This window comes from Eublepharis macularius, chromosome 11 (genome assembly GCF_028583425.1).
Source record: "Eublepharis macularius isolate TG4126 chromosome 11, MPM_Emac_v1.0, whole genome shotgun sequence".
In the NCBI taxonomy this organism is placed as follows: domain Eukaryota; kingdom Metazoa; phylum Chordata; class Lepidosauria; order Squamata; family Eublepharidae; genus Eublepharis; species Eublepharis macularius.
Window position 1 is genome coordinate 94,443,824 of NC_072800.1, and position 106,009 is coordinate 94,549,832.

Below are 106,009 nucleotides of genomic sequence, written 5' to 3' on the forward strand. Positions count from 1 at the left end.
GGGGAGAAGGCTGTCCTGAGCTGGGGTGCGGGTCCGGAGCTATGCAGGGCTTTACACCTTAACACCGGCAAATGGGGAGCCAGCGCAGACGGAACGCGAGCCCGGAGGGGTGACGGCCCCTCCCTGCCCCCCGCCCCAGCCCGCAGGGGCCGCGCCTCACAGCCCCTCCACAGCAGCCCCTCTCCGGAGCCCGGGGACGATCGCCAGGCCCTCCCGGGAGGGTGGCAACGCCGCTCGGTTACGCAAGACCTGCCACCTCCGGCCGGCAGAGGGCGCCTCCGGTGGGCTGCGCGGGAGGGCCGCTCCGTCGCGCACCGCCCGGCCGGGACTCGCCTGCCGCTCCGCCGCCGCCCGGAACTGGCCCGGCGCGCCTCGCCCTCCGCCGCCCTCGCCCAGGCCCCGCCGCCCGCCCGCTCGCTCCCGCCGCGACTCGGGCCATGGCCGAGTGGAGCCCCGCCCAGGTGGGCGCCCGGGGGGGGGAGGGGGGGCGGGCGGGGGTCCGTGGGCGCCTCCGGCCCTGAGGGGGCTCCGCCGCCCGGCCTGCCGCTGGGGCTGCCGTGAGGAGAGCGGGAGGGATGCCGGGCGGGAGGGCCCGACGCCGCCGCTCCCCCCCCCCGGCCGCCCCTCCGGGACCCGCCCGGAGAGCGCAGCCCCTGCGCCGGACAGGCCTCGGGGGCCGCCCCGGAGAGCCGCGCTCGGCCGCCTCCTTCCCCTCACGAGCCGGGGGGCGCCCCCTTCCTTCTCTGGTCCCCACAACAGCCCTGCCAGGGAGGGCGGGGGGCTGAACGCGGCCGCCGCAGGGCCCAGCTTGGGTTGCCAGGTCCCGGCTGGGAAATTCCTGGATGTTTGGGGGAGGAGCCTGGAGAGGGCGTGGCTTGGGGAGGAGCCTCAGTAGATGTCTAATGCCGTCGAGCTCACCCTTCATGCCAGCCATTTTCTCCAGGGAAAGTGATCTCTGTTGCCTGGAGATCAGTTATAATTCTGGGAGCTCTCCAGCTACCACCTGGAGGCTGGCAACCCTAGCAGCCATGCTGTGCGGGAGAGGCCACAGATGGGTGGCTTGATTCATTTCCTTCTCTTACACCCCCCTTCCTCCCCAGCGAAGGCTTACATCATTCTCTCATTCACTTCATCCCCACAACAACCCTGTGAGGTAGGCGAGGCTAAGAGAGTATGAGTGACCCAAAGTCACCCAGTGAGCTTCCATGGCAGAACGGGGAATGGAACCTGGGTCTCCAGATCCTAGTCCCCCACTCTGGCCCCTACACTGCACCTTGCTGGCTCTTACAGTGGGTTGGGGGCCAGTTTAACTGCACAGCCCCTGCCTGGGAATCATAGACTCGTAGGGTTGGAAGGGATCTCCAGGGTCATCTAGTCTAACCCCCTGCACGATGCAGGACATTCACAACGACCTCCCCCCCTTGCGGCTTCCAGATGTGGTGCCCAGCCAGAGAAACCTCAAGGCCTGTGCAGATGTGTGCTGGGAGTTTTGTGTCTGTTTTTAAAACCCGGTTCTCAGGCATACGCTGAATAGGCTCCCTGTGTTGAAAGGAGTCCTTGAGATCAGATTCCCCAGGGACAACATCCCTCTTTTAGGGAGCTGGGATGTTTCCAGCCTTGCTTGAAGTTTGGGACTGGGAATCTCCACCATCCTCACTTTCTTTCTCGGGGCTTAATTCCGGTTTTGTGTTTTGCCACAGTCAGCCTCTCTCTCCTGCCTGCCTGCTGCTTGGGGTTTGCTTTGCGTCTCCCACCCACAGGTCTCCGGTTTTCCCTTTTTATTCTCCTCGTTTCCCTATTAGGGTTTTTGTTGTCTTCCAAAGTGTTTTCTAATTTTCCAGCAACATGTTTCGAATTGGGCTGAGCAGTGGAACCATTATTTTCTCCGTCTTGGAAATATGTTTTACTGACTTGTTCCGAGGCTGTCCACTTGCTAGGCTTTGGCCAAAATCACAGTCTTGTTTTTCCATTATGAAAACTCGCCATTATGAGCAATTGTTGGGTAATCTGTGCTGTAGATCAGTGTGTGTGTATTAAAATGCTGCACTGTGGATTTAAAAAATATTTTAAGATTCTGATCTCTGTAGCTGTGTAGAGACTTTTGAAAATGCGATGGCACAAAATTTTAGAAATATGAATCGCAAGCTGCTTCTAGTTGCTTATCTTGAAATTCCTAAATAAGTAGGAACTTTATGGCACCTGAAAGACTAATTTTATTCCAGCATCAGCTTTCTTGCCCTGCCGCCCACTTCTGTAAGGCCTGGCTTCTGCCACCAGCTTGATTCCTGAGGATACCGAGCTGTGGGGCAAGGATCCAGTCCTTGCATCTGAAAAGGTGGACTGCAGGCCAAGTTGTAATAAAATCTCATTGGCCACAAGACTCCTGCTTTGTTTTGCTGCAGCAGACGAACACAGGCCACCCTTCTGAATGAATTCCTGCTCCTAAGGCCGCAGGCAAGGGTTTTCCAGGTGCTGACAAGGTTGCCAGTGTGCCAATTTTCAAGTAGTAATTCTGCGGGGTGAGTCTTCTGGGCCCCTTGGCAGTGCTTCAGCATTCGTGGAAATCTCATTGACTCTGAGGAGTGAGGAGTGGCCAGAACTTGACCAAGGGTATGTGACCTATGGGAGATTTCAGCCACCCAGCAGTTTGTCTGACAGGGTATGCAGCGTTGGCTAGTAGGCCAGCGTGCCTGGGAAATTAGTAAACAGCTTGAGGGCCGTTAAGAGCAGTGCCTTGGGAGAGGGGAGAGAAGGAGCCGGCATTCAGCTTGGAGCTCTCCAAACCAGATGGAAACTCAGGGGAGATCCCTGGGGTGAAAATTTGGCCCACTTAGTGGGTGGGGCTGCACTGGTTGTATCTCAGGTTCCTTGGAGATGGATTGGAGTTCTGGATGTTGTAGATGAAGGCCAATATCACTACATAAAGCACCATCAGTGGTTGTTGCCTTGGGCTATGGGACTGCCCTTCCCTTGGAGGCCTGCCAAAGTCCAATTGTGAGCATCTTTTGAAATAGTTGGGAATCCAGAGAATATTGATTTAAGACAGAAGAGGGAGAGGGATTATTAATTTTGTCTTAATCCGGTTCAGTTTCATTCTTTGCTGACGGTATTTCTTTATACTTCTCAAAATGTTTCCTTGGGCTGGAGCAGAGCTCTGTATCCAGATGTGGTTCCCAGTGGTGTCCCCGCTGCCTGTCAGTGCTCTTGCCTCAGGTCTGCCACAGATGTGAGTGCCAGATGCTGGAGGAGAAAGGGGTCAGTAATGAGCTTTCTTCCTACCTTCTGATTTTAGGGACACACTTTGGTTGTGGAAGGAGGTGGTGAAGATGCAGTGACCTTGTCTACAAGCCTAGAGTCGGGAAGGCTCTGTTACCTCATCTGGTCTGGAGGCTGGACAGCAGATCAGCTGTGATCTGCTAGTTGTCCCCTGGAAAGATGCATGAAACAAGGGACCTTATTGGTCATGCTGATATTGGTCCTGTTGTCGGTGTGGACCCCTTCTTGTTTCTGGTAATCCTCCTCACGTAGGGTGGCTGCTAGGATTTTTGCAAAGACTGAGCTCGATGAACCTTGGCCTGGTCCAGCACGGCTGCTCGGCTGCTCTTAAGCCAGATGATACGTTCAGAACCACCTATCTGCAAATTATTTATGCCTTGATTGGTAAAATATTGTGGATACGCACTTGTGCTTCTTGCTGTCTGGTGGAACATGGAGGCTCTCGAACAAAAGATTTAGCTCCCGCAAGACTGAGTTAAATAAGGATGGACTAATTTCAGCTCATGTAAGAGAGAATATCTTGTACTCTAAACTGCTGTCATTAGATGCTTGCCCTTTCCAGTGCTTCCACAAAACCTCCAAGGAAGGAGCTACTGGCACCCCCACCCTTCACGAGAGCCAGTCTGGTGTAGCGGTTAAGAGCGCAGGACTCTAATCTGGAGAACCGGCTTTGATTCCCTGCTCCTCCCTTTGAAGTCAGCTGGGTGACCTTGGGTCAGTCACAGCTTCTAGGAGCTCTCTCAGCCCCACCCACCTCACAAGGTAGGGAGGGCTCAGCTCCCTCCTCCTCCCACTAGAGAAGTGGGTTTAAGGAGAAGTCTCACAAAATGTTTGAGCCTTGGGAATCTCCATCTCCAACGGTCTTGGGCGACAAAACTCTCTGGCATGCATGCTACAACTCTGAGGTGACACTTCCGCAGCACAGTTATGCTACAGGAAATAGGAGCACTTTGGGCTAGTTTCCGCCTGGTCCTCAATGTGGGGATGTAGGTAGATTCCTGCATGCATGCCAAGCCCCCTTGCTCAGCTCGCAAGGTTGTGTCTTCCCAAGGTGAGACCCTGAGGCTCTGGCAGCATGGCTGACGGGGACAAGTGGTTCATGCCCATCCCCACGTCTTGGGCCTGCTCGGCTACCAGGCAAGTTCCAAGGGTGCTGGCAGCATTGCTGGGACTCAGCTTGGTCCGAGTGTGCGAGAAGTCCAAGCCCTGCCTCTCCCCTACGGTTTGCTGGCACACCAGCCGTCTTCACAGGTGGACATTGTGTTTTTTGGCAGTCAGCCCAGAATGGTTGTAAGCCATCAAGTCAGGCGTCCTCCTCTGAGCTGGAAATGCTTATGTGTTTACTAGTATTGCTCTTCTGTTTTTCTTCTCTCTGCCTGGCTTTGCAAGGCTGCTGAGTAAAGTGCCCTGCAGCCATCCTCTGTGGCTGTCCTTTCCTAGTATGCTGAGTCAACTCTGCCTTGAGCTTACATCCGTGTTGCAATTGCAACACAGTGCACACTTGTATTTCTGAGTGTATTGCAATGCGGTGGCCGTCAGGAGGGTGCTTGAAATCGTTCTGGCGTTGCCACTGTCATGTGCAACCTGTAACGTGCATAGCAGATCATTCTCATGACAGACAAAGTCGAGAAAGCATCCGTAGAGTTCAGCCTTGGCATAGATTTCCTGTGTGACAGCTCCTTTCTGTGTTGCAACTGCCGCAAGGAGTCTTTTTGGGTCTTGTCTCGAGGCGCCGTGGACATCCTTCTGCTTAGGCAACACTTGCTCGTCTCCAGCACTCTCCCCCTCTCAGTCTCTTCTTGCTGCCCCCCCTCGTCCTGCCTGCTTTGCCCAGCCTCGGGCATCCCTGCCGCCTTGGTCTCTTCCTCCCCCTGCAAGTATGCTTTTTGCCTTGTGCTCTCTGGGCCCAGAGGAGTTCCCGTCCTTTCTCTGCTTCACTTGAGCCTCTTCAGCTTCCCCTCTGCTAATGGACCACCATCTGGTTGCTCTTTCTTCTTCTCCACTGATTGCCTCATGTCAGTTTGAGCTGTTCTGTATCTGGGTGCCAGGCCTCTAATGGTGATGGGAGAGATCCCCTTGTAGTTCCTGGGAAATTTTTGTGGTGGGGACGGATCAGACCTCCCCACCTTCTCCTGCCTCTTAAAGGGCATGCGGTTAAGTACGAGAGCACAACATAGCCCTGCGTGGGGAAGGGGCAAGCGCGCCCCGGCAGAGTGGCAGGGGTTCCTTTCCAAGAGGCATTTGTCTCCACCGTGGTTCATCCGCTGCTTTGTTGCCCAGTAATCCCAGGCAGGGCTCTGTGTGTATGTTGCAAGGGTGCAGATTTAGCTTCCCGGGTGCCAGCCCTTGCAGCTTTGAAGGTCTGCAAACGCAGAGCTGCTGAGAATTCAGAAGCTGCCAGGGTGTGTGTGTGTGTGTTTACAGCAGGCAGGCAGTGGGCAATCTGCAGGTCTCCTTGCCTCCATCCCCCCATCCTGATAGTTAGAGTGATACCGTATACACAAAGATTTGTATATTTACTTAAATTTATACACATCCTAGTATTTCTTAGCAAGAGTCTCTGCAGCCTCCGTCAAGCATTCTCAGGCCCTGCAGGCAGAGTTGGAGGCCGTTGCAGGCCACTCTGACTGGTTTCTCTCCTTGCCAACAGGCTCTTCAGTGGGACACACAGGCCCAGCCCATGGCCGCCAGCCTGCCCCTCGGTGCTCCCGAGCAAACCCCCCTGGGGGATACGCTCCCTGAGACGGCGGAGATTTCCCTGACCGTCATGGCTGAGATCCAGGCTGTGGAGAACAAGGTGGATTCTTACGCTGCGCAGCTCATGAGTCTGGAGGGCAGGATGGGGATGGCTGAGACGAAGTTGGATGGTTGCGAGAAGACAGCGGTGGAGTTTGGGAACCAACTGGAGAGCAAGTGGGCCGCCCTGGGCACCCTGATCCAGGAGTACGGACAGCTCCAGCGGAGGCTGGAGAACATGGAGAATCTCCTCAAGAACCGGAACTTCTGGATCCTGAGGCTGCCCCCGGGCTCCAAAGGTGAAATCCCCAAGGTATGAGCCTGCGAGCTGGAGGCTGAGCGGGGGGTGGGTGGGTGTTGTGCGCTTAACTATCCACAGGCTCTTGATTGGTTTTGCTTGTAGTGGAGGAAGGCTCCCAGTGCCTGCAGTATTTTTCTGGAGGAACAGGGGCTGTCCTCGCAGCATCACTTCCTGGGTTAACTCCAGTTGAGCTGAGATGACTGTGGTTCATTTGCTTTCACAGTGAAGGCTGAAGCAAGTCAAGGGGGGTAAAATGGCCCCCCAGGTCAGGAGGAGCCTCACTTATGCTGAATCTTGGGATAAGGGACTTGGTTTAAACAGTCTTTGTCGGGGGGAGGGATTCCTCCTGGAGCTTTATCTCTCCTTGCTGAGCCCACCAGAGGTTGAACCACCTCAGGTATATTTTAGTTTTATTTTTTGTGTGTATTTTAATAGTTGTATTTTAAAATGGTTTTTCCCCCTCTAAGAGAGACAGGGCAGTGTGGAAATTTTAAAAATGACTCCTCCTCTGAATCAACCCCTGGTGTATCAGATCCATATAAAGAGGTCCTCTCTGCACAATAAGGGCCAGGTGAGTTTCATTTCCCCCAGTTCGGTGGCCAATGAAATGTGGCAAGGCAGCGTTTTAGCCCAGGGACAGGGATCCACGCTGAATTTTAGATGCCTCCTTCCGTGGATGAGATGGCTTGACATCTAGAGAAACCAAATGGTGTGGTTAAGTTTTATGTAGTGACTAAGTTATGCCAATATACAGTAATTTCCTTTTGTGTTGCTCCGACATGACCTGAAGATTCTTGTATTGTGTATGTGTTTATTTGCGTTGCATCCCACCTTTCTTCTGTGGCACTCAGGGTGGCGCACGCAGCGTGCCTAGCTGGCCTCCCATTCAGGAACAGGCCAAGCCCAGACCTGCTGCGCTTCAGCAAGGTTGCTGTGCCTTCATGTGCCTTCATGTGTCCTGCGGCTATGTGGTGGTAAAGCCTCGTAACAAACAGTGCGTGTACTGCAGCGATGGGAAAGCAAGGGCTGGGGGAGGTGACGCAAGAGAAACAGACTGCGGCAGAGGGAGGTTCTCCCAGAGCCCACCGACTGAGTAGGGTGATGGGCTGGCTGGGTCAGAATTAATCTGCCAAGATGTTGGCTGCAGGCGCAGGATGGGGAAGGGGGGTCGGGTTGGCTTGGACGTCCGTGGGGGAGAAAGGGTTCGAACCTGTTGGCGACTAAGAATGCTGGGGGCAGTGCAGGGCAAGTAGCCCCACCCTCTGAGTCTCTGGAAATCCTGCCTGAACGAGGTTCTGGCCGGCCGGCCGGCTTGCCTAGCCGCTGCAGTCTTCCTCTCCTGGGTGGGAAATGAAGGGTTCCACGCACCATGGCTGAATATGGACAGCAGCAGCGGGTCTCCCCGCCTTGCATTTCAAACTGGCAGCTGGGAACTGGCGTGAAAGAGCTTGCCAAGGAGTGGCCTTGCCAGGGGGGTGGCGGCGACTGCAGAAGTCATGAGGCCTCCTGCCGTTTGATGTGTGATTGCAGGTCCCGGTGCGCTTCGATGAAGCCTCCTGTAGTTTTTCCGAGCAAGAATGGAGGAGCCTGGATGACGGGCAGAAGGACCTCTACAAGCACATAATGAAATGCAACTACAAGGCTGTGATCTCAGTGGGTAAGGGGGGGCAGGGGGGGCGGGGCGGGGCGGGGCAAATGGCAGGTGGGCCACCAGCTCACTTGGCAGCTTTGGCTTTGCTGCTCTTCCTCCTGCGCGATCTGGCCCACGAGCGGAGGGCAGGGGTACAGTGGCAGGTGCTTATGGAGCAAGTAATTCCAGAAGGCACATACCGGTGAGCCGCCCTGCAGCGGAAAGGGCAGCACTTCCCTGGGTACTGACCAGGCTGCCCCAGGAGACAATTCCTGTGGGGTAGCCAGTCCCTAAGGCCCCAAACGACTGTGAAGCTAACCCAGAAAGTGGCCTCCAAGGAAGAGGCCCTCACCCCCCGTTCTACCCCACCTCATAGCCCCATAGAATTGGGTCACCACCTTTCCATCGCCTACCCCATCTTAGGGTCCTGACCCTGCTGTTATCCTTTTCCCACATGCAGATGCTGTCATTTCCAAGCCTGACCTGCTGTCCCGGATTGAGGAAGGGGAAGCTGCAGATCAGGGGGGGAGTGAAGACCGAGAGCCCCTTAAAGAATCCATCCTGGGTGAGTAAGAGAGCCCGCGGCTGAGGGGCTATGGAGGAGGGGACACCTGTGTATGCCACCCTGAACTCCTTGGGGGAGGGGTGGCGTGAAAGCCTAGCAGGCCGCTGGGCACACGGAGGAGCACGGCCGAATCCCAGAACTTGTGTTGAGACCAAGAGATGACCACAAAGCTTTGACGGCACTTGCCTGCCGACACTCTGAGTGGACTTTGTTCCTCCTTGTGCCTGCGTCCCTCCAGCTGTGTTTGGCAGCTGCAGAAAGAATCGGGTGGGGAATAATGCCCAAAGGGGCAATAGTTCTGTTATCGGGGATGTGATGGCACCTAGAAGACGGGGCAGTCTGGTGGCAGCTCGGTTTCTCAGACGTGCCTGCCGTGTAGAAAAGCAGGGCCCCCAGTGGCAATTGTTTTGAGACGAGGCAGGCTTGGGTGCCTCTTGGACAGTCTGCTGGCCCCAGTAGCTGCTCCGTAGAGCCAGAGCTGAGGATGGAACTGCTGGTCTGCCTTGTGCGGTCAGGCGGGCCCAGGGCTGTCTGGGCAAGCTGTCTCGGAACTTGGTGGTCTCCTCATGTTAGCGGGACCCAAGAGAGCTGGAGTGGGCCCCTGCCTTGAGAACTACAAGCGGGCAAACCTGGGAGGAGCTTATATTGTGACTGATCAGGGCTGCAAAGGAATCCTGGCATGCCCAGGGTGTTGACTGGGGGCTGATCCACGGCAGCTCTGCCACAAAGGGAGAAGAGATGACGACTCCCCAACCCTCCTCATCTAGATGGTTCAGGGTAGCACACGTGGCAGGCTTCTCTTTATTTCATCCTCTCAGCAACCCGATGAAGTGGGTTTGACGGGACAGCCGCAATTAGGGTTGCCAGCTGCCAGCCGAATGCTGGCAACCTGTAGGAGGTTTAAGGAGTGAGACCGCCAAACAGTGTCACTTCCAGGGGAAGGGCCGGAAATGACATCTTTGCCTCCGCGCGATGCTTTCGGATTCGCTTGAAATGCAGGCGCCTCCTGTCCATGTGATGGCGACACGTCTGGGTTTGTGCCAGAAGTGACATCGCGGCCCCGTCTGTTTTCCCTCCGTCCCTGCCCCTGTCAGTCGGCTGAGTGGCAGCTAGCAACCAGGCCTCAGGGCCCCAGCACAAATTTATCCCGCAATATTCTCAACAAAGTGAGGATTTGAACTTGGGTATCTCCAGTCTGTGTCCAGAATGCTGGCCACTGTGCCATGCTGGGTCTCAAAATATCTGAAAAGAGAGAAGCTGATATCCGCTCCTGGCATAAATCGTGCACAGTTTATTTACTTGGTACAATTATTTCTGCTGTTGTGTTCAAGGCTTTTTAGAACTAAAATTAACACCAACACACGACACAAAAAGGAAGAGGGGAAAGGAAAAGCAGCAGATTTGTGGAATTAAATCTTCGACAGTTGATATGGTTGTCCCATCAAGAGCGGAGAGAATGGCTTCCGCATGAGTCGGGTCTGGGAGGGTAGGGAGCCGAGTGGCAGCTGATCCCAGGCAGGCTGACGGGGTGGGGCTGATGCAAGCTCCTCCCTCTCTGATGCAGCTGGTGGAATGACTGCTGGCACAAGCCTTTTGAGAGTGGGGGAGCCAAGTGGCCATTGGTTCCAGGCAGGCTGAAAGCGGTTCACGCTCTGTGACTCCCTCGGGCTGTGACGGAACGCTTTTATGGCTAGGCGCCCAGCTTTAAAGTAACGCATGGTGGAATTCTTGTGATGTTGGATCCCGAGGCCAAGCGAATGCCGTGCTTGTGCTACTCTTGCTTGGAATGGTTGGATACCCACATCCTTTTGAGTTCATGAAACATGAAGAGTCGGTCCTGAATGCCAGTAATGGGGAGTGAGCGACTTCTCTCGCCATTGAAGTATCTCAGCTGGCCTATGAGAATTCTGTCTGCAATGTGGTGATCCTGACAGGTTGTTCTTCTCCCCATTACACAGGCTCTCCGATTTCGGCTCTCAATGATAGTTCCTGGATGGAACAGGAAGATATGGCCCTGGTCAAGAGCATGGGAGGCTTGGAGGAGAGAGAAATCCCTGGAGACTCCCCTGTAGGTGAGTAAGGCAGGGAGCGCTTGGAGCACCAGGTGCGATTTGGACCTGGAGTCAGAAGGACAGCCTCTTCAGTGCAGGGCAGGGGCGCTCATGAGAAGGAGAACTTCTGTGCTTGGCTCACCTGCTCGAGTTCTGCGCTCTTTTGCAGGACACCTGCTCTTTGCTGCTGGCATATTGTGACGTAGAGGGTGTGAATGAGTCTGAAGGGCAATGAGCGAATGACAGCAGGGTGGGATGGAAGAGGAGGCTTTGGGGTCCCTTTCTGCAGCATGGTGCCAACGTGCTGGTATTCTTTATTTTCTCAGACACTCCACAGCTCCTGGAGGAAGACCCTGAAAGCTTAGACCTCCCTGGTATGTTTCCAAGAAAATGGACGGATGTTTTCCAGGGCCCGGGTGAGGAACTGCTATGCGAGAGCCAGCCCATCTTGATTACCCCACCAAGGAAGCCCCCTGGGAGCAACCTGAGACGGTCTGCTCGCTGCGTGACGGATTCCCAGAAAGGAGACTCCACGATGCTGGCTATGGAAGCACACACAGGACCGTATATCTGCTGCGAATGCGGGGAGGGCTTCTTGGACAAGCAGCTTTTCACAACCCACCAGAAAACCCATGGTGGAGGAGGGACTTACCCTGCTATGGATCCTGGAGGAGGCCTGAAGCCAAAGCCTGGCCCAGTCGCTCCCCCGAGGGCCCCGACACCAGCGCGTCCCAAACCCCCAAAGCGCCCCGAGCCACAGAGAAGCTCTAATCTCAAGCCTGGGGCTGCAAAACGCCCGGGAAACCACATGGTCGAGAGGCCCTACACCTGCACTCAGTGCAAGGAGAGCTTCAAGCTGGAAGTGAGCCTGCTGCTCCACCAGAAGCTTCACACGGGGAAAGGCGATGGGCCTCTGACCTGCACCTACTGCGGCAAAGATTTCCGCGATCTCTCCAAAGCGGTCCGGCACCAGCGCATCCACACGGGCGAGAGGCCCTACCAGTGCACGGAGTGTGGGAAGAGCTTCATCCGGCGCGATCATCTCCTCAAACACTGGCGAGTCCACACGGGCGAGACACCCTACCAGTGCAGCACGTGTGGGAAGAACTTCCGCTACAAGGAGTCTCTGAACTGCCACCAGAAAATCCACACCCGTAATCCTGTCGTGCACCATCTTTCTGTGGGATCTCCGCCTGGCATTGTAGGCTTGAAGCAAGAGCAGCCATAGCAGGGCTTGCCCGAGGCCAGCCATGCCCAGCAGGCGGAAGAGCCAGGCCCTGCTTGGGCCCCTATGCACCAGTGCATGCTGGGACATGGGGGAAGGCTCTTCTTGTTGACCATTAGAGTGCAAATAGCCCTTGTGCCAAGGGGCTCCTAGCATGAGGCCAAGACACAAGTCAAGCCCTGCTTCAGCCCAGGGGGCATGCCCATTGGCCGAGCACTTTAGCCACTCCTCTCTTCTGGAGGCTGTTTCAGACAGGGGTGGTTCTTCTTTAGGCTTCAGAGGTGAAGCAGCACTTAGCAAATACGATCTGGTTCTCCCTCCTGTGTCCAGCTGCCACCCAAAATCTCACACTGTTCTTGTTCTGACACAGAGTGCCCTTTGGGAGGCCAGGCACTGGCACACCGCAAAGTCAGTCCGAAGGCCAGGAGCTGGAGTGGCAGGCTGCAGCCTCCCTCCTTTTATCCTGGCCTCAGCTGGGCTCCAGCCCTGTAAGCATCTCCGTGGAGCTCAAGTCCAAACCCCCCTTTCCCAGTTAGTGGTTCTTAGTAAAGGTGTTTGTGTGTTTTCTTTTTAAACTGCATTTGATGGCACTCCCAGGTGACTGTGTGCGAGTGAGAGCAGCTTCTCCCCGGCTCTGTAAAGGATTGGTTGTTACAGTACAATGCCAGGAGCTGCTGTAATGTTTTACCACCTGACATTACAGCCGGATGTTCCGCCTGTACCGTAGTCCCCAGTTCTCACCCACTCCAAAGCATACCGGAACCGGTCCTCTTGTCTTGTGGTGGTGGTTATATTTTTTTAAGAACGCATCTTTGTAAATATTGGTTGAATTATATATGAATTTTCAGTGTTGTTGAACTAAATGTCAGCTGAGGCGAGTGTAACAAACCAGCTTTTCCTCTGTGTGACGTCCGGTGTCGAGTCTGTGGCTGCGTTTTTTGTAATACCCTCTTCTGCAAAGTATGCCTTCAATACACGTCTCTCTTCTGGAGCCGGTGTCATCTGTGGGGGGGGGGGGGAGTGGGCCTGAGACCTTGCTGGCCTAAGACCTTGCTTTGGGCGCCGCTGAATGCATCCAGCAGGGATGCCAGAGGAGATGAGTTCTGTCCAGACGCCCTTGGCATATGATGCAGCTGCCTGCTAGTCGGGGCTCAGCCACTTCGGGGATTAAAACTGGAGGCCTCACGTATAGTTTATGGTAGAGGAACACATGGGTGTTTTCTTATTTTGTGTCATTTATTGTGTGTTTAAAGCTACGTATTTATTCTAGTTTTGCTGATCTGGGGAAAGATACGGTGCCTGGTGTGTGACCTGCAGCCATTGGAAACCTTACGCAGCTGCCTCTGTGGTTTCTGCAGTGCCAAAAGTGATTTTCAGCCCATCTGCCCAGACCGCAAGGGCTAGAGAGGGAGCTGCCTGCGAAAGGACGACTGCGCCTTCTGGGGAGCCCCGTCTCTGCAGCTGGGGCCTCTGGTCACCTGCCAGGACTCCACTGCCCAAAGTGATCCACCAGTCCTGGCGCTGCCAGCACCAGTTTCCCAGGAGAGCAGCCCACGCTTGTGCTGACAGGCCCATCTCTGCCCGCCCTGCAGGCGGTGCTATCATATGCCTTCTATTGATGGTTGAATATTCACCAGATGTAATAAGTATAATTGACGGACAAGGTCTCCGTGACAAGTGTTGTGATCTTCATGGGGAGGATTTGAATTCAGACCAAACCCCACCTCTCTAGTCGCAAGCCAGAGGGGGGCATATTGAGACTTCCCCCTGGAATGTTTCTGAAGCTGCCTGTGCGCCCGAGGTGCTGCGTGCGTGTGTAGAGTGCCTGGTCGTTCAGTGTGGCGTGGGACGGGCGGTTGCGCTGCTTCCTGCACGGGGGTTCCCAGGAGACTGTCCCCAAACCTAGCAGGTGTTGAAACCATAAAGTCTTCAGTGCTCCCTCGTAGGCTCGGCTGGGGCCCCAGTGGGAGGGGCAGGCAACCTTACCGCACCGCACCATCCTTGAGGTGGTTCCTTGAGCCCCGAGAGAAATTCCACAGCCTGCAGCTGGGAAGATCCCCTGGTGGTGGGACACTGGAGAAGCAGTGTCAGGCAGGGCCCTAAGCCCCGATAGTCTGACAGCACTGCTGATTCTGTGAACCTAGGCAGATCCTGAGAGGGAGGGCAGGAAGGGTTACCTCCGTGTTTAGTTCTTGCAGCCCTTACATGCCCAGGGTAAGGCCAACTGCCACCTTGGGGTCAGGTAGCAATTTTCCCCATCCCAGTTTGGCTGGGGATCCTGATGGTGTTCTGCCACCTTCTGGGCATGGAAGAGGGGGGTACTGGGGGTGTGGGGGGAAAGGGGAGGTAGTTGGGAATTGCCTGCATTGTGCAGGGGGTTGGACTAGATGACCCTGCAGGTCCCTGCTAACATGATTCGAAGTTGGGCTGTTAAGGGCCGCTGCCTTTCTCTCTCGGGGTCTGGTTGTCCTCCGACTCTCCCTACTCGAGGGCCTCTCCAGGCAAAGGGGGGCCTGTGTCCGCGCGCGCGCGTGTGGTGGGGGGTCCTTACAGATCTCCCTTAAACGCCCTGAGCAGCCCCGGATCTCGCCCCCCCCCCCCAGCCCCGGGAAGGGCGACCGGAGAGGAGGGATTGGGAGCCCCTGCTTCGGACCGGCCGCCGGCATCGCCTCCAGAGCCAGGAGGGCGCGCTGGCTGGTCCGCTTCTTGGGGCTGCAGCCAGCCTGCCCACGGCCGCGGTGTCCGGGCTGCAGGAGAGCGGAGCCCGACGGCTCGACCCTTCCCCGGCCCAGCCTCTCCTTCCAGCGCGTCTTACGCCACCCGCACAAGCCATCGGAGGAGGCGCGCCCTCGCCGGGCCCGCTGCCCGCCCCGAGCATGTGCAGAGCGCCCGGCGGAGCGGAGGCCGGCCTCTCTCGCAGTCTCCGCCCGGCCAGCCCGCCGCTTGCTGCGGGTGCGCGGCTCCGCCTCTTCCCTTCGGCCCCCGCCCGCCTGCCGGCCGAGCCCGCTTCTCCGCGCCGCCCGCCAGCCCAGCGCCGCGATGGCCACGCGATGGGACGCCGCCGCCGCCCCCCAGGTAGGCGCCGGGCAGGGCAGGGCCGGGCGGGCGCAGCCGCCGGGCCCGTCGGGGCGAGGGAGCCGCCCTCTGCTCGCGCCCGGAGGCCCCCTCGCCCGGCACGCCGCGCCCCGCCTGGCCGCTCCCGGTGCCGCCTGGCCTGGGCTCCGGCCGCAGGGGGGGACGGCCGGGCGCGGCTGCCTCCGGCGGGGAACGGGGCTTCGCGGCGCGCCCTTCCGAGGCCGCCGAGGCTCGCCCGCTCCTCCCGCCCGTTGCCTGGCCCTCGCCGGGGCGGGGTCGGCCGCGGCCCCCGGGAACTGGGCTTGGGGGCGCACGCGGGTGTGGGGGGCGCTTGGCGCGGCGGGTCGAGCTGCCCTTCTCGAAGGGCCCTGCGGAGGAGTGGCGGGGAGGGGGCGGCTGGTCGGCCAGCCCCCGGCGCCAACGGGGGTCTTGCGGCCCCCAGAGACGCGCCGCTTGGAGTCTGGCCGGAGTTCGGGGGCCGCTGGGCCGGGCGCTCAGAGCGGAGCCCCGCCCGGCAGGTGGCCTGTGGCCGAGGCGGCGCCCCCCGAAGCGGCTCCGCTGCTCAGAACTGGTTCCGTTGACTTGATGTGTTGTCCGCGGGGCAGGTTACGCAGTGCAAGCGAAGTACGCTGTAGTCAGCAGGCGGGACAGGCATCCAGCCGTTGAAATAATGAACAGCAGCTAATTCCTCAGTGAGAACAGATGCACCAGGGCACAGTGACAGAAAACGTGAAGAGAAGCATACAGTCGAGCGTAGAGGTGAAATCTTTCTGAAACGATATATAACTAGTTTACAGGGCATGTTAAGCAACTAGTGGCAGTATCTGCATCAGCTTACAGTATCCAGTAGCACAGCATGTAGTCCCTGTCCCTGCTAATGCATCTCTCTCTCTCTTGAGTTATTTCTTATGACACAGCCCTATAATTTGGGTAGAAAGCCCTCCTGGATACTTCAGTTTCTCATAGTTATCTGAAAACTAGGAGAGCGGGAACTTCCTTGACTTCCTCCTCAGGTAGGCTGTTCCATAAGGTGGGGGCTACCACAGAGAAAGACCGTGTGTGGGCAGCTGTTGATTTTGCCCAATGCAGGGTGGTATCTGCAGAAGGTCCTGTTTGGATGAGCAAAGCTGCAGCGGCAGGACAAAGGGGGAGATACCATTGCACAGATATGAGGGGCCAAGGCCATGAAGGGCTTTGAATGTGGTAGTCATGACCTTAAATGGAGCCTGGTAACTGATGCAAAATAGTAAAAAGTCCAGTCGCACCTTTAAGACTAACCAACTTTATTGAGGTATAAGCTTTTGAGAACCACAGCTCTCTTTGTCAGATGCAAGTCTTAAAGGTGCGACTGGACTTTTTACTATTTTGCAACTACAGACTAACACGGCTAACCTCTGTTGGAACTGATGGGCCGCCAGTGGAGTGACTGCAGAGTGGGAGTGATGTGCGTGCTCCGTCCAGCTCCTGGGAGTAAATGAGCTGCAGCGTTCTGCACGAGCCGGAGTCTCCAGGGTGACTTTGAGTGGAGACCTGTGTAGAGTGCATTACCATAGTCTAGTCTTGGTGTCACTGTGCAAGGAATCCAGGTGGCCAGATTGGCTGTGTCAAGGTAGGGGGTGCATCTTCCAGACCAGCCTGAGTTGTAAGAGGGCCTATTTTGCAGCTGCGTTTGTTTTCTTCTCTAGCAGCAGTGCTGGGTCTAGTATAGCCCCTAGGCTCAGTCAAGGTCAACTGGGCCCCATGAAAGGTCAGAAGCACAGCGTCCTTCAAGATCTCTGCTTTTCCAACCAGCATCACTTCTGTCTTGTCTGGGTTCAATTTCAGTTTGTTTGCTTTTAGTCACTTGACGACTGCTGTCAAGCAGCTACTTAGTATCTATCTCTGCTGCATCACCAGAGGATTTGGGTATCGAGGCGCAGAGCTGGATATCATCTGCATGTTTGTGGTTTGTCTCTGAGCTGCTATAAATTCCTCCTTTTGCTGCAACAGGTGAATGCCGGCGCCTCTCTGGAGAGCTTCTCTCGGGGGCGCTGCGTTGGCTTTGGTTGCAGGAAGCCAGCTAGTCTACCTGGGTGCAGTGGCACCTTCTAGGAGAGCCCCGGGAGAAGAGGATGTGGGCGTTTGTGTCTCCTGGGCTCTGGCTCCCACAAGGCCAGCTTCTCACCTGGCTGCGATAGCTTGTTAATGACTTTCCTCTCGCAGGGTACTTCCTAACCCAGCCAGCGGTTGCCACTCATTATCTGATTCCGCACACGTTGGATAATGCACTTTCAATGCACTTTATCAATCGTTTGAGGTGGATTATTTGTTCCGCACACGAAAAAATCCGTTCCAAATGATCTATAAAGAGGATTGGAAGTGCATTATCCAACGTGTGCGGAATGAGCCATTATCTGGCGAGCCCCCCAACACCATTGTGCAGGAGGGTTACTCCTGGCCACGTTTCACAGCTGGTGGATTCTGGGGTGAGAGAGTGACTTTCCCGAGACTACACAGGAATAGTCATGGCTGAGAAGAGATTTGACCTTCGGGGTGGCCCCACTGCTTTGTTCAAGATACTCAGTGGTTGGCACACCCTGTCTTCTCTGCTAGCGGAACTCATAACTGTGCCAGATCGCAGCTCAGCTGAACGTCCCCCAATAAGAGGTCTCTCCTCCTTTAAGAACACGCGCCAAAAGAGTCCAGGCTTCACACTTGTGAATCAAAGACAGCGGCAGGGTTCAGTTTTTGCTTCCACGGGATTTATGGTGTTTGGGGCAGAATTCTCCTTTTCTGCTCAGTGCAGAGTGGACGCGTGGCCATTGCTGCCGGTACCGGGACTACTGCTGCAAAGTCACTACTGGTAGCTGGTTTGGTGCCTGGCCCTTCACTTTTCTCAAGGCTTACCATGGACAAAGTGGAGCGGAGGGGTTGGGGTTGGGGTTGGGAATGGGGCGCTCTGGGAATAAGAACGGGTGGGAAGGAACAAGGAGCAACTGGAGAGCACAGGACCGCACACAGAGGCGAGCGTTAACTGCAGTGATGGAGAACTGGCTCCAGTGGCACACTATGAAGGGCATCTCTGCCTGGCAGCTTCCCGTTTTGGTGATGAGCCACATTATCTGGACTGCCGAAAGGCAAGACCCGGTCAGGTCCTGCATTGCGTTGTGCCTGTTGACCCAGTGAGTGGCAGGGCCAAAGCAGCCTTCCCCGGAGGGACATCCGCTGCCTTGGCCTCTCCTCCGCCCTACCCCTCCACTTGAGCTGACCTGAATTCTTCCTGCCAGCTTTCAGGCAGGTTCCTCTGCTAGCCTCGCTTGATGCCCTCCTCTGCACCTCCTGCTCTGCAGCCCCCCCCCCCCCCAGGCCAGGGTGCTTCCCCCCCCCCAAGCCATTGGCCTTCAGACCTGTGTGTGTGTGCGCGCGTGGGCACGCGCGCGTGCACGTGTGCGTGTGTGCGCGTGTGCGCGCGTGCGTGCAGGGGGTTGTTTTGTCCCCCACCGTGTTTTGCAAACAGTTCGCAATGGTTCAATGTCAGTTGGCAGCCACCGTTGGCAGCTCTGGGTTGAGAAATTCCTGAAGATTTGAGAGGGGACTTGGGGAAGGTGGAATTTGGGTAGGGGGAACGACCTCAGCAGGGATGTGATGCCCTACAGTCCACCCTCTGAAGCTGCCCTTCTGTGGAACTGATCCCTGTGGTCTGGAGGTCGGTTGTCATTTTGGGAGAACCCCGATGGCCCTGCTGTGCGGCTTTGGTCCTACATGGAACTTTTTGGAGGGGGGGGCAGGGGTTGATGCACTCCAGAGCATTTGCAGTCTCTGTCTTCAGAGGGCCAACATATAGAGGGGGGAGGAGCACGGAAGGAAGAGCACGGAAGGAATAGGGAGACGCAGCTGCCCATGGAAAAAGAGGGCGAAGGAAAGGAAGCTTGGGACGTGGTTGCTCCTTGAGGGCTTGAGTTTAATGGCAGTGTGCTTACATACTGCCCCTCTGGACAGAGTTGTTCCCCCCCCCCCGAAAGCAGTGGACAAAGTCGGTGTTGTTGTTGTTATCCCCACAATACAGCTGGGGCTGAGAGACTGGCCATCTGCACAGTTCTTGGCAGGGGTGGGAGTGGAACGAGCAGAGCGCTGATTCGCACCCCAGCGACTTCACCACCCTGCTGCAGCAGCTCTCTCGCTCAGTCAGGGGAGAGGGCCAGAGGGACTTGTTAGGGCCCCCTGGAGCCCTTTCCGACATGGTTGGAAGAAGCAGTTCCAGAGTTCCTTGGTTGCCTGGCTTGGTGGTGCTTCCCTGTGCCATTCTAAGCTGTGTTTGGTATTGCAGGGCTGGAAGGGACGCAGGAAAAGCTTAAAAGCGCAGTATCGAAGTCCTCGTTTCCCTGTCCGAAACCCCGGCCCCAGGAAAAACATGTCAGGGGGAGCCTGCATGGGCACCTTTCAACAGGGTGGGCCCTGCAGGCTTTCTTGGGGTGGGGTGGGGGGCTGTTTCTGCTTCAAGTCCCGCTAAGTCCCGGCCCATCAGAGCAGCAGTTTTATTTATTTATAAAGGTGTTAGCAGCCTCTTTTCCAACAACAGAGTGCTCAAGGCAGCAACAGAGTCCCTCTGGAGACGTTATAGCAAGCTGTACATCGCTACTAATAAATCAGGCAAAAGCTTTTGTCCATGTTTGCCAGTGGAAACCACGTAGCCAGGGGGCAGATCCAGTCTTCCAGGGAGGCAATGACCCAGTGTGGGCACCCTAACAGAGAAGGTCGTGGCGTGTAAGACCCTGATGTGCTGCTGTTCTTCAGTCCGTATATCTGCCCTTTCTGTCCTGGCCAACAGGGTTTGGAATGGGGCATGACCTCGCTGCAGATGACTCCCTTGCAACCCTGCTTCCCTGCCAAGCACAGCCGCGAGGGGGAGCCCCACCCCCAAGCCACCGAGATCTCCCTGTGGACAGTGGTGGCTGCAATGCAAGCCGTGGAACGCAAGGTGGATACCCACGCTGGACGGTTGCTGACCCTGGAGCGGCGGACGGGACTGGCTGAGAAGAAGCTTTCGGATACAGAGAAGGCCGTCCTGGACTTCAGGAGCCAGCTGGAGGCCTTAGGGACCCTTCTCCAGGAGTACGGGCAGCTCCAGCAGAGGCTGGAGAACATGGAGAACCTGCTCAAGAACCGGAACTTCTGGATCCTGAGGCTGCCCCCGGGCTCTGGAGGCGAAATCCCCAAGGTCAGTGACTGCGAGAATAGAGGCTGAGTACGGCCAGGCATGGCCTGTTGAAGGGCTTTCTGCCGCTGCTTGGCTTGTTGCCCAAGGCTGCTGGTTGGTTTCCTGGTCGCAAGGGCTTTTGGCTGCCTGCGTGAAGAAGCCTGCCTGCGGCTCACCAACACAGCCGCTCATTCTGGGATGAAGCCCCTGCTGTGCCCCGACTGCTTTCTCAGCTCAGGCAAGTTGAGAGAGCTCCAGGTACCACCCCCTCCCACTCTCCACTGAGTAATTAGGGGTGGGAACCCTTGCTTTGCTCATGATCTGTGCTGAAATGTCAGGAGCCATGTCTCATGCGTTCATTCATTCATTCGTTATCTAGCGTGGCTCCCCCGTGGAACTTGCAGGAGTAAAAAGCCCAAACAACTCGTGTTGAATTCAGTGCAAATGTTCCTTGGGGAGGAACTACTCAGCTGGACTGGGCCCAGGCGACTTCCCACTCACTTATGACAGTGGGACGGCCAGAATCCTGCTTTCATCAGGGGGGCATTCCGTAGATGAGTTTGACAGTCTTTCCTTGCAGGCAGCTGCCCTGTAAGGTAGACTCTTCTACCCACCCTGGGGATGGAGGCCGGGACTGAGGGGGCAGAGGTATGAAGTAGCCCACTGGGTTTGTGTCCTGGGGGCATGCATGGTGTCTGAAGGCTGTCTCAGGCAATCAGTATCATTTATTTAATAACAACAACGACAGCAGCATTCGATTTATATACCGCCCTTCAGGACAACTTAACGCCCACTCAGAGCGGTTTACAAAGTATGTTATTCTTACCCCCACAGCAATCACCCTGTGAGGTGGGTGGGGCTGAGAAAGCTCCTAGAAGCTGTGACTGACCCAAGGTCACCCAGCTGGCTTCAAGCGGAGGAGCGAGGAATCGAACCTGGCTCTCCAGGTTAGAGTCCTGCTGCTCTTAACCACTACACCAAACTGGCTCTCCAGATTGATTTAAAACATCTATTAACTGCCTTTCCTCCAGCGGCGCTCCAGGTGGCTTGGTGGTGGAGGAGAGTGGAGAGGATTTTTTTCCGCATGGGGACGTATTCAAACATGTGACCACATTCCTACCTGCAGTTCCTAGAATCCAGGAAAAGCCGTTCCACTTTTTATGTTAGGAAGGTATAAATTGGCCTGACACCCACACACTTTTCAGAGTTAAAAAGGCCAGGCTCAAGTGGGACATGGAGGCGGGAGGGCTTGGAATGGAACGTGACCTCTCCACTTCCTCCCCTGCCAGAAGAGCCCCTGAGCAAGCCCAGGCTTCAGTGCCTGCAGCCAAGGAGGGAACGGGTCTTGCTCAGCTGTCCCAAGATGTCCCCAGCCTTCCTCTCCCCTCTTGAGATGCTTGCCTGCTGTTTCCGGCACGACACCACACGATTCCTTCCCAACTGGTGTTTGCGTTCCTAGGTGCCGGTGACGTTTGATGAAGTCTCAGTCTATTTCCCTGAGCAGGAGTGGGGAAACCTGGACGAGTCGCAGAAGGAGCTCTACAAGAACGTGATGAAGGGCAATTACGAGTCCTTGGCCTCACTGGGTAACAATCACACCTGGGGACGGTTGTGTGTGTGTTCTGTGCCACAGGGTCTGGGGTGTGGTGTGAAGGCACATCTTGCCTTGCTGAAGCCAGGTGGGTCTGGGCCTGGAGGGGGGGACATCAAGACACCCCCCCAGGTGCAGCCTTGAGCTCCACGCAGCGGAGGCAGGATAGAGAGCAGGGGTGGCCACACTGTGGCTCGGGAGCCACAAGGGGGGTCTTCTAAACATATTGTGCGGCTCCCGGAGATCTCTGAGTATCGCTGTGGCCATACATTTTATTTTAGTCTAGTTTATTTCCCTCCCTCCCTCTCCTCCCTTCTTTCCATGTCTTTCCCTCCCTTTTCCTTTTTTCCTTCATTCCTTCTTTCTTTCCACATCTTTCATATTTTCAGTAAAAATGTTGGAGTTGCCAGGTCTGACTCAGAAAATATCTGGGGACTTTGGGGGTGAAGCCTAACAAGGAGGTGATGTCACTTTTGTGATGTCACTTCCAAGTCAAAGGTCAGGTGATGGCTCTTCCCAGGCTCCACCCCTTCCAATGATGTCACTTCCAGCATACTGCATCAAAACCCCACCCCTTCCTGTGATGTCATTTTCAGGACACTTCCCCCAAACCCACTTCTTCATCTGAAGTCACTTCAGTGCATCATGTCTTGCAGCTCTCACACGTCGGACGTTTATTCTATGTGGCTCTTACATTAGGCAAGTTTGGCCACCCCTGCTCTAGAGGGAAGGAAGGGAGGATGGAAGGAATGTTACCCAAACAAACCACCGTTCTGTACGTAGCAAGTCCAAGTTCTGCCTCTGACACAAATTGTTCTAGCATGCATGCTTAATTCTGGCTCTGAGGGCTGCTTCACAAAGTCTTTGCAAACCTTTTTGGCTATTGGCTTTTAATGGCTTTTTTTGTGTGCGCGCCATTTCAGACACAACTGGTTAACAGAGGGTTTTTTTAACCTTTTCATACAAAGCCATTTGTGTCTGGTTTGTAATTCAGGTTTGAGGGTTTTTAAAAAAAAAATCCGTTCTCCCGTTCTTCAGGTGTTCTACGTGTTCCTCGTTCGCGGCAGAGTGCTGCTTGAAATGTCTGTGGTACTTCTGAAACGGGCACCTTTTTTTTCCATTCCCATTTCCAGCGCGTTCTCTCTGGTTTCTTCCCAGTTTCCCTTCCCCAAACCCTAGGAAGCAGCCATCCTCTCCCCTGGACCACTAGAGCTTTTCCATTTAAAAAATCAGCACTATAATATTATTATATTGATACACTGTTCCGATGATAAGCGTTGCGGGTTCTTTGGATTCCAAGCGTTCATTTGAAAAAGCCTCTCGTTTCTTCCGTTGCGGACATGTAAAGAAAAAGGCATATCTCTACAAGGGAAGGGGCTTACTTTTTTTTTTTTTAAGAAAGCTGGGAATAAAAAGAGAACCCACTAAACTTACCATCACAATGGTATACTGATGTAGCAATATTCTAGTGCTGTTTTTTAAAAAAATTGCAAAAACTCTGGTGGCCCAGGGGGGCGGGGGGGGCACTTCTGGTGCAGGAAAAAGCCGTGTGATTGGAAAGGAGCGTAGTGCATCACATACGGTGCGTAAACTGAAGTCAACCATGTATTGTCGAAGGCTTTCACGGCCGGAGAACGATGGTTGTTGGGGGTTTTCCGGGCTGTATTGCCGTGGTCTTGGCATTGTAGTTCCTGACGTTTCGCCAGCAGCTGTGGCTGGCATCTTCAGAGGTGTAGCACCAAAAGACAGAGATCTCTCAGTGTCACAGTGTGGAAAAGATGTAGGTCATTTGTATCTACTCAGGAGGGGTGGGGTTGAGCTGAGTCATTCTGTAAGAGTTTCCCAGGGTGTGGAATGCTAATGGCGGGAGGCTTCACTGTATCCTGAGGAGGTTCTTTTGCATATGGATTGGTGCTTGATGTGCTAATCTTCTCTGCAGGGCTATTGTCGGGTGTGGAGTGTTTTGTTGGCCTGGTGTTTTTCAGAACTGGAGCCCATGCTCTGTTCATTCTTAAGGTTTCTTCTTTCCTGTTGAAGTTTTGCTTATGCTTGTGAATTTCAATGGCTTCCCTGTGCAGTCTGACAAAGTAGTTGGAAGTGTTGTCCAGTATTTTGGTGTCCTGGAATAAGATACTGTGCCCTGTTTGAGTTAGGCTATGTTCAGCCACTGCTGATTTTTCAGGCTGTCCAAGTCTGCAGTGTCTTTCATGTTCTTTTATTCTTGTCTGGATGCTACGCTTTGTGGTCCCGATGTAAACTTGTCCACAGCTGCAGGGTATACGGTATACTCCTGCAGAGGTGAGGGGGTCTCTGCTGTCTTTTGCTGATCGTAGCATCTGTTGTATTTTTCGGGTGGGTCTGAATACTGCTTGAAGGTTATGCTTTTTCATAAGCTTTCCCATCTGATCAGTAATTCCTTTGATATATGGCAAAAACACTTTTCCTGTAGGTGACTGTTTTTCCTTGGTTGTTTGATTCATCCTGGGTTTGATTGCTCTTCGGATTTCATTTCTGGAGTAGCCATTTGCCTGAAGTGCGTGGTTTAGATGATTAATTTCCTCATTGAGAAAGCGCGGCTCACATATCCGTCTTGCACGATCCACTAATGTTTTCATTATGCCTCTTTTCTGTCGGGGGTGGTGATCAGTCCCACTCCGACCCATTGTGAGTGCCATTGGTTCACCGACATATGAATTAGCTAGACATTTGGCAGATCTCCTGCAGGACCACATCGGGAAAACCTCGTCTTACATCAAAGATTCAGCAGATTTCATCAACAAAATCAGTTCTCTGAAACTCAATCCACAAGACATACTTGTCAGTTTTGATGTTGTATCCCTGTTTACCAAGGTTCCAGTAAAAGACACTATTGCACTGATTAATCAGATTTTCCCAGAGGATGTAACAGCCTTATTCCATCATTGTCTGACAACCAGTCACTTCCAATGGGACAACGAATTCTATGAACAGATGGATGGGGTGGCCATGGGGAGCCCACTCAGCCCAGTTATAGCAAACTTCTACATGGAACATTTTGAAAAAACAGCTCTAGAATCAGCACCCCACAAACCCAGTGTATGGTTCCGGTTTGTGGATGATACATTCATCATTTGGAGCCATGGGGAGGAAGAATTGATGGAGTTTTTGAATCATCTCAACAACATCCACCTGAACATACAATTCACAATGGAGAAAGAAAGTGAGGGAAAACTCTCATTCCTGGATACCTTGGTCATCCGCAAAGCAAACTTTCAGTTAGGTCACAAGGTCTACAGGAAACCAACTCACACTGATCGGTACTTACACAAAAACTCCAATCACCACCCCCGACAGAAAAGAGGCATAATGAAAACATTAGTGGATCGTGCAAGACGGATATGTGAGCCGCGCTTTCTCAATGAGGAAATTAATCATCTAAACCACGCACTTCAGGCAAATGGCTACTCCAGAAATGAAATCCGAAGAGCAATCAAACCCAGGATGAATCAAACAACCAAGGAAAAACAGTCACCTACAGGAAAAGTGTTTTTGCCATATATCAAAGGAATTACTGATCAGATGGGAAAGCTTATGAAAAAGCATAACCTTCAAGCAGTATTCAGACCCACCCGAAAAATACAACAGATGCTACGATCAGCAAAAGACAGCAGAGACCCCCTCACCTCTGCAGGAGTATACCGTATACCCTGCAGCTGTGGACAAGTTTACATCGGGACCACAAAGCGTAGCATCCAGACAAGAATAAAAGAACATGAAAGACACTGCAGACTTGGACAGCCTGAAAAATCAGCAGTGGCTGAACATAGCCTAACTCAAACAGGGCACAGTATCTTATTCCAGGACACCAAAATACTGGACAACACTTCCAACTACTTTGTCAGACTGCACAGGGAAGCCATTGAAATTCACAAGCATAAGCAAAACTTCAACAGGAAAGAAGAAACCTTAAGAATGAACAGAGCATGGGCTCCAGTTCTGAAAAACACCAGGCCAACAAAACACTCCACACCCGACAATAGCCCTGCAGAGAAGATTAGCACATCAAGCACCAATCCATATGCAAAAGAACCTCCTCAGGATACAGTGAAGCCTCCCGCCATTAGCATTCCACACCCTGGGAAACTCTTACAGAATGACTCAGCTCAACCCCACCCCTCCTGAGTAGATACAAATGACCTACATCTTTTCCACACTGTGACACTGAGAGATCTCTGTCTTTTGGTGCTACACCTCTGAAGATGCCAGCCACAGCTGCTGGCGAAACGTCAGGAACTACAATGCCAAGACCACGGCAATACAGCCCGGAAAACCCCCAACAACCATGAAGTCAACCATGCTTGGGATTTCTGTCCTCACTTTGCTTCACATGGAGTCGGGGCAGCAGTGGATAAAAACCGGGTTAAAATGAAAATCTGACCGGGCCCTAAGAGTCAACGGCTTTGGGCACGTTTGGCAAGGAACGCCATAGTGGGGGCGGGGGTGACGATCTTGGAAGCTGTGGTTAGTTTCCAGAGGAGATGGGAAGGGGCAGCGAGCGGTGCCAGGGAGAACCAGGAGGCTGGGGAGAGGCCTGCGTGCGTGCCTCCCCCTCACTGGGCAGGGGTGGCAAGAGTGCCTGGCCTGGGGGGTCGGATCCTCGCTTGCTCCCCGTTTGCCCTTGAGTCAGTCACGCTCTCTGACATTCCTCACACAGTTCTTGTTAAGAGGAACCACAGGGAACCTGTGGGGAAGGGACATCACATGCCCCCTGCCTCTGTTTCGCCCATCTCTCCCCCCTTCTCTGTCACTTACGCCCCCTCTTTTTCTCCCCCACCCCTTTTCTGTCACCCCCATCCTTTCCCACTCCTCACCGAGTTGCTCCCCTGGTTCAGGCTGCTGCTCCTCCTCCTCCTGCCCCCCTCCAGCACTGCCATCTTGGTGCGGGGGGGGGGGGGCAGCATGGCTCCTGCACCCCCTCCTCTGCCAGCTTTCAGCACTGCTGCCTCTGTGCTGGGGGCGGCAGCAACTCTCCCCCCCACACACACACACACTTCCAGCGCTGCTAGGAGTGTGGCTGCCTCGGCAGCAGGGATCGCTAGGCAATCCTGCCCATCCCACGTGTCTTTGCCTCAGTGTGAGGGGGAGGGCCGGTGGGCCCCTTGGGCCTCCTCCCCTGACTCTCTCCAGTCTCACCGAATTAGCAGCTAAGAGGAGCAGAGAACAGTGGTTTCTGCTCCTTTTCCCCCTCCTTCCTCCTCCTCTCATGCCCCGCCTTTGAAGAATAGTTGCGTGTGCTTGTGCATACAACTGTTCTATGTTTGTTTGAGTGTGTGTAAATTCCCCCTTTTTTCGCTTTCCGTATTTTTCTGCAAACCTGGTGTCTGTCTCCCCCTGCCGCCGTGCCCCCCCCCCCCCCCGGTTGTAGAAAAATCTCCTTTTTCTCTCTCTGGTTCCAATCCATGGATTTAAGTGTCCACAGATGGGGCCATGTTGAGAATTAAATATATCAATGGAGGGGGCCATGTATGTGGTCTGAATTATGGCAGGGAGAGTGGGATAAAAGAGTAATAACGTGCCACCTTCCTTTAACTTGTAAATAATTATCAGGTGATGCCACCAGGCTTTTCTCTGCAGCCATGGGGGCTGGAAACTTGCTTTTTTATTTTTATATTTTAAAGAAAACTTCACATTTCAGGGTTTCTCCACAAAAAGCATGGTGGATTATTTATTGTGTAGCAACCTTGAGGAAGTCTCTGGAGAGGTGGCATATACATGTTCTAAATAACTAAATAATATGTCTTGGTCTTTTGTTTTTCTCCTGCCCCCAGATTATACCATTGCGAAACCTGATCTGTTGTCCCGAATCGAACGTGGTGAGGAGGACCCGGGATGCCCTGGGGAAGGGGAAGAAGCTCTGAGCAGCGTCCGCCTGGGCAAGTTACAGGGACTGCCATTTCCCAGGCACTTTTGAGTGCTCTTTGGGCGCGGGGGGCGAAGGGATTCCCATTCTGAGGGAGTCAGAGAAAGGAGCTTGGGCCCTCGTTCGCTTCTCGACTTCTGCTATGTTGGAAATGTCTTGAGAGCCAGCAGTTAGAAATATGTGCCTCACGGCCTTATGTGAATTTACGTAATGTGGCTTCTTTGCGCGTGAGTTTTTTACACTTAGGGCAGGCTCTGGGACTCAGCTGCAAAGTTACTTTGTGCTACTTTCTCTCAGTGTAAAATGCAGAAACCTCATATTAGTTAAATAATAATAATAAAAATAAATAAATAACAACAACATTCAATTTATATATCACCCTTCAGGACAACTCAGAACAATTTACAAAGCATGTCGTTGTTGTTGATGATGATGATGATGATGAAGAAGAACAAGTTTATATTTTGTTTTTCACATTAAGTGTTAATACATTTATAGCATTTGTGACCAGCTGGCAGTATTGCATGGCCATTTGGTACCTTCTGCAGAGGCAAAGTCAGATTTGTGATGGGGTCTCCTCTCCCAGCTCCCCGTGTCCCTCAGCGACATCCCCCCCCCCCCCCAATGAGAGAGCCTGGATCCAGTTCTGGGGTCTGTTCCCCCAATCTGAGAATCGTTGACCTAGCAACAAAGAGAATGATGCTGGTTTAGGCAAAGGAGCTGCTCTTGTAATCTTCTTGTCCCTTCTGGTCCCATAATTCTAGACTGTCATTTTATCCATGCACACTTTATGCCCCTGGACGGGATAAAAACTAATCCTGGTGCCTCCTTTTCTCCCCCTTCTTTCCCTTCAACACAGAAATTCCTGCCCCCATGAATGACATCATCTCTTTCAGCCAACGGGAAACGGCTGCTTCTGTGGAGGGGGAGTGGGACAGCAAGGAAAGGGAAGCGCCCATAGGCGGCGGTGCAGGTGAGTGAACGCAAGACGGGGTCGGCCTTGAGGAGGGAAGGGCGGCCTCACTGGGTTCTTCCCCACCATCTCTGCACAGTTTCGTTGTGGGCCATTAATTCTGCCTGGTGGCTTAATGGGGGCAGGAGGGCGCAGCGGAGGGCCACCCTTGCCGGTTTCTGTAGCCTAAAGCACGTCCAGCCATTGGTCCAGCTGGAGAGGCAGGAAAGGGTCCAAGTCAAGTGGCTCGTCAGTGCTGACTGTTCCAGAGCAGTTCACGTGAGCTTTAAGAGAAGCTAGAAACTGTTCTGAAACCTCTTGATTAACTTTTAAGGGAACAAAATGAACTGTTGGTTTGCCAGATCGATACTTCAGAACCCGTACCTGGGGATGTTAAGAACCTAAGAAGAGCCCTCGTTCATCTAGACCAGTATCCTTTCTCCCACAGTGGCCAGCCAGTCACTCAGGAGGTCCAACAAGGGGGTACAGCATCCCCTTGTGCCGCCTCTTGGCACTGAGATGCAGAGGCTTACGGCCTCTGAACATGGAGGTTCGCTTTACTCACCATGGCTAGTAGCCCCTGGATAGACCTGTCCTCCCTCACTCTGTCTAATCCCCTTTTAATGTGGCCGTCACTCCATCCTCTGGCAGTGAATTCCACATTTTAATCATTCGTCGTGTAAAGAGGTATTTCCTTTTGTCTGTTCTGAATCTATTGCCCATCAGCGTCAGTGGATGCCTTCTCTGTCCGCTCTTTCTACCCTGTGCATAATTTTATAAACCTCTGTCATGTCTCTCTTTAGCCATCTAGTGTCAGGAGTAAAATTTCCCAGACTCTCCAGTCCTTGTATTGTCGAAGGCTTTCACGGCCGGAGAACGATGGTTGTTGGGGGTTTTCCGGGCTGTATTGCCGTAGTCTTGGCATGCCAAGACCACGGCAATACAGCCCGGAAAACCCCCAACAACCATCGTTCTCCAGTCCTTCCTCATAGGACAGGTGCTCCGGTCCCCTCAGCTTCTGTACTTCTCCCAGCTCTGCAGGGTCCTTTTTGAGGTATGGTGACCAGAACTGCATAGTGCTCCAATGAGGCCACAACAGAGATCTATCTATAATACTGGCTGTTTTGTTTCCAGTCCCTTTCCTAATAATCTTCAACACAGAGTTTGCCTTTTTCACTGCTGCAGCACACTGGGGGGGGGGTGCTTTCACTGAGCTGTCCACCGTGACCCCCCAGGTCTCTCTCCCTCTCAGTCTCAGCAAGTTCAGACTCCATTAGCATAGACTTGAAGTTGGAGTTTTCTGTTCCGCATCTTCCTTTAGCAATGCTCACTTCATTGGGGCAGACCTTGCACTTTTGAGAATAAGCCTTTTTGCTTTTTAGGGCATTCTTGACTTGGGTCGTTAGCCATGCAGGCTTTCTTTTAAACTTGGCAGTACCTTTCCTAATCTGGGGAATGCATTCCATCTGTGCTTTCAAACCGCTTCCAAGCACCCTCTGGGGATTTGACTCTCTTGTGTTTCCCTTTTAGCTTCCTTTTGACTATTCCCTTCATTTTTGGCCATTTTCACACTGCCAAATATAGCGCAAATTATGCGCAATGAATCACCAGCCACCCGCCTTGCTGTGACTTGTTGCGCCTCGTTGTGCTTCCCTGTGCTCCCAGCAGCTCACACTTCTGCAGAAATCACGCAGCAGTGGGTGGTAACTGCTCACGTCACAGTTGACGTCAGGGCCGTACCGCCCGCTGGCTCCGTTTTATTTTATTTTTTTGGTCACCAACTTTTGCACTATATCGCTGTTTCAGTAGGTAAATAGATAGAAACATCGCAATTGTGCAGATCTCTTCCTTAAAAAAAAAATTGGTCTGGACTGCCCGCCGGCACAGACTGGAAAAGGAAAGGGGGGGGGAGGGGGATGGGCTCAGTGGGAGGCGTTTCCCAGCTGGTGAAGCATTCCCAATCGTCTCCAGTCGTTCCCATGAACCGCTTAAAAAGCGTCATGAAGCGGAATAAACAGAACTCCACGATTGTGGGATTATACAGGTATGCAAGGGTTTTAGTGGAAGAAAAGCGATAATATGCGCCAGTTTTGTGCTATGCTGAGGCAGTGTGAACATGGCCTTTTGAAGTTCCCTTTCGAAGTTCCCTCTTTTGAAACAAAATGTGACTGTTTTGGACTTTAGGGTTAACTTTCCATTGACATGAATGTTGAACTTGATAGCATGGTGGTCACTGTTCCCAACTGGTGCAGTGAGCCTCTGCATCTCGCACCAGGTCTCGAGCCCCACTCAGAACCATGTCCAAGATCACTGCCCCTCTGGTTGACTCTGTGACCAGCTGATCCAGCGCACAGCCATTTATGACGTCTCAGAATCTCGTTTCTACAGCAGAGCTCGAGCACATGTTTACCTAGTCAGTGTTAGGGTAGTTGAAGTTACCCATTACCCCAACATTTAGTCACCTCCCTTATTTCCTTCTCAACGTTGACGGCAACCTCAAGGATTTGATCAGATGGGCAATAGCACCCCCCCCACACACACACACACTTTTAAGTGACCTTTGTCAGGGCTTGTCGCTGCCGCCGCTGGGCGGGGCGCTGGCTGGGCCGGCCCTGACGTCAGAGGGGCACCAGGGATGCTGCAGGACCCTGCTCTGTGGAAGGAGGGGCGGTATACATCAGCCAGACTCCCTCTCAGTCCACTCGCTGGCCTGCTCACCCCCTGCATCCTCCATCATCTCCTCCTTCCAGAACTCTCTTCCAAGCCTCCACTCTCGCACTGCTCTGCGCTCACTCCACGCCATCACTCCTTACTCACACCCACCACCTCAGAGCTCTTCCTAGCCACCCTTTATAGGGTTTCCTTTCTCCGCCCTGCCCTCCTTCCAGGCTTGTTCCCTCTCCTGACTTGGTTCAGCTGTGCCTCCCCTCAGGTGTTTCCATCCTATCACTAACCCCTTCTTGGCTTCCTTGCCTTGCTGGCAGGGTGGGGTTGAATGCGAGCCATCCCCAGCTGAGGTCTCCTTGGCCTTGCTCACGAGGAGCTGCCCCAGTAGGCCTTTGAACTGCTGAGCTTGCCTGGCCTTGCTCACGAGGAACTGCCCCAGCCGGCTTCTGCGCTGCTGTGCTTCCTTGGCCTTGCTCGCGAGGAATTGCCCTGGCCAGCTTCTGGGCTGCCTCCTCATTGCTGCTGGGCGGGGCTGCCCATCTCCTCCCCCAGAATGCCTGTGGCAGCTCCACCTGGAGGGGCTTGGCTCCTGGCACCTCCTGAGCCAGGCTGCTGTCCTCTCGCCGGGGTGTGGCTCTGGGCTGTAGTGGCTGCTTCTCCTCCCTGCCAGGTAAGGGCTCTGTCTGGGCTGTTGCTGGGTCCCTGTTCCCCTTGCCTTGGCCCTTTTCCTCTGGCCTGCTTAGCCCCCTCTCCTCCCCCTGGGGGGTGGGACTAGCTGGCCTCTCCCTGCTCCCTCCAGCCCTCTGAGGCTTTGGCCTTTCGCCCCTTCCCCCTGGAGTAGGCAGGTTCTGGACCTGGTTGCTGGCTGGGGTGGTAGGGCCACTGCCTCCCGGTTGCCTCCCACGGCTCCCTCCTGGCAAGTCTGGGGGCTGGGACCCAGACCCCGGACAACCTTCAGTGCCCACTATTGGTGCCCCTATTGCTTCTGTTGGGGCATTCATTCCCCAAACGTTTTCCAACTAGTTAGATTTTATGCCCTCTGGGATAGAGAAGGCAACGCCCCCTCCAGCATGCCCCTCCCTGTCCTGCCTGTGGAGCTGATACCTGGGGACGAGAGCGTCTCGTTGATTTTTGCCATTCCACCAAGTTTCTGTATCTAAAATATCATTCCAGCCCCCCCCCCCCAATTCGGCTAGGAGGATTCTAGCACGGCATGTATCTCTTGGCTCCTTCAGCCCCCCTTTTTCCCCACAGGCGGCCCTCCTTTGCCCCCCTGTTCTCATTCCCAAATTCTGCTTTCCTAACATTTATTCATCCCTTTGGAGTGAGTCGCCCCAAACTGGAGGCTTCTCCCCCGTTTCTCTGATGACAGCTGCTCGGTCACCTTTTAAAATTTATTTATTCTGTGTATTTATTTATTTATTCTTCTCCCATATGTTCCTGCCCTGGAATTAAGAGAATAATAACAACACCAGCAACAACATTTTATATATATACCGCTCTTCAGGACAACTTAATGCCTGCTCAAAACAGTTTACAAAGTGTGTTGTTATTATCCTTACAACAATTACCCTGTGAGGTGGGTGGGGCTGAGAGAGCTCCGAGAATCTGTGACTGACCCCAAGTCACCCGGCTGGCTTCAAGTGGAGGAGTGGGGAATCAAACCTGGCTCTCCAGATTAGAGTCCTGCCGCTCTTAACTACTACACCACACTGGCTCCCAGGAAGAGGCCCTCATAAGTGACCCATAAGCTAAAGAAGCTCACCTGGAGGGTACACAAGAGAAGGCCTTTTCGGTGTCGGTCCCACAGTTATGAAACAGCATCCCCGGGGGGGTGCAGCTGGCCCCCTCATTGCTAATCTTCAAGAGGCAGCTGAAGATGTTTTTATTTAATTAACCTTGTCTTTATTTAATTAACCTTGTTTCTGTGTTGATTGGCAGTTCTAAACAGTATTTTTAAATTTTAGTTTTATTCATTTCATGATAGTTTTTTTATTTATATTTTAAGTCTGGAGTTCCTGCAAGGGAGAAAGGTGGCTAATAAATATTTAAAATAAATAAAATAGAAGTATTTAAAACATACATATGCAGCCTTTTCACCCAAACAGGATTCCCAAGGCGGTGAACATGTATTAAAACATTTAAAACAGCACTTAAAATGTGGATATACACATTAAAGTCATATAGGTATATCAACCCCACCCCCTCACACACACACACAAGCAAGGAGGAGACCAGTATGAATTTATGGAGGGTACACCAAATGAAACGGAGAAATCCTCAGCTGCTGGCGGAAGACAATGACGGAGGGAGACGGGTGGATCTCCCTGGGGAGGAAGTGCCAGAGTTTTGGTGCCACGACTGAGAAGGCCCTGCCTTGGTTTGCCACCAGTGAATCCCCTGAGGGCGGGGGCACCTGAAGCAGGCCGTCCAAAGAGGGGCGGGTAGGTTCATAGGGGAGAGGGCGGCCCTCTTAAGTGCCAGCAGCGTGGTTCCCTTTTGGCTCCAGTCAAGCCTGCTTCGTTTGTGCAGCTTTGGCATGTCCCAGAAAGCTCCCCGTTTCTCATGAATCTAAACCCTTCCTCCCGGCACCGCTTTCTCATCCTTGTGATAAGACCCCTATTCTGGGGCATGGAGCCGGGAGAAGTTCTGAGAATGGTCCCTTTGAGGCCCCGGCCGTTCCCTTTCTCCCTAAAAAACCTATTTTTTTCCCTCTGGGACCGTGTGACTATATTTCCCAGTGTCATCGGTGCCAGCCTGCACCAAAAACCCCGACTCCTCTGTAGCACATCGAACTATCCAGACAGCATGTGATGCCTGCAGACTTTGCACCAGGCAGGCTGGTCACCAGGCAGTCAACGTGCCAGTCCCAGACCTCCCCTAATGTTTGAATCACCCACTGCCAGGGCCGGCGCCACCACTGAGGCGGTGAGGCAGGCGCCAAGGGTGCTGCAGGGCCGGAGGCGCGTGCCACGGCGCTGGCGTGCCTGGCCCGCAGCTGCTGCTGCAGCTGGCCAGCCCCACACTGCCACCGCCGCTGCTACACGCCCCCGGCCGGGCGCAGCAGCCGTGGGCGAGGCACGGCAGGCAGCTGAGGTGGCGTGCGGAGCGCGGGCAGCCTCCTTGCGCCGCCTCACCCACCTGCCGGCCAGTGGGCCCGGCTTTGCTGTGTGATAATGTCATCACATAGTCCGGGCGCACATGCGTGTGTGCTGCACGCGCGCACACAGGAGGTTGGCCGCAGGCGCCAGAAACCCTGGCACTGGCGGTGCCCGCTGCCCAAAGCCCACCTCCCCCAACCCCAGAGGGGTTCCCTTGGTATGAGAGGATCTCGCTCCCTCATCCGAGAAAGGGGTGCCTTCGAAGGGGTCCCGTCCCCCCTCCTCAGCCTAACGCCCTCCAACCCCAGACCTCAATCTCCAAGTCAGCAGAAGAGCTGTCAGCAAGTGGGGGGAGGAGCTGCTGAAGCTCTCGTCCACCAGCCTCTCTCCCCCTCAGCCTCTCCAGGTCAGCACCCCTGGCTCAAGGGGGCAACTCCTTCCCTAAGAGCTAGGAGTGCCCCCCCCCAGTTTCCACCCAGTGGGCATGTAATCATACACGCGGCACCCCTGGCAGAATTCCGGAGACCCCCCACTCCCCTGCCGGCTTTCTACCTTCATAACTGGTTGGGTCGTTTAAAGGTGTTATCGGTTTTATTTGTTAATTAATGTTAATTAACCCCCACATTCAGCTCCAGAGTCCTCCAAGTAGCTTACAAGATGAGGAGGGTGTGCCCTCCCCGTGTGTTCGGTGTAGGAGGCCTGGATCCGTTTTGCCTCTGACTGGATCCGCTGCTCTTCTCTCCCCTGCCAGATGCTGGACTCCTCCCTGGTCACTTGGGACTGTTGCCAGAGGCATCAGAAGAAGCCCTGTTGCATTTCCCTGAGCAGGGCCTGGCGTGTGTCGATGGGCAGGCTGTGGGCACAGGAGGGGGCCCGGAGGAGCCTTCCGAGTGTGAGAGGAACTTTGGAGACTTCACCACGATCATCGTCCAGGAGGGGGCCCTGCCTGGGGAGGCTCCCTTTGTGTGTCCGGACTGTGGGAAAAGCTTCCTTTATGAGGAACAGTTTGCCCTCCACCAGCGAACTCACCCCCAGGCCTCTCCCGGACCCATAGGGAGCCCCATGTTGAACTTCCCGCTGGGGGCCGAGATCTGCACCTGCCCAGAGTGTGGCCGATGCTTCCCTCACCAGGCCAGCCTGAGCAAACACCGCCTCTGGCACTCCGGCGAGCGGCCGCACACTTGTGCCGAGTGTAAGAAGAGCTTCCGGCTGAAGATCAACCTGCGCCTCCACCAGCGGACGCACATGGTGGGCGGCAAGGCCGGCTCCTACATCTGCGGCGAGTGTGGGCGGGGCTTCAACCACCACTCCAATTTCCTGCGGCACCAGATGATCCACACTGGGGAGAGGCCGTATGCTTGTGGCGAGTGCGGGAAAACATTCATTCGCAAAGAACACCTTGCCACGCATGGCCGGCTGCACACTGGGGAGCGGCCCTACAAATGCCCCCTTTGCCAGAAAAGCTTCACCCGCAAGCAGCACCTGGTGGGACATCAGCGCCTCCATGAGGGAGAGGCCCCCTGGGTGGACAGCGGCCTGCCTCAGAAACACCTGCCCAGCCCACGGGGCAGAGCAAAGCCACGGACAGAAGCTCTGGGGGTCTCCTTTCTGCAGGAGACCTTCCCCCCCTAAGTGGTCTCCTTGGTGTTACCAGGATGCTCTGGCTGGCGCACAAAACCATCAGTGTGTGTTGTGATGGCAGGCGTCTTGGCCTGACCCACTGAGTGGCAGCTGGAGGCAGAAAGTGAGGCTCTGTGGTTCTCCTGCCATAGTGGAGGGAGGGACGAGACGAGACCGCTCGAGGGACTTCTGGGGTTATTAATTGGAACACAGGTGGGTGGCTGCCCATGTGACATTTGCTAACAGTGGAAGGGGGTGATAGGGAAGGAAGCCGGCTCTGTGTTTCTCTCGTGGACCCTTGTTGGTAAAGTTGTCGTCTTTCTCTTTCCTGGCTGTTGTCCCTGGGTGTCTGCTCGCTGGTCTTAATCTTGGAGGTGACTTGATGGTGCCTCTTGGGAAGTCTGCTGCCTCGGCCCGCTTCTCGGGGGGGGGGGGTCCCACTCCCTGGGCTCACGTGGGGGCCTTGGAAGGGGGGGGATGTTCTTCAGTCTGAGAGCCCTATCTGAATCCGCACGCGTGTTGGAGGGCTCGGAGCAGGGCGCAGGCTCTTTGTTCTCAGCACGGCTGGCACTGAGCGGGTGACCCAAAGGGGGGGGAGGCCCCGTTGAGGCCCTCTCGGCCTGTCTCGATGCTCTCGAGCTGGTGCCAGGACTTTGGGAGGGGGTGCCTACGAAGCTCCTGGCAAATTGAGGGCTGTGTGAAAAGCTGCTGCGGCTCCTGGGCCCCGACTTGCTCCCCTCGGTTTGCAGAGGCGAGGTGGGAGGAAGTTGCCGCTGCTCCCCCAGATGCAGGCTTCACCTTCGCTAAATGTGCCCCTCTCAAGAGGTGCGCTGCATTTGCACGTGGCTAAATCGGTGTTCGGAAACTGCAAACGGGCAGGTGTGTGGAAAGAGAAAAGACCGTTCTGCTTATGGTGAAGAGGTAGCCACAGATTTGTTCCTTTAAAATTGAACTCATATTGAATACCTGGATGAAAGAGCAGGGAATGGGTGGGATGGGCTCTGCTGGCGACAGGGTGGGGAGTGGGGTGGTAGGTGAGGCTCGTACCAAGAGCTCTGTATGGTGCTTGGTAGCGTCGAGGTAAGGGGGCTTTGTGAGAGAATCTTTTTTGCATGGAAAAGGGCAAAGCAGAGCAGACTCTGGGCTCTGAAGGAACGGCCTGGCGGGGGCGGGGGGCGGGGTTGTGCAAAGTATACCCTATGGAACCTCATGAAAACTGGCTGCCCCCTCCCAGTCGCATGAGGGCGACCCTGCCAGTTCTAATGGATCTAACATTCATATGGCTTTGGATTCATCTCTGGTTTGTTCAGCACATTTTCACACACATACACACACACACCAGCCCCTTCCACTGGGACATACAAGGCAAATCTCATGTTTCTCCTCCCTGATAGTCTCGCTCACAACCCTGTTGCTGCTGTATCATAGTGGTTAAGTGACTGGGCTGTGATTCAGCACTTTGCTGGTTCGAATCCCACCACTGCCATGAGCTCTGCAGGCGGCCTTGAGTCAGCCACTCTTCAGCCCCACTCCCCAGCTGTATTTGGGGGATAACAACAACACTGACTTTGTTAACCTCTCTAAGTGTGGAGCTGATCTGTCCAGGAGGCTGGTATGTAAGCCCATTGTTGGTGCTGGGTAAGTTAGGCTGAGAGAGAGCATGTGGTCTGAGGTCACATGGTTCAGCAGGAACGAGAACCCGAATCTCCCCACACACTGAGCAGCCTCTGGCCCACATGGAATCAGGTCACATGGCAAGAGACAACGCTGGATTTCGGCTCAAGAGGATGCGTTTGTTTGGGGAGATGCCCCTCTGCCTCTGTCCGAAATCTCAGCAGGTGGGGAAGGTGGGTGTCGTTTCCAGCGGCCTGGGGTGGGGACTTCAGTGGCCCAACCTCTGCTCAGCAAAGGCAGAACCAACTATTTAGCATACACAAATGGAGGTAGAGCAGACAGATTAACGTCAGTGTTCTCACTGCAGTCAGCACCCACTGGTACAGGCCTTAGCGCAGCAGAGGCTGTGGGCTTTTCCGCTGCAGCTCTAAATGCGGCCACTTATCTGGTGTGGGAGCAGCTCTGGGCTGGGCCTCCAAAGAAGGCTGAGCTCATTCCAGGATAAACAGCTCCTTTGTGAGACCGTTTCTGCATGCGACTTTTGGGCAGTTTCAACACTACCCTTGTTCAAGGGCAAGAGGCAGAGACTCTGAAAGGGCACGTGTTGACTGCCTTCCCCAGTGTCGGAAATGCAAGATATCTTCCTTCTGCTCTGGGGTCCATTGGAGCTAAGCAGTGCCCAATTATTGCACCCCTGCAGCCAGGCCAGCTAGGATCTCGGGTGGAGCAGGAGCCCCAAACCCCAACCAGAGCTGCCCCTTCCCATTCAGTCCACTCAGCAGGGACTTGCAAGCAGCCAGCAAATGAGGTATCCTGCCCGAGTGGCCTCCTAGTTCCAGGTGACGACCTGGGAGAGGACAGGCACTGAGCCATTAGGCAGAGTTTCAGAAGTGGCAGCAAGAGTCTCTGGAAGGTTTAGGGCCTTGGAGACATCTGAATGCAAAGCTGCATTTGAGGAGTGGTTTCCGTGACCTCTTAATAACAATTGCAATATTATCTGCAATATTATCATTGCATATGTTTGTGTGTGTGTATGCACAAACCTTCCCAAGCCTTTTTTAGGAAAAAAAAAAGACAGGATTTGTGTTTTTGACATGCAGCCCATGTCTGTAGCCCCTTTGGAATAGCTATAGTAACAGTACACAGACCATGCTAGCATGAAGCAGGGAGGGAGGTGGGCTTGAGAGACAATCAACTCTGGCCTGAAAACTGTCAGGTGGGAGTTGGCAGCACTTGGTGGTCAACTTTCAGGTGGTCCTCTAGTGCAAGGGCTAAGAACAGTTCGGAAAACCAAGGCCATCTCAGTCTCCCTCTAGAATTTTCCAAGATTGGGGGGGGGGGGCGCTAAGGAAGCTGATTTCTCTCCCCCCTGCTTTTAACTGACCCTCTACTGGTCTTGTCATCCTGTCCCTTTGGGAGCCTGTTCAGCCCTGCCCCCTACTGATTTTTATCTGGGGAGGATGTCTCCTGTAGACAAATGTACAAAACCCTGTTTTCTGTACACGTGGGATACTGTGCCACGTTTATTGCCAGAGTGAGATGGAAGTGCCAGAGCTATCTTGGATGCTGCTGGCAAAGCACCCGTATACACACTTGACTTTATCTAGGTTGCCTGGTAGCACCCCAGGGCCCGTCCACTGGCTCCCGTGCAGCTGGGCCTGGGGCCGAGGTGGCCTCCCCTGCTGCTTCCCCTGCTCCTGGTCTCCCCAAGCTGAGAGACTGGCTTGGCGATGGGTACGAAGGGGGGCTGCTGCTCTGGTGCATATGGAGAGACGGTGGCTCCTAAGGGTGGAGGGAGCAGGGCAGCTGGCAGGAGGGCAGGAGCACCAGAGAAAGACCTTCCACGAATTACTCTCGGGCACCGGCAGTTGCAGAGGGGCACTGATCCCTGGAAAGGACCCTTTGGGGGCCAAGACCGCACGGAGCTACATGGCTTGATCCAGGAGCAGGCCGTTTCGGATGGACAGGCGCCACCCCCAAATCTCCAGGGAGGGATTGGTTCATTTGTTAGGGTTGCCAACCTCCCGGGGGTAGCTTCGGATCAGGAAGTACGGCTGATCTCCATCCCATAGGCAGCCGTTTTCCTAGGGGAAATGGCGGCGGGTGGACTCCATGGCATCTTACCCCATTGAGGTGCTCCTCTCCCCACAAACCCCACTCCAGGAATTTCCCAGCTGGAGCTGGCAACCCTGCTCAGAGGGGTGAAGAGTGTTGTTATACCCTCAGCATAGCTGGGGAGCTCCCTGCGGTTGGCATCCCTGGCTGGGCGAGATCTTCTGGCTGAGCCGCTGCGGTCAGAGGCGGTGAGGTCGAGACTCAGCCAAAGGCAGCTCTGCCTGCGCCCTCTGTGCGTGCTCAGAGGCACTTCGTTTCTTCTTCAGTGGGTCCCGGCGTTCTTCAAAAACCAGGCAGGGGCCGGGCCGTGGTTGAGCCCCAGCCTTGCCTTCTTCCTCGGGGGTGGGGTGGGGGTCCTGCCGCCCCCTCCCCCGCCTGCCCCTTCCCGGGCTCCGTCCCGCCACTCCCGCCTCCGCCCTGCAGGGGGCGCTGCGGGGAGCGCCGCCTCCCTCCTCTCGCCTCCGGGGCCTCCAAGCGGCCAAAGGGAAGGGGATGACAGGCGCGCAGCGCAGGCGCACTTCCGGCTCCACGAGAACACCCACGAGCGTCTTTGCCGTCGGGAATCGACGTCCGGCTCCGTCCGCCTTTCTGGCCTCCGAGAAGGGCGCCCTCGAAGGCGCGGCTGGGCCCGGGCCGGCCTCGCAGTTCCCGCGTGAAATCCCTCCCGCCAGCACCGCCCAGCCGCGGCCCCCGCACCACCGGGAGTCCCTCGGGCCGGCGTGGGCCGACATGTCTCTGAAGCAGACGGCCACGGCGCGCGCGGCGGAAGCCGCCGGGCGGTGCGGGGCGCAGGGCGGGCGTGGCGGGAGGCGCACCGAGGCGGAGGCGGGCCGGGGGCCGCTGTGAGGGGCGGTGTCGAAGGGGAGCCGGAAGTGCGGTCTCTGCGGGCCTCTCTGCGGCGCGGACAGCGAGTCGGGCGGCCTCGGGTCGGAGCGCCGCGGCGCCGCCGTGCGCATGCGCGCCCCCTAGCGCAGACCGAGCGGCGCTGCCCCGCCGCCTCCCGCCTGACCGCCTGCCTGCCGCGCTCCTCGCCGCCGGGCGGGCGGACCCAGCAGCGCCGCCGCCGCCTCCGCCCGGCTGGAGCCCGCCCGTGGCGCTGCCCGGCAACAAAGGCCATGGCGGGGGAGGCGCCCGCCCAGGTGAGCCATCGGGGGGGGGCGGGCGGGGGGGGTCTGTCAGGCTGCCCGGCGCCCCTCCCCCTCTCCCCTCCCCCCCCCGGGCCCGCCTGTCAGCCGCTCCCTCGAGGCCGCCCCGCTCGGCCGGGGCTGTCAGCCGCCCCGGGGCTCCCCCCGCCCCAGCGCCGCCGGCTCCGATCCCCCCCCCCGGCCCGGCCCTGGGCAGGCGGCGCAGGGCGGGGGCGGCTGTCAGGCTGGCCGGGGAGGGGGCTGCGCTCGCCGCGGGGCTTTGTGCCGCCCGCCGCCCCCCGCCGCCCCCCGCCGGCCGGAGAGGCGAGGCGAGGCGGTGGCGCAGGTTCCCTGCCGGCCTGGCTGGGCCGCCCCAGCAGCGGGCCCGGCGGCCTCTCCCCGGCGCAGCCTGGGCCTCCGGAGAGCGGGAGGGAGGCAGAGGCCGCCCCGCTGGCCAGCCGGCCCTTCAGCACCCGCCCGGCCTGCCTGGCCTGCCCGCCTGCCTCTCCTCGGGCGCGGAAGGCCCGGCCGAGCGGCCCGCGCGGAGCAGGACCATGGCCAGTACCTGCAGGCCCCCCGGGCGGGGACGAGGAGGGGGCGCCGCTGCTGGCCGGGCTTGGCCCGGCTCGGTGCGCAGCTCCGGCTTCAGCAAGAGGAGGGGGGGTCTCTCTCGATGGGGGCTCCGCATTTTAGGGAGCAGGGCTGGGGGGGGGGCAAGAGACCCCCCAGCCTTCGTGAAGCACCGCAGCCTGACACCCACCCACCCCGTTGCTCCAGTCTAAGCAGGGGGTTGCCAGGGTTTGTGCCTTGGGGACAGCGGCTCCCCCTCACACACACTCTGGCAGGGGGACCTCTGACTGTCACACGGATTTGTCTGGCCAATGCAGAGGTGGCCCTGGGCCCCAGGTGGACGGCCAGGGGGCTGGTGCTCTTCAAACAGCAGGTTTTGGCCAACCTGGCCATCTCCTTGACCAAGGTCAGAAGGCGTATGTTGAAGATCTTCTGCTGTAGGATCTAAAAAGCCACACTCTTCCCATCGTCTATCAGAGTACCAGTGAAAACATACATGCTGTGTTTGTATTAGGAGTGGTACATTACACGTCGTGTTTCCACGTTCAGCAATGGTGCCTGCAACCCGTGTGGCATGAAATGACAGTTGACTGTCCAGGTCTTTGACTCTCAGAGGGCTAGCCCCTTTCGATGTTTACAGGGTCTTGTGACACCTTAAAGTCGAACAGATTTATTGTGGCTTATGATTTTGTGGACTAGGCCCCCCCTCCCTTCAGCTGAGGCATGAGGTGAGTCGACACTTGTCAGATACACACGGACACGGAAGAGCCATTGTCAGGCGTGGGCTCAAAAGGCATGAAGTGCAGACTCTGGCATTTCTACACCAAGCTCAGCTGTAAACAAAGCAGGCCCGTACCTTTGAAGGCCTCTGTCAAAATGGAACTGGGCTGAGGTGGACTGGCCTTCATGCTTTAAGTGTAGCAAGCAGTGCAATGAGTGATTCCTTTTTTGAAAAAACACCGCATCCTATGTATTGGGTGTAGCTGTTGTTGCTTTTCCATAAAACACTCAAAGCAAACTACAAAAAATCTTGTACAAAACCATTTATTATGGGAGCCTTGACTCATGAAGGCTTCTGCCTTGAAAAAAAAATTATTCCTCTGTAACGTGCTCCTGGACTAGAATTTAAAATTAATAAGGGCAGTATTAAAAGAAGAAGAGGAAGAGGAGGAAAGGTTTTCCAAGTCTGGTTCTGTTCCAGATGTTTTCTCCAAAGCATTAAAGTCCAAATTGTGCAGCCCAAGGCCCTGCTGGAGAGCCCCTGCCCCAGGGTTGGGCGTTTAGCGCTAAATAAAGGCAGCAGAGGACTCGTACCTTAGATTGATGAAATGCTGGGAACTGTCTCCTTATTGCCCTGCTTGGGCGCTTCGGCGAAACTGGCTGTCCACTGTTGACGAGAGGGAGCTTTGGCCTGATCCAGCCGGGCGATTCTTGTGTGTCTCGTGTCCTTGCGTGTTCATCCTAAGGAGCGCTTTTCTGCCTGTTTTAAATGTGCTGGGTTTCTCATATGAGTCGGTGCTATATTTGGAGGTACACACAACCTAATCCAACCTATTCCTGCAGTGTTTTCAGTGTGAATAAGTTATAGGTTCCAAACCACCTCCAGCTACTGTGCACGTGCAATGACCATTCACAGAAAATGTTTGCACATGCATCCAATAACAGATACTACTCCCAGGAATCAAAACTCTGCTCCACCACTGGTACAGAATATAACCTTGAATGTTCCCCATCAGCTATGGAGTTTGCTCTTGAACAGCCATCCTTAAATGTAAATTGGGTTCAGTTATCGCTGGAAGAGAGTATTTCACATTTGAGTACTGAAGACACTTGCTCCAATCCCGTACACTCTGTGGGTTTTTTTGTTATTCTCTTGTTGCAGGACTGCTGAGGCGGCTTGCCTAATGAGACTGGGTCTGAGGTGTGGTTTGAATCAGGGACATCCCAGGGACAACCCCATGGTCCATGTGCTTGCCCCCTATGCCCCTCCTACTGGCATCCAGCAGTAGTTTCAAGCATCCCATGAGTGGATGTAATTCGGTACCTAAAGAGCAAACAAGGAGTCAGTGGTTAGGTGCTCCTTTGTGCCAGTTGGGGAAGTGCGCTCACATGCTCCATGTCTGTCCTTGCCTGCAGGCGCTAGAACTGGATACAGAGTCTCCGCGGCTGTTGCCATCACGGCTGTTCTCTGACCCTGACCGAACTTTTGAAAGGGAAACGCAGACGGCTGAGATTTCTCTAACCTTAGTAGCATCATTCCAAGCGATGGAAAAGAAAGTGGATTCTCATGCCACACGGCTGCTGGACTTGGAGGGGAGGACAGGCACCGCTGAGAAGAAGATCACAGACTGCGAGAAAACAGCCGTTGAAATTGGGAACCAGCTGGAGAGCAAGTGGGCCGCCCTGGGCACCCTGATCCAGGAGTACGGGCTGCTGCAGAGGAGGCTGGAGAACATGGAGAACCTCCTCAAGAACCGGAACTTCTGGATCCTGAGGCTGCCCCCGGGCTCCAAAGGAGAAACCCCCAAGGTAAATGCTCCTGGCTGGCATCACAGAAGAGGAGCAAATGTTTCCTCTGGTGTCGTGGGCTGAGTATGCAAGCACGGTTACGTTTGTTTTCTTAGGCAGTAGCATCGGAATGGTATTTCTGGGCAGCGGGGAGGCAAGACTTGCTCATTAGTGTGCGTATTGAGGAGCTCCCAAATGGCTTGAGCGTTGCCTTGTTTCCCCTTGACTACTCTTAGCTCCTGTTCTTGTGCAAGGAGAGAGTGGTACAAATACGAGGCTTGAAAGAGGGAACTGAGATCCCTGCAGCTTGGAGCAAATGATGCAGATTTGCCACAGCTTGCCTAAGCCCGCTTAGTTTGCCTCTTTGATTCTGTTGCATAGCTGTGGGGGGCGGGGGGGGGGGGGACACTGATGATGCGGAGTTTTGTGGGAGGACGCCTCACTACGTTCAGAAGCAAGAAGAGTCCAGCTGCACCTTTAAGACTAACCAATTTTATTGTAGCATAAGCTTTCGAGAATCACAGTTCTCTTCGTCAGATGCATGGAGGGCAGAAAGAAACTGGTCAAATATAGAGGAGGAGAGGGGAGGGGAGGAGGAGAGAAGGGATGTAAACAACTCCTTTGATAAGGAGATGCAGGCAGCTCCTTTTGGTGTGGGGATCAGTTTGCTTGTGTAAAGGTTCAAAGGAGTTTGCCGTGTTAGTCTGTAGTAGCAAAATCAAAAAGGGTCCAGCAGCACCACCAAGACCAACCAATTCCACTGCAGCACAAGCCCTCGATAACCACAGCCCTCCCCGCCAGATGCATCTGACAAAGAGAACCGTGGTCCTTGAAAGCCCACGCCAGGTGCCACTGGGGGGATAAGGGTTGGGAAGAGAGAGTGAAGAGTGTGAGGCCGTGTCTTTGCTATTAATTTGTATGATTCCCTTGAAGGGGGTTATTCTTTGGTTGTGGATTCTAATTTCCTTAGAATTTGTGGACTTTTGATTTAAATTAGATTTGAACCTGCCAGTTCATGAAGCCGTCGATCCGTGAGGTTATCAGAACAGGTCTTATGGGTTTCATTCCTATGGGGAGTCACAGCCGAAGATCCAGTGGACGTCACACTGGACTTGGCTGCAGGAGATCTGGATGTACATCCCAGGCCAACCGTGAACTCTTCCTGTTTGAGCTTGGGCAAAATAATTTTTTATTTTATTTGGCTTATATCCTGCCCCTCCCGCAAGCGGGCTGCATGTTCTTACCCTTAGTTCTCTATCGGTAAAATGGGCGTCATCTTAACCTATTTGATTTAATTAACATATTTGTATCCTACATTTTTAGCCATCTGCTCAAGGTGGCTAACAGGAAGACGGAAGAAAAGAAACAGCAAACAACACAAATTTAAAACAATTACAGCAGTTAAATAAAACTCATCTCCCCATAGCAAAACAATCTCTATATTAAAACCAGTGGTTTGTACATATCAGCAGTCCTGAGCATAAAAGCAGTCCATAAGAACATCAAACGTGCTCAATTCAATGAGAAATGATGGGTTAAAATCCTGGGTAAATAGAAATGTTTTAGCCTGGCACCTAAACACAAATAGAGTAGATGCCAGGCAAGTGTTAAGGGCAAGGGCATTCCTTTGATGGGGGGGGGGGGCGGGTGGAACGCAGTACACCTCTGTATTGCAGTTTGGCATCAGGATGAAGACTGGGGGAGAGGACTTTTAATAAGGCAGATGATCACAGTTTCTTTGGGTCCACACATCTTAGATGCTGGGGAAGGACCAGTGTGGACGGGTGCCAGAGAGTGATGAAGGTAGTCACGTGTCTGTGCTTCTTGTGGCTCCAGGTGCCTGTGACGTTTGACGATGTGTCTGTCTATTTCAATGAGAAGGAGTGGGAGAAGCTTGAAGAGTGGCAGAAGGAGCTCTACAAGAACTTGATGAAGGGGAACCACGAATCACTGATCTCTCTGGGTAACGTCATGCACACCGCTTGCTAGTGGCTGCCACCTGGATTTGCCAGCTTTTCTCGTCCTTTGGGTTTAGGATGGGCTGGATTTTGAGAGCCCAGCCATCCTCGAGCAGCTTGCGTCAATCGCCTGGGCCCGCATCATTGTGCTCTGCCTCTGGCTGGTATCATTGGCACAGTCTGTTTGTGTGGTCCCAGTCGTCCCTGTATTGGGGACCAGTTTGTGTGTAGTTGAGCGCTCCTCTTGGAAACTGGCACTCTCCTGCCTTCATTTCTATGATCATGCTGACAAGTAGTTTAAGCTACGGCAGGCTGAAGGGGTCTTGGTTACCTTGATAAAACAGTGAGCGCTTGGTAACGCTTGTTGGCTTTGTTTAGGAGCAAATCTTAAAAAGAGCTGTCTTGTGATTGGTGCCTAAATGAAAGCTGGCGTGATAGTTGACGGGAATTGTTTTAACGGGCACTACTGATAATGGTCTTCCTGAGGCTCGGGCAAAGGGCCACGGCTCAGTGGCAGAGCGTCCACTTTACATGCGGAAGATCCCAGGTTCATTCCTTGGCATCTCCAGGTAAAAAGATCAGGATAAGGAAGACTTGGACAGACCAAGGGTCTGACTCGGTAAAGCTCAGCTTCACGTGTGCCTGCCCAGATCTGTCCAGTCTTGTTGGCTTGCACAAACCGTCTGCCTGTGGCAATCTCTCCCACTCCCAGATCACAGAAAGTGTTTGGGGGGTGGGTGGGAAGGCAGCCACTTCATTCCCTGTAATTCACTTGTGCGGCTCCCTGTCAGCCATGAGAACCGCCAGAGATGCCTCTGGACAGTGGAGGTCAGCGGAGTAGAAACAGTGGAATATAATCCCTACTATCGGTGTGCCCAGAGACTCTGGAGTGAAGAACAGGCACTCCTGCATTGCCGACCCCCTAGAAATGTTCCATCCTGAAAATGTAAACGCAATGAGGGAAAAACGCTTTGCATGCCCTGTTTTGTGTTGTTTTTGTGTGCGAAATCAATGATAACAAAAGGGCTATATCTGAAATATATCCAGAATATAACAACTCTTACGCTGGTCTTTTTATTCCTTACTTTGTTTTGTTTTTAAATGTAAAGAGGCAAAGTGTCTTTGCTTCCAAATGAAAGCTCAGAATTCCCAGTTCAAAGCTGGGATGACCTTGACCTCAGTCCTTCTCTTCCAGTTGAGTGCTTCTTGCAGTAATGGCCCGCTGTGGTGTGTTTTGCAGACGGCTCGTTAAAGGAGAACACCCTTCCCCTCTCTCTGGTTCTTTGTCTCACTACCTAGCACACTTTAGGGGTCCCCCCCCCTTATCGTAGGCTGGGCAGCTTGTTGCCTTAGATCCTGGGGATGGCTGATTCAGGGCCCCGCTCTTTGGGCAGTCCTCTCAAGCAACTTATTGGGGTGGCAGAGCTCCAGTGCATCGCAGGGGCTGAGCTCGCTTCCAGTCATCGTCAGTTCACAAGACGGCTGGTGGCATCCCTTCTTGGGCCTGTGCTGGTGCTGCCTGGGCCCAAGTGAAGCCCCGGTGGGGGTGGGGGTGGGGATATCTTGCTTGAACTGGCCTTGGACTTCTTGGGTCTGGCCTCCATTTCTTACTGATGTCCCCATTAAGGTTTTGTGGGAATGAATGCAACCTGCCTCAAGCGCTTGTGTACATACGCCACTGAACTGGGTTGGACTTATGGGGGGGGAGGGGATAATGGGTTATTTATTTAATTTACAAAATAGTAAAAAGACCAGCAGCATCTTTAAGACTAACCAACTTGATTGTAGCATAAGCTTTTGAGAGCCACAGCTCTCTTTGTCAGATGAGGCCCACGTCAGATGATGCATCTGACGAAGAGAGTTGTGGCTCTCAAAAGCTTATGCTACAATAAAGTTGGTTAGTCTTAAAGGTGCTACTGGTCTCTTTACTTTGCAACTACAGACTAACATGGCTGACTCCTCTGGATCTTATTTAATTTGTGTTATTTATAGTCCGCCTTTCTCACTGAAACTCAACGTGGATGACACTATGTGAGTCAGTTCAGTCAATTATCAAAGATATTTCGATAAACAAGTAATGGGTATATACATGAAATCTGTAAAGCTTTAAAAACCTGCAGAAATCCAATACAGAGCTAAAGAAACAGAAATGAAAAGGGGCACAAGCAATTATATGACCGACATATTACTGAAACTGTGGCGCTCTTATTCTCTTCCTCCAATAGACTATGCAATTTCAAAGCCAGGCGTCTTATCCCAGGCGGAGCCAGGGGCTGACTCGTGTCTTGGGGATGAGCAGGACTCGGAAGAACAAGGGAGCCTTCCTGATCCCACAGCAGGTGGGTGGTGTTGACCCGGGTGGGAATGGGGGGAGGGTCACATTGCAGACTCATCCTTGGGGGACGGTCAGCAGTGGGGGCCGAGGAATCATTTTAAGATCAGCAGGGGCCACCGAGTCCAGTCTGAGATGCTCCAGTGTTCTCTCACACATGCCATTATGGCCACCCAACAGCTTGCGCAGGAGGGTCCTGCTTCTCCAGTCCACTCAAGAGGTGGGCAGCAGGCCTGTGTGTCAGCCGCAGCTGCTGAGCTGTCTTCAGAAGCAGCCTTGCACAAAGAGCATTGCGATACTCAGTCCTCAGGATTACAAAGTCACGGAACTGCAGAAGGGGCTCAGCCAGCAGAGGTATCCTGAAAAGCGTAGCCACTGTCACCACCCGGTATCTAGCAGCAGCACTGGATTTGAGAGATCCCTTGAAAGTGCACAGCTGTAACAGAAGGGAGTTAACTGTCCCTCCCCTAAGCAGCAAACTCATCTCTCTAGCCACATCTGGATCTCCCACCATCAGTGCTGCAACGTCTGGATTCATTATCCCTTTGTTTGCCTTCATCCCTTTGACTGCTGCTTCAGGACAGTGACCAGTGTTCCCTGATTATTAAATCTACATTATTTATGTATGTATTTATAATGTATCTCACCTTGTCTCCTCAGATTGAAGGCAGATAATAGTGCAGCATCAGGTTGCAAGGACATAAAACACATCACAGCCTGGTTTAAAAATTCACAGCTTAAACCCATAGGAAAAAAACACAGGTTGCAGATTTTGAAATACATATAAAGAGCAAGGTTTGAATCCAGTAGTACCTTAAAGACCAATTAGGTATTCAGGGTATGAGCTTTTGAGAGTCAGAGCTCCCTTCTGATACATTTAGAAGTGTCTGACGAAGGGAGCCCCGCGTTGGGGTGGTTGAAACTGTTGCTTTATATACATGGCTTTCTCTTGCAATAAATAAAACCCTCTCCAACTGCAGCTGGCATAAGGGTGGTGATCAAAACAGAGGAGCCTCATTCTGATGACTGCCAGGAAGACCTGGAGCAGCACCAGATGTCGGGGAGCTCCGAGGGGGATTTCCAGGGCCTGGACCAAGATGCCCCCTGTGAGAGTCCGTACAGCGCAACGACCCCCCCGGGAAACTTTGCAGGAAACAGCCTGGAGGAAGTGAACGAGTACATGGATTTTGGGGAAATTAAAAGAGTCACGGTGCAACACAGCAGCTGCGCAGGTAAGTCTTGCTGAGCATTAATGGGAGCTTTTATCTCCCTCCCCCACCCCACCCCGCCCCACCCCACCCCGAGATCTAGCCCATCTCATTTCTCTAGCTCTGGGCAAATCCCCCATCCATTGTTGCTCATCCTCAGGAATTCTTTACAAAGCAAGCAGAAAACGGAGACTGTGTCCCCTTGGGTGGACTGGGTGTGTCGTCTGTAGGTACCCCAGTCCCATGTCTCTCTCCCACCCCACAGCATCATCAAGATATCTAGTTCTTTTTCCCTCCCTAGTTCTTAACATGGCTGTAGATCTGGATCCTTAAATCCAGAGTCTGGAGCCATCAAGAGAAGACAGATCTTTCTACAAATCTGAGATCCAGGTTGGCAGAAAAATCTAAAATCTCAAACAACAACATAATAGCTCAAGGTTGACTCAGCCTTCCATCCTTCCAAGGTCGGTAAAATGAGTACCCAGTTTCCTGGGGGTAAAGTGTAGATGACTGGGGAAGGCAATGGCAAACCGCCCCATAACAGAAAGTGTGCCAAGAAAACCTTGTGATGCGACGTCCCCTCATGGGTCTGTAATGGCTCACGGTGCTTGCTCAGGGGACTACCTTTACCTTACCCTCCGAGTGCCGATTTTGGGGGTTTCTAGACAATCACCATATTGCCAGCATTCCAGTCTTGGTTTCTGTCTAATAGGGAAAGGCCCTTTTCAGACTCTCTTGACCTCCCAGTCAACCCCTGCTCCCTCGGCCTCGGAGGGAAGATTCATCGGGGCCAGGGCCAGCAGCAATCATGGGACGGCTGCTGCCATGCAATTTGGTCAACTCGCCCAGCTGTCGTGGTGGCTGTCAGGTGACTTAATGCTGCCCAGTTCAGCTGAGCCCAGTGGCAACTATCGCACAGCTTGTGTCACTTGACTGGGCCTGGCAGTGACTACAACACGACTCACCTGAGTAACTTGCTACCTGGTGATTTTTGCAACTTGGCTAGACTTTGTCCAGGGAGAGGCTGCCAGGGACTGAAGGAAAGCTGAGCTCCTGTGTGGTGTAGTAGTTAAAGAGTGTCAGGCTAGGACCTGGGAGACCCAGGTTCGAACCCCCACTTTTGGGGAATTTCTCTTTTTCTCTCTCACACATTCACACACACACACACACAATATTAAACTACAAGTTATTGAATCTTCATATTTTTCTAGTCTCTGTTTTGTATATGTCGCACATATGATACTTTGGCTTATGGTAGATTGAGAGTACTGGCCTAAGAGGGGCTACCTCCTTCTTGAAGTAACTGGGGTGGGGTGGAGGTAAGATTGGTTAGAACACCCCTCTGTGATCAGTGTGGTGGAATGGCCCATCGGTTAACAAGAAACCCCTTTATTGACTTTTCAACAACTGTGTAAGGCAGAGTTGGCCAAGTATACCTTTCCTTGTAAAGGTTTAGGTTTCAGATGCCTGTATTAGTATGGAGCCACTGTTTTAGGCTTTAGGTAGATTGTGCGGATCCACCACGGTTTATTGTTTCAAATGTGGATGATTAATAATGATGCAGTCCTCAAGATTTGTGATCCATCTTGAGTGTCTGAATGGGAAGAAACACAGAATACAAATGGAACACCTAAAGGATAATTGCTTAATGTGCAGAACAGAATTGCCGTCACGGTGAATGCCCTGAAAAAGCCCCCCCTTCCTCCCCCGTGACCCTGCCCATCAGCTGGACCTTCTGCAAAGACACTGCTCTGGAGATGGGGTGGGTGGTGCCAGGGAGGGGGCCTTTCTTGAGGTGCTGCCCCCACTCTCGGACTCCCTCCCACCTGTTGTTTGTCTAATACTGGGCATTTTCATCTGCCTGAGCTTTTGGTTGCTCCATTGATCAGTTTTCACTTATTACTTCTGCCCTTTGGCCTGCTGAATTCTTTTTTTGTACTGATTTTATAGATTTTACTGAATGACCTTTAATGCAGTGTTTTGATGCTGCTAATTGTTATTTATTATTGCTTGTCAGGGCTTGCCGCCGCTGCCGCTGGGCGTGGCATTGGGCGGTCTGCTCCTGACGTCATAGGGGGGCCAGGGATGCTGCAGGACCCTGCTCTGTGAAAGGAGGGGCGGTATACCTCACCCAGACTCCCTCTCAGTCCACTCGCTGGCCTGCTCAACCTGGCCTGCTTGCCCCCTGTGTCCTTCTTCATCCCCTCCTTCCAGAACTCTCCTCCAAACCTCCACTCTTGCATTGCACCGCTCTCACTCCACATTATCACTCCTTACTCACATCCACCACCACAGGGCTCTTCCCAGCCAGCTTTTATAGGGCTTCCTTCTACTGCCCCACCCCTCTTCCAGCCCAGTCTTGGGCTGCACCAAGCAGTTGCAGCTGGGGTAGCTGATCTGGCCCCACTGACCAGCACCAGCTGTGCCTTGTTCCCTGGCTGCCCAGCCTCCCTGCCTTGGCTGATTGCTGAAGGCCTGTCCAGCTGCAGTCCCCTGGCTAGCAGCTCGGCCTCCCTGGCTGAGCTGATGGCTGAAGGTGGGTCCAGCTGTGGCTCCTTGGCTGGTTGCCCAGGGCTTCCTGCAGAGTGCCTCCAATAGCCTCACCTGGAGTGGCTTGGCTTCTGGCAACTCCTGGGCCGGGCTACTATTTTCTAGCTGGGGCGTGGCTTTGGGCTGTTGGGGCTGCTGCTGCTTCTCCTCCTTAGGTAAGGTCTTTGGGTGGGTGACTGCTGGGCCCCCAATCCCTCTGCCCTTGCCCCCTTCTGCCTTGCTTAGTCCCCTTTCCTTCCCCAGGGGAGTGGGACTCGCTGGCTTCTCTCTGTCTCCCCCTGACTCCTGAGGCCCTGGGCCTTTGCCTCTTGCCCCTGGCGCTGGCAGGTTCTGGCTCCATTTGCCCGTGGGAGGGGATGACCTGCTGTCCCCAGGCTGCCCCCTCTGCTTGCCAGTCAGACCGGTTGACCTACTGCCTGCTGGCTGACCGGTTGACCTGCTGGCTGCTGGCTGCCCCCTCTGTTTGCCCGTCAGCCCGGTTGACCTGCTGTTCCCCCTTGTCAAGTCTGGGGGCTGGGGCTCAGACCCCGGACACACCTCCCCGCTTGGCTTTGAGTTGTGGGGGTCCGGTTCAGCCTCGAACATGCGGGACATGAAGTCCGCGTCCACATGCCGCGCCCCCTGGCGGTATTTGACGGTGAATTGGAAGGGTAGGAGGGAGAGGTACCACCGCAGCACCCTGGGGTTGTGTGCCTTCATGCGATGGAGCCACTGCAGGGGTGCATGGTCTGTCAGCAGTACAAAGGGGTTGTTGGCCAGGTAGTACTGCAGGGCCCCAACCGCCCACTTGACCGCTAGGGCCTCCCGCTCCACCGTGGCGTAGCGCTTCTCGGCGGGCTGGAGCTTCCGGCTTAGGAATAGAATTGGGACATCCACGCCATCCCGCTCCTGGGTCAGCACGGCCCCGAGGCCGGTGTCCAAGGCGTCCGTGGCCAGTGTGAAGGGCCGGTCAAAGTCTGGGTTCCATAGGGCAGTGGCATTGGAGAGGGCTGACCGCAGGTCCTTAAAAGCTGCCTCTAGTTCTGGGGTCCACCGGACTTGGTTGGGCAGCCCCTTCCTCAAGCTGTCTGTCAGGGGCGCCGCTCGGGAGGCAAAGTGGGGGATGAACCGCCCGTAATACCCCAGCAGTCCTAGGAATCGCCGAACCTGCTTCTTGGTCTTGGGCTGTGGGGCGTCGGCTATTGAGGCCACCTTGTCCGGTGGTGGCCTGACTCGTCCTCCCCCGACCACAAAGCCCAGGTATTGGAGTTCCCGGAACCCCAGGTGGCTTTTCTTTGGGTTGGCCCGCAGTCCGGCCTGTTGAAGGGCTCTCAAGACTGACTCCAGGTGCTGGAGATGGGTGGGCCAGTCCGGGCTAAAGACAATGATGTCGTCAATGTAGGCCATAGCGTATGCCCGGCACTTGCCCAGCACCTGGTCCACTAGTCGCTGGAACGTGGCTGCTGCACCATGGAGCCCGAAAGGCATTTTCTTAAATTGAAAAAGACCTTGGGGAGTGGCGAAGGCTGTTTTCTCCCGATCTTCAGGTCGCACGGGCACCTGCCAGTACCCCTTGGTTAAATCGAGAGCTGACAGGTAGCGAGCGGACCCCAGGTGATCCACCAGCACATCTGCTCGGGGCATGGGATAGGCGTCGAACTTGGCCACCTTATTCAGCTCTCGGTAATCGACGCAGAAGCGGGTGGTCCCGTCCGGCTTGGGCACCAAGACTATTGGACTCCTCCAGGCACTCTGTGAGGGCTCAATCACCCCCAGCTGGAGCATCTCGTCCGTCTCCTTTTCCACCACCTCCCACCGCTTTCTAGGGATGGGTCGCCACGTAGCCCGAGCCGCTTGCCCTGGCTCGGTTGGGATGGCATGCTGTATCAGGCTGGTGCTACCTGGTCTGCGGGAGAAGACGCCTGGTACCCGGGCCCATAGAGCCTGTAGCTGGGCCCGCTGAGTTGGGTCGAGCTGGGGGTCCACCTTGGGCTCCTCGAATTCTGGGCCTTCTGTGGTCCACGGCAGCTCACTGGACGGGAGTTCCAGGGGGTCCTCCGCCAGCTGGCACTCCTCGCTGTCCCGCTCGTACCACCTCTTCAGCAGGTTCACGTGGAGCGTCTTCCTCTGGCGTCGACGAGGCCCACACTGGACCTCATAGGTGGTAGGTCCTAGTACCTTTGTCACCACATAGGGGCCTCGCCAGGGGTCCCCCTCCTCCCTGGGAAAAACTGTGCGGTGGACGAGGACCTTCTCCCCCAGCTGGAAGGTTCTCTGTCGCGTACCCCGGTCATACGCGGCCTTCTGGTGTGTCTGGGCGTGGGCCAGCCGTCGGCCTGCTTCTGCTTGGAACTGCTGCACCCGCTCGCGGAGTTGGCTCACGTACTCCTGGACTGGGGGGGCTGGGGGGCTGGCTTGGGGGCCCCATTGCTCCACCAGGCGGGAGAGCATTCCTCGTGGCTTTCGCCCATACAGCAGTTCAAATGGGCTAAAGCCAGTGGAGGCCTGGGGGGTCTCTCGGAGGGCAAACATCAGGGGGTCGATATACAGGTCCCACTGGTGAGGTTTGTCATGCGTCATCTTTTTCAGGGCCTCCTTAACAGTCTGATTCAGGCGCTCTGCCAATCCATCTGTTTGGGGGTGGTAGGCAGAGGTGAACACCTGCCGGATCCCCAAGTTCTGACAGAGCTGACGCATGGCCTTTGCTCGGAAGGGCCCTCCCCGGTCTGTCAAGATTTCGCTGGGCAGCCCCACCATTGCGAACAGCTTGGACAACGCCCGGACCACCCCCGGGGTCTGCATAGTTTTCAAAGGAATGACCTCCGGGAAACGTGTGGCGTAGTCCACGATCACCAGGGCAAAACGGTAGCCCCGGGGTGTGCGTGGCAGTGGGCCGATAAAGTCCATCGCTATCCGCTGGAAGGGCACCCCCATCACTGGCAGCGGGGAAAGAGGGGCCTTTGGCGGGCGTCTCGCTGCCACCCTCTGGCAGGTGGGGCATGAGCGGCAGTATGCCTTCACGTCCGCATTCACCGAGGGCCAGAAGAAACGCTCGAGGATCTTCCTCAGGGTCTTGTGGTGCCCCAGGTGCCCGGCCCAAGCGTGCTCATGGGCGGTGCGGAGGACCTCCGGCCGATAGCCTGCTGGCACAAGTAGTTGGCGGACCTCTCCCTGGCCATTCGGGGCACGAGCTATGCGAACCCAAACCCCTCCTTGCTTCTCAATGCGAGGGAGCCGTTGGGACCTCCGTTCATCCCGCACCTGCTCCTCCTCACGAGCGGCTGTCTCTCGCAAGCGCTGCAAGGACTCATCTGCCCCTTGGGCATCACAGAATGGGCGATCTGCTGGGGGTCCAGCTGGGTCTTCAGTCCGTGGTTCTGCCCCTGGTCTGGTGGAGGGACCCTCTCCCGGGTCGTCGGCCTCCTCCACTTGCAGAGTGGTGGCAACTTGTGGGTCTGTCAATTCCCGTGCTGCCTCCCGCCGAGGCCTGGCGATCCCTGGGGCGTCTCTTCCCGATTTCTTCGCTGCCTGCTGGAGGAGCCTGAAGAACCCTGGGGCATCTCTTCCCCGCAGCATTGGCACGGGTAGGTGAGCTACCTGGGCAACTTCCATTTGGTGGCAGACCCCTAGGTACTCTACCGTGATTAGGGCCGTAGGGTACGGCTGGGTGCGGCCCATCACATCCGTCACCGGGATCCAGCGGTGCACTGGGGTGGCAGCTGGGAGGAGTTGGGGCCGAATTGCTGAGACTGCACTCCCGGAGTCCAACAGGGCTTGTAGGATCAGCTGGCCTATCCTCACGGTGGCGCATAGACTCAGCACCTGCTTGCCAGGTGGTGGGTTACTTTCCCAAGCCAACGCACATACCACTGGCGAGGAGGCTGTGGGTGTGCAGGCTTGCATCCGCTGCTCCACGGCCTGCATTAGCTCTGCCTGAGCTGTTTGGAAGGCCGCCTCCAACTTCCTCCACATCCTGTCCAAGCATTCCTCCAGCCACAGTCTGAGGTCTGCTGGGGCTACGGCATTGGGATACATCCCTTCGACTGGCGCCTGCGTCGGAACGGCTTTCCCCGTACGGGCCACCAACTTGTCAGGGCTTGCCGCCGCTGCCGCTGGGCGTGGCATTGGGCGGTCTGCTCCTGACGTCATAGGGGGGCCAGGGATGCTGCAGGACCCTGCTCTGTGAAAGGAGGGGCGGTATACCTCACCCAGACTCCCTCTCAGTCCACTCGCTGGCCTGCTCAACCTGGCCTGCTTGCCCCCTGTGTCCTTCTTCATCCCCTCCTTCCAGAACTCTCCTCCAAACCTCCACTCTTGCATTGCACCGCTCTCACTCCACATTATCACTCCTTACTCACATCCACCACCACAGGGCTCTTCCCAGCCAGCTTTTATAGGGCTTCCTTCTACTGCCCCACCCCTCTTCCAGCCCAGTCTTGGGCTGCACCAAGCAGTTGCAGCTGGGGTAGCTGATCTGGCCCCACTGACCAGCACCAGCTGTGCCTTGTTCCCTGGCTGCCCAGCCTCCCTGCCTTGGCTGATTGCTGAAGGCCTGTCCAGCTGCAGTCCCCTGGCTAGCAGCTCGGCCTCCCTGGCTGAGCTGATGGCTGAAGGTGGGTCCAGCTGTGGCTCCTTGGCTGGTTGCCCAGGGCTTCCTGCAGAGTGCCTCCAATAGCCTCACCTGGAGTGGCTTGGCTTCTGGCAACTCCTGGGCCGGGCTACTATTTTCTAGCTGGGGCGTGGCTTTGGGCTGTTGGGGCTGCTGCTGCTTCTCCTCCTTAGGTAAGGTCTTTGGGTGGGTGACTGCTGGGCCCCCAATCCCTCTGCCCTTGCCCCCTTCTGCCTTGCTTAGTCCCCTTTCCTTCCCCAGGGGAGTGGGACTCGCTGGCTTCTCTCTGTCTCCCCCTGACTCCTGAGGCCCTGGGCCTTTGCCTCTTGCCCCTGGCGCTGGCAGGTTCTGGCTCCATTTGCCCGTGGGAGGGGATGACCTGCTGTCCCCAGGCTGCCCCCTCTGCTTGCCAGTCAGACCGGTTGACCTACTGCCTGCTGGCTGACCGGTTGACCTGCTGGCTGCTGGCTGCCCCCTCTGTTTGCCCGTCAGCCCGGTTGACCTGCTGTTCCCCCTTGTCAAGTCTGGGGGCTGGGGCTCAGACCCCGGACATTGCTAACTAACAGATAATTTTAAGCAATGGTTTTAATTGTGTTTTTTTAATATGGGGAGTTTTTGTGGGGTATACATATTTCAAATAAATGCCCAACTAATGCAAGAGGCAGGTCAGCCGTACTGACATGATGTAGTTGGTTAGTGATCAGGTCCTCATGTGACGTGGTCTACTCTCCTGTCGGAAGATGCATTCAGGATTCTAAAAGAGCAGCTCTCGTGGACGCCAGGGGGAAGACTCACTGTCTTTACAAAAAACTTGGCAGCGTATTAGTAAGAGTCTGGGCTCCAAATTCGACACATGGCAAAACCTGCTTGAAAAATAGTTCTTTAGTGCAGGAGTCAGGGCAGGACTGGGCTGGGTTTTTCCCTAATGTGGGCACTTTCACTGTACAGACATCCAGTGCTGACTCTTAGATTGAGGTATACAGACAGAGGATTGCATTACTTTCTGTATCTGTGATGGAGTTAGATCCAGAGGAGTTAGCCGTGTTAGTCTGTAGTAGCAAAATCAAAAAGAGTCCAGTAGCACCTTTAAGACTATGCTACAATAAAATTTATGCTACAATAAAATTTATGCTACAATAAAATTGGTTAGTCTTCAAGGTGCTACTGGACTCTTTGTGATGGAGTTAAATCTCTTGATCAAGTGATGTAGGGTAGCCCTGATTTTTCACTCTTACTTTTTTCTCTCTAAGATGATGGAATTGTGATCAAAATGGAGGAAGAGGAGGAAGAAGAAGAGGAAGAAGAGGAGGAGGAGGAGGAGGAAGAAGATCCTGTCAGCCTCGAGCCACGCGGGTTGTTCTCTTCAAGAGCTGAGCCACCGTGCTCCCTGAACTGCAGCACAGAAGTGATACGGGAAGATCAGCGAGTCACAAAGCCCCCCAGAGCGACAGTGGGGATCTGTGCACCACTGTGTGAGAGGGACAATAGTGTAGAGCCACGGCCAGTGACCCTCCAGCAGAGGAACCGGACACGAGAGAGGCCCTACATCTGCCCGGAGTGTGGCAAGAGCTTCATGCTGCGCATCAATTATATCATCCACCAGCGGAACCACCTCAAGGAAGGCCCGTATGAGTGTCACACATGCGACCTCAGCTTCCGCATCAAGCAACAGTTCCTTCTGCACCAGCGACTGCACACTGCACGGCGGGTAGCTCCTCCTCCCCGCCGCGGACAGACCTTCCCTGACAAACGTAGCTTCAAGCCACAGCCCAGGCCGCCTCCGCCTCCTGGGAAGCCCTATAAATGCAGCGAGTGCGAAAGCAGCTTCAGCCATAAGTCAAGTCTGAGCAAACATCAGATCACGCATGTGGGTGAGCGGCCATACTCCTGCAGCGAGTGCCGCAAGAGCTTTCGGCTGCAGATCTCGCTCGCCATGCACCAGCGGGTACATGCGGGCAAGAGCGAGCTCTCCTTCATCTGCCCACAGTGTGGGAAGGCCTTCAGCCGGCCCTCGCATCTCCTGCGGCACCAGCGGACTCACACAGGCGAGCGACCCTACAAATGCAGCCAGTGCGACAAGACCTTCAGTGAGAAGTCCAAACTGACCAACCACTACCGAGTGCACACCCGGGAGCGCCCCCACGCATGTGGCGAGTGTGGCAAGGGCTTCATCCGCAAGCACCACCTGCTGGAGCACCAGCGCATCCACACCGGAGAGCGGCCCTACCACTGTGCCGAGTGTGGGAAGAACTTCACCCAGAAACACCACCTGTTGGAGCACCAGCGGGCGCACACGGGGGAGCGGCCCTACCCCTGCACGGAATGCGCAAAGTGCTTCCGCTACAAACAGTCCCTCAAATACCACTTGCGGACACACATGGGAGAATGATGGCTGCTCCCTACCTGCCCACAACCCTAAGCCCTGGTCTCTGGGGACTGAGGACCGACAGGGGGACGGATCCTGCTCATGTACCCCTCCGCCCCCCCTCCCTGGAACACAGACTGTTGGTCTGCTCCCTTAATTAAATAACAGGTTTCAGAATCAAACTAACCACACCTGTTGGCACAGTGACGCTTGCCGCCCCCTGAGCCTCTCCTACCTGCTTCTCCCTTCCCTACTCCGTTCTGTTCTTTTTGATAATAAATGTGGAGTCTGATTTTATTTGGTAAGCAAATGCTTAAGGTTTCAGGTTTGTTTCATTATCTCCCAGGGTGCTGCGTACTAGAAAAACCAGGGCCATCTGAAGGGGAAGACTAACCTCTGAGAGAGTGGAGTGGCCCAGTCAGGGCATGCTGAGGCCTTTAAATATTTAATATTTGATAACTTGTTTTTAAATGGATCTTTTGGGGTTTAAATTTCAAACAGGAGTAATGCTGGAAACTCATTGAGGGTATGTTTGGTCTTGAAGAGAGGAGTTTCCAAATAAGTGGCCACGCCCAGGCCTCGGAATTCTGATTTCCCAGCTGGATCAAGTCTATCCTATTGATGGGCACGTGTTGTGCAGACTGGGGCATTTGGCACTGCGGATGCAACGTTTGCATCTTTTTGTACTTTTTGCAGAATTCGGCATGTTCTACTCTTTTTTCATTTCTGGGAAAGAAGGGAGGGTTTTGTAAATACAGAGAAGGGAAAAGTTGCATCAAAGCAAGTCACCCTATCCCATGGCTTCAGGAAGCCCTGCTGCTTTCCTTCTCCTCTTTTCTGCAGATGTGGGCAGAAGGTGCCTTGTGCAAGTCAGAGCACGGGTCCTTCTTGTAAGTCAGGACGGTCTATTCTGATTCACAGAAGGCCACACTCAGCATTCTGCGAGAGCTTCTAAGAACAGCTCAAGCCGCACTCCCAGCGTCTGCTGAGCTGCGCCATTCAGTGCCCTCCCTGTAGGGCTGACAGGTGGGGGAGGGCACGGTCGGACTGCAAGCTTGAGGGAGGGAGTGGAAAGAAACCGTACCCTTTGCAGCCAGTCCAAGGGTTGTGGGGACAGTTTGACCCTCCCACGGCTGCTGTGCCCTTCCTGTTCGGGTGCCTCTCGTGGGGTTCACGCCTTTGCATTGCTTGGTTCTCTCTGTGTGCCCTCCAGGCCCACCTGACGCCCAGGGCCCTTCTGCACCCGCCTTTGCGCTCGGCGATCTCGGAGGACCTGTGCGGGGCAGCCACCCTTCGGGCGAATGCGCGCGTCTGCTGTCTTACACCGACTTTACTCCGCGTTGGGTGGGCCTGGGCGGGCGGTGGTGGCAAGCCTGCCTCCCTCCCTCTCACTCGGCGATTGCAGCTGGTCGCCCAGAGGCCGCAGAGGCGCAGGCAGGGGTCCGACTCGGCGGGCTGCCGTGAGCCCACACGGGCAGACCCCCTCCACGAACCCGGGAGGCGTCTGCTGGCAGGGAGGGGGCGGCGGCCGTGCCGCGGGGCCAGGGGTCTCCCCCGCTGCCCTGGGTCTTCACCGGCACGGCGTCAAAGCCGGGGCAGGCTCGCCGGGCTGGGGTCTGCCAGAAAGGAGCCAAGGGCGCGCGGGAGCGCCCCTTCTGCAACGCCCCCCCCCCCCCGCCGGGCGGCTGAGCCCGCCGGTGCGGCACCCGGGTGGGCGGTTTGGGGGCTTCTGCGCGACCTTCCCGTCGCCGCGCCCCAGCAAGGAGAAGCTCCGGCCGGCCTGGGAAGGCGGGGGCTGCAGCGAGCTCCTCCCTCCGCAGGGGGCGCTGTGGCCGAGCCGCGCCTCCGGACGGCGGCTGCTTCGACTCCGCGCGTGCGCGTGGCTCTTTCGCTCCTTAAACCCCTCAGGGCCGCGCGTGCGCAGGAGCTGCGCGAGGGAGAAGGCTCCGGTGGGTGCTCCTCTTTGCCCCCCGCCCGCCGCCGCCGCCGCCCCCCCGCGCTTCTCTCGGGCCGCCTCGCAGGAGCGCCCCCCCCCCCCCGCCCCAAGAGCGCCGCCCGTGGCCGCCCGGCCCGGCCCGCCCCTCCCCTCCGCGCCGGGGGAGGGAGACAAAAGACCGAGGGGGAGGGGCGCCTGAGGTGAGGCGCCCCCTGAAGGCTCTTGGGGGGGGGGCTCGGCCCGGCTCCCCTCCCCTCCCCTCATGCGCGCGGCCGAGGGGGAAGGGGGCGTCCCTGCCTCGACCCCCGCCCCGAAAGGCCTCCAGGCGGCCGGGCCGAGAGCCGCTGCCAGGGCGGGGGTCGGGCCGGTGGGAAGCAGCTTCCTCCGCGGGGGCCCGGGGGCCGGTTCCGCTGCGGTGCTGGGAGTCCCGGCCGGTCCGGAGCGGATCCCGGACAGCGGGCGGGGGCTTCGGACAGGGCCGCGACTGACCCTGACCCGCCGCAGGGGCCGCTTTCTGTGGCCGGCGCCCCTTTGGCGCCTTCCTGGGCGGGGGGGGGGGGGGCTGCACTTGTAAGCTTTGTGCGGAGGAGGGGGCTGGCTCGGGGGTCGCTGTGGGGAAGCCGTGCGGGGGCCTCCGCCTTGGCCTCCGCGTTTCGTGGGCTGGGCTCCGGCCCCTTTGACATCCGGTCCCCCCTTTCTCTCTCGCAAGAAGAGCCTCCTGTAGCTCTTCACCCCAAACCCCGCAGTCGCGGAGAGAGAGGCTGCGCCCCTTTAGGGGTCCCGCCCTCGTAACCCTCTCGTGACGGGGTCCCTGGCCCCAGTTGAAGACCGCTGGGGCCGGGCTTGGCGGCCCAACCGCCTCCCTCTGGAGGAGGCAGCATCAGGCAGGCAGCCATGCGTGGACACGCCAGCTCTGACTCGTGAAAGCTTCTCCCTTGGAAATCTTGTCGTTGTCTGGGGGGCCCCTGGGCTCGGGTTCTGCCGTAAGAGCGTCTTTCGGGACTGGACCCCCACACAGAGCCAGAACATTACCGTGTATTTGCTTGCCGTTGTATGCCGGCCTGTTGTGGATGAAGGAGTCGGTTTATAACTTGTGGGAGCTTCAGGATTTTGGCCTATGGCTGGAGGCTGACGTCTCTCCTTTGCGGAACATAACACATTGTTTTCTGCTGATACGCCAGGTGCAGCTATTCCTCGAAAAAGCACGATCAGGCCACGGTGATCCATGCTGTGATCACATCCAGGTCAGACTGCTATAATATTCTGTTGAAGGAACTGCCGTGGGAAATGAACCCTGTTTCCAGGCTGAGTTCCTAGTGCTGTTTTTTACCTTTAAAATCCTAAATGGCTTGGGGCTGGGGTACCTTCTCACATAACTGTCCAGCCCACCAGCCCAGAACTTTTCCCCAAGCCCTTTTTTTGGTCCTCAGAGGTGAGGTAGGTGGCAGCTAGGAGCAGAGCTCATTCAGGGGTAGAACTTTGCATGTAGAACGCCTTTCCCCTTGAAGCTTGCCTGGCGTCTATGCTGCTCCCCTTTAAGTGGCAGGCCAAAACATTTGTCCAGGCTTTTAATGATGAAGTTAATCTTTTACCATTGTATTTATTTAGTTACATGCATTGTTTATAGTATGCATTTCTCATGGGGACTAGTCTGAATTGTTGAGTGACGTTTTAAGCTTATTCAGTGTTTTATGCTGTGGCTGGGTTTTTCATGTTTCAAGTTTTCAACTTTTAAATCATTTTAAAATTGTTAACTTTTATGGCATGTTAAGTTTTGATTGTGTTTTATTTTATAAGCTACCTTGGGCAGGTTCTCTGGAGAAGTGGCACAGAAATTTTCTAAATAAATAAATCTGGCTCTTTAGTCGTTGGTTCCAAGGTGATTTGTAGCCGCTGAATTTATTATTCTTAAAACCCATGAAACCATCACAATGAGAAATCGGTGCAACCCCCTTTCCTGAGGGCTGGTCCAGATTTGCTCCAATCCGTGGAGAGGAGGAGGGGCTCTGAAGAGGCTGGATTTTGTAGCTTTTGTGCTGGGTAACCCTCATAGAAACTGAGCGGCTGGAGACCCCAAATTAATGTGTGCGTTTTCCAGCAGATTTTTACACATGTAAGAAAGTAAAACTTGGAATCATAGAGTTGGAAGGGGCCAGACAGACCATCTAGTCCAACCCCCTGCCAAGTGCAGGATCAGCCTAAAGCATCTCTGACAAGTAGTCATCCAGCCTCTACTTCATTGGGTAAAAGTGTTGAGAATCGAGAATCCTTGAGCATTAGCTTTGTCAGCAGCTGGGTTAGCAAATGCTCTCTTATGGTAGTGGCTGCAACAGCCACGGTGTAAATGGCCCCAGGTTGCAGGAAATGTCTCCAGGTAAAGTCTGTCTGAATCCCATAGAGGAAGCTTAAGTGCTTTATGTGTGTGTGCATGCGCGTGCATGCAAAAGAAAGTGTAAATTAGTCCTAAATATTACCTGATTGTGTCTTTGAGGTTCAAGCCTGTTTCTAAGCCCAAAAGCAAAACCAGACTATCCATACTATTAACATAGGAATAAGTACTTGCTTGAATCCTTGGAGTGGACAAAGCTATAAACTCAAATGACGTTAATTGAGCATTTTCTTCTTGCCAGTAGCTTCAGTGTTGCAACATGGACCCCCAAGCAGCGCCTTTGCAGGCTGAACAGAATTTTGTCAGAGATGCCAAACAGAATGTGGCTGAGCTCTCTATGTGGACGGTGGTGGCTGCCATCCAAGCCATCGAGAGGAAGGTGGATTCTCATGCCACGCGGCTGCTGAACCTGGAGCGCAGGATGGTGACAAATGAGAAGAAATATGTGGACTGTGAGAACACAGTGGTGGACTTTGGCAACCAGATGGAGTGCAAGTTGACTGCTTTGGGCACCCTAATCCAGGAGTACGGGCTGCTGCAGAGGAGGCTGGAGAACATGGAGAACCTGCTGAAGAATCAGAACTTCTGGATCCTGAGGCTGCCCCCGGGTTCTAAAGGGGAAATCCCCAAGGTCAGTCCCCTTTCCCGGTATTCAGTCAGCCTTGAGCCGTGGTCCAGTGTTGCGTCTGCACTGGTAATCATAATTGATGCTACCCACAAGTCCCAATTAGTTAGAGTGGCTAAGATGGCCACTGGGGGTGCCATTCACAGTGAGTGACATTAGTGCAGATTGAATGCTGCAGTGCAGTTCAGCCCTGGCAAAAGATGGGAGACTCATTCATGTAGGAAGGCAGCAAGTTGTACAGGGGCTGGCTTCCAAGAGACTGACAGCATTATGTTGTTGCTGGGCCGTAGCTCTGTGAGGACAGGCAGGCTAGTAACGTGGACTTCTTTATTGTGTATAACAACACAACTCTGAGGTTTGGGCTGTCTTAATTCTTGCTCTTTTCAGAACTTAAATCTTTATCACTTTTATTTCTTTAGAAAGTTTCTATACATCCTTTCCAGAGAATCTTCTTGAAGTGGCTCACAAAGTGAAACATAATTGTTAATGACTTTCTGATGTCTTACCAATTAAACAACTAAAAAACTAAAATCAATGCATTAAAAAAACCTGTTGGAAAATAAAAACATTTAGCAGCTTAAAATGAGTTTGATAAACCAGGGGTTTTTTTTTTTGAAGAATACTTTTTATTTTATTGATAAGATTAAAAGCCCAATAAAAAGGACAGAGAAAAGAGAAAGAAAAAAATAATAAAAAAGGAGAGAGAAAAAGAGAAGAACAAAAATTAAAGAAAAATAATACATATTTTATTTTCCATTTTTCTCTATAACACCTGTCATATCTTCACAAACATTACACTGTAGTTGAGATACCTCCATAATTTACCTTTTCAATACTGCCCCCTTCTATATATTTTTCCCAAATTTATCTTCTTAGACATCAAATCCACAAATCATCATTTTTTCTCATCTCACACAGAAAGCCAATAAAGGGTTTCCACTTAACCATAAAGGTAGACGATGTTTTATCTCTGATCAGAGCTGTCAGCTTAGCCATCTCTGTTAACTCCCATCATTTTCACAATCCAGTCATCCATTGAAGGCAATACTGTACTTTTCTATTTTTGTGCATATAAAAGCCTAGCCACCCTTGACATATATAAAAATATATATTTTCCACCTGTTTGTCCAGGCAGTTCTCAATCTAGAAGCAGACTGTAAAAAATATGTAGATTATCCCTAATTAGCAGCTTTCCTAAAAAGAAACGGTTTTGCTTGGCACCTAAAAGAAAGTAGAATGCCCAGCAAGACTGCTGCCTACTTAGCACAAATTACTTTTTAAAAACGTTTAAAACAAAGGCCAGTTTTTATAGTTGTTACTTTGCCTTATTTTTGTCTTTATTTTCTTTAAATTGTAACTGTAGGCCCAAGAGATGAGCTGTCCAGTGAATAATTAACATTAATAGAAACCTTGCCTATCATGTGTTTTTAAAAATAACTATAGCCTTATCACATCACTGTTTCACAAAGTCATTGAACTAATTTGAGTTTTTTTCCAGTTTTGTTAGGATCATACCTACTGCTGATTAAAATATCTCTGTTCTAATATTAATACTTGGATCAATCTCTGAATGATCAAATTATGATTTTTTTTAAACTGATTAAAGTCCAAACCTGAAGAGGCCCTTCCTCAGGGTCCTGGAGTGCAGCTATGCTGTTCCAGCACAGTGTGGGCAACAGGTAGCTGCTTGAGGCAGGTCTAGACTAGATCATTGGCCTACCCTAAGGAGGATGAATTGGTCTTTGCCAAGGGAGCTCCACATCTGCATACTAGATCAGCGGTGCAAATTGACAGTAATTGTGCAGCCATATTTATTTGTTATGCTTCAAAGTCACTTTTCTTTTGTGGAATTGAGAACTTTTTGGCAAAATGTAGCATAGAGGTAGCAAGTAGGTGGTGTTAGGGCAGGAGCCACAGCTTAGTTACAGAGCGTCTGCTTGGCATGAAGAAGGCCCTGGGTTCAATCCTGGCCTCTCCCGTTAAAAGGGTCAGGTGGTAGATGATGTTAAGACCCTGTATGAGACCCTGGAGAACCGCTGTCAGTCTGAGTTGACAATCCTGACCTTGGGGATAGTTTTGGTGGGTAGCTTTGACTCTCGAAAGCTTACACTCTGAAAACCTTGTTGGGTTGCTACGGTGCCCCTGGACTTGAATCCTGCTGTAATACTGACTTTGATGGACTTCTAGTCTGGGTCCGTATAAAGCAGTTTCCTGTATTCATGTAATGGCGTGCAAGCCCTGGGGAGACCACAGCCATTCTCAAATGTTTCATGACTGTTGCCTGAATGTCTGGAGAAAGGATGAGAAACTTAGCCTAAAAGCAACATGACTGGGAATCTGCGCTCTGCTTGGACACTCAGGTTTCCTATGCAGAAAATAGGCTATTGCGTGGCTTTGGTAGTGGAGGAAGGTGAGTGTGGTGCCTTGAGGCACATCTGTGCAACACGGTATATGGCTGCGAAGCCAAAGTCCGGCCCCTGGTACCAAAGGACTTTTAATGTGGAAGGGATTTCTAAATACAAAATTACAGGGACCAGCCCACCTCTCCAGAAGCAGTAAGCTGTGGGACTTCTGTGCGTGGGAATGCTGTGGGATGCTGTAGTGCAAATTTCATGTGTGCCGATGGGACAGCATTTGTGACACCCCTGATGGCTATTGTTGCTGAAGCGCAACCAATGCAAATGGCTCTTTACAAGAGGCAGGCTCTTTCCCTGAAGAGCTCACGGTGTAAAATCTGGCATGAGGAGGAAGGAAAAACGGGGCCAGGTTAACAGGCCGTTGGGATGCTTCCCACTGGCTGTTCCCCTCCTCCCCGCTCTGAGCCTTTGCACTGACACAGGAATGGACTTGCCTCAAGATGGAGTTGGGGAAAGCCTTGGCAGTTTGCTCCCTCTCCCCATCCATTATGTGCAGTGGGTGAAATGAGCAGTGTCGTGTTTGAACTGGGACTTGCAAGACAATTGGTGAAGCTTTTGAATGTTTGGACGATCCCTAAGCAATGGTCTGGCTGGAGGTGCCAGGCATGGCACGTGAGCTTTTCTGTTAGGGAGAACGGCAGGACACTCAGCCTGTCAGCTTCTCAGCCCTGTCTGCCGTACGCACCCTTTCCATGAGCCACGGATGAGGGAAGGTCACCAAGCAGTCATATCTGCTGCTGCAGAAGATGGCACGATCTGGTGCTGGAGAGGAAATGAAATGAACCGGCCACCAGGCGCTCCTCCTCGCCAGTCTAACTCTGCAACTGTTGTGATTCTAGGTACCAGTGACCTTTCAGGACAACTCGGTCTGCTTCTCTGAGCAGGAGTGGGGGAACCTAGAAGAGTGGCAGAAGGAACTCTACAAGAACATGATGAAGAGCAATTACGAGTCGTTGGTCTCGCTGGGTAAAGACTGGCTCCGGCTCCTTCGTTAGCTGCTCTGCTCCTTAACTGCTGAGGCTAAACCTTGCGTTCCTTTCATGTTCCACTGGATTTTTCCTTAAGTGAATATTCCTCCCCCCACCCACCCCCACCCCCCCACCCCGCTTCAGTGTCTGGTAGATGGCAGAGAGCATGCTTTTGAGGTTTATGATTTGTGAGCCAAGTCAGGGCAGGTAAAAACATTTACTTATTTACGTTACTTGTGGTCTGCCTGGCTCTCACTGACTCTCAAGGGGATTGTACAGTGAGTGTCGGTACAGTCGGTTTCAAAGACATTTCAATAAACCTGCAATGGGTGTATACGTGCAAGAGTTACTTTTCATGGCTCCCTACAGATTGGAAAGCCCAGCCCTGATCCCCTTTTCAGAAATGTTGCAGGGGAAAGGGGTTTTCAGCTAGTCTCTTGATGCCTCTTTGCATTTTCTTTAGCGAACGCTTGACTTTTCGCTTAGCACTGTTTGCCTCCTTGTTGACCTGCTTACATTTTCTTGTGAAAACATGCCGTTCCATGCGAGTGGATCTGTCGTGGCGGTTCTCTCGGTGGATCCCGGGTTGCAGAGTGACCTGCCCCATGCGATAGGACAAAATGGAATGGCCGGGGCATGTTCTAACCATTATTGGCGGGGATGGGGGGGGTCCTGTCATTGCAGTCCTGATTGTGAGTCTGTATAAAAGTCTCACTTCACAAGTGAGCAGAGCCACGTCACTTGACAGAGATACTGGGAGGTTAAAATCCAACAGGTGCACTTGGTGAATTGTGTGAGACGCCGATAGGGTTTGCATTGGAAGCCTTGTGCCCCAGTTCTCAAGTTACCTTTCGATACGCTGAGCTGCCTGCTAGGTGATGTGAGCATGGCAGTCTGGTGAACATGATGCTCGGGGGCTCTGCTGCTTCCCACCGCAGAGTGAACTCGAATTGTAAGAGTTTATTTTTTGCAGACCACCACTTTTTGTCACGTGATTACTAATTCAGACCCTATATTCATCATGTGTAACAAAGCTCTTAAAATACTTATCCCAGCCCCCCCCCCCCCCATCACCTTAGGTTTCATCACATCAAAAAGTGACAGGACTAAAATCTTCTCTTGATGATTCCGCCTTCCATACCAGCTGTTCTCTCCGCCTCTTAATTTTTGCCATCCCAGGAACAACCTTTTGCCTGCCTAAACCCTTTTGCCAAGCTCCTCTTCCATACAGACATTCTTCTTCGGCTCCTGTACCGGCAAGGCCTTTCTGAACAGCTGTAGCCTACCCTTCCTCGCACCTCCGCTGCCTCTCGTCTCCACAGGCAGTCCCAGAGCTCTTCCTTTCCCTGCCTTTGGGTTGCCTCTGTTGGAGGGGAGTCCATAGAAGGAGCTGAAGGAGGGAATCTTCTTTCCCTGCCCAGGCCGCCCACAACTCTGCTCTGAGGATCAGGAGGCAAGCAGAATGCCCCAAGAGTAGGAATTGGGTGAAATTGTCGCTTCTGTCTGAAGCTTGTGTCAGCAGGGAGAGGAGAAGGGCAGCTTGTCCTTATTCCCCCTTGTTGCTGGAGCACCCTGTTCTATGGCACCTTTTCCTTGTGAGGCTCCCCCAGTCCTCTGCAGAGGATTGGGGCAAGTAACAAGCTGCTTGGGGAAGCAGGGGTGGGGATCTGCTCTGCGAAATCTCCTGCTTCGATCCATGCCCTTGGTTGTAGTTTGGAATGCCTCTGGGCATGGTTGGTATCAGTTCTACATTCTATGTAGCTCCTGGCATGCATTTTAGTCAGAGTGGTAATATCAGTAACATCCCCTTTGCATTAAAATAAGTATTATTCTTCATAATAATAGTAATAATAACATTTGATTTTTATACCGCCCTTCAGGAGAGCTTATCACCCACTCAGAGCAGTTTACAAAGTGTGTTGTTGTTATTCTCACGACAATCACCTGCATGACAATCACCTCTGGAGAGAGCTCCAGAGAGCTGTGACTGGCCCAAGGGTGGAGGAGTGGGGAATCAATCCCGGCTCTCCAGATTAGAGTCCTGCTGCTTTTAACCACTACACCAAACTGACTATTGTCTGCTCTGCATTCTCTCTCTTGTAGATTATGCAATTGCAAAACCTGACCTTCTCTCCCGGATTGAGCAGGGGGAACATCCCTGTGAAGAAGAGGAAGAGGTCTCCAAGGAGAGAGAGATTTCTGCAGAACCCAGCCCAGGTAGGAAGCTGGCACAAAGGCTTTCAATTACTCGGACCAGTAGAGGGTGCAGACTGGCATAGACAAGCCTGTTGTGCCGCCTCAGAACGTGTTCTCTTCCCAAACCTGGAAGGTTTATCACTGTCCAAGAGATACAGCCTGAGAGAATCTCTATTCCTGGTGAAACAAAAGTTTATCTTGGGGAGGGGCTTCCAGACGTTCTGACAGGGAGAAGTCTGTCGACCAAAGTTGGGGCTGCCAGACTATAACTTCATCTTTGATACTGTTGTGATTGTAGAAGAACAGAGTGATAAATCAGTTCTGAATTCCCTTGGACTTTTAAGAAACCACCAAGTTAGTCTGGAATGAGGATTAGCCAATAGTTCAAGACAGGAATCAAGTAGAGAGGACCATCTTACTTGTCTTTATCTCCTTTTTTGTGTCCTGAAATAGAAGTGTTGGTTTCTAGACCTGGCCTGGTCTGCCGTACTGAAGGAGGAGAAAACGTTCATGTGGGAGACCAGCAGAAAGATGAAGGAGGCACACATCCAAGTGACCCCAGTGCAGGTGAGAGAAATATGCTGGGCTGTGGGCGGTTCCACAGTCTATGGGTGAGCCATGGGGGGGGGGGCGGGTAGGCTGTGATTTGGTGGTAAAGCACCTGCTGTTCGCATGCAGAAGGCCCCCGGTTGAATCCCCAGCAGCATCTTGAGTTAAAAGGATCAGGTTAGAGATGATGGGAAAGGCCTCCGCCAGACACTCCGGACAGACAGACAGAGAGCTGTTGGCGTTCACAGGAGGCACGGCTAGCATGGACAGATCAAGGGTCTCACTCTGTGGAAGGCACCTTTGCATGTTCAGAGCCAGAACCAGTGTGTTTGTCTTTAGGTTGCCATATAGTGCTCTGTAAGTTTGGCTGTAGCGGAGTTAATACTGCTCCCTTCCCGTTTGTGAAAAAGAGAATGCCACATACAGAATCCGCTCTTATCTGGGCATCCCTCCTCTGTTGAAAACTTACTGAGAAGAAATTTCAGCTGCCAAGAAGGAAACAATTCCTGCAAAGAAAATGTATAAGCAAAGTTTAAAACAAAAACCTGATTGAATGCTGCATTCTGTATGAATGACAGTAAACGTTATCTGGCTTCTATATCTGGCCCCTCACCAGTCCTTGGAAAGCCAGTGAGGTGCTGCAGAGCAAGAGGGGAGAGAAATGTCTTGCTCTCATCTAGGCTAGATCCTCGAAGGACTCCGTATGTCCTTGCAAGCCTTTCTTTTATCAGTCCAAAGGGGGTGGGGCTTGCAGGGGAGCCCTCTAACTGATTTCTTGTTGAATAGACTGTGGGGCTGCTGAGTCTTCCTTTGGCTCCCCAGTGAAGCAGGATCAAGAGCTGAACCGTGAGGGGCCTGGAGTCTGTGAAGAAGGCAAGCTGCACATCAAGCCAAGCTTGGGTGAGTTCTGTGCAAGGGCAGGCTGGAGGCAGGGAGAGCCAGGTGTCTGTGGTTGCCCCCGGGCTGGCCCCTGCCCAAACTGTCCGTCCTTCAGTCGCTCTGTTTTTTTTAATCTGCTTTTCTGACCCTGTCCTCCTTTAAGGCTTCAGGCAGCAGGCGCTCCTGACTCTCTCCTAGCAACAAGGATAAAACGGGAGGTAGCTTAGCTGGGGAGAAGGACACGCCTGGCCCAAGGCCAGTCCCTTGGGCAGAGAGGGGCTGGAGCCCAGGCTTCCTTGTTCCTAGTCCTCCGCTCTCCCTGCTGCATCTTACTGGCTTTCTCAGCCTGGACCCATAGGCTGGTCTCGACAGGACTTGCCACCAGGTTCTGTCTCTCTGTTGTGGCTGTTGCTCTGCCTGAGCTCTGAGCTTCATCCCCAGATTGCTGAGAGTGAGCAAATCTGCTCTGGCAAAGCACAGCGCTGAAGCTTGACCCCAGAGCCCTGGAGGCTGACTGCGCTGATGTATTTTTGTGGGAAGAGTTCCTGACCCGAAGCAGCTTTGCAGTGCTGCTGCCCCCACGCCCTTTAACTGGAGCTTTCTTGGTGGGGTGGCAGCTGCTTTGAACGCCACCACTCCAGGCCACTCTGGATCTCAGTGTAACACAACAAATAGCTTGGCAAAAGAGGGGGGCACAGCAGGGCACAACACCTTCCTGGGCTGCCGCTGGCCCCTTCCTCTCCCGTGTGCCTTGGAGCCTTGGATTCTTTTCCCTTCCTCCCTCCTGTGGGTCCCGTTGCCATGAATCAGGATGCCCATGGGGAGGCACTGTGGCTGCTTCTGGCCCACGGCTTTGGCTTGCTTGTGTAACGCATCGTCAGCGGTGAACTTCAGCCAGATGGCTTGGAGCTGAAGCTGCTGTTGTGAACGCTACGCTCACCAGGCCCAGCTTCCACCAGCCCAAGAGCTGCTTGGACAGTGTTGGGTGCAAAGAGGAGAGCTCTCTGGCTGGGCTTTCTGGAAGAGAGCGCCACTCGCTTGGAAAAGGAGTAAGAGAGGCTGCTGCTGCTGCCTGGCCTCTGTTCAAGTGTGTACCAGGGTGACTCAGTCTTATGCTGCAGTCTGAATACATCATGTCCTGTTAGTAGGTTGTCAAGGCTTTTGGATACGGCTGCTTCCTTGAAGCGAGGGATGTAGAAGATCAGAGCTCCTTCCCCTGGATGGAAGTCCTGCAGGCTCATATTTGAGGTTCTGAAACCTCATCAGGCATTACTTGAGGCCTCCTTAAGCACTCTACATTCATCAGCCCTTCAAACATCTTTTTAAAAAGGGAGGACAAGGCTTTGGGGGTTGCTGACTTCTGCACCAGGAAACAGGTTTCCTGCCTCTCTCCTGCTTCTTTGAGGGACTTGGCATGGTGTGTGCAGAGGGCCCCGTGTCCAGCTGTGTGTTGTTCTGGCAACAGCCCCGTCAGTCTTCCCATTTTAGTGGTGAGGAATGAAGGCTCCGGTAAGGCTGCCTGCCAAGTCTTTGGCTATGCAGCGGGGGTTGGCCTCTGATCAGCTGCAACCACAAAGGTGGGGGGGGGTCCCCGGATGTTCATTTGGCCTGTTGCATTGGGCGGGCGGGCTGTGTCCAAGCGTCTTGTTGCGCCTCAACTGTAAGCTCCGAACAAAGGCGTGGCCAGCTTCCTGCCTGCCCACCTTTCTTCCCTTTTGGTGGCTTTGAGAGGAGGAATAATAATAATAATAATAATAACAACATTCGATTTATATACCGCCCTTCGGGACAACTTAATGCCCACTCAGAGCAGTTTACAAAGCATGTCATGATTATCCCCGCAACAAAATACCCTGTGAGGTGGGTGGGGCTGAGAGAGCTCCGAGAACTTGTGACTAGCCCAAGGCCACCCAGCTGGCTTCAAGTGGAGGAGTGGGGAATTAAATCTGGCTCTCCAGAGTAGAGTCCCACGCTCTTAACGATTACACCAAATTGGCTCTCAGTCCTGTTTCCTTCTCAGGGGAGGAAGGAGACCCGGTGCTCTGGAAAAGAAGGTGCTGTCAGGAGTTAGAGGCCATTTTTGTAAGAAAGGTGCCCCCCACTCTTAGCCAGGCAAGCATATGGTGATGTGGAGCCCTTCTGCGTGGAACATGTGGGCTGTGAGCCGTACCCCTGACCCCACCCCTCTTTAGAGGGTTCTGAGCATGGAGAGAGGAGAGGCTGGTGCAGAGCCCCGCTGGACAAAGACCTGGGCTGGGAAGATGAGCAGAGCTGACTGGCGAGGCTGAGCGGAGGCCTGCAGGCAGAACAAATCCTTCATGTAAGACCAGGGCTTCCGCCCATTCCCTTTCCTCCTTGTCTCCTGTCCTGTCCTTCACTGTGCTTGCTGCTCCGCCAGGGCCAGTGCTGATTATGTTTCTGTGCTTTCGTTTGCTCTTTCTAACAATTGCTCTGACTGCAGTGCCCACAGAATGTGGCTCGGAGGGTGCTGTATATGGACAGCAGGTGCCTGCGTTTCTCTGATGAGGAGAGGGAAAGACACCTGAGTAAGGCGGCTTTCTTTCCTTGTGGCGTATATTACCGTATACGGCACAAGGAGAGAAAGTCACCGGGAGTGTGTTCTGTAGAAAGGCCCAAACTGTTCCCTGTAGCCTGGCAGGTAGAGGAGTCTGGCCTGTTCCATTTCCCCCAGGGATGCTGGTCTCTGGGAGAGGAAGGCAGGGCTGGCCACACCCTGCAGGGAGTGATAAACAAAGGGTGATAAACACATGGAATTCGTTGCCACAGGAGGTGGTGGCAGCTACAAGCATTGCCAGCTTCAAGAGGGGACTGGACAAATATATGGAGCAGAGGTCCATCAGTGGCTATTAGCCACAGGAGATAGATGGTATTCTCTTTGTGGGGAGGTGGTGCTCTGTTGTCTTGGTGCTGGAAGGAAGGCAGTGGGAGGGCTTCTGGTGTCCTGGCCTCACTGACAGTCCTTTAGATGGCACTGGATTTCTAGCCACTGTGTGTGACAGAATGTTGGACTGGATGGGCCACTGGCCTGATCCAACATGGCTTTGCTTATGTTCTTATGTTCTTATGTTCTTATGAGTGCTTCCTAGGTGAAAGCAGGAGCAGTCAGCAGCCTCTCTGGGTTGAGTTCAGAATGCGCACCCACGTGGTCATTGTGCATTAAAGGGGGCGTGTGGCCTTGTGGCTCTTGACCTGTGTGTTTCGGTGCAGAGAAAGAGTGAGACAGCCTGCCCTTGGGAGGTGCAGTGCAGGAGCTGTCCTGACCAGGGCTGCCGTGTGGTGGCCAGGCAGCAGTGTTGTGCTTGCTGTACAAGGCGGGCAGCCTGTCTGAATCCCGTCTTCCACATTCAGTTGGCCAGCACTGCAGAACGTCCATCTTCTGAGCAGCCACCCAGACTGGTGGGCTTTGGCGTGCATTGGCCTTACTGTCTTGATTATAGAAGGGGGTTTTGCTCGAGATGAGCGCACACAAATGTATTTTCTTTGACCCCCCAGATGATGGGCTTGTCTTCAAAGCAGACGTCCTCCAGGCGCAGAGAGCGTTGTGTGAAACCTTGGGGCTGCAGTGTGCCGAGGAAGCCGTTCTCCACAGCCCCCACCCAGGAAGCCCCCTCGGGAGTCGCTATGGCACTCTGATCCACCACAGGCGGCATTCAGGGAGCCAGGCGGACGAGGCTGTTCCAGGTGAGGGAGGCTTTGGCGGCGGCAGCAGCCCTGCTGCAGGGTGCCAGCGCGACCGCCCAGGTGACAAACTCTTTGTGTGCCCTGAATGTGGGAAAGGCTTCCGGCTTCAGAAAAGCCTCTTGATCCACCAGCAGAACCACGCCTCGGAGGGGTGCTACAGGCCCCAGTGTGAGAAAAGCTTCACTTACAAGCAGCAGTTCACCCTGCATCAGCGGATCCACACTGGCGGAGGAGCCTACACCTCTGTAGCGTGCGAGGAAACCTTCAAGCAGAGTCACAACCTGAAACCTCTTCCTCGGGGGCCAGCGGGAGACAAGCCCTACGGCAGCGCCAAGTGCGTGAAAACCTTCAACCTCAAGTCCGCCTACCGGCCACACCAAAAGAGCCATGGGAGAGAGCGGCCCTATAAGTGCAGCCGGTGCCCCGAGAGCTTCTCCCAGAAGAAGAGTCTCGTCACGCACCAGAGGCTGCACTCGGGGAGGGGCAGCAGCTCCCTCACCTGCCTGTACTGTGGCAAGAACTTCAGCCACCCCTCGGACCTGGTCCGGCATCAGCGGATCCACACCGGGGAGAGGCCTTACCGATGTGGCGAGTGCGAGAAAAGCTTCACGCAGAAGCAGCACCTCCTGCAACACCAGAAGATCCACCTGCGGGAGCAGAACCAGCTGATGGGCACAGCGGTCCGGGAGGCGCTGCTGGATGCCATCTTCATCTAGGCCCTGCTTGGCGGTGGCTTCGCAGCGTTTCCTCCAGAGTGGGGCAGGGTTTGGAGGGGGGATAGAATGTTACCTCAGAAAGGGGTGCAGGGAGAGAGCCTGTCTGCCGCTGAAGGTCATGTGGACTCGGGCACTGGAGAGCAATTCTGGAAGTTCTAAAAGGCATCTAGAGATCTCTGGGAATCGGTAGGAGTGATCTGCTTCTGGTGTGGAGTGTCCGGTGGTGCAGCTGTCGCTCCCCAGTGGCGCCCCGTGGCTGTGAGTTCCGGGGACATTTCCACTGCAGAGTAGTCAAGACGGATTCCTGTGGGTCTGGAGATGGGGCACCCTTTCATCTCTCTGTAAACAACCATTTGTCCAAAAAAAACCCCTCACCCCACACTTTTATATTTTCTTGATTTTTTGTTCAGTAGAAACTTGAAAATAAATTAGAAAATTGGGAAAAAGAGAGCGTTCTGTTGAGTGAAACATCTTTTTTTGGAGATAAAAACTTCTGAGTAAGTTTGTGTGTGTTTTGTTGCATATAGGAATGGCAAGACGTTTTACTTAGTAAAGCTATTTGAAAAGTTCACCACTCAAGCATTTGTACAACATTTTTGAAGAATTACATGCTTTACATGGAATTTAAAAACAGAACTTTGTCTAGAGGCTCCCAATCTCCCAAGTAAAGTCAAGAGGAAAAGTAGAAAAGGAGAACCCCCTGCTTGCTGGAAGCCTGCCGGATGGTGGCACCTCTACTGCTTGCTCCTCCCATTCTGGAGAAGTTGTTGGTATGGGCACAACTGAGCCGTGTCTTTTCCTGACTCTCTCTGGGTTATGTTGGGGAAAGGTCTGCAAGACTGTGGGGTTTCCCTTGACTCCACTTGCTTTGAAATGGGAGTGGAAAGCTCCCCTCTGCGACAAACCACACAGGCTGATCTTGGGCCAGTTACTCGTAGCCTAACTTACCTCACCAGCTCGTTGTCAGGATGATGTGCAGGGCAGAACCCGCACGAGTGTCCTCCTGAGCTTTTTGGAGGAAGGGTGGGGATAAGCATGTATGTCGAGGTGGAGGGCAGAGGTCATGACGCCCAGTTCTAAGGCACTGCGTTTTTAAATAGATAGGATCTTCTTCGTTAATTCAGCATGGCGAGGTTTTTCTCTTGAATCGTTCCCAGGCCTCTGTTGAGTGCAGTGTCCAGTCTGGCCTCCGGCTATCACAGCTGGAGACCCAGCCTACCCCCGCCCAAGGGCCTGGGCTTCAAAGGCCCCATCAGGAAGATACACTGGATTCTCCCTGTCCCCTCTTTGCAGGGGCGTTTTTCTGTCTCCTGCAACATGGATGCTGTGAGGGATACTTTGAAGCCAGGGAAGTGATTGGAACAGGGTCCCTGTGCCCTGGTCCATCCTTGGCTAGCCTTCAGCAAGTGGGTCTCCTGGCCTCTGTGTGAGGGGGAAAACGAGGCCGGGGTTCTTGCGCTGCTTCCCGAAGAGTCTGAACGTGGCAGGTCAGGCCCACTGTGCTAACAGAGATGCTTTCCTCTGGCCAGAGGGCCTTCAGCTGGCACTCCGGGCCCTTTTGCCAGTGGTGGAACCTCTTGTGTAAGTGGGGTGTGCCTCATGCCAGCGAAGAGCATCCATTAGTGGAACAGTCCCGTGGCATCCATCTGTCCCAACAGCTTGTCCATGCTGCTAAACGAACTGCTAGCACGGATGCGGCGAGAGCTTTTTCTTCCCCTGCCTGCCCGCCCGCCCACATGCTTTGCTAGCCTTTTTCTTGGTTGGGGGTCTTTGTCCACCAAGATCCAGCGGTTTGGGTCCATGCCATGGTGGTGGCTGGTCCCTTCCTATGTCCTGTTCCCGAGTAGACCATTTGCAGGCACAACTGAGGCATAAAATCCAAACAGCCTCTCCCGGGCTCCCTTCACACTTGTGCCCTTCATTCCAGTGGGCTTCTGTGGGTCGTTTTCTGTTCAGGGTCTCCCAAGGCTTGGCTGTGCCCGACTCCCTCCTGCTCTGCCCCCTTCAGTCTGCTGTCCTGTGTCAGTATTTCCTTCTGTGCAGATTAAGTGTTGCTGTGGCAAAAAGGGTTCTGTGTAGAGCACTGGACAAGCATGCCTGGGAGCAATTGTGAACACTCATCTGGATGTCATTGAATGCACACAAGCCTTTGTTAGGGGGAGGCTGCCTGTCAACTCATATTCTTGAGAAAGACCTTGTGATAAAGAAGTGTGTAGTGTAGCCACTAAAAAGTGGAACTGGAGAATCTTTGCTTTCATCTTGAAAAGAGAAAAGTATTCTAGTTCTCATGAGTGAAACGAAGGCCGGAAATAAGTAGGATCACCTGGGGAATGAACTCAGCATTCTTCTGTGGAAGAGGAGTGGAGCTTTAATGTCGTCCTGGCCTGCCTTCTCTCTCTCTCCCCCTCCCTCCCTCCTCTGGCTACTTTATCCAGTCTCTGCCATGTGAACTCTTGCCATCAAAAGTCCAATATTTTCCTGAACTTTGAAAGCAAAAACCGCACATCTACCTCCCTCTGTGTAGCAGATCCTGCATGCCTGCCTCTTCCACTTTGAAAGAGAAAGGTGTATTTCGCACACAGCAGATGGAAGTTCTGGGCTTGGAATAGCAGGTGCAACCTGGTGTGGCTTTCAGCAACATTTTTGTGTTGCTTTGTGCTCTCCTAATAATAGAATTCTTCCCTACTAATTCTGTTTTTTTAAAACTGGTTCGGTGTGTGTCTCATAAATAGAGTGAAAGTGGCACACACTGAACCAGCTTTTTTAAGATCGTGGGAGAATGTTTTCCCATCATTGAGGTTGGAGAAGTTCATTTAATCCACAGGAGCTCTGTTCTTCTGTATAACCGAGTGTCATCTGCAGATTGGGCAGCCTCACTGTTGACTCCAGGGAATAGATGTGTGAGCTGCACACGTTGGCTTAAGTGTAGCTTTAGTGATCTCCTACACAATAATGGTCCCCAATCTGTTTCTTCATAGACGGTGGCCTTCCCAACCCTCACTTTCTGCCCTTGGATAAGATGCATTTCAGGGGTGAGGGAGACTCTTCAGAGAGGCAGATCCTTGAGAAGCCAAGCACAGGTGAGTCATCCCGGCCCAGTCGAGCAGAGGTCAGCTGGCTTTCCCTCTCCAAATGCAAGGAACAGCTTGGATCTGCCCAAAGATTTGTGCCAGACTAGGAGGGAGGGAAGGTACAAGGAAAATGTGTTGCATATCCTGAGGTCTAGGCATCTGTTCTATGACAACTGAGCACAAATTGCTAAGAGATGCCACCTAATGGGGAATCAGGCAATACGGGAGAGTCATTTTAGAAGTCAAGTTCCTAGGCCTCATGGCTGCCGTGAAAAATCCTTTGGAAGCCATAACACTGGAGGTAGAATATTTGCAGCTGCTGGCATTGGATCAGTCGGCATCTTGGGAATTTAATGGTGAGGGGGAATCCATTTTCTAGAGCTTCTAGGTAAGGTGGTGAGCTTGACAATATGTTGGCGAGTCCTGAGGAACAAACAGAAGTCAGAGCTCGTGGGGGGGGGGGGGTCCACCCTGCAAGCCTCCGATTTTGTAACCCGAACGGGGGCTACAGGTTGATTTGTCTGGTTTTCAGTGCTGGGGGGTGGATCTATGCCAATCTCAGCTGGGGGAGTCGAGTCTCACAGTAAGGGTGTTGAGGCCTGCTTGTTGCTGTGGTTGGTGAGGATCATTCATCTCTGGAGCTTGTGTTAGGGTTCCTTTGGATGTTCCATGTCGAGCAGGGCTATATAGGAAAGCGAGAGCCACCTGCGCTGCATCTACCTGTATGGTGGGGGCCAAGGTGGTCTGACTGCGGATTCTCGTGTCCCTTTTTCCCCTTAGCCCTCCCAACGGACAGAGAACTTGCAATCAAAACTGAGCAAGAGGGGGAGCCGGAAACCTTTGAGCCATGGATGTTAGTAGGAATGTCCGGCACGAGCGACTTCCAGGGCACGGATGCCCCAGGTGAATCTTCCCTTGGCTCCAAGACGTGGCCAGGGGGCCCTGCAGGAGAGCAAAGAGGTTTCAGCCCCAGCAAAGCCAGCATGGAGGAGTGGCAGGAGCCTGGGGAGGCGAGGCCATATGCCTGCCCAGATTGTGGGAAGAGCTTCCAGTTCCAAATTGGCCTCCTGAACCATCAGCGGAGCCACGGCAGCCTTCCAGCCCAAGGATACTGCTGCATGTCTTTGGCCCAGGGCACCAAGAGCCCCACCACACGTGGGCCCAGTTCCCCACCAGAGGAAGGGAAGGGGACACTCCCTCCTGGCCCAAGGGATGAGAATGTACGGTCTCACCCCTGGTGCCAGCAGCGTTTCCGGCTCCAAGTCAACCTGCTGACCCACCAGAGCCCCCACCTGGAGGCCACAGTAGAGCTTGGCAGCAAGGGGCAGCTGGCTTGCAGGTTTTGCCCCCAGCGCTTCAGCCGCTCTGACCATTTGCTGCGCCACCAGCTGAGCCACACGGGCACCCGGCCCCATCAGTGCCCAGCTTGCGAGAAGAGCTTCACGGACAAGAGCAAGCTGACGAACCACTATCGTACCCACACGGGTGAGCGCCCCTTCCGCTGCGCTGCCTGCGGCAAGCACTTCATCCGTCGGCACCACCTTGCTAAGCACCAGCGGACCCATACGCGGGAGAGGCCCCACCAGTGCCCCATCTGCCTGAAGGGCTTCATGCAGAAGCACCATCTCAAGAAGCACATCCGCACCCACGCAGGGGAGAAGCCCCACCGGTGCAGTTGGTGCCCCAAGGCCTTCTCCTGTCGGCAGCTGCTCCTGCAGCACTGCTGTGCTTCTGCAAAGGGGGAAATGGAACCGGCTTTGGATGCTGGTTCTGCCTGCTGAGGGAGCCTTGCCCTGCCCTCTAAAAATGCTGCTCTACCTCCTTACCACTTGTGGACCATTTAATCTAAAGTGACACCTGAAGCGCAGCTCGAACCCTGGAAGCACCCGAGGATCTATCTCCGTAGCGAACTCCTTGTTTAACTTGCAGAAGAGCTGAAGTTCTGCAGCGGAAGGTGCCACAGGCAGTGGTCCTCTAAAGGCAGGCAGAGCGTCCAGCTCCTCTGCTGGCTCAGCAGGATGAATTATGCTAGTGGTGAACTGTAGATCGATTAACACTGGAACACAGAACAGGCAAGACTTTCATCCCCAGGCCTCCCTTTAAACACTGCAGCAGTAGAAAAAGCCTTCTAAATGGTGCTTTTGATATGTGTTGAAGAAAAATGTTGTAAATGAATGTAAATATTCCGAGGCCAGAGCGGTTGCCACTGACTTCTGTGTGTGTTTTTCGATGTTCTTAAGGAGAATGTGGCCTGGGATTACTAAATAGTTTAGGGGCTGATGGGGTGGTAGTTAATGGGGGGACCTTAAATTAGGCAGGGGATCTGAAATCTTTTTCTCTCCTGGATTTAAAATTAATGGATATGCCAGAGATGTTTTCTTGCTTTGATATTGGAGGGCCAGAGAATGTGGGTTTTGTTGTGCCTCCAGCAGTCTGGTGCTGTGCATCTCTCCCCAGAAGTTAGCCCCCCTGTGTAATGGGGCTGAGTTCCTAGCAAGCATGCTTAGGTTTGCAGATCTACAACCAGAAGGTTTATCTAACCTGAAGGTGTGGATGAGAGCTGGAGCTCAGGAGAGCCCACTTAAGCGATCCAGTTAGAATCAAGACCTGCCAGGCAGGCCTTCCTCCACATTGTGTCTTCTACAGGCGCCATGCTGCATCAGACCAGAGTGGGTCCATCTGGTCTGGCCTCGTGTCTCACAAAGTGGCTGACCAGTTACTCTGAAGGGCCAATAACAAGCCATAGAGGCTGAGGTGTTGCTTCCTGGCACTGGGATCCAGCGGTTCACTGCCTCTGGGTGTGAAGATTTGCTTAGTTGATGGGCCTCTCCTCCTCCGTGGATCTGTCTGAGCCTCTTTGAAAGCCACCTATGCTACCCCTCTTCTGGCAGTGAATTCCGCAATTTAATTATGCGTTGAGTAGAGCCGTGCTTTTTTGGGTCCACCCTGAATCGATTGCCCATGAGCTTGGATGTTTTTTTTTCTCTCTCTTTTTTTTTTTAATAAGTAATTTTTTTAATTAAGCTTTATAACATACAACAAATAGAAATCAACGATGAACATCAACTGTAACGCAACAACTAATCAACAATAGTTTACAAGTTTTGAAGAATATGAACATTACAATAACTTTTAAACAAAGCATACATAATATTACCAAATATCAGAAAACTGAGTCAACGTCTGAGCAATTCTTATTTTGGGATGTAAATCATGCATGTCTATAAATTCAAGAAAAGGGAACCATTTGTCATAGAAATTAGACCTGGCAGGAAAGCGTTCAGCATTGAGGATACTGTCATCAATTTTATCCAGGATGAAATGGTCCCATATCTTAGAGAGCCACATCTCTTTAGTTGGCACTTTCTTTAGTTTCCAGACTGAAGCTGTCGCTGATTTCGCTGCAACTAAAAAAATTGCTATAAGATTCCTGATAGCTTTTGGGATCTGCGGAATATTCCATGGGTCTAGAAATATAATTGAAGGCGATAATGGAATATCGTAACTCGTAATCTGTTTTATTACTTCCAATATTTCTTTCCAAAATGTGGCTATCCGTGGACAAGCTTGGATGTTGACAAGCTGGAACGTGTCCAGAGGAGGGCAACGAAGATGGTGAGGGGTCTGGAGACCAAGTCCTGTGAGGAAAGGATGAAGGAGCTGGATATGTTTAGCCTGGAGAGGAGGTGATAGGGATAGCATTTGAAGGGCTGTCAGATGGAGGATGGAGCAGAGTTGTTTTCTGTTGCCCCAGTGGGCTGGTCCAGAAACAAAGGGTTAAAATGGAAGGGAAAGAGTTTTCAGCTAAACATTAGGAAGAGCTTCCTGACCATTGGAGCGGTTCCTCGGTGGGACGGGCTTCCTTGGGGGGTGGGGGGTGCTCCTTCCTTGGAGGTATTTAAAAAGAGGCCAAATGGTCACCTGACAGCTATGATGATTCTCTGACTTAATATGAATGTACGCAGATCGAGAGGGGGGGGGGCGTGCCTGAAGGGACGAGCCAGTGCTTGGCTCTCGTGGGCCGTTTCTCACATGTCCAGGGTAACGCTGTTCGCCACTTGGAGGTCAGGACTTTTCCTCCAGGCCAGATTGTCCAGGGGGTCTTGCTGACATAGAGCAGGGGTCACTGAGGCAGGTGAGCGGGGAGACAGCATTGTGCAAGGGGCTGGACTAGATGGCCACTGGTGTACCTTCCAGCTTAGTGTTTCACTTAGTGCCGTGGCGTGGTACGGGAGAGGGAGGGGAAAGCTTCCTTTATTCACTGTGAGCATAATTTTATAAGCCTCCGTCTTGTGCCCTTGCGTGTGTTCCCTCCCCCGCCCCCATAGCTGCCTTCCCCCCAGAATAAATAGCTCCGGAGTGTTGAGCCCTTTCCTCATGAAGAAGGTGCTCCAACCCCAGCCCTCTTGGTTTCGTTGCTTTGGCTGCCTCTGGTGTGAAGCAGGGGACGGGAGGGACAAGCATTGTAGCTGACTGCTGTATATAATCCATTGCTGGGTTTCTTCCCTCCCTCAAATGGGGCTAGAACTCTCTCTCCCTGGCTGCAGTGTGGCAGCTCAGTCACTCTCCATGTTTTTTTATTATTCGAATGTGGCATGTTCTTTTTGCCAAAAAGGGTCTTTGCAGTGTGATCCAAGGCTGATACTCATCTCTGCATGTGTTGTGGAGGGCTGGGTGTTCTGATTGACTTTAGTCCCTTTTTAATATTTTCTAAGTAGTTATGGCATTGCAGATTGTTTGGAAAAGACAAAAGCGCTGGAAATGTGTGGAGGATGGAGATGAAGGTGATCTGCATATTTTAGGTTGTCTTTCCCGCCTCCCCCCTTATTCCACCCTGCTCCCTTATCCCTTCCCTCCGACTTTGGGAAGGGGAAAAGTGCTCTGCCTCCCTCCCCCTTTCTGGCTGTCAGAGGTTGACCACCTTTCTGGATGCTTGCTGTAGGTCAGAGTAGTGGCTGAAATAAGCAGTGGTTATGCCGACAGAAGGCTTTGCCTGCAAGTGTCAGTGACTGGAGTTGGGCTTTGCAGCTCGTTGGCAACGCCCAGCTTCCCTGCGGCATGTGGCTTTAGTGCAAGGAGCATGTCCTGTGTTGCATCGAACGCTGCAGCCTGGCTGCCACTCAGACTGCAAAAGGCAAGTCAGATGGTTGCTGGAGAAAGAGGCAGCTGTGGGGGGACTCTTGGAGGGAGCTGGTACAGCATCACAAGCAAGCCCGCTTCTCTTCAGGCACGCACGCACGGATGGATGGGCGTTCAGAGACTTGGGTGGTGCACATTTGGGATCTCGCCCTGTGGCCAATACAGAGCAGCTATTGGGCATGAACAGGCATGGTTGGTACGGCTGGGCTGAGCCCAAAAGCAGGGAAGCGTGTTTGGGAGGCTGGGTTTCCTTGATGTTGAGCAGCGCTGGGCCGTGGCCCCCTCCCCTGTTTCGTTTGGGTCATATGAGAAGCTGGCAGGGGCTCTTAAAACAACAACTGGCAGTGCCAGGCCGTGGGGTGGGTCTTCGGGAAGGCCCTGCAAGCTACTGCTTGGGTGTGGCGCAGCGAGAAGGGCTCTTGGCCTGGTTCCCGTGGGGCAGGCTGCTTAAAGGGTCGGCGGCAGCAAGGCGGCCCTTGAATCGAAGCGTTCCGAAGGCCTCGGCTAAAAGCTTCCGCCCTCTGCTTGCTCAGTTCACGAGTGTCACCAATTGAGAGACACTGAAATAGAGGCCGCCTTTCCTACACGCATCTGACCAAGGGCCTGAGGCGCGCCCCCGTGGCGGCGCGGATTGAGGGGGGCGGGCGCCTCGGGGCGCGTGCACGCACGCCGGGGCAGAAGCGCTGGCTGCCTTGCGGGGCGGCTTTGCGGCGAGGAAAGCGATGGCCCGGCGACGCCTCTTGTTCCTGGCCGCGCTTCTGCCGCCGGGGCCGGGGCCTGGCCGTGCACGGGCTGTCCCGGAGGACCGGAACCTTCCGGCTCCTCTTCAGGGCTGCCGGGACTCTTCTCTGCTGCCCGACCCCTCCAAGCCCCCGCCGCCGCGTCCTGACAGTCTGCGGAGCATCTCTGCGTGCGAGTTTGGAAGCGGAGGAGGCGGCGGCGGCTGGGAGAGGCAGCCCTTCCCGCCCGTGCGGGTGAGAAGCGGGGGGCTGCTTCGCTCCCGCGGGGAGGAGGGAGCGGAGCCCCAACGGTGGCCTCGGGCTGAATCAACAGCCCCCCCCCCCCCGGCCCCTTTGAAGCAGGCGCTGGAGAGGAAGGCGCCCGCTCCAAGCGGCAAGCCCTCGGTCCAGGGGGAGGCGAAAGCGCCCGCCCAGGCGCCTCCCCGAGGGCTGCAGTCTCTGCCACCCTCGCCGGGACAAGGGGGGCAGCGGCTGAGCAGAAGGGGGCGGGCTGTGAGAGCCAGCGGGCCGTGCTCGGGAGCCGGGCTGGGGAGACAGAGCTACTCCCGAGGAGGCTGGAGCGCGAAGAACCTGCGGCAGAGCAAGCGCGTTGGCCCCTGAGACCGCCCCCCCCCCCACACCAAAGCTACGGGCATCGCGGCAGCGCACGTCACGGGGCGGGGCTTTCTGGTCCCTCCTCCTCCCTTTGATGCTTTCCCTTCCCCTCGCGAGGTGCCGGTCGCCTGGCAGAATCGGGAGGCCCGACTGGGCGGCCCAGCGGCTGAGGCGGGGTTGCCTGTGGGCTGCTTCCAGCAAAGCAGGCGCAGCCTCTTAACTGGCGTCCCTTTTGGCCACTGTAAAGCTAGGGCCACCAAAAGCCTACGGGTGCCTGACTTGGACGTCGGTTCCAGATGGTGAGCCTGAAGTGCTTATTCATGCAACATACAAGCCTGTGGGATTCATTGCCACTGGATGGTGCGATGGGCATGATGCTCTTGAGCATAAATGGCTTTAAGAACAGGCTAGACCAGCGGTTATAGTTACACCAGCGGTCCTCACTGTGGCTTGCAGAGCCACATGATCAAATACCCTAAGCCAAGAGTGCCACATGCCTACTGTGTGCCCTGTGCACCACCCCACCAAACCCACATAATAATGTAACTATTCAAAATATAGCCATAACCTTGGCTGCATCTTCCAGGCCCTCTACCTCCATCCTTCACCCAGGGTCTGCAGCTCATCCCTCCCGCAATCCTGCCAGCAGTTGCTGTCTCAAAGTGGGAACCACCTTACAACCACGAGCCATGGCTATGGCCTTGCCTGCTTTCCTTGAACATGGGGCAGGGGCCATATTGGAGACTGGTGCACAGAAGAGCCACAGGTGGCTCTTGAGCCATTGACTGTTACTGGTTTACGCCATACCTTTTACTTCTCCTTTATATTAGGTTTTAATTGTATTCATGATTTTCTGACGGTCGTAGGCTTTGAAAAAATACAGTTTTAAAAATGGATTAGGATGTCTCTCTGGGGAGTCTGATAGCTGGCCATCGAACTTCATATTTGTGGTTTTTAATCCTGGATTCCGGGTGCAAAAAAAAAGAACGAGGCTCCGTTGCCCTGCCGGGATGAGCTGAGTTCCAAGTTCTGAGCTCCAGTGGGTTGCTGAGCCTCAGTTTCCGGGTGTTGCTCTGTGATGCAACTGCTTCCTGCCTGTGGCCCTTTGCAGTATGGGCAGGTGGATGGGAAGCTGCTGTCTTTGTTCGTGGGGGGGCGGGGCGGGGGATAGGCCTGATCATGTGAACCTTCCACCTGTTTCCTGCTGGTCATACAAGCATCAGGACTCTTTCCAGCGGCCAGGCTATGCCATTTCCCAGTCCCTGATCCTGCCCCGGACTGAGTGAGGGGAGGAGCTCTGTACAAAGGACCCTGGCTGCTTGTCGAGCCCAGCTGCAGACAGAAGGCTGAGACTGCAGTTAATACGTATTTTCAGTCCCTTGTGCAAAACCTTCCTGGTTTCAAAATTAACTCTGAAGTAACTCTCAGTAATGAATATTTGTATGTATCACTTGTTCAAGCAAATTGTTTAATAAGATTCCTCCCAACATCCCACCTCACACTGCTGTAACGTCAGCAAAGGTAATCCTAATCCATATTTAACAGGTTGTCATCTTTCAGCAAACAGCTTCATAGTACAATATAACAGAGACCACACATGTTCAGTCATTCAGTGGCTTAGTTTTTCCAACGTACAAACAATTCCTGTTAAGCACAACACAAAACTAGATTCTGAACAGACATTTATTCATTGTAGCAAGGCCAATTGTTGAGGCACCTGGAGGCACACAGCACAGTACACGAACTTTTTTGGCACTGTATTGGGCAAAACCCCAAAGAGGCCGTTGTGAAGGATTCAAAAGGCTTTAAGAACACCCAGGATTCCTCACGTGAGGACAGAATGTAGCCTAAGGCTTCTAGTAACAGGAGAGAGCTGGATTTCTCAGTCTCACACGGGAAGCCATTTGAACTGCAACATCGCAAACCTTGGCGCTCGCTCTCTCTCTCTCTCTCTCTCTCTCTCTATATATATATATATAAAACATATGTTCCACTTTTCCCCCTTGAAATCAAAGGGGCTAACCAAATAATACAAATACAGTATCATCACTCAATTAATATTAAATATATAAAAAACCAAATAAATACTTCATTTATAAAATCAGAGTACACCTTGAAACCATCTATAAATCTAACTGGATCAAATTGCTAAAAGAACTAAGTAGGAAGGTTGTGCGAGACTCCCTGCCGGATGCTGGCAGACTTCATAAGAGAGGGGATTCCCCAATAACGGGGATACACAATGGAGGAAGCTCTGCTGTGCACCTAACTCTGTCTCGTAACACAGGTGTATGGAGCCCAACGCAGGGGTCATCGAGAGGCAGAAGGGCTCATCTGTTTGCTGCACAGGAAATAAGGGACACCTTCACTCCAGTTACTGAACACACACAGTAGACCTAAAAGGGGGTTGACAACACTCTCAGTGGTGTCAAAAAGCACCCAGCCTCCTTTGGGTAAATGGAAGGGGGCAGAGACTGCTCGAAAAGTTGATCCCCAAGGCAATGCCCTCATTGGTTGTTGGGGGTTTTCCGGGCTGTATTGCCGTGGTCTTGGCATTGTAGTTCCTGACGTTTCGCCAGCAGCTGTGGCTGGCATCTTCAGAGATGTAGCACCAAAAGACGGAGATCTCTCAGTGTCACAGTGTGGAAAAGATGTAGGCAGGTCATTTGTATCTACTCAGGAGGGGTGGGGTTGGGCTGAGTCATTCTGTAAGAGTTTCCCAGGGTGTGGAATGCTAATGGCGGGAGGCTTCACTGTCTCCTGAGGAGGTTCTTTTGCATATGGATTGGTGCTTGATGTGCTAATCTTCTCTGCAGGGCTATTGTCGGGTGTGGAGTGTTTTGTTGGCCTGGTGTTTTTCAGAACCGGAGCCCATGCTCTGTTCATTCTTAAGGTTTCTTCTTTCCTGTTGAAGTTTTGCTTATGCTTGTGAATTTCAATGGCTTCCCTGTGCAGTCTGACAAAGTAGTTGGAAGTGTTGTCCAGTATTTTGGTGTCCTGGAATAAGATACTGTGCCCTGTTTGAGTTAGGCTATGTTCAGCCACAGCTGATTTTTCAGGCTGTCCAAGTCTGCAGTGTCTTTCATGTTCTTTTATTCTTGTCTGGATGCTACGCTTTGTGGTCCCGATGTAAACTTGTCCACAGCTGCAGGGTATACGGTATACTCCTGCAGAGGTGAGGGGATCTCTGCTGTCTTTTGCTGATCGTAGCATCTGTTGTATTTTTCGGGTGGGTCTGAATACTGCTTGAAGGTTATGCTTTTCCATAAGCTTTCCCATCTGATCAGTAATTCCTTTGATATATGGCAAAAACACTTTTCCTGTAGGTGACTGTTTTTCCTTGGTTGTTTGATTCATCCTGGGTTTGATTGCTCTTCGGATTTCATTTCTGGAGTAGCCATAACCTTCAAGCCTGGGAAACTCTTACAGAATGACTCAGCTCAACCCCACCCCTCCTGAGTAGATACAAATGACCTACATCTTTTCCACACTGTGACACTGAGAGATCTCTGTCTTTTGGTGCTACACCTCTGAAGATGCCAGCCACAGCTGCTGGCGAAACGTCAGGAACTACAATGCCAAGACCACGGCAATACAGCCCGGAAAACCCACAACAACCATCGTTCTCCGGCCGTGAAAGCCTTCGACAATACAATGCCCTCATTCTGACGCGGTTTCACTGGCTCTCAGTGATGCCGGCACATAGCCGACTGACTGGCTACAGGGCAGGATTTCATCTATGAAATGAGAATCCAAAAAATGACCCTGAAACAACAAGGCCAAAGAAGCGAAACAACACGGGTAACGACGACAGAAGAATGAACATTTGTATTTTTAGAGGATTTTCATGATCCAATTCAGCATTTCGGGGGGGAAAGCCCCAAAACCTTGTGCCTGGAAACTGAAATCAGTGGGTCTTCCTTCAAAGAACCCCTGGGTTGGATCTACTCCGGAAATGGCAGCACCTTCCTCTGGCCCAAGACCCCTTCCCATCAGGGGAAAGTCACCGGCCCAGGACAAGGGGCCATCATTCACAGAATGGAACTTTGGGATCTCCCTCCAAAGTGCAAATTCTGTTTTCAAAAGTGGCCACTGAAGCAAGAGTGCAGGGGACAAGGACGTGTATCATGCATGGCCTCAGGCCAGTACTTTAAAAACAACAACAACAAAACCCTGCAAAAAGAGTCAGTAATGAAGATACGTTCATCTTCTGAAGAGGCTGAGCAGCTTTGGAATGATTGCTTTCTCAAAAAACTCATTCTTGATTTGCGGAGTGCTCTGCAGCCAGGTTCTGTTAATGAGAGCTGGTTATGTAAAACAAGCATGGATTTCTCTTATTGTTTTGACGAAGCTTAAGGACTAGAGAAGATACCTGAAGGCCTCTTTAATGACGCCAGACCATTTCTGGCAAGCAAAGGCAGCTGCTTCTAGAGGTTAACCTTTAAACACCAGCATGATAAGCTGAACTTTCCATGCCTGAATTAAAACAGTTTCAGACTCTGTCCTTTCAGAAGATCTCTTTTCTCCACATGCTGAGCATAATTTCAGTGTTTATGTTCGACAGAATTTTGGCTTAGACTGTTCCTTGGCTTTCCATTAAACCACACCAAACACGAATTTTCATTTGACTGCAAATTCTCAGCCACTGCTTAGGTACAGAAAAACATGGAATATTGGCTATTATTAAAAAAAATGCATTAGTCTGCTTAATTGTTAGCAGTTCATGTTTAACATGTTTTGCCAAGTGACCTTGACACAGTACACCATCAGCATTTTACATATAAAGTATATCAAATGGACAACAAGAATCCGTCTGACTGTGCAATGCCGGTCTTGTGGCAAAACCTTTCTTGGGTCCACTTTGCTTTTTCTGGCAAAGTTCACAGAGCTTCAAGTAAGTCATTACAGCTTCAGCGGTAACATTTTTATACTTACGACTAAGTTCCTTCAGCATCCTGGTCCGGCCCCCGTGGCCAATTGTAATATGCGCCTCATGCAGAATATCAAATAAATCCTCGTACTGAACAAAGAACACCACTTCGGTGTGTCCAGGAGAGATGGGGACTACCAGCTTCTCTTCTGCACCGATGTTCAGGACGTTGAAGCGCCGCAGGCGGCGATAATGCTTGCCTTTTTTGCTGCGAAGCCTTTTTGCCTCTTTGACTTCTTCGATCAAAGTCCTGTATCGGTCACGGTTAATGTAACTGTTGTTGTCCTCACGTTTCGTAGCCAGGATCTCCTCCATCATTTCGTAAAAACGTCCTCGGTGTTGTTCGCGCAGCCTGTGTTCCATGCCAGCAGCAGCATCCACCCAAGTCAGAAAGGGGGCTGCACCTAAGCAAAGAAGGAACTCTTAACTCAGCAGGCCCCAGGCAATGCCTGCACTTCCTGGATATGTTAGGGGTGGACCGAAGATAGCTAAAGCACCCCAGCCCTGAGCCTAATATTTTGCAACCATAGGTCTGCTTTCAAAACAGATATCCTGTGGAAACCACTGGCTCTCCCAAAGATTTATTGTGAATAGATCTGTAAGCAGAGACCCAGCTTTCATACGGAGCTCTAATTGCAGATCTGTCCCAGAAAACCTACACAGACAACCCCCACAGAGATGCAGTCACATGATCGCATTCACAACAGTGAACATGAAATTATCCTGTTCACACAGCGCAAAACTAGAAGTGGTTTCTTTAATAACATCAAAATTTTTATACCATCTAAAACTGTTAGAGAATAGCAAAGAATCACAGATAAAGATATCTGGGGAGGAAAAAAAAACCCAGGTTCACTAGTTCAGTCCTTAGACACCCAACTAATAAGGACAGAATGGGAGCCTCAGAAATACAATTATACTATGAGACTTCCCCCAAGCCCTGACCTGGGTCACAGAATCGGAATCATAGGGTTGGCAGGGACCTCCAGGGTCATCTAGTCCAACCCCCTGCACAATGCAGGGAATTCCCAACTACCTCCCCTTCCCCCCACACCCCCAGTGCCCCCTGCCCAGAAGATGGCAAAACACCGTCAGGATCTCTAGCCAAACTGGCCTAGGGAAAATTGCTTCCTGAACCCAAGGTGACAACTGGCCTTAATCTAGGCATGTAAGAAGGGGCCACGACAACTAAGCACTGATATCAACCCTGCCCTCCCTCTTAAAATTAAAAGAGGCGAAACGTCAGGAACTACAATGCCAAGACCACGGCAATACAGCCCGGAAAACCCACAACTACCATCGTTCTCCGGCCGTGAAAGCCTTCGACAATAAAAAGCCTTCGACAATACAAAAGAGACTGACTGACTGACTGACTGACAGTAAGACAATCCCTCAAATCCTTTCTCCATTTGATCCTCACAACTACCTTGTGAAGTAGGTGGACTGGCCCAAGGTCACCCAGCAAGCGTCCATAGCAGAGTGGCAATTTGAACGTGGGTCTCCCAGACCCCTACACCACACTGTTTCCCAAGCCTTTAAAATGCCACAATGAAGACCAACCCTCGGGGGTAGCTCATGCAGCCATTGAAGACACCTTTAAGCGGGGAGGGGAGTTACTGTAATGAATTAACGCATGGAGGCGAATTCTTCTACACTAACGATATTGTTCTGCAAGGTATTTCTCACAGTAGCAGACCCCCATTCTACTGCATTCTTGTTACCAAATAATCCCACCCCTCTTTTTACTCAAGAAAACAGGTTTCCAGTTCCAGACTGGACAGCAGGTCACAATGGACAGAACACAACAGTTGCCAGGGCAGGACAGGAGCTGCATCACCACAAAGCTCTCTGGAGGAAACAGGGCAGCACACTCACCAATTCCAGGCAGTCCTGTCTGCTGCTTACCAGTGCTGGGGCCTTCACCAAGGAACAGTGGCTCCTGAGCGTATGGGCTTTCCTGTGGTCCAGCCATAGGTCCGTCTTCATCTGGGACAGCTTGATAATCTGTCCAGGAAGGAGAGATGTCACCAGATTCTCTCACCTGCCTCCCTGCAGAACAATCAAACCCATAACTATATTTAGGCCCTCGCTGAACATCTGTTTGGTAAAGGACCAACTACCAACCTACAGAGAGAGTCTGTTTCCTGCCACGGTCACACAACTTCTTGGCATGAAGCCATGCTGTGCATGCAAAGGGGGAGAGCAAAAGACGGCTCTTGGCTGGCAGCGACTGAGCAACCACAATGCACAGAGACCCGACCAAGTGAGTTTCTGCGATGGGACGGACGGGGGACCTTTAAAATCCCCACAACCCCAAAGCAGCCCATTGGGTTAAACAAGACACTCATCCCTCAACTAACTGGAGCCCTTTGGATGGGGAAACAATAAATCTTAGACACAACTACGCTATACCAGTTAAACTCGCTAGGATCATAAATACAATTATCATCACAAAAGTGGCAGAGGCAGCCATTAAAAACATGACAAGATCCGCCCTGAGCCTGCTGATGCGGGGAGGGCGGAGTATCAATCGAATAAAATAAGTAAGACAGGCCTTAAAGTGCAGAACCTGTCAGGAGGGAACGAGAACCGCAGCTAAGCAACCTGGAAGGACAGACTTGCAGATGAATTTCCAGCAATGGAAGAGTGCCCCCAGCATAGCCCCCGTTTGCCTTGTTTCCCAAACTCAGTGTGTCTTGGGAAAGGAAGCCAGCCAGGACATGAAAGAGGGTCCACTGAATAAAATGCTGCTCTGTAACTTGTTTGTGGGGAAAACTGCCTATCCCCGTCATGCGGGCACATGGCCATCATTTTCAGGATGTAACCTCAACAAGGAAATATCTATTATTCTCTAGGACTGGGATAACTTGGTCCCACCAATATCTTAAAGTCAAGCAGAGGTACATTCCAGTAGAAATTTCACCCTGAAAGCAATAAAACAGAAACGCAAGGAAACAGAACTTGGGAAAGAGGGTGGAGGAAGAGAAAGACCAGCCTGTCTGGAGATTAAGAGTGTAACATGTAACTGGTTCGTCTGAATTATTTTAGCTCTAATCACGGATTAAAATGGCATCCATGTCCGTGTCTTGGGAGAGAATCTGCAGAATTCTCACATTCTTTTCAAGAACAAGCATTCGGCCGCATCCAGTTCTGAGAGCGGCTGAATGCAAGACTCACCCAGGGCAGCACTGGGGCAGGCACCGCCTTCGCTGCAGTCCCCGGGATCAAAGCGCACCTCCTCCACCTCTTCTTTAATCCACGAGGAAGCACCCGTTGCAGCAATTGGGGAGCCTGTGGCAGAAGACAGCACAGTGCGTTGTTTTACCTGAGAGAGAGAAGTCTCACACAAAATCCAAGGGAAAGGTGCTGCATAGCAAGGAAGTGGGACGAAAGCAGGGCTGCTTGGCAGGCCAGGAAGCTGAGGCGAAGGAGGGCGCACTGCAGCCGAAGGAAACAGCAGTAGGCGAAGTACACATCAGAAAGGTGGGGAAAAGGAGTTGAAGAAAAGGGTAAAGCACAAAAGGCAGAGGAAAGCCAGATTTAAATGCATGAAGCAAATCCCATAAGAGGGCACAGGAAGTGATCCAAAGACTGACGAAAGAAACAGTCTTCAAGCCAGGCACGTGCATTCTTGCTTAAGACTGAGCAGCCAATGCCATTAATTCAATCCTCACCCATATGTGAGCCATCACTGAACTCTCTCGCCTCCTCGAGGGGCCCATTGTTCCCACCTGGTTGTGCCTCGACCTCTTGCTTAAGCCACAAGGAAACGTCCACCGGAGCAACTGGGGAGTCTGCACAGAAGAGGGAAAGAGTACTGTGGAAAGGGGTGGCGTCACCAAGCTAAGACCGTGGGAATGGTCGTGGGGTTTTCAGACCTCCTGGAACCCCAAAGGAATGGGGCTTGCAAGTCTATCCCTTCACAGTCCTGAACAGAGAGATGTGGACCTTACCACAGGCCGAGGGTGCAAGTCCGCATCTTCAGCCTCGATGTCCCCGACTAATTTCCAAATTCTACCAACAGATAAGCTCCAAGCTTCAGATGTCTGCCAGTGTACCTGTGCCAAGGTCCAGAGGGACACTGCTCCCAACTGCGATTCCAGGACCTCTCTCACACAGCTCCTGCCCTTGCTCTATCCGGGACAGAATTTCGGGCTTGGCAACAGCGTAGTCTGTTAGTTGGACAGAAGGATACAAGGTCATTATATGTCATTCATTAACATAAGGAGCACACAATTAAGGAAGGCATAAATAAACCTACCCTGACTAATACAACTGACTTAACCATATGTAAAAAGGAATGATAGAACCATAGGATTGGAAGGGACATTCAGGGTCAGTCCAACCCCCTGCACAGTGCAGGAAATTCACAACTACCCCCCCACACACACACACCCAGTGACCCCCGCTCCATGCCCCGAAGATGGAAAGCAAAGAATAAGGAGGCACTGGTGGCACTACCCTGACCTTGCATTTCCAATCTCTGATGACCAACAGCCACAGCCTTGCAAGCGGGGGTGGATTGAAGTCCCCCTTTAAACTATTTTCTTTTAGACACAAACACACGAATTTGAAAGAAGTGTGGTTGTTGTGGGTTTTCCGGGCTGTATTGCCGTGGTCTTGGCATTGTAGTTCCTGACGTTTCGCCAGCAGCTGTGGCTGGCATCTTCAGAGGTGTAGCACCAAAAGACAGAGATCTCTCAGTGTCACAGTGTGGAAAAGATGTTGGCAGGTCATTTGTATCTACTCAGGAGGGGTGGGGTTGAGCTGAGTCATCCTGTAAGAGTTTCCCAGGGTGTGGAATGCTAATGGCGGGAGGCTTCACTGTATCCTGAGGAGGTTCTTTTGCATATGGATTGGTGCTTGATGTGCTAATCTTCTCTGCAGGGCTATTGTCCAGCACAGAGTGTTTTGTTAGCCTGGTGTTTTTCAGAACTGGAAACCATGCTCACTGTGACACTGAGAGATCTCTGTCTTTTGGTGCTACACCTCTGAAGATGCCAGCCACAGCTGCTGGCGAAACATCAGGAACTACAATGCCAAGACCACGGCAATACAGCCCGGAAAACCCACAACAACCATCGTTCTCCAGCCGTGAAAGCCTTCGACACTACATTGAAAGAAGTAATCCATATTATGCCCTGACCTGGATAGACCAGGGATCTCGTCAGATCTCAGAAGCTAAACAGGGTCAGCCTTGGTTAGTAATTGGATGGGAGACCTCCAGTGAAGATCAGGGTTGCAGAAGCAGGCAATGGCAAACCACTTCTGATAGTCTCTTGCCATGAAAACCCTGCCAGGAGTCGCCAGGAGTCAGCTATGACTTGAGAGCACTCTCTACCACCAATCTATATTATAAAATTAGTGAACAGAAACTAAAAATTAATAATTTACTCCAAGTATTTAGTGACAGCTCTGCATTCTGGGAAAAATTACTTTATTTAATGCATCGTTAAATCGTTTATAACCTGCTTTTCCCCCCAACACAGAACCAACGTGGCTTGTAACAATGGCTAGCTCAGGCACGACTGCACAGCCTCAAGGGCCTCACAAAGAGCCAGGGCTCCAGTTTTTGGTTATATGATACAAGCACCTGTGGCTCCTCAAGCAGGACAAAATTAAAAACACCAAACAAATTTTAAAAAGGCGTAAGCGAGATGCAGAGTGGCCTTATTCTGAATCAGACTTTGGGTTCCTCTACCCTAGGCAGCCTAAAGTCCCAAGCAGACAGAGTCATTTCCTAGTCCCGCTATTGGTGGTGTTGGAAAGTGACGTCAAATCGTAGCCAACTTATGGCAACTCCTGCTGGAGTTTTCAAGGCAAAGGATGTTCAGAGGCAGTTTGCCATCGCTGCCTCTGCACAGTGACCCTGGACTTCCCTGGAGGTCTCCCATCCAATGACTAAACAAGACGTACCCTGCTTAGCTTCTGAGATCCGAGGAGATCAGGCTTGTCTGGGCTATCCAGGTCAAGGCAATTCTGTTATTACAACTTTTTAAAAAGACAAGACCTTCAACAACTACTGAGCTGCTCAGCTAGTCAAATAGCAAATTATTTCATAATCTTGAGGAAGCAGATATTTCCACATTTGTTTCCAGCAGTCCTAAGGCGCTAGCACAGCTGTTCCCCCCACCACCACCAATCAGTCACTCTGCAGAATGCAGCATTCCATCTGGCTTATTTTCCTCTCTCCCCACCCAAGCATTTGTGGGGAGGATGGAAGAGCTGAAAGGGAATAAACATTTCCAAGTAGCTTCTCCTGAAACCTCAGAAGTTAAAAATGTATCAAGGGGTCAAAAAGCAGGCTGAGCAAAGGTTTTAAACAGGTCTCTGAGGACAAACATCCATATCCCCAATCAGGGCTTTTTTCTGGGAAAAGAGGTGGTGGAACTCAGTGGGTTGCCCTTGGAGAAAATGGTCACATGGCTGGTGGCCCCACCCCCTGATCTCCAGACAGAGGGGAGTTGTGCAGAGGGCAATCTCAACTCCCCTCTGCCTGGAGATCAGTGGGCGGGGCCACCAGCCATGTGACCCTTTCCAAGAGGTTCCGGAACTCCATTCCACCGCGTTCCCGCTGAAAAAAAGCCCTGTCCCCAGTCAATATCACATTTCAAACATTTGAGGAAAGGGAGGCTCCCTCACCCAGAGAGACCAAAGTCTCATAGTTGCTTTTCATGACAGCCCTGTAGAGATCCTTCTGCAGCTCATCCAGGTCACCCCATTCCTGCTCGTTGAAGTGGACCGAGACATCGTCAAAGGTTATCGGCACCTGAAAGAGCAAGAGTGACACGCTCCCCCCGTTCAGACTGCAAACTGGAAAGGCAGCGTACTGCAAGCCGGTCAGGGATTCTCTCCCGTGGCCTTGTCACAAGCAGAGCGTTTGGTCATACGCTGCCCTTTTCAGACAGCTCAATAATTTTGCTTCAAAAGATCCACAGGCGTCTTGCAGTCCCATTCAAGACAGTGGGACTGTCTGGGGAAATTAAAACATTTGTATAACAAGCCACCTGTTGAATGTCCACAAAAAGCTCTAGGGAGTATCTAGATGGCAGTTTCCTGCCTAGGCCCGTAGCATGAAGGAAATGCCTTTTCTTCTGAACACCCTGCCCGTGAGTGTCAGGAGACAGAAACGAAGGACTCGGCCCACTTGATGTTCTGCACTGCTGCCAACGTGAATCACAGAATCCTGCGTTCAGTATGACATGCGGCATGTCCGTCAATTCTCTGAAAAATCACAGCTTTCATTTATTTCAGCATGGGAATGTTTCTTAATCTTTACGGCTGTGAAATAAATGCTTTTGGAGATGAAGGCTGCATCTGCCAAATGCCCGAGGGGTGGAATCAGGACGGGCTTTGATGACTGAAGATTTTTTTCCAGGTATGTCCTTCGTAACAGCCTCAGTCCCAACTCCCTCCCCTGCAAACATTGCCTGCCTCTTTGCTTTCTTCTCTTTGCCACCCACTATTCTGTAACTAGGACAAAACCTAAACCACAGCAGGAAGCAAACTGTCTCAACATACAGTGATTAGGCTTAACAAAATGTACACCATCCATTTAGTAAGTTGATCAAATAAATACGATGCGGTCAAATTGAAAAGAGCAGCGTTCAGCGCCATAAGGGGGAAAGGCTACACTCAGGGCCTCTCCAGGAATCTCTGCTTAAGACAGTAAACCTGTATCCTTGCCCTGTATCCTAAACTGGCAGGCAGGCAGGCCTTCGTCCTGGTAAGCACATCTGAATAGAACCAGGTATAAATGTTTTATCATCTATGTTTAATGCATACTGTTATATTCTTGCTATATGCGGCATGCCAAATGGCAGAAGAGGGAGATGAGTTTACCTCACATTTGCATACGTCAGTTGCATAATTACATTTATGAATTGGCAGAATATGGGGCAAGGGCCACAGGGGCAGAACTCTGGGTTTGGACTTGCAGTAAGCTGGCATGTCTGACCTTGGGGGTTTCTCCCTTGGAGCCCGGGGGCAGCCTCAGGATCCAGAAGTTCCGGTTCCTGAGCAGATTCTCCATGTTCTCCAGCCTCCTCTGCAGCTGCTCATATTCCTCCATCAAGGTTCCCAAGGCAGCCCACTTGCCCTCCAGCTGGTTCTCCATTTCCACCGTGGCCTTCTGACATCCTGTCAGCTTTTTCTCCGCTGAGCCCATCCTGCCCTCCAGACGTAACAAGCGCACGGTGTGGGCATCCACCGTCTTGTCTACAGCCTGGATCGCAGCCACTGCAGCCCACATGGAAGTCTCCGACGTCTGAACCTGCATCTCTCGTGTAGCTGCCCGTTTGGGGCTGCCAGGGAGCTGGAAAGGCAGAAGAGGCCTTGATTGTGCCTCACACTCCATAGCCTGCTTTGCAAAGAGAGAAGCCCACAAAGGCCTTTTAAATTTCAGGTGACATTTACTGCAATTCAGAAAGATCCTTCTCCCCGCCTCATCTTCATTTGTTTGCGTAACACTCTCCATCCTCTAAAATGTCAGAGGCAGTTACATCATTTGATTAAACAGCACCAGGAGCTAGGCAATTTTCTTCACAACCTGCAAGCGCTTTGTGAACATTTAGTCTAGGGACAGGAAACTAATGGTGGTGCAGGGGCTCAGAATAGATTCCTTCAGTAGCCTCCCACCTTTATAATGTACCTAGGCCACCCCAGGTGACAGTGGTGCTGTCAACTTTGCCCCACTGTTGTTATTCTCAGCGGAAGGAAGATGCCGGTTTTTAAGAGAGCCCTTTGCTTGCACAAGAGCTATTTCAGCACGGACGGAAGCAAGTCAGCAGGCAGAAGCGCCACTGGCCCTTCAAACCTGGCTCAATTCAAGTACCACCTCTGCCTCTCAATGCTCGGCTCTAACCCTTTCTGGGTTATGCCAAAGGAATTTTCCTCCAGGCCAGACTGGCCAGGGATCCTGAAGGTTTTCTGCTTTCCTCTGGGGTCACGGGGGGGGGGGGGGGCTGTGAATTTCCAGGACTGTGCAGGGGGTTGGACTAGATGCCCCTGGGGTACATTCCAGCTCTATGATGATAGTTGACCAGGGGCTCGGATTGTGCTCGGGCTGCCATAGCACAACATGTAAGACACCTTTTGAAAAAGCAAGGAGAACGTGCCAGTCCTTCACAAAGCCACGAAGGAAGCGGTTCCAGGCCACCTGTGGGGGGTCTGGGGAGCCACAAGCCTCAGCTGGGGGGGGGAGATCAGGGGGGCGCCCTCGGGCCAGACCCTTGCAGGCGCCCCAGGAGGCCGAGGCTTGGCCAAGGCCGTCAGGCGGCCCCGTTGCCAGCCTCCAGGTGGTGGCTGGGGATCTCCCGGAATTACAGCGGATCTCTGGGCCGTGGCGACCAGTTCCCCGGGAGAAAAGGGCTGAGCCCGCTAGAGTCTCCGCCCCCCAAGCCTCCAGGCATTTCCCGGCGTGGACCTGGCAAACCTCCTGTGCAGGGAAGGGCCCCGCGGCTCCACACGAAGCACGCCCGGCTGTCCTTCGCCAGCCCCGGCCAGGCCTTCGGGCCCCGGAGCCTGCCCCCGCGCCAGGGCGCCTCAAGCTCCCCACCCAAGCAGGCGGCGCTTCGCCGGGGCCGAAGGCGGGCCAGGCCAACCGCAGCCCCCCCGGGACCACCAGGCCCGGCCCCTCCCCCGCCCCTCACCTGGACAGGCGCCCCGGCCGAGGCTCCGCACAGGCAGCGCAGGGCGTGACGCGAGCCAGGCAAGCGCGCAGGCGCACCAGCGGCGGCGGCGACGCCCCCTCCCCCCACGGGCGCCGGTCGAGTGCGGGGGAGGGGCTCCTCCCTCCCCCCACCTCAGGGCCGGCGGCGGCGGCGCCCCCTGCGGGCCGGGGAGGCGAAGGGCTCGTTTTGGCGGGAAAGGCGGCGGGAGACGACGCCCGGGAGGCCCTCCGAGGCAGCGTTGCGGGACGCCCGCCGGCGAGTGGCTCTGCGCGAACAAGCCTTTGCTCGAGGCCTCCGCGGAGCAGCCAGTGGACGCGCCGGGCCTGGCGGGAACTGGGCCGCAGGGGCGGCCGGTTGGTCCGGAGGCACCGGAGAGGCCAGCGAGCTTTATGCATTTCCTTACCTAGTTATCAAAAAGAGTCCAGTAGCACCTTTAAGACTAACCAATTCTATTGTAGCAGAAGCTTTTGAGAATCAAGTTCTCTTCTCGAAAGCTTCTGCTACAATAAAATTGGTTAGTCTTAAAGGTGCTACTGGACTCTTTTTGATTTTGCTACCACAGACTAACACGGCTAACTCCTCTGGATCTCTTACCTAGTTATGTCATTCATAGCCCGCCTTTCTCGCTCAGACTCAAGGCGGATTACACAGTGTGAGAGTAGCGCAGTCAGTATCAAGGACAATTTCATAAACAATGCCACAGGGGAAATAAATGCAAGTTTACAAAGACGTAACATCAGCAAGAATCCAATACAGAGTTGAAGAAATGCTGAAAAGAAGCATAAGCAATTCTAGGGCTGACATAGGAGCACATATAAAAACAACAGATAGTACGGAAGGCAACATAGTGGTGAAGTCTACGGTCCCTAGCTCGTTAGCAGACCACCCGAGACCCCTCCCTATAACACAAAAGCCTTTTTGAATAATTTGGTTTTGCTCAAGGTGAATCACACAGTGTGAGATTAGTACAGTCCAGTTCAGGAACATTTCCATAAACAGTGCCGTGGGGTAAATAAATAGTTTACAAAGACATAGCGTTAACAGGAATCTAATGCAGAGTTGAAGAAATGCTGGAACAGAACAGAAGCCGTTCTAGCAATACGGATAGATCAAGGTGGGTAGCCATGTTTGTCTGCAGAAGTGGAAAAGAGCTAGAGTCCAGTAGCACCTATACAACTAACAAAATTAGTGGTAGGGTAGGAGCTTTCGAGAGTCACAGTTCACGTCTTCAGATATCTGAAGAAATGAGCTGTGGCTCAGGAAACCTCATATGCTACCACAATTTTGTTAGTTGTACGTATAGGTGCTACTGGACTCTAGCAATACAGAGTTGAAGAAATGCTGGAACAGAACATAAGCAATTCTAAGGCTGACATAGGAGAGACAGGATATGGTAGACAGGTTCCTGTACCATTGCAACAAGAAGTCCAAGCTCTTGGTTAAATGGTTTTATTCAGAAATCCAATCATTTCCATATATATGTCCATAGAATTACTCAGAGGCAGGAAAGCATCTAAGCAGTACATGCTTCCTTGATAGGAATAGCAACCTGAAGAAAGTACAGCTCTAAATACCCACTCATTTCCCCCCTCCCACTTAGACTACAGGTTTGCGCAGGAAAGGGTCTGGGAATTTCTTCTGGAGTTTATACATCAGCCTAGACAGGACAGAAAGGTATAACTGTAACATTTCAGACAATGCAAGGTCGCTCCTGGGAGCTTCAAAGAAAAGAGTTAAGAAGACAGCTGTGTTCTCAGCTTCTCAGGCTGCTAGAGAAACGAAAATGATGGTTAGAGCATTTGAAAAATGAAATTAAGATACAGCGTTAGCAATGGTTTACCACCTAGAACAATGACATGGATGTAGGAGTACGGACATGACACACATATTTGAAGCAACAGATAGTACATAAGGCAACATGGTGGTGAAGTCTATGGGTGAAGTCTGTGGTCCCTAACTCATTAGCAGAGTACCTGAGACCCCCTCACTACAATACAAAAGCCTTTTTGAATAATTCAGTTTTGCTCCATTCGTGGAAAGCCAGGAGAGTGGGGGCTCTCCTGAACTCCGGCAGGCCGTTCCACAGCTCCGGATGCGTCCACTCCTCCCTGTAGCTGAAGAAAGGGCTCCTTAAAAAACCCACATCTTCCTTTCCAAGGAGAACAATAACAGTGTGACAATGTTTGCCCCAGACCCTGGAAATCTTGTCAGTCTCTCGGAGGCCGCTGGCCTCAAAACTCTGGCCTGGCTCAAGGGCCCATCCGATCAGGCACGTGGCACATGGGGAGAGGGAGAAAAGGCGGCGGCACCTCCTCTGCCTTTGGCCCCCCCCATCTGCTGCCTTTTCCCTCATGTCCCCACCCACTCTAGCTGGTTATCCAAAAGCCCAGGCGATGCAGGAGAGGGCCTGAGTCGCTGCCGATAGCTGCGGTGAAATAGCTGGAGGGCAATAAACAGGAACTGAACCCAGACGAGATGGAAGCGATGCTGGTTGGAAAAGCAGAGACCTTAAAGGATGTTAAACTAGATCCAGCGCTGCTGCCAGAGACGCAAGTAAATACAGCTGCAAAAAATTTTCTCCCCACTCAGACTGAGAGCAGAACCACAAGTGACAAAAGGCACAGATTGGACACTTGTCAGCTTCCCTCAAGTGTTGATGGGAAACGTAGGCATCCTGGTCTTGCAGTTTGGCTCTGACTGCTGTCCAATGGACTTTACAACTGTCGCTTGTCCAACATTCCGCCAAGCTGCCTACATTTCCCATCAAAACTTGAGGGAAGCTGACAAGTGTCCAATCTGTGCCTTTTGTCACTTGTGGTTCTGCTCTGAGATGATGCCCCCCCCCACCTTGACATGGCCGATCTGGCCACCTGGATACATGCCACAGTGACAGACTAGACTACTGTAATGCACTCTACATAGGTCCCCTCAAAGTCCACTCAAAGACTCCAGTTGGTGTAGAACGCTACGGCTTGATTATTATGAGGAGCTAGGTGGGACATGCATATTACTCCCATACCGTAATCACTCAGCTACCCATCAGTTAGCAGGCTCAGTTCAAGGTTTTGGCTATCACATACAAAATCCTTTGTGGTCTCGGTCCCTCATATCTAAGGGACCATCTCTCTTTATGCTGCACCGTGGCAGCTTCGCTCATCTGAACGTGGCCTTCTGCAGACACCACCCTGCAGATGGCTAAATTAACAACTGCCCCTCCACCTGCCTGTTCTGTGGTAGCCCCCACCTTATGGAACAGCCTGCCTGAGGTCAGGAAAGCGCCTGCTCTCCTGGTTTTCCGCAAACGATGCAAGACCGGTTTATTCAGGGGGGCTTTCTACGCAGATTATAGGGCCGGGTCATAAGAAATAGCTCAAAGAGACGTGTTGAGCTTTGGGAACGTAGGCTGTGTGGGCGGAGCAAAGCAAGCCCTTTAGTTGCATGTTGGGAGGAGTGCGAGTAGGTAACTAGCTAGCTACGTTGTTCACTGTAACCTTAGTGGGTTGAGGAACATGCTGGCTGTTTGGTTTGACCTGGGCAAGCGGGGGAAGTGTTTTGGTGGGCCTTGTGCTTGGCTCTAAGCGACTATATTGCTGGAAAGGCCTCAGTTGAAGAAGCGGCAGGCAAGAGTCAGGACAAGAGTGACTCCGCTTCAGGACTCTGCTGTTGAGCTGCTCAGGTATTCTGGAACAGGCCTTTCCTCTAGGCCTCTCTTTGCCGGACTCGCCTTCAGGTCTTTACTGCCGATTTCATTCATTCATTCTGGTGTAGGCCTTTCCTCCAGGCTTCTCTTTGCTGAACTGACCTCCCAGACAGGAAACTGGCTCCCAGACTGACGTTTTGGATTGGAGCCGACTGCTTCTGGCGTGGGCCCTCCTAGTCTGCCGGCTGAGTTCACTCCCTGGGAAGAAACTGGCCCTGAGACCTGCTCTTCACATAGGAGGCCTGAAACTCAGGAACAGATTCTGCAAGCAAACGGCGCTTGCAGGCCAGCGGCTCTGGGCATTATCCGAGACCTGCACTCTTAGGGGACTGTGAGGAAGGCCTTGGTTTGATAGGCCGACCTTCCTCTTGGGACTCTGGGCCTTTGGGGCCGGGGGAGGGGAGTTCCATGCCCTGCATTACCAGTTTGTCTGTTTATCTCTTGTCATAATAAATACATTTGTATTCATACCAAGAAGGAGACCCTAGACCTTGATTACAACAACTGGGCTGCAGTTACCTTGGTAAGGGACAGGGAATGCAGACGAGGCTACTGGGCACTGTCTGCTGATGCAGATATGCTCCTACTGGATAGTTCGATGCTAAAGATGTCATTATTTAGGCTTTAATTCAGAAAGGTTTCGTCTGTGTGTTTGGCTGTATGCTAGTTTTCAAACGTGCAGCTGCTATACCCTACTGTATCTGTTGTCAATGAACACCCTGCTGATCATACTGAATTTTTGCTCTGTGAATGTCCCAGCTATTGATTATATTGTTTTCACTTGCAGAATGTAATCCACTTTGGAGCTCAGTAAGAAAGGCAGACAGCTTCAAGAGGGGACTGGATAAACATACGGAGCAGAGGTCCATCCGTGGCTATTAGCCACACAAGGTATAGATGGCACACTCTGTCTCGGGCAGTGAGGCTCTGTATTCTTGGTGTTGGGGAGGGGGCAATCAGTGGGAGGGCTTCTAGTGTCCCTTCCCCACTGGCAGACCTCCTGAGGACACCTGAGGGGTTTTTTTTGGCCACTGTGTGACACTGAGTGTTGGACTGGAGGGGCCATTGGCCTGATCCAACATGGCTTATGTTCTTATATATAAACAATAATAATTATTTTGGGGGAGAAGCCCAATGCCAGTGGCTTAAAGGCATCAGCTGTGCCTTCTGAAGAGGCCCCTGGCACCAGGGAGGGCAGTCCAATGGCTGCCTGGCCAAGGGTTCTTTCCAGGGCCTGTTCACTGGCAGTGCTGAACACAAGACCAGCTTTCACAGACTAGAGCTTCCCCTTCTCAGATGGGTGAGGAAAGGCCCTCCCTGGTAATTGCACAGAAGGGGGGGGGCAAACTGGTATAAGGGGTGATGAGGTGGCACAAGTCTGGGGTGAGCCCTGCTGGCACATGCTCCAGCCCAACCCAGATGCCAAAGTCTTCCATAGTCTTCAGGCTGTTCACGGAAAGCAATCTGAAGATGTCGGGGAATGAGGGAGGCAGTGGGGTGGGGGGGGCAGTACAGATGCCTCCCAGAGGCTTAGCTCACTTCCAATCAACATCAACATGGGGGAGGGCGGCTGGCTTGAACCCAGCTGGTGCTGACACAACCCAGGAAATTGTGGTTAAGCCTGGCCCTGGGCCTTATTCTGTATGCCCATGGCATCCCTGTGGGTGGGGGAGAAACTGTAACTCCTATTTGGCCACTCTGTGGCCATAGACCGCCCCCCCCGGTAGTATCCCACTCACAGGGGATACTTTTAACTGGGGAGCCAAATTCTCCTGGCCTCGGCTGAATGTCTCCTGCTGCCACCTGCCAGGCCTTGGAAACATCCTCCAACATCCCAGGCCATTCCTCCTCCCACCTCCCTTTGTGGCGGGTGCTAATAAAACATTCAGGGTTCCACTTGCACCGCTTCTTAAAGCAAACATACAACACATGCATCAGTTATCCAAAGGAATGGTACAAAATCTTTATTATTATTCTACCCCCCACGCCGTATTTTTTTAAAAGCAAAAAAGGTATCATAGTGACCTGGGGCAGAGTCCTCCTTCCCAAACCAAGGTGTGCTTCCTTGACAGAGCGCAGACTGTGCACAGGTGGGCTAAGGTCAAAAACTCTCCAGCAGCCCCTGCATGGGGCACATTTCAGCCCAACCCTTCTTTGTGACGGCAGCAGCTTTCTACACGTCTTTGGTTCCTTTGTTCTTACGTTAGTCTCTCCCAAACACCAGTCTTTCTTACAAGGACTCCAGGTTGGGCATATTAGCAGTTACCTCTTCAGCATGGAATGTGTACCGTCAGAGGCAGACTCTCACCAACCTACAGAGGGCACGCATACTCAAGGGGGAAATGGATCTGGAAACGCACAAAGGGTATATTATGAGGGTATATTATGCAGGGACTGAGAGAACAGGTCTGCTGCTGCTGCTGCTGCTGCTATTGTGCACTCTCAGGAATTGTGCAAAAGCATGAACAGGAAAAACCTCCCCACACAAGCATCCCAAGAGAAAAGCCTGCTGGAAAGAAGCTTTGGGGCATGGCAGGAAAAAAGAACAAGCAGCCCCGCCTCTTGCTGCAATCCGGCCACAATCATGAAGGAGCCACAGTCCATGGCAGGTCCCTGGTGCTTAGTTCCAAGTGCAGGGCAGCCCACAGGGCGTGCTCAGCCCTTCCTCTATTTCCTTGCACAGTCTCCCCCCCACCCCCCACCCCACATATGAAGTTGCTCCTTCCCTCCCTCTTGTACAAGGCATGTTTGCCAGTCCGCTAGGAGGCAATGCCCAGTTCCCCTCTGCTTTCTTGCGGGTTGGTTTCCCTGCCCTAACTCCTTTGGTCCTACGCAGTTTTGCACAAGTATATAAGGTAGGCTAAGGAGAGAGACTTTCCCAAGGCCCGAGTGAGTTCAGGACTGGGAAGGGTCTGGAATCTGGAGTCCCCCAACTGAACCAACTGCATGATACTGGCCTTGTTCGCATAACCTGTGTGTTCCTGGGTCTG

At 53.2% G+C, this 106,009-nt stretch overlaps 3 protein-coding genes across 6 annotated transcripts; 2 read left to right on the forward strand and 1 right to left on the reverse strand.

The window, feature by feature from the left end:
* Positions 1 to 324: 324 nt before the first annotated feature.
* LOC129337377 (zinc finger protein 777-like) lies at positions 325 to 36,175 on the forward strand. The gene is made up of 12 exons (XM_054990979.1): positions 325 to 461; positions 5,927 to 6,325; positions 7,844 to 7,970; positions 8,404 to 8,508; positions 10,467 to 10,580; positions 10,886 to 11,786; positions 14,388 to 14,859; positions 19,667 to 20,056; positions 21,495 to 21,621; positions 27,434 to 27,538; positions 28,385 to 28,498; positions 34,997 to 36,175. The coding sequence occupies exons 1-12, from the start codon at positions 438 to 440 to the stop codon at positions 35,875 to 35,877; spliced, it is 3,759 nt and encodes a 1,252-aa protein (XP_054846954.1). The 5' UTR covers positions 325 to 437; the 3' UTR covers positions 35,878 to 36,175.
* Positions 36,176 to 42,794: 6,619 nt separating this feature from the next.
* LOC129337378 (uncharacterized) lies at positions 42,795 to 80,457 on the forward strand. Its single transcript, XM_054990980.1, has 15 exons — positions 42,795 to 43,817; positions 45,633 to 45,759; positions 47,980 to 48,093; positions 49,067 to 49,318; positions 57,683 to 58,815; positions 60,011 to 60,746; positions 61,661 to 61,977; positions 63,367 to 63,753; positions 67,004 to 67,130; positions 69,236 to 69,349; positions 69,782 to 69,895; positions 70,664 to 70,777; positions 74,270 to 74,458; positions 78,153 to 78,254; positions 79,026 to 80,457. The coding sequence occupies exons 1-15, from the start codon at positions 43,254 to 43,256 to the stop codon at positions 80,024 to 80,026; spliced, it is 5,391 nt and encodes a 1,796-aa protein (XP_054846955.1). The 5' UTR covers positions 42,795 to 43,253; the 3' UTR covers positions 80,027 to 80,457.
* A 7,868-nt stretch (positions 80,458 to 88,325) lies between these two features.
* LOC129338000 (zinc finger protein 282-like) lies at positions 88,326 to 99,345 on the reverse strand. 4 transcript variants are annotated; one of them, XM_054992041.1, is made up of 9 exons: positions 99,299 to 99,345; positions 97,606 to 98,007; positions 96,291 to 96,417; positions 93,707 to 93,820; positions 93,323 to 93,442; positions 92,826 to 92,939; positions 91,524 to 91,697; positions 89,654 to 90,052; positions 88,326 to 89,363 (listed from the first exon to the last, which is right to left on the reverse strand). In XM_054992041.1, exons 2-9 carry the CDS (start codon positions 98,002 to 98,004, stop codon positions 89,263 to 89,265), a joined length of 1,548 nt encoding a protein of 515 aa, XP_054848016.1. In that variant the 5' UTR covers positions 98,005 to 98,007; positions 99,299 to 99,345; the 3' UTR covers positions 88,326 to 89,262. The 4 variants fall into 4 exon arrangements, with proteins under 4 accessions (XP_054848016.1, XP_054848015.1, XP_054848013.1 ...); XM_054992040.1 differs by having other exon boundaries at positions 89,274 to 90,052; positions 91,524 to 91,652; XM_054992038.1 differs by having other exon boundaries at positions 89,274 to 90,052; positions 91,554 to 91,697.
* Between the last annotated feature and the right edge of the window lie 6,664 nt (positions 99,346 to 106,009).

Coding starts and splice junctions, on each gene's coding strand:
- LOC129337377 (XM_054990979.1), top strand. CDS start 438: ATGGCCGAGTGGAGCCCCGCCCAG. Junction 14,860..19,666: donor ACGCCGCCGCCGCCCCCCAG/GTAGGCGCCGGG, acceptor CCTGGCCAACAG/GGTTTGGAATGGGGCATGAC. Junction 20,057..21,494: donor CTGGAGGCGAAATCCCCAAG/GTCAGTGACTGC, acceptor TTGCGTTCCTAG/GTGCCGGTGACGTTTGATGA.
- LOC129337378 (XM_054990980.1), top strand. CDS start 43,254: ATGTGCTTGCCCCCTATGCCCCTCCTACTGGCATCCAGCAGTAGTTTC. Junction 63,754..67,003: donor CTAAAGGGGAAATCCCCAAG/GTCAGTCCCCTT, acceptor TTGTGATTCTAG/GTACCAGTGACCTTTCAGGA. Junction 70,778..74,269: donor GCACATCAAGCCAAGCTTGG/GTGAGTTCTGTG, acceptor TTGACCCCCCAG/ATGATGGGCTTGTCTTCAAA.
- LOC129338000 (XM_054992037.1), bottom strand. CDS start 98,004: ATGGAGTGTGAGGCACAATCAAGGCCTCTTCTGCCTTTCCAGCTCCCT. Junction 92,940..93,322: donor CAGTGATGGCTCACATATGG/GTGAGGATTGAA, acceptor CTTCTGCCACAG/GCTCCCCAATTGCTGCAACG. Junction 90,053..91,523: donor GACAGGACTGCCTGGAATTG/GTGAGTGTGCTG, acceptor TTCTTTGCTTAG/GTGCAGCCCCCTTTCTGACT.